Source organism: Eucyclogobius newberryi, unplaced genomic scaffold, assembly GCF_026437365.1.
Source record: "Eucyclogobius newberryi isolate DKJ021-1_F unplaced genomic scaffold, fEucNew1.0.hap1 SCAF_20, whole genome shotgun sequence".
In the NCBI taxonomy this organism is placed as follows: Eukaryota; Metazoa; Chordata; class Actinopteri; order Gobiiformes; family Gobiidae; genus Eucyclogobius; species Eucyclogobius newberryi.
This window is the reverse complement of record NW_027315835.1, coordinates 22,566,807-22,710,985: the sequence shown is the minus strand read 5'-3', so window position 1 is coordinate 22,710,985 and position 144,179 is coordinate 22,566,807. Positions and strand designations below refer to the sequence as shown.

At 40.1% G+C, this 144,179-nt stretch overlaps 1 protein-coding gene and 1 long non-coding RNA gene across 2 annotated transcripts; one reads left to right on the top strand and one right to left on the bottom strand.

Moving 5' to 3' along the window:
* The first annotated feature begins 25,048 nt into the window (after positions 1–25,048).
* On the top strand, positions 25,049–111,287 carry LOC140369160 (uncharacterized). The gene is made up of 2 exons (XR_011928223.1): positions 25,049–25,128; positions 111,132–111,287. It is a non-coding gene; the product is annotated as an uncharacterized lncRNA (long non-coding RNA).
* An 11,166-nt stretch (positions 111,288–122,453) lies between these two features.
* Positions 122,454–125,400, bottom strand: LOC140369157 (transcription factor Sox-9-like). The gene is made up of 3 exons (XM_072456419.1): positions 124,916–125,400; positions 124,555–124,802; positions 122,454–124,127 (listed from the first exon to the last, which is right to left on the bottom strand). Exons 1-3 carry the CDS (start codon positions 125,353–125,355, stop codon positions 123,364–123,366), a joined length of 1,452 nt encoding a protein of 483 aa, XP_072312520.1. The 5' UTR covers positions 125,356–125,400; the 3' UTR covers positions 122,454–123,363.
* Positions 125,401–144,179: the final 18,779 nt, after the last annotated feature.

Below are 144,179 nucleotides of genomic sequence, written 5' to 3'. Positions count from 1 at the left end.
ACGTTCTCTGAATGCGCTGCTGTTTGTGGAGCGTTTGAAAATCCTATACGTACAAACAAACTTTCTGCAATAAGTGATAAGTGTGAGAGTCTGGATGAATAAACACTGAAATGCACTGTCTGCGGCGGTGCATCGATTAACAACGGGACCTGCACTGTGGCTGAATATGCTGCTGTTATGTTATGCTATTCAAGACAATAGGCCTACACTCAACAACATGCATGGATTACGACGCACAACTGAAGCGGCTGAGTTATTTAAACTATTAATGCCTCTCATTTGCATTAAACAACTTAACAAATGCAGCCTATAGGCTACATTAGGGATGCGTACAGCTACGACGGACCGGATCTGGACTTAAAACGTTTCGGTTCAAGTCCAAAAAAATCAAAACCCCGGTGATTCGGTTCTGGACTCATATAAAATATAGCACTCAAATACTATATCCTTTTTGTTCTATAATCTAGACCATCTTAAACCTTCCATTGATCGCAAAAAACACGTAAACACGCACACGGACCCTAATTAGCGACGGACGCGTCTTCCGGGCATAAGTTGAAGCCGGCGAAATAAGTTTAAAGATTCGAGAGACGGGAGCGCTGTTGAGCTGCGCGGAACTGTGTATCCACATGTGAAGATTGAAGCGACAGCCGGTAAGATCGCTGGCTTTATTTGAACTGTTTTAAGCTGTGGCCGCCGCATGCGATGTTGTGATGGTTAACGTGCTGCGGGTTAAAGGGGCGGGGTCAGCGGGGTTTCTTGTCTGGGTCTTTGGTCTGGGTGTAAATATGAATTAAATTAAGTGTTATGTTGTGATGTGTATTTGGCATTAAGTAAATACAAAGTAAAGTCAAAGTAATATTGCTTAATTGCTGCATTCATTAATTGGAGTTTATATTTTGTAATAGTATTTTGTATTTGTATTCTACAGTTGTTAAATATGGTCTGGTGTTTAATGCTGCTAATATGATGTATTATTTTGATTTGTTGTGTAAAATATTTTCATATTCTACTTTTGATACTGCTAAGTTGATTGCTTTATACTGATTCAAGTTGACTTTTATGCTAGTTTTTGTAACTCTGTTATTTTACACTGTGACTTAATTATTTACACTGGTGTATTGTCTGTTTGAAGGTTTTTACCTGACTTTTGATGCCAATGGATCTGTAACATTAAAGAGTGGAAATGTGTCTAAAGGCAAAACATTGTATCAGATGAAACAACTGCTTTGACCGCTTGACCCAGACTGACCCTGTCAACAATACTCAATATGCTCTTGTTGTTGAGTTGAGTCTTAGCTAGTAGCTTGTGATTTGTAAGTTGTAACTTCTGTTAAAAAACAGTGAATAAACCAGACAAGTTGAGTTTATTTCAATCTGCAGTTAAGCCTTGTGTTTGATAGTCATCCTTGTTCAAGTGTCTTAAACTTAATTTAGCGAAGTAGCTTGTGTTACGCTGTTGTAACATTATGCAAATATGGCATGGTTTAGGTCCGGACTCTGAACCTAAACCTCTGGATTCGAATTCGGACTTGAACCTGAACGCGGGTTTAGGTCTGCATCCCTAGGCTACATGCGTTTTACTGTTAGGCGGGGAAAAGCGGGACTTCTGTTAATCTGCACATACCTATATTTCCTGGTACCAATGTTCCCCCATCCACAGAAAATGGGGAACATCCATGCTGGGAAACATAGGTACTGAGGAATAGAGGTACGCACCCCTCAAAATACAGACGCGTAATGTGCGCACACTTCCCTAAACGTCTCGCACCACCCTTGGCTATCACTATCCAAGTGACACAAACAACCATCCAAATTGTTTTCAATCCAAAACTAAATTTACTCACCTGCCAATGGCCCACATGCCTTCACCCACTCCTCCAAACAGTCTCCCAGGTACAATATACTGTAAAGAAAAATGTTCATCACAGAAATGTATCGATTTTTTCACGTACATTCCAAGTTTACATTCTTTTTCAGTCTGTTTTGGCAATGTCCTTCCGCTCCAGTCAAATCCAAATCTATCATTGACTTTGACCCAGATGCTTCTGCTCCACCGCTGGAGGTTCTGCTCCTAATGCCACACAGCTGAGCAGATAAGTCTTTAGTTTCATCAAACTCGCTGTATCTAAACCACCAGACCACTCTTGTAACTCCTGGCACTGTAAAAAAGAACAGCAGATTCAATTTGGACATAGAACCATTAAAGTAAGTTCAACTAAAACACTTACATTTTGATATGATCGCATTACTGGGACATTTTGAGAAGGGGAAAATAGAATGGATTGATTTAAAAATTGGACAGAAATGCTCAATATGAATTTCAAGTCATACTCCTGTACAGACATTAGATTACTGTCATATGTGATTGGTGCGTAAACCCCTGAAGGAATTTAGCTACAATCCAGTTTGCTGGACTCTACAAAAATAAATCATGCCACCTTTGTTACTCTATCTGCGGTGGATTATATCCTTTTCACAGCAAAAAGTCTTTATTCGATTTCAGACAAACCTTGAAGCCTATATTAGGAGTGTAACAAGGAATGTAACAATTCAGTTTGAATCACAATTTAGGACCTACAATTTAATTAATCACGGTTCTGCCACAATTTTTAAAATCATTAAAATGTTCATGTCCTTTTTGGTGAAGAAAACAGCAAAAATATGAATTTTGTCTTTCAATTACTGTAAGCACAACTAGTTTATGGCATTTCTTTTTATTTCCTAATATAGGCTCTCTTAGATTTTAATTACATTTAGGCTGATCTTCATATGAGGTGAACTGCTTGATGCATTCAGCCAGTATCCACATGTGAGGTTTTTAAGTGTTTATGTGTCTTTACTAATGTTTGGTGAAAGTTCTTGCCAGATTTACTTGATAGAAACACTCTGCTTCGTGCGTGCACATGCTTGGTCCCAGTGCAGTTCTCCATCCTCTGCACGTGTGTGCATGAAAGAAAACAGGAATAATAAAATTGCGTCTTTTCTGGCAATGTATTTTCCCAAGCTGCATGGGGAGCTCTATCACCAAAGGTACTCAGAGTTCTGCTTTAATGTTGTTTTTCAGCACACATCTGTCAATTTGGCATCTAGTCGGATTGAGCATGTCTACGGTGTGTATCGACAAGAATCACAATGCATCGTTACAGCCCTAATTATTAGTCTTGATCCATCTCTGTTAAAATTTTTGTTAAAGTTACCCAGGCGTGAAAAAAACAAAACACAGATGTCTTTTCGTGGGAGAACTCCATTAAAACATGGATAAAAGCTCAATAAAGTCCATCCTGATTTTATCCTCCTGAATTGAGATGCTACTCTCATTAGTTAACAATGATCAAAATGTTATATTTGCCCATGGATCAAAGCGAGCAGAGACATAAAACTTATGTTAAATGTAGTTGAGTGAAAAACACATACCGTATTTTCCGGACTATAAGTCGCACTGGAGTATGAAATAAGGTTGCAAGTGTGAAAATAACAAATAATATCACATGTAAGTCGCTCCGGAGTACAAGTATAAATAAAAGTAGAAGTCGCACGCCGGCCAAAACGATGAAAAAAGCACTTCCCTGTTGTCTTTTCATAATAATGAAAAATTTGTGCTAAAATAGTCACTAGCATAGACAACTAAATTCAGACAAACCTGTAGCACAATAACAGGGTTTTTTATGAAAGAAGACCGCCACGGTAGAAACACATTAGAATACCTCCACATGATAAACAACTTTTAATTTACTCAATGTGCCTCAGATTTTGTACAGGTCCAAAAGGGCAAATTGTGGTTTTTCACAGTTAATCTGTTTAACCTTGAAGAGCACTTGACTTTTTTCTGTCTTTCCTACGTGTTTTGACCCAGTGAAGCATTCAGGTCTGTACCTGTTCAACAGTTCCCCCTCCAGTGCTGTCAGGTGATTGATCCAATTATTCAAATCCAGGATATCAAATGTAGAAAATGTCAAAATGGTAACTTCAATTGAAATTTACTATTTGACAAAAAATAAGGTCAAAGTGTAACAGAAGGTGTCCAGAACTTGGTTGATTATTTACATAAAATAAATTGGAGAGGATAAAAAATGTGATAATAATAATAAATTATATATTATAGAGCGACTCAAAAAACCCAACATTTTCACCAACTTTGAATTTTGGGAACAAAGGACTCGAGCTTGAGTCACATGACTTTATCACATTATGCCCTTTCACAAATGAACCCCTTGTAATTATTTTCAGTTGCTTACGTCAAATAAAAAAAAAAAAAGATATTTTGTTTAAAATTCACAATAACCACACCTGAAGGCGTATCATCTTTACATTTATAACATTTAATTACTCATGGGTTTTATGTCTTGTGGCAAAATTGGTGTTTCAATGAAAACTGTAGGGAGGAGATGCCAACAAAATATGTTTTGATACCTCTCACGGGCATATTTGTCCTTGTTTACTACTAGATTTTTGCGATTTTACTGCCTCCAAATACAATTTTATCAAGTCCATTGATGGGACGATTCTTGGCCTTCAGCTCAGGACTAAAAAAAAAACTACTCAAACAGAATACAAACTAACAAAGTAATTCAGTTTGTAATAATAATCTGGATTTGCAGTGAATTGAGACGCCCTGATCTAGTATTGTACTGGTATTGGGACCTCTTCATCAGGTGACGTTCCCACATTTGTCAATCCGAGTCTAGATTGGCACTCTTTGGGGGACTTGTCCACAGCATTTACATGAAACACACAAAGGGAGCGGCAAGTGAAGAAAAGCAACCGTAACAGTCTCAATTCAATGAAAGGAGACACCTGAGTAAGCCCCATCATACACAGGCACAACATGCTTAAACCTAAAATATTTTTTGCGTTGAGGGGAGAATACTTTCTACTTTGTCCTCATACCACACGCACCTCGTCACTAACAGCAGTCGGAATTCAGGTTAAATCTTAATGATGTTTGAAACTTGGAAAGGCTTATACAATACTAATTATATACTATATATAATTCAAGAAATCATGCAAATATTTTTGTAAGGTTAACAAAATTATCCCGGCATCAATGTGGAGTTTTCTGGGAAAGAAAACTCCACATTGATGCCGCAACTCTGGCTCTATGTAGACGTTGCACTGTATATTTTCGCATTTCCCTCTTTGATTAATGTACAGCTGAAGACGCATTCCAAAACATACAACTGCTAGAGTTTGCATACAGTAAAAACAACCCCTAATGTGCCCATACAAGCCTATATGTTTTCTAAGAAGTTTATGTGGTTGGCAGTGGAAATGGAAGAGACAGAGTACTGGCAGAACGGTGCATTAGGAGCTCCAATAAATTTGACTGCAGCAGTGTAACCAGATCTGACCCTATCCAGCTGTATGGAGGGATGGGTTACATGGGACAGGCCCACTGTGCCAGTCTGAAGAGGTCTCCAATGTAATGGGAGCTGATGGTGGGCTACTTGAGGTCCTGGGTGATGGTGGTGCCGTTGAAGCAGAAGGAGTCCACGGTGGTGATGGGAGAGTCTGTCAAGGTAAAGGGGGCTGGGGGGGCTGTGACTTTCCTGAAGTGCACGATCCTCTCCACTGTCTTCTGGGTGTTGAATCCAGGTTGTTTCCTGCACCAGGACACCAGCCAGTCCACCTCCCTCCTGTAGACAGACTCATCCCCATCAGAGATGAGCCCGATGAGGGTGGTGTCATCCGCAAACTTGATCAGTTTTACAGAGTTGTGGCTGGAGGTGCAGCAGTTTGTGTACAGGGAAAAGAGCAGGGGAGAAACTACACAGCCCTGTGGAGATCCTGTGCTGATAGTTCGAGTGTCTAAGACAAGCATGTTGAGCTGAGTGAGCTTGCCCTGGAGCAGGGAGGATGGTGCAGAGCTGAAGTCCACAAACAGGATCCTGGCGCAGGTTCCTGGGGATTCCATATGCTGCAAGATGAAGTGGAGGGCCAGGTTTATGGCGTCATCTACAGACATGTTGACTCTGTAAGCAAACTGCAAGGGGAGCCATCAGGGAGGAGGTGAAGGACTTGAGGTGGGACAAGACCAGGCGCTCAAATGGCGCCAAACCTTCTGACTCAAGCAAAATTATGGACAGCACAATTGATAAAATGTGTTTCTTTGTTGTTAGGGTTGTTTTTTTGGCAAATTGTTTTGTTTTGCTCAAATAAATTTTATATATTAAAATGAAAACTGAACATAGTTTATCTGTTGTTGTTCCAACTGTGCAGAGTTTAGAGGGGGAGATAAAGGTCACTTCGATTGCCCCACAACAATTTATTTCCTCAACACACAGACGATAATCAGTTCAACTATGTGTGATCCCAAAGTCGTAAAAGTGGGATGTGCATGTGCAGTCGGCAGTGTTCAATTTGTTTATCTGGTTTTCTACTACAGATTACTTACTTACCGTATTTTTCGGATTGTAAATTGCACCTTTTTACATAGTTTTGGCCGGGCTGCGACTAATATGCGATATTATTCGTTATTTTCACACTGGCAACCGCATTTCACACGAGGGCGCTCTTGGGTGCTCTAGGCTCTACGCGACGCAGAAGAAGAATCAGAAGAATTGGCACTTCCTCTACCTCTGGAGTGTGTGGAGTTGTTTAGAAGTGACACAGAGGAAGACGAATTCAATGGATTTAGTGATTTGGGGTAATACTGATGCTTTGGTAAACTTGTTAGCATGTTCTTTATGCTATAGTTATCTGAATTACTGTTAATATGTTACGTTAACATACCAGACAGTTTGTTGTCTGTGCGTCATGTAGCATATACTAGCATTAGCATACTTAACCTTCATCGTGTTCTCTAATCTGTTATTATTTTACATTGCGTTTCAAGATGAAATGTCTGTTCTTGGTCTTGGATTATAGCAAATACATTTCCCCAAAAACGTATACTCCAGTGCGACTTATAATACGGAAAATATAGTACTTAAACTAAATATTAAGCAGAGTTGTAGAATGCCGCAGCTCTTGCACATTTTAGTTGTGTTTGAGCTTTTACAGGAGAGAATTGCCATGTGAGGCGACTACTGTTATCATTTTTCTAAAAAGTAATTTAAGTGAAAATTACATTGCCCACCATTGTCACTCATACAATTTTGCCACTCCACATAACCTCTATGGATTGTTCAGTGTTGCTTTTGTAGTTTATCACAATTTTACTTTTTTACTGAACATGCTGGCTCTATCAAACACAATGACTTATGTTTGCTGTACTTTCACCAGGTCCTTCTATAACAATACCTCCATCCTACTGCCTCTCTGAGCGAAGGGTTAAGCACACCTCCAGTGCCATATGTTTTCCTAAGGAGGAGAGCGTCGTCTTGCCAGCCCAATCATCTGCTCGGGGCTGGTTAAACTATCGCCCTGGGACTGTGCAGTGCCAGCCTGAGCTGCCAGTGGACCAGTGGTGTTGGCGTCTTCCCTCTATGGCACTTAGTGTGGGACTGCTCAGCCAAGAGACGATGATGTTTTGCAGAAATGGGCTGGAAGGAGTTCTGCTCCTGGCTGCTGGCTGGTGGAGAGTAGCACTGTTATTTCTGATGCGCCTGGTTGATAAGAGCAGATGTTGACAAGTGTCAGAGATGAAGAAGTCAAACTATTGGACTTTCAGTATCAAGCACGAGCCTGACTGCTAAAATTATGTTCTGTTTCATGTGGGTAAGGAGGTAGAGAGAGTGTTTTATTACTGGAAGGCAATTCAATCCTTGCTCTGATAAAACCTGCAGTAAATGTTATGTTTCAGCAAAGGTTTTCAACAACTATGGTAAGTAAATGTACTCAAAGATGCTGTATCTGTTTTTTTACTCTCTAAAAAAATTGGAAAAACAGAAGTAGTTCCTTTTAAACAATTTGGCCTAAATGTATTCCTCACTTTCTCACATGTTCCAACCATCCTAATGATTCACCAAAACTAGAGCAAGTTTTGCTATCACGGTAAAGCTAACAGCTAACATGCTAACAGTACACTTCTTGGTTTCCGGTGGAATACAAAGCTCTATAAGTAGTCAGAATGCACTCAGCGTCTCATTTGGCAGCCTCTTTAAGTAGAGTTGTGGACAAACGACTTTTCTGATTTGTATTTTTTTGGGTACTTATTAATTACTTTGACCCCATTGCAATTGGAACATACACTACTGATGAAAAAAAAACTTTTAAAGATATCAATTTGAAAATTCTCCTGTAGTTTACTCACATAAATGCTTCAAATGTTTTCATCACATAAGGTTTTCATGTAGAAATAAAGCATTTTATGTGTAAAAACTGCCAATTGCTGTGTGCCATGTACATGTGGAGCCGGCCGCAGCAATGTGAGTACTCAACTTTGTTGCAATTTCCTTTCCCAGTCTCATCCCCATTTCATGCTGCACTGTCTTGTCACATAAAGCCTATGGGGGGAAAAAATCCTTCGAAAAAAAATACTAATAACTAAACAGCCAATTGCACATATTTGAAATAAAAATGAATAAATTAGCCTCAGAATTAGATACCAAATTCTTCTGGACATTCTGTCAAAATCTTGTTTATTTTGGAACGTTTGGTGTGTGTAGAGGGATTCCGGTCACCCCTCCCTCCATCACGCCTCGAGTAAGCAGCCATATTCATTTTGATACGGACGGACCATGCGTGTTCCTGATTGGCTACTCAGCTTGTCAATCACGAACAATTCACTCTCTGATCTAAACACTCTCACACAACATCAATAAGCAGGTATTTACACAAACCTTTGTCTTTTAGATTAGAAATACTGTGCATTAACTACCACTTTCCGCTTTTCGTTTCAAGTCATTAACCTGCATTAAACAATCTTTGAGTTGGCTTATTCTTGCTTTTGTTTTGGAGATATTACAGTAAAATATACAAAAAATAGGCAATATTTCAGTACATTGTTTCCAATGTGCTCATTCTAACCAAACCTGTCTCTTGTTTATCCAATCTAATACATAACATAACAGAACATAGAGTTTCTAATATATATTCGTATTATTTGTCATCCAACATAATAGAAGTATATATTATATTTTAGCGTTGCTTAGTCCGCTGTAACACAGCTCTCCTGGTCTGAGCTGATCATCTGTTATTTCTGCTAATGCTAATCGATGTTCAGTTTCTCTTTTAGTTTGTATTTATTTTTCATCCGTTACAATCAAGCGCTTATTATCTTGATAAATGACCTTACATTCTAACACTAACTACTTGACTCGCTTTCAGTATTTTAGTTGTCCAATCTTCATAGGTGGGGCCAATCCACTCGGGATCCAATCAAATCAAGTCAAATAGATGATTTTGACTACAATGCACTTTTAACTACGTCCTTACTAAACGCATGACTATGTTTATTGTAAAAGCGGCATCTGTGACGAAATTACCGATTAATTTGATGGTGCACAAAATAAAAGTTAATTGAATTTACAATAACCAAAAGGATCAAATGACATGTGCATTTTGGGGAAACTAGAATCCTTTCCAAAAAAGTTTTAAAAAAATGCTTACAAGATCAAAACGCAATTCTGATGTGGGCCAACTGGCAAATGAAAGTAAAAAAAAAAAGCGAGTTGGATTTTTGACGCTAATTTGGGTGGACAACAAAGGCAGAGAACAAAGCGTGTGTTTGGACATGGGAGGAAGCATGTGTTTTGGGAGCAGAGGTTCCAGGTTTACAGTACACGCTAAGTGCATAATGAGCCTGTAAACCTCTGGAGCTGCGGTCATATACAGCGGAATGGCACTTAACAAAATTAGGCCCAGTCCCGCAGAAGGCCATGTAACACTTGTGTACACCTCTGACTCAGCGGACGTGACCCCAGAAACGGCTATGGGTGTGTTTAATGACCCTATACAAGAGTAATTATCGTCATGGAGAAAAGAGTGTTAAGATGTAAAATGATGCGACTGGAAAAAGTCATTTAATAGTTCAGATTAATCCAATTTGTATCAAGATCAAAATTCAATCATCTCTAATCGTCATTGTGTGTTTTCACAGTGGTATAGTAAAGTATGCCCCTCGAGTAAAACTGCATTTAGATTTTAGGTGTTACAAAAATAAATTGACTTGAATTTTCATGCTGAGATGTCTATACTAAAAATTTAATTCTTTATGTCTGCATGTATAAGGAAACTGGATCTGCATGTATAAGGAAACTGGTCACCAAGGAAACTGCACTGTGGCAAAGCCGTTACTGTCACAACACGGCACTGCTCTGCCAAATGAGGATGTCTTTTGGTCAGCTAACGCTACATTTTCACGCTTGTTGAATGTTACCTCACTATCCGTTTAAAAGTAGTCGTTGATTTCTTTAAAAAAAAGAGTGCAAGGCAACAAGTAACCTTGGTTGTAAATCCAAAGAAGGAGGACATGAGTCCTATCTCTTTTTATCCTTGATTTATGTTACTGTTACAGTCCACTATCTGTTTTGAAACCTACGGCACCACAGATTGGTCTGGGGGCCCTATGCCCACCCACTTTTGTCCCAAGTGTAGCTAGTCAGAGGGCTTACATTAACCACAATAGGAGAGTCATACAGAAGAGTTATTAGACCTGTCCTGGTGATGCTGTCTCGCGCAGGACAGTGACACTAAATCTTCATTTGTGAAAAACACTTCAGCGCTGGTCTGTCCTGCGCTGCTCTATCCAGCGCAGACAACAGCTCTTGGCATCTCCCTCCCACTTATCCTGTGGTGCTGAGGAGCCAGACGCCAAAGCACCCACGCAAATCTCTGAGCACCCGGTGCATTTTCCCTGATCTCGTAATGAATCAGACGTAATGTCTCTCTCCTATTGTTCTCTCTCTTTCTGTCTTTTTCTACCTGCTGCCTGTCCTGTGTGATGGAAATCTAAATCAGAAACAAAACTTGAAAGTACAATAAGCTAAACATTTGTATTTGTATTGGATAATTAAATTACATGCAGCGGTTAGGGAGACGAGGATGTGAGCAAGTGTGATGGTAAAGTCAGGACGGACTCTTTTAAATGAGACGTGGACCGTGGAGCTGCGTCAGTAAAACACTGGCTCGAGTAAGAGACACGAGAGCGGCAGGCGCAAAGGAGAACAGGGGAGAGAGGAGGAAAGCTCTACTACAATCACAACATTTGACAATTTGTGTTTCTCGCATGCTTCCTCAAATATGATTTCATTTTTCTCCTTTTCTGTCTGTCCTTAAGTATAAGTAAGTAAGTATAAGTAAGTACCAGTATTTGAGTAATTTTTTGGACCACTACTTTGCACATCTACTTGAGTAATATTATTTTGAAGTGACTTTACCTTCACTTGAGGAAAAAGTTTGAGTGTTGCATCACTTCTCCTCAGCTGTTAATTAAAAACATGTCATCTGCAGGTAGTGCGCAGGAGTATATTCACTTCCCTTTTTTTCCACTTTTTTGCCTTATTTTGTACATGAATATACTTATTATTTACAACACTTACGGACACAAATGCATACAACTCACATATTCAACAAATAGGAACAGTGATTTCCTGGGTTTTATGGCTAAACAAATGATCCTATATGATATTCTTTATGATTTATTGTCCTTAAATCTTTCTAGATGTATAAATGGTGCAGAGAGAGAACAAAATAAGATAAAAGACAAAAAAAGACATCCAGTGAAATTACAACACATATTTTGTCCAAATTATGTCATACAATTTGATTTATTGTGTATTTGTTTTTTCTTGATCATTGATTCAGTTTTTGTGATGGCCATGTATTGTGCCCATAGCAGGAATTTTGAGGCCAAAATATATTTAAGTGGGATGTAAATGCCTAAAACAATCTCCTGTAGGATATGCAGATGACCTCCTCATGTTGCCATGGTGACAGGAATGCGGGCTAAAGTTGTTATCAGCTAACAACCCCCGTGTGGAGTTTTATGGTTCTCTGCAGGAGCGAGGGCAGGAGCAGAACGAACAGAGATGCTTTGAACGTGGAAAATAACTTTTCCATCGAATGACTTCTTTTGGATTATAGAGAGAAAATTTCTCTCCAAGACAAAAGCTAAAACGCAAAAAAGACTATGCGGTTTTAGTAGACAATCATCAGATTGCAGAATTTGTCCACCAGATGACTTTACTGTACATATTGTGTTATTGTGTTTGATAACTTGTGTTTCTGACTTCTGTTTCATAACTTGTTTTGTGGATAATTTTACCTTGAAACTTTTGTGGCCTAATGTTAATGCAAAACAAGGGGCCTCCAGACCTCATCCCCTTATTAGGCTCTGACTCAGCGTCTGATTGGCTGAAGCCACGGCGCCAAAACCTCTGCTGTGGTAAGTCAGAAAGACAAAGGAAACACAATCGGTTCCATTCAGAGTCCCACCAGGAAGGTCCATGACAAAGGACCGGGGGAGAAGGCCTCTGGCCTGGCTAGGCTAAGCTAAGCTAAGCTACGGGACATTCCAGCGCCACAAGCTAACTTCTTCTCCCAGGACTAAGAATTCTGTGCCCGTTTTTAAACGTGATTGATACTGCATCATGCAAAATCAAGCAAAGGACCTTTTTTACAACTTTTCAAGTCCAAAACAGCTTTTGCAAACCAGCCTCCTTGGTGGATCAGCACGACGGCCTTTTCATCTGGGGAACGCCTCAGAGCCAAGGAGAACGCAGATCACAGAGCCAGATCAAGCCCTTTTTTGGCCTGACACCGTCAGAGCCGAGCTCCAGAGCAGCCCTGCTCTGGCCAGCGTGTGGACTGAGCTGCAGCGTGACCCCTGAGTGAAGCCTGGAGGCGACACGGACGACACGCTGGCTTTTGGACTCCACAGGCCGTCTCCTCAGGATCACAGCTTCTGGTTACGTTTGTACAATGCACTTCACAGGCTGGCTGACTCCAACACACAACTAGATAGCTCTAGAACAATCATGTCTAGTGTTTTCCATCTGTTATCGACCAATTTGCATATTCCATATTCATAATTATCTGTTTCATTATTTGGTCATTAAATCTTCACAACCCACATTTGGTAAAGTGTTTCTTCATTTCCAGAAAAGGGGTCAATGTCACGGTTACGTTCTCAAAAACCTTTAGATCAACGAGCAGATACATTTTTAATTCATTAATTCATTCATTAATTTAGATATCTGATTATAGAGTTGTTAAATGCAGATTATACGGCTGGTGCCCCATTCTACACTTAAAATATGATATCAAACACACCCACACTCATGCAGTGTGTCATGTTTGAATTCTTGAACAATTCTTTAATCGATATCAACCTTGAATGTCCCCCTCCTTCACAAGTGGGAGGAAATTCATAACCTTGCAGTACTTGTACTCGTAAGAATACCCTACACTCCCCTGCTTTCTGAACGGCCGGACAGTCCTAAACACATGGTAATAATTTAAATTTTTTAAGAGTTAACCAAAGCAAACCTACTTCTTCTCTCTATCACCACTTCCACATCTGCAATCCCTGCAACAACACCAAGGACCGAGGCTTCTTGTTCTCCAGCTCGCTTGTTTTGCAGCTTTATTTCATCGCATAACATTAAATTCGAAAGGTTTATTGGATTTGCCTTTTGAGTCTTTCCAGGATGATCTGCAGAATATAGCTCAGAAAATGACAAACAGAAATAAAACTCGCAACATATGAGCGAGGTAATGAGAGTTGCGCTGGTACTTTTTGCTGATAGGTCAGTCACATAGGAAAACAGCAAGTTCTTCTTTCCAATTAAGACATTTACAATTCAATATATTCACTGAACTTTCTCATTTGCAAAATTCGAGGCATCGGAAATGTCCATCAAACATGTTAGACTCGTAAAAGTTGACGTGATCTGAAAGTAATACTCACAAGGGGAGAATTCTAAACTCTTTCGTCTTCTCTATTTCGTTTCCCAACTTTTTAATTTACATTTTCAACGTTCACACCTTTGCCAATTCAGTGTTTGTGTTGTGCAGCAAATTGTAATTGACTGCAGACTTTTGTATTTGCTTTTTTGGGCCAGCGTTCGTGTCAAATTAATTGAAAAGGTCCAGACTGCACGCTTGACGATATTACTTGTTTCTAGTTGACGTTCAATGGGTGCGGCTTGGAAAACAGTTTGAATTTCTATGTCACTTCTTGCATAATTTTAATTGCCAAGGGACGCATTGAATATCTTGTTTTTCTTTATCTTAAGGCATCCGTGTGGTGTACTTTTGCACTGTTGCGTTCTTCACACATAATTCGTTGTGCTGTAATTTACACTGTTGCATAAGACAACTGTTTATAAAAATGATTCTGAGGTAAATTAATATTTTGAGGATGTTGCAGGCCAAAACTAGATTAGATGTATTTTATTACCAAGGTGCTGACAGGTTTTCGGTCTTGGAAAGAAACCCAAATGTTGTTTAGAGGAAACGTCCTCGAGAGCCAAGGCAGTGCTAAATGATTGCAGGAGAACGTTTGAAAAGTTTGTGAAAAAAAAATAAAAAATTGTGAGCACCGAAGCTGTTTGTTTGGAATATTTTCCTGGCTGCTCCCAAGCGGGCCACAAATCTTGAGTCTCTGATTAAGAACATTAGCCATGACAATGACAGATAGTACACACACAGTCAACCACATCCTCTTTTTTATTAATGACAATAGCCGCAAATATTAGCTACTGCAATAGGAACACTGAGACTTGGAGAGAAATCTTGGCTTCTCTCTCACCAGAAATGTTACTCAACTATAACAAAAGTTAGGGAACGGTAGATGAGGAGGAACCGCTATCAGCTAACAAGGGTCATATTATGCAAAACTTAACTTTTATGAGCTCTTGTTTCATTACCATTAGTTTCCTCAAAGTTTTATTATTATTGATTCCTGCATGTTTGAATTAATCCTGTATTGTTCTAAAAATGAGGCTCGAGTGCTCAGGTCGAGTGTTGGCAGACCAGGTTGAGAGAGTGGGTTTGGTTTATTTGATTTTTCCAGCAACGGCTTCTTCAGAGGCGATCCGAGTTTGGTGAATTTCATCATTTGCTCGGAGCTGCCTCTGGATAAGTTTTACCGGTGCAGGGTTTATTTTTGTCCTTCTTCCGGATAATGAAATGCGTAGGTACCTCAATGGAGTGTAATCTCTGATTGGTTGCCACGCCATGTCAGCGAGCGAGCAGCGCCGCTTCTCCTCCGCTGCACCGGCGTTTCCACGTCCGATCACCGGCTCCACCACGAGCGGCACGCACCGCCACGAGCCGCACGCGGCTCCGCTTCTCCTCCGCTGCACCGGCGTTTCCACGCCCGAACACCGGCTCCGCGCTCCCGCACCCGCCGCCCCGGAGGTCTGTACATGGGCGAAGGTGTGGCCCCAGCCCGCCTCAGGAGCAGACACGGAGAGCGGGGCACCGGCTCCACCCGGAGAAAAGCAGCCCCATACAACCAAGGTACAGCCCCATTTCTCTGCTTTCCCCCGCTCCACAGACAGGGGTGATCTGGTCACAAAACTGGACTCAAATGCGTCTTGATTGGGCTAGAGCAACGCCGGCGTCTGGTATGTGGACTGCCGCTTCTGTCCCAACGTCTTTGTTTTGTTAGTCGTTTCCATTGTTTTGTTTTGTTCCCGCGTCTCTGTGTTGTCTTCTGTCTACATCCCTGTTCCTTAACTTCATCGGACATTACTGCACCGTCCATCGCTCATCTCCTCCCTCACTCCTGGACTATCTACTGCCCTAGCCGCCAGCTAACAGCTGGCTTAACACCTGCGGAGGTCCGTCATGGTATCGCGGGGCCTCCCTGCCGTGCAGACAAGGTCTGGGGCAACCAACGCCACTCACTCCACCAGCTTCAACACCCAGTCCACTGCTGCTTTTTCACAACTCTCTGCCCACCAGCTTCTAGTTAACCAGCCTCTAGCCACCGCCAACATTCTAACTGGATTACTCTCATCTGCTGCTACGTTCCATCTCCTCCTCGGACTATCACTCCCACGCCTCCAGGCCACCGCTCCACCAACTTCTCGCCTACTCACCTACACCGCTGCTGACCTTCACCTCCTCAACCATAACCACCGTCTCCCAGCTGCTGCTGCCTCTGCAGCTAGCTCAGCTGGGATCCTTCGCCGGCCCCGCGACATCCACAGGGGCTCTGGTCTCTCCCATAACCAACACTCCAACGACGGCTCACCTATCCCCTCACTCTGGACTAGTTTTCGCCCCCCCCGTCACCCCCCCCGTCACCCCCACCTGCCGCACTGCCAACCTCAGCAACCTCCGCCCCCCAACCCTTGCGCCCCCATCCATCTCCGCGCCCCCATCCATCTCCCTTGCACTGCTGAACTGCCGCTCCCTCTCCAACAAATCACCTGTTATATCTGAACTGCTACTGGACAATAACATTGATCTGCTTCTCCTCTGTGAAACATGGCAACAGCCCCTGGACTTCTATGCTTTCAACCAAGCCACTCCCTCCAACTACACTTACACTGCCAAACCCCGCCTCTCCGGGCGTGGGGGAGGTCTTGCTGTTATTCATAAAAAATCTACATCCATCACTGAACTGAACCTCAACCTTCCATCCATCTCATCATTTGAATACCTCGCCTTCTCCCTCCCCAACTCTATCACCGCTATCCTGATCTATCGTCCCCCAAAGCCCCACCCCTCTTTCCTCACTGAATTGTCTGAACTCCTCACCATCGCATCCTCTCTCTCTGCCCGCCTCCTACTCACTGGTGACTTCAACATCCACATTGACTGCCCCAACGCTCCACTGACATCCGACTTCCTCTCTCTCCTGGACTGCTTCCATCTCACCCAACATATTGACTTCCCCACCCATACCAAAGGCCACACTCTGGACTTAGTCTGTTCCTCTCTCCTACCCATATCTAAGCCCCACCCCCTCCCCTTCCCACTCTCTGATCATCTCTGCATCCTTTTCTCCGCCCCCCTACCCTCGCCCCACAACCCCAAAAAACGCACCATCACCTACCGCAATATCAAGTCAGTCAACCCCCTCACGCTCTCCCAGCTCATATCCTCTGCTTTCCCCCCTGACTCCCCCCCCTCTTCCCCCGACGACTATGCTGTCATGCTCAACACCACTCTCTCCGACTCCCTTGACTCCCTAGCCCCCTGGAAAACCTCCTCCGTCTCATACATCAACCCCGCCCCCTGGTACACCCCTGAACTCCGCACCATGAAGCAGACTGGCCGCCAACTCGAACGACTCCTCAAAAGAACCCGCCTCACCTCGCCGAAGCTTTCAAATTACACATCTCCTCCTACCGTGACGCTCTCCAAGCTGCCAAATCTGCCCACCTCTCCACCCTCATCAACAGCTCCCACCGGAGCCCTCGCACCCTGTTCTCCACCGTCAACAAGCTGCTGCAGCCACCGGACATCACTCCACCCTCCTCCCCTGACCTCTGCAACTCTTTCCTCCTTGCCTTCAATGACAAAATTTCCAAAATCAACAGCTCTATGACTGCCGTCTCCATTAACTCCATCACCACCCCCACCCCTGCCCCCCCTCCTCTCCCTGACCACCCACCCTTCCCTCCCCTCACCACCTTCTCCTCTGTTAACTCCTCTCATATCATAGACCTCATCACCGCTTCCAAAACCACCACCTGCTCTCTCGACCCCCTCCCAACGACTCTAACCAAGGCCTGCCTCCCTGCTCTCATCCCCCATCTCACCACCCTCTTCAACCAGTCTTTATCCCTCGGCCATGTTCCTTCCATCTACAAACTGGCCTCCATCACCCCCATCCTCAAAAAACCCACCCTAGACTCCGCCAACCTCTCCAACTACCGCCCCATCTCCAACCTGCCGTTCCTCTCAAAAACGCTGGAACGCATCGTCGCCGCCCAACTTCACACCCACCTCCAGTCAAACAACCTCTATGAACCCCTCCAATCTGGCTTCCGCCCACTTCACATCACTGAAACAGCCCTGGTCAAAGTACTCAACGATCTCCTCACCTCTGCAGACTCCGGGGCCCTCAACATCCTGTTACTACTAGACCTAAGCGCAGCCTTTGACACTATAAACCATTCCATCCTCCTACAAAGGCTGCGCCAACTGGGTGTTGAGGGCTCTGCACTTGACTGGCTCACATCCTACCTCACCAACAGGCAAGAGTTCATTTCCCTCTCCGGTCACTCATCCACCCTCTCCCCAGTAACGCATGGGTTCCCCCAGGGCTCAGTCCTCGGCCCCCTCCTCTTCATCTGCTACATCTTCCCCCTTGGTCACATCCTCCGCCAACTCAACCTGGACTTTCACTGCTACGCTGACGACACCCAGATATACCTCACCACCAAATCCACCCAAAACCCTCCCCTCAGCCACATCGAAACCTGCATCTCTACAATAAAATCATGGCTCACTCTCAACTTCCTCAAACTGAACAGTGACAAAACAGAGCTCCTCCTCATTGGCACCAAATCCACTCTCAATAAAACTGGTCCCTTTTCACTCAGCATCGACACCTCGACCATCACCCCCTCTACCCTGGTACGCAATCTCGGTGTCATCATGGACCCCACCCTCTCCTTCACTCCCCATGTCAGCCACATCGTCAAGACCTCATACTTCCACCTCCGCCGCATCGCCAAAATCCGACACTGCCTCACCCTCCCCGCTGCTGAATCCCTCATCCACGCCTTCATCTCCTCCCGCCTCGACTACTGCAACTCCCTCCTCAATGGCATCTCCTCCCATTCCCTCCACAGACTCCAAATGGTCCAAAACTCCGCTGCCCGCCTCCTCACCCACACCCGGTCCCGTGATCACATCACTCCCGTTCTCCGCTCTCTCCACTGGCTCCCCATCAAGCAGCGCATAAACTTTAAAATACTCCTCCTCACCTTCAAAGCTCTTCACCACCTTGCCCCCCCCTACCTGTCTGACCTCCTCATCCCCCACCGCCCCTCCCGAGCTCTCCGATCCTCCTCCTCTCTCACCCTGACTGCACCAACATCCCGACTCAAAACTTTTGGCGACAGAGCATTCTCCCGAACAGCACCCCGACTCTGGAACTCCCTCCCCCAACCTGTCCGCGACTCTCCCTCACTCACAACTTTCAAATCCCGCCTAAAAACATACCTCTTCACCCAAGCCTATGACCTCCCCTACCCCTAGCCTCCTCTACCCCATTGCCTACTCTTCTACCCCCTGTTACATCCCCATCTTTTTCTCTCTACTTCTTCTGTCTTGTTCATTTTATCTGTATATTAATGTGTATTGTACGTGTTGTCCCCCCCTGTCTGTAAATACCCCCCCCCTTTTTTTTTTTTTTTTTTTTTAATTATGTTCAGCGTCTTTGGGTCACTGAAAAGCGCTATATAAATAAAAGTTATTATTATTATTATTCATAAGTTCAGCTTTGTTCAACTTTTACGTTGGGCCGATGCTTAAAAGCCCAAAATGCTCTGGAAGCTCCACAAAAACGCTGGTGGTGAGTCTATATAGACTTTAAATATAAACCTGATGTCTTGACGCTGTCTGAACACACCATATGCAATGCATGCCTTCTAAATGTCTAGCAAAAGCTTGTCACGGTGAAATATCACTATGGAGAGTCAGAACTTAGCAGGTCTGCAGTTTTGAACAGGAAGTATTTGGACTTCTTTCTATGGTTTCTATTATTAAACCGTTTTAGATCAATATTTTGGTTGACAATGAACAAAATGTAAAAATATTATCTTAAATATTATATTTTAAAAAAGCATAATGTGTCTCCTTTAAATCCTGCTCAGACCAGTGCATTATGTCATTGTGTCCCTGGGCAACGCATGTCTGTGAGTGAGTGGTTGGTGTTCATTTAATGAATAAATAAATTAAAAATGCATTATTATTCACCTAGAAACTGTGATTGTAAAATAATGAGACAAATAAACTGACATCAAAATCTGTTTTCTGAAAAATGTTTTTTTTCCCCCTCCATATAAACAAAGCCCAATTTGAATATATTTGTAAATTCATAAACATGACCTTTTTCCCCAGATACAAGGTACAATCATTAGTGATAACAATTGTAATGCTGATTTATTCTTAATGACAAAAACATTGGGCATGGTGGACAACTTGGAGTTTTGGTTCTCAAGACAATGAGAAAGCAGAATGAGCCTCACAAGTCTCTCATTTGTATTGTTTCAATGGTGAAATCGATTGTTTAAAGCTATGCATCCTCTCTCTGATCTCAATGGTCACTACCTGAAGCCCAGCACCTGCACCAATCATTGATCAGTGCTAGTGCTGCCTCTGCAGCTCAGTGAGCCTGGAATTTTGGAGAAGGAGCTGAACATAAGCCATGGCCTGTCTATAAACTGAGAAGCATAAACATTTGTATGTGTCCTCTATCTGTAGGTTAAGGCTCTGGTAACCGGCTTAGTTGAGGTTGTAGTTCCTTTTGTAAAGCATTAATAGTGCAGACTACACACTACTAATTTAGGGGAGACTTGAAAAATAACAATTTGAAAATTAAAATAACTGTCAAAAACAAAACTAGGATTGACAGCACCTCAAAGAGTCGCTATCTAGACCAATTATACATGTATGTTTTACAGGTTCCTGTGTCAGTTTATTGTATTTGCAAGTGCAACTTGCACACTCACACATTTTTCCCTCCCTGGAGAAGACTGGAGAGTTGTGGTTTTGGGTTGTTCCTTTGAGGCTTGGCTGGGGGTGATATCAACACCTCTCTTGTAACCACGAGCTACGTGAGCTATTAGCCAAATACTCAGAAAAAGGCATCACATTTTCTAACAGAAATGGAACCTATGTTCAAATCTGACAAAAAAATAGCAATGGATGGAAACTTTTGCAAACTTTGTCTTTTTAGTTTCTTAAAGGGCCCATGGGATACAGAGCTACTGCCAGAAACACTCAAGCTTCTAAATAAGTGATTTACTGGTAAGAAAAGAAAAAAACCTAAAGCATAATTAACATCAGAGAGGTTCAAGAACGCATTTTTAATGCGATCTGGAACAGAAATGAGGATTGCAGTCTGGTGCAAGAAATACATGATTGTGATTTACTTAATTATGTTTGTGACACTGTCAGTTAATATGATGTCCTGGGTAAAGGTGAGTCTGCAACCTTTTGTAAGGCATTTTGTATAAAGTGAATTATTTAAAGTTGGAGATCATCTTTTAATTACCATAGCATGTTGGTGCCCCCAGGGTTCAATCATGGGACCTCTATTGTTCAATCTTTACACGCTTCCTTTAGGCCTGTATGTTGTAATAACGGATTCTACTACAGATGACAGTCAAATTTACAAACCTCAAATATTATGCATTTCACTTTGTCTGTCTGGAGACTTTATTAACAATATCTATTTAATAATTCATGATGTCATGGTGTTGGTGCAAACATAGAAGAAGGATCCGTCAGACTCGCTCATCACATTCAGAGACTGCTCTGGTCGAGTCCATTTATCTACAGAGTTGCTCAGATTAGCAGAAAAATTGTGTCACTGTTGTTTCAATAAAAATGCACTTTTGAATGTTGGTGGACAACCCTAAAGCCCTGTGGCCCTTTGTGCTGTCTTAGAACAGCACAAACGTGGCCAGAGCATTACAATCATGACCAAAGAAGCACAATCATGACCAGAGCAGCACAATCATGACCAAAGAAGCACAAAGCAGCATAAACATGACCAGAGCAGCACAAGCATGACCAACGGAGCACAATCATGACCAGAGCAACACAATCATGACTAAAGGAGCACAATCATGACCAGAGCAGCACAATCACGATCAAAGCAGCACAAACATGACCAGAGCAGCATAAGCATGACCAAAGGAGCACAAACATGACCAGCGTGAGTACAGCCGAGGCAGAGCCGAGTGTGAAGCAGGGCCAGGGGCAGAGGTGCTGCATCCCATTAGGCATAACAGGCAATTGCCTGGGGCCCCAGGCCACTAGGGGGCCCCCGTGAAGCCGCCTGTGCGCTTATATGGTTTATTTCTGGTTGTGCTTACTGACCGTGTACTGTTGACACAGGATTACGTCATTTCTAAACTTCTTCGTGTGCGCGATAGTCGACTACTGCCCCTAGTGGACTTTGTCGGTAGAAGTTTCGTTTTTCGGCCTCATGCATTCAGTCAAGCATGTCCGGCTCCGGCAGTGCAGCTACTGACAAAAACATCCCGTTTTCTGCCTTGGGGTATCTTTGTCCGCAAGTTGAATGTTATGCTGTGTTATAATGTTGTTCTACGTTTGCATATATAAATTTATGTCAAACTTAAAAGTGGAATGAACAATTTTTCTCAGCAATTTTTTTTATCATATTTCCTCGTGGCGTGGATAAATCATTTGTCCTGCCACATATCAATCATAAAACGCACCTACCGCTCACCTGCAGCCGCGTGCGGTTCGTCCCCAGGTTTTCGCGTGCCTAAGCGCATGGATCTATCATAATATAGTTCCCTCAGTGTACGGGGCAAAATGAAGACGGAAAAAGACAGTTCGAGCTGACGCAGAAGTGGACATAAATCTACGGGAGACGAGAGATGCGATGCGATCCGTTGCGCTAATAAACAAACGCACGTGTGTTGTATCAGTCCGCACGGGGGAGTGCGCATGTGCACTTCCGCCTGCGTTCTCAAATTGCCGAAAAATTGTCCATTGCGCCTTTAAACTTAATCTGTACTTCCTTTGAATGTTGGTTGTTGCTAGCTGCTGTGCATGTAGCCTTGTCACATTTTAAGCTAGGCTATGTGTTCAAACCTTTATTTTCATTGCTCTTAAATGTATCTGTTCATGTACAATTGATGTGAAGGTACAGTTATAAGGTTTGTGTTTACATGTGTTTTTATGTGTTTGTTAAAGTTTTACAAAATTCCAGTTGTCAAAGAGACAAGTTGTGGGGAAAAGCGTCTTAAAAGACATTAAAGACAAGTCAAGTTGGACTCTCTTTTTTGGATGTTCGCTATCTGTCTAGCCCTGGTAGTGACACCACAGTGAGGACAGAATAGACCGCGAAGATTTTTTGTGAACACTGGTCGGTAGGGCCCCCTAAGAATTTCTGAATAGGGCCCCCACACTCCCTAGAATCGCCCCTGGCCAGGGGAGAGTACTCACCACGCTAATATCTCAAGCTGAACCTGCTACAGTTGATGCCTTATCCTGAACATTGTCCACAGGGGGGAGGAGGAGTTATCTTACGTGGAGGGGATGTCATGTTTACTCCGGAACAACATAAATGTTTTTTATAAATTGTAAAATGGTCACATTTATATTGTGCTTTTCTACCTTCAAGGCACTCAAAGAGCTTTACATCAAGGTCACACGTACATTCACACACACACATTCAAGTTGTGCGCAGACAATGGAGGGGGGGGCGGGTTAAGTGTCTTGCCCAAGGACACAACGGCATTATTCTGGCAGCTGGGGTCACACCGCCAACCTGTGGGTCAATGGGTCTGAGCGGTCAGAGCATATGCGTGTGCGCACGTGTGAAAAAGAGCAGGTGAGAGAAGACAGGAGGAGGAGACCTTGGCGCGTCAGGTGGTTTCACCATGTGAGTATAACAGAGCGACGCTGGTGACTGGATTGTTGCTCTATCTTTATGAATGAGTTCTGTGTTTTAGAGTCTCTCGCTCTAAAACCTACAAATCAAGTTAGAAATCTGAAGTTAATAATGGACTTGGACTTGAAATTCAACAGCCACATCAAATCAATAATATCAACAGCTTTTTAGCTTCCAAAAAACATTAATTGCCAAAACAAAAGTATAGTGTCTAAACCAGACTTGGAGAGATTTTACTACTCCCCAAACGAGCTATAAAACAACTGGAGTACAACCACCTTGGGTCCTGACTAGAACCAGGAAGATCCCATTAGTCCTGTGGTCCGGTCTCTGCACTGGCTTCCTTTGGCTCAGATAATAGACTTTAAAGCAGCAGGGCCTAGCACCAAAGTACATCTTGGACATGCTAGTGCCATATGAACCATCTTGGACCCTAAAGACCTCATGGACAGGCCTCCTGCTGGTGCCCAGAGTCAGGACTAAACATGGGGAATCTGTGTTTCAGTTTTAGGGGGCTTCAAGCCTCTCCGTGTGGGGAAAACATGAGGCCAAGGGGGTCTGTTTTTACATTAACAACGCCTGATCTCCAAACACTGCTCTCCTGCTCTGGAATATCTTTTTACCGAGCATGAACGTAAAAGAGGCACAGCGCGAGCTGGTGGACCAGGTTTTGGATGTGGAGCTGACCTTGGTAACAATCTGGAGCCCAGAAGACAGTGGTGATGACCGTGTACTTAAGGAAAAATACAGGCCCCCAGCCCCCCTTCATCATGACAGACTTCCCAATCACAACCATGGACTCCTTCCATTTCCTCGGCACCACCATTACTCAGGACCTCAATCTGCCAGTGCAGATGATGGTGAAGTTTTGCACGGCCATAATTGAGTGAGTCCATCCTCACCTACTCCATAACCGTGTGGTACGCTGGAGCCACAGCCAGGGACAAACAGAGACTACAGCACATCATGCGCTCTGCTGAGAACGTTGCAGACTTCTATCTCTGCAGGACCTGTATGTCTCCAGGACTCTGGGAAGAGCATGTCTGATCACAGCCAACCCTTCTCACCCTGGACACTGACTATTTGAGCCACTCCCCTCAGGCAGGAGGCTACTGACCAGAACCTCCCGCCACAAGAACAGTTTCTTTCTCTCTGCCGTTGGACTCATGAACACCTCTTAAACACCTGTCACTTTAACTACAATTTAATCAATCACTCACTGCACTGTTCACTTTCTGCACTACATCAGTAAATGTAACTGTACATTTTGTGTACATAATCTATTTTAATCTCATAGTACATTTAAATTGTTTTTCTTTAATACATGCCTTATTTGATACATCTTACTTTTATTATTTTTCATTGTTGTATGTTGCACCGAATTACCAAAGCAAGTTTCTAGCCAGTGAATAATGTGACAATAATGACAAAGTGACATGATATGGTATGACAATAAAACTATTCTGATTCTAATTCTAAATTGGCAACAACAGAGGTATTTCCACAGTTCATCTAAGCAACAGCACAGTAACAGCAGTGGCTCATCTGTAGAGAAAAGGACTTGACCAGTGAGTCTGAGTGATTACACCAACACCATGAAATCATTCATTTTCTACCGCTTGTTCCCTTTCGGGGTGGCGGGTGACTGGAGCCTATCCCAGTGACTTTGGGCGTTAGGCGAGGTACACCCTGGACAGTGACCAACTCGTCGCAGGGTCAACAGACATAGACACAGAGATAACCATTCACTCTCACTTCACTGTCACGCTCATTCACTAGGGCCACATGCATGTCTTTGGACAGTGGGAGGAAGCCAGAGAACCCGGAGAGAACCCACATTAACACGGGGAGGACATGCAGACACGCAGACATGATCTCCTTCTTGGGAGGCAAGAGCGCTAACCGCCTTTGCCACCGTGCACCCACATGAAATAATAAATTAAGTAAATAGATCTTTTGAAAAAGATGTTTTTATTCAAATTATGCATTGACCCATTAAATTAATTAATTGTTCATCATTTTAATTTGTTGTACATTAAATTAATTAATTGTACTTTAAATTAATCGATTGAGCATTTAATAATGACATATATCATTAATCACATATATAATTAATTAATTAATTAATTGTGCATTCAAGTACTTAATTTTGACACACAGAATCTACAAAGATTCAGTAGAAAACAAAAAAGCACACCGGTACTTTGAATGGACATTGTGTACATCTGTTAAACATTACCCTTTATTATTAGTAACACATTCTGTTAACTTTGGCTCAAATTACAATTGTTTTGCACAATTGTTTTCCAATTTGTTGTCAAGGTATAGCCATTACCCAGAGGATGTTCCTAGCAGTAATTTAAGCAACATGCAGAGGTCAGTTGTTATAATGGTTGGGTATAATACGGGGCAGCTCACTCTTCCTGTGTCTTGGAGGACATTACTTAATATTAGAATCTTCCCTGATGACAAAATGCTGCTGGATAATTTTGTCTGTTTTCAATTATCACTTCCATTCAATAATCACATAGTATTTTCATGTAATGCTTTTTGCAAACAATCTGGCTTGAATTAAAATAATCATCTCATTGTCTTTATTAGATCCAGATTATCCCCAGAAGTATTATAGCAATGCACATATTGTATATATATGTAGACATAGAAATAAACTGAAACACAGCAACCTCAATTCACCTCTAATTATATGTTCTCCCTGGATTACTTTAAAGAGTAGCAGATCTGGACAAGTTAGCTGGGGACATGAGAAGGTGTATCTTTCTTTTATCCAGGCTCAATATGAAAATACTAATGGTAATCATGGCTAGAATACATGGACCAACTCAACTTTTAATTTAATAAGAATAGGTTGCATTCATATGACATCAACATTCTAAAATCCCTATTGTTTAAAACTGAGCTGGAAACAGGTCAGTTTCTATGTTGGGATTTGCTTTTCAGATTGCACATTTGATGATGGTTTATGGTGAATATCTCTTTATCCACATGAAACAAAACTGTGACAATGTTCAATTTTTCTCTGCCAACATCATTGTATGTGTGTATATAAAATTAAAAGTTTTATTTTTTTCACAATTACATAAAAAAGTGGGGCCATTATTCAACTCCAAACATGTGATAGTCAAAAGGACTTTAAGACATATGATTAATATGGCAAATTTATCATAGTTGACTAGTCAAAAAATTGTTTCTATTGCACATTGAGAGAGAATATACCTGAATTAACTATTTTATTGATTAAAACATTACTTAAGAGTCTGTAGAAAATTACGAGTCTGCAGAAAATGGCTAACAACTAACAGTTATTTTATTACAATGTAGAGTTACAATGATGTTTTGCTCCGGAATGTACTAGAAACCCTACTATTTGCAACTTGCTACTTTTCATATTGGTCAGCAGCAGCCAAAACAGTAAAATCTTGGTTCTTACTGCTGACCATAACCCATGAAGTCAGTTTAGAATTCACAGTTATCACCTCCTAAACCAATAAAACTATTATGTGTGCACAATCTTTACCTGCAACTTCTTGAACAATCTTGAACAATTTAACATTCTCGTGGCTACTTCTCTACTAGCTTTCTGCTCCACTTGTCCAAGCCCCATGCAGAAGAACCTTCCAGCACACATTTAGTAACAGTTTACCCTTGGTCTAATAAGAAACAGAAGCCTATGAGGAGGCATTTCCACCGTGCGCTGTTTCATAGAGCTCCTTAGTGACCTTCCCTATCCAAACTTTCTGACTGCATTTCACTAGTGACTCATGTATTCTCATTGTATTTTGTTGAATAAGTCCGTAAATCTCTTTTTACTTTGTTAGACGGCTGATCGGTTGCCATGTTCTAATGCGTCACATACACCCGACTGAAACGCACCGATAGTAAAGTATTTGGTAACGTTGCATACGGCTGTGTTCGCATGGTTAATTGACCGTGAAAAACCTTGCCCATTTGTGGAGACGAAACGTAATAAGTAAGCCATATAAACTGCGAGGGACATGGGGTTGAGGCAAGGAAAATACAGAAGCTGCTCTCAAAACTTTGCCACAGGAACATTGGTTATCGATTATTCTCTTTCCAAATTGTTAAAACGTATTAGTGGAAATTGTATGTTTGTAAGATCAATTCTGGCTAAGCATTATTGAGAAAGGTAGATAAGATAATTAAGTACAATCTTGCAAAATATACATTTTAGAATTTGATTTCAATCTCAGTTCAACTCTAGTCTGGCACATCCGATCCATGAACGCATGACGCCTCTTGTTTTTGACATTTATTTCAGGCAAACTTTTGGATCAGCCATTCTTCACAGGGGCATGGAACTCAAGTGTTCACAAACATTTTCTTCCACTCTATAGCCAAAACAGGATCTTTTAAAGCTGCGCTCTGGCGTGCTGAAGGTTTGGGGAGCTTGGATTCATGCCGCCTGTTCTGAGAGGGACAATCTGGGCCCAATATGTCTAACATTACTCTGACTAGAACAAATAATGAAGATTTGTATGTGTGCTGGTGGTGGAGGAATAGTCCAATGCAGCTTGAAATATCCTCATCATATCATATCATATATTTATCATTTTTCAGCTGATATCAAACCATAAACTTGTCCAGGAGTGTTAATTAGTTGAGTACTTTGTCTATCAGAGAGGTCAATTAGGGTGGATTATTTTTCAATGAATTAAAAGTTAGAATTATTTAATTTTAGCAATGTCACCTGTGTGAAACCAGGACACAATGATTTCCCCAGGCACAAGTTTGTTTGACTGAAATTGACATGAGACATGGATAAAGCTTTACATTTAGTTCACTAAACAAAACCAGTTATCATCCTTTTTTGATGACTTGGACCAGTCCTCTTGGTGTGTCCGGTTTGGAAAGTGTTTTTAATGTCCTTTGTCAATTTTCCACGGGATACTTGAAATTACCTGATGGCTTTTTTACTTCCCAATGACACTTGGAGGAGTCCAGAGAGTATTTTAGCTTACAGGACATAACCAGAGAACATGAGGACCAACGAAAAGAGGAGACTTTGTGCCAGCTTCATGTGCAATAACTTAATTGTGGCGCTCCATCCACACACGCCCAGGATAGCCCAGGATAGCCCAGAACCGAGTCACCGAGGCCTCACTATGCTCACACACCCTCCACATATACTGGGCTTGATTGAAGGCTTCTCGTTTTGCAGCCATGACAGTGCAGTTCTGTCGGCGTGTGACATCAGAGGTCTGAGTTGAGGAGGGCGAGACGAGCGTAACTCATAGCGCCCTCTTTGAAGGCAGCAGGCGGACACTGCTACGTTTGCCTTACATTGGACTGGTTTAGGTTTAAAAACAAAAATTGTATTTGAGGACCTATTATTGTATTTTGGGAGCACAGTTTTCAACGCATCATACAGTTTATGTTTTGATTGTTAATTTTTTTTCAGGAATGACCAGTCAGGGTTAGAGAATACTTGTCATTTGGAATTAGGTCTTCCCAACTAACTTTATATCAAATTATTAAATGTATATTGTGTTCTGATTAAAGTAATTTGTGTTCTCTTGCATCTCGATAGCAAAGTGATGCTTACCTGCATTGATAATACTAAATAAATACTCTTTTATTTTTATAGCGCTTTTCTGACCAGGTCTCAAAGTGTTATATACACTTATACAGTCATAAATAGAATACCAAAAGAAGATGTAGAAACATTGCACAATGTCAAATGCTTTTCTGAATTATTTTTTTTCATCATTGCTTTAGAATCCACCTTTTACCGGTACTTTTTTTTTCACATCAGCCAAAAGTGTGATTTAGAAGTTCCCCAGGAGTCAATCTTTGAACCTAGTTTGTTCAATCTTTACACACTTCCTCTCTAGCCCTGTTGTAATAATGTATTCTATCATAGATCACAGTCCACATTCAAATATTAGAATATATTATACTAAATAAATATTTGCATTCCAAAATTAATTTAAGAAAGTCTGTGCAGATGTATGTTGCTTTGTGTGCAGTAAATCCAATTAATCTGTTAAGTATTACCTTTTATTATTAGCAACATATTCTCTTAAAATTACAATGGTTTTGTTATTTCTAAATTTGTTGTCAAGGTACAGCCATTTATTCTAAGGCCACATGCAAATTTCACTTCACAGCACATGACACAAACAATGTAAAAAAGCGCAGTATGCCCCATGGACATTGAGGATGTTCAGCTGATATGGGAAACCAAAAGAGTCACATTTTTTTCAACCAAAAGACACTCTTACGATCATATTTATTTTACTTGCAATTCAAGCATTCCCTGAACTGACAGTGTTGGCTTACATGTTTATATATGCTTGTCCTATTGGTTGTAATAGACTAGCAATAAAGTGTTGTGTGATGGAGCTGATGAGTAACAGGCAAACCACCGCTAACATTTGGAGACCTGGTACAGACCTTATAAAAGCAGCAGAGGCGTGAAGGCCAGCGTGTGGACGCCTGCCTTCAAATGGTGCGTGGAAGCCACTTATAACACGCATGAGCCAACGAGGTGATGGTATACGCTAATAACCCCAATTTAGAGTTTAATTTTAGGGGAGTGACTCCGTAACTATTCGCAATAACCAGGCTATTAGTTCTGGTGAGCAAAACCAATCAATCCATGTTTTTGGTCATGGCCCTAATGAAACTTGGATTTATGCCATTACCAGTCCAGACTGAATAAATAAAGTGTTTTCTTTTAAATTAAAATCAACAAATATTCTTATTAGGACAATTACTGATTTGAATACACATTCTCTTAAAATACCCATCTAAGCCTGAATCATTCTTAATAAGGTATTTGTTCATCTTTGTTCATAATTTATTAAAGCTAATTAAAGCTTAGTTATCATGAAGTGATACCAATTATTCTACCAAACCTACACATTTTGGCTCTTAATACCACATTTTATTGCCTTGTCCAGAAAAGAAAATAGAAGTGGTTTGGTCCATGGTGAAACTTTTCTGACAATACATTTCCCAAGAGTAATTGCTATATTGCTTTACTAATCCATGTCAGTGTAATCCCTCATCCAAGAGTGTGGAATTGTATAAAAAAGTCAGTTGTAGTTTTGGACCATAGTTGTTGACTCTCACCCAGAAGTCTTTCTCAATCTGCGGATCTAGTCTGATGAGTGAATCATCTTTATTACTCTAACAGCCTTGTAACAGGGTCATACAAATCCTTTTGTCAGTTGGCTGCAGTTCCCTTATTACTGATGAGTACCTAGCCACGCCTCTTTCAAACATCTCTTCTCCTGTGTTGCCCGGTTTAGAATAAACAATCCATGTGGCTTCCTTTCTTTCTTTTTACTCTAACACTAACCAAAACAAGCTGTACTTTCATATCAGGGACTTATTTACCAAAGATTGTGGAAGACTTCAAGTGCAAGCTCCACTCTTCAAAATAATGATTGTGGACTAAACGTGAAGCTCCGTCGAACCTGAAATCGCCTTTCACAAGTTGTTTTCAATCCACTGTGACTTATATTGACATGGACAGTAGTATTGCCTTGGCGACCGGGATAGTTTGAGCATTAAGCAGCATGTGTGTGCTCGTTTTTCATGCATTTTCATCGTGATTTCAGTTTCTCAGGTGGAAATGACTCGATTTACCTTTGGCTGTTTACGGTCTGGAACAAACTAATTTTCTGTGGCGCCATCATCAGGTGCCATGGCCTTTATGAAACTTAAGCGAGGACAGTCGGCTCCACAATAACTTTCAGCACCAATTTTCACCAAAGTACAAATTCAATACAAGTCATGGCCATGTGAAAACGGAAAGCTGGAACGCTCCGGAGAGTCAAGTGGTGGGAAACATGTGGTAGCACAGTGGTGACATGTGCGTGTCTAGTTTCTCTTACCACTCTGCTCGTGCCTCCTCTCTCCTTATGCTGTCTCCAGTCTTCTCCCCTCTCTTTTCTCTCTCACTCATCAGATCCATTTCTTTTTGCTTGGATGGAATATTATCTGCATGTAAATATGACTGAGCTGTACTATTATTTTATCTAGCGTACTTGGTCTACAATATCTGCTTGGGTGCACAAAACGTTGCATTTTGACCATGTAATGAGACAAAAATATACTTGTTTAGAGGTGTATCTTGTTTCTTTTTATTCTGTAGTGCTTTTGATATTATTGGTCTTTTTTTAAGATTAAAGGCGCAAGGGACGATTAATCAGCGATTTTAGAACGCAGGCGGAAGCGGCGCGCGGGCGAAAAAGCCATGTTATTTTTGTGCCGGAAACTGCGCCGCTATTTGACCGCGTTTTAGCGCCATTTTAGACCGGGTTAAGTTTAGGGTTAAGGTTAGGGTTGGGGTTAAGGTTAGGGTTAAGGTTAGGGTTAAGGTTAGGGTTAGCCATGAGGCTATAACGGGCTATAAGGGAAATGCCGCGGTCCCTCCAGTCACGGCCTTGCTTATTAGCGCGACAGATCGCATCGCATCTCTCGTCTCCCGTAGATTTCCATCTTCTTCTGAGACAGCTCGAACTGTCTTTCTCCGTTTACATTTTGTCCCGTACACTGAGGGAACTATATTATGATAGATTAATGCGCTTAGACACGCGGAAACATGCTGTTCCCCTGGGGATGAGCCGCACGCGGCTGCAGGTGAGCGGTAGGTGCGTTTTATGATTGATACGCGGCAGGACTAATCGGCAGTCCACGCTACGAGGAAATAAGACTCAGATTTGGCCCAAAAAAATCGTCTATTCAACCTCTAAGACTTAAAACACATCAAGAACAAAAAATAAATCACAGCTAGACATCAGCCAATACAAACAAAATCATAAAACAGATAACACTAAAATATGTCCCACTGGTCCAGAGTCGGTCAAATGTGTCCATTTCCAATTTACGTCTGAATGTGATTATTTCCATTTGTTTAACGTCCGCCACGATCTCAGTCCTTAGTCGTTGGTGATGTTTGTGTCAGCCATTTCTTACTTTATTCCTGCTGCCAAAAGTATTTGTTTTTCAAGTTCAAAGGGATGACAATATCAGAAACATCCTGAAGTGCACGTCTCTTTTAAAGTTTAAAACTGAGAGGCAGAGATGAATGCTAAATTAAGAAAAAAATCTTATGATTATAACAAAGCGTTAACAGTAACACATATGCTTTGGCTCAATGTTAATCCTTTCATATCAATATATAGATCATTTAACCGTGCAAACTTTTTATTTCTACAAAAAATTAACTCAAACACGAAGCACAGAGTTATACTTAGAGATCAATTAACATGGTGAGACATCATCATATAATTTCTTTATTTTTACAACCATATTTATATTTATAATGGGCAAAACTGTCTCTTCACCATTGATAAAACTTTAACTGATTATTTGTCTTCATGACAAATAATTATTTTATTTTAGCAACTACGTGATAAGAATATTGTATATTTCAGTTGAATGATTAAAATGCTTTGTTTGATCAAATATATTCATCCTGAGCGGTCAGATCGGCTCGGGTTGATTTTTTTACATACTGAGACAAACCGGAGCAGCTATTGCAGGCTGAGAAGATCTCTTATTCCTCACCTAATTATTCACCATGGTGAGTCCATTAACATTGTGCTTTGGCAATACCGCAATAAAATCAAATAGTTGATCACTGTGAGGGAGAGGCGTTCAGAGAACAATTGGCTATAGCGTCCCAAAACTGCGAGGGAAAAATTATTAGAGAACAATAGGTTAGAACAACCCAAAAAATAACAACTAAAGGTGGCCTTAGGGCAGGACATATTTATGGCAGTCAAAACTCAGTTAAGTAGATGACTACCTTTGAAACCTTCTCCACCATGGACCATTCCTGACCGAATGAGGAAATACACCGCCTTGTTTCTGAGACATGATATGGAAGACATTTCCAAGAAACATAAATGCAACAACAAGCTCCACATTCTGAAACAAAAACATAAAAATATGAATTGCCAGACATGTTCTTGAAAGCAGCATGTACCTCTGGGCTGATAGCAAGATGTTAAGACATTTCTACCCACATAACAGTCAATGGAACATTCTAAACCACTAATAACTACTAATTGCCAGTGACATCACATGGTTTTGTGTCTTGTTTCTTTGGCTCATTTGTTTGAATGCGTCCCTGTCTCTTCCACTTACACAGATGAAGTGTATGGGCCTGAACGCCGAGACATTTGAAGGCCATAGGTTTTTGTGGTGAGTTTTATAATGGAGAGGGTGTGGCCAATGACTTTGTTTGGTGCACAAGACAGTCCTTTTAGTGGAAAAATATGGTGTATTCAAACACAAATTGAGCCTAGACAGAAACAAGACTGAATAATAATACAATAATCTCTTAATAACAACGGTCTCTTGCATGAGAGACAAAACATCTTTGGTTGATACATTTTAATTTTGCTTTGGACACCACCTGGAAGACTGATCATTTACACAGACATCATAAACATGAAGGAAAAGTGAAGAAAAAGTCATGTAAATTTAAATCATTTTAACAATTGAACTACTAGTACACACAGATTTTTAAAAATGTTTTGGAAAAGCTATTGTAAATGTATGCAGGTCTCATTTTATTCATGTTACATTGAACTTATTGAAGTAGGTACATCGGAGCACAACTGTGACTTCACTCTGTTTGATTCTTGAAGTACATTTTCAATATTTTTTCCCATAGGGGTTCAGAAGAAGAAGAAAAAAATTATATTTTGGAATTGAATAATTAAACTAATTTGCCAAATAAAAATAAATGCATATGTTTTTATTTAAAACAACATAGCAGGTTAGCCTTTGTCATGAGTTTAATGAGGAACTGAGGAACTTTAGCCATAGATAACAATTAAAAACATTAAAAATTGTCAAATATTACACAAAGAGCCAGGGTCTCCCAGGATAATCGATGGGTTGGGTCGATGTCAGCGAATGTTGCAAGACTTATTTTCCATCCAGAAACAGCAGACGACGGACCCTTCAAATGCCCTAAAATCCATATTTAAACATCGCAGGTTACAAAGTAATTGAATAAGGTAAAAATATCACTTTATTACTTAGACTTATATCTGAAATGTTCTAAAACCCTATGGCAAAAATAAGTCATTTACTTTTGAACCACGGCGAACTTTGAAGTGGTTTGAACTGTTGCGCTCAATTACGGGTATAATGTAAAATCAAACGGTACTAAAAAAACAATAACCACTGTTCTGTCAAACATACATTGGTTCAATCACTATTTCCTCCAAATCCCTTGTCTTCTGATTGTGATGACGCCAGTGCCCACACAGTCACTGATCTTGGATTTCTATTGTTTTCTTAAGTCAAAAGCCTGGCACTGTCTTTTATCATTTATGCTTGATTTACATGTCACAAAACTGTTGACATATTCTCATTTGCGAGTCTGTTTTCTGTCTGTTTCAAGTACCAGAATGAAATTGCGCTTGACATATGTGGACATGAAAACATTGCCATCAGACCAAGCCTTCAAATAATATAACTTCTACCAAGCTGAAAATCTGAAGTGAACTTGTTGCAAGGGAGCCCTGTTTGGGTTTTACTAATAACAAAAATGTATTTATTTTAAGCAACAAAATACATGATGCATTGACAAAATATGAACGGTAAAAGGATTAAAACGTGCTTGTCGTAGTCATCCATTTCATGCGGCTGTTTCATCTTTTTTCTTCATTTTGATGATCTAAAATTGTATCCCTTTGATGTGGACAAAAGTTGATACAAAGGGCTTCTGAAATTCTTTTGGAAAGTTGGAAAGATGAATGTGGGTTCAGAGGTTTGGATTATTTTGGCTCAAATATGCTTCACGATGACAGAACACACAAAAAATTAGGAGTAGCTTAATTACCAACATTATTCATCTCTTGCTCCAACCACAAGTCAGGATCGCTGCGCTTTCCAATCAAGTTCCTTTCGTTGAAATTAGCCATTGCCCTACTCATTTTAAGAAAAAAAAAAAAGTAAAACAACGTGAACATAATATGGAAACACAGCTTTAAATTTGACCATTTATTTGAAGGAACAATTCGTTACTTTTCTGGTGAAGGGACTGTGTACCCTGGAGATGCTTTGCTTGGAATGGTATGGCATTAAACTTGCTTTGAGGCGAGAGAACCACTCAATCTGATTAACTATTTTTCTTAATTTCTTCTACCATCTCAACTTCTTTTTAATACCCATGTGAATCTCCCCATCTCTGCTGAGAAGACCATCCCCTTGGTAATTTCCAGTCTCCCCCTTCTCCCCATCCATCGGCTCGTTCTTCCATCTGTTTCGTGTTTGCATGGAGGTCTCTCATCCCAGTGATCCTGTCCCAACAAGACCCAGCTCCCCACCACCACCACCACCACCGCCTCCACCACCACCAACACCAACCCCTCCTCCCCGGTGAGTGGTGCCAGCTGGGGTACCCTCTCCTCTGAAGCACCCTCGACAAGCGGCAGAAACGTTTGGGCTGTCAATTGGCACTGGAGAATTCCCATCGAGATACACTTGGTTGAACTTGCAGGACTGGCAGCAGGGTCCCGGGACATGGGAGCGTGGTCAGATTACTCCGGGTGATAAAGCGGCTAAATTAGGCAGGCCTGGGTTTGGAATGAGGCACACAAAGTTTTGGCTTTGAGGCAGCGTTGGTTGGCGTGTAGAGCTGGATATAGGATTAAAGATGAAGAAAAGTACCAGACTTTACTGGGTAGAAGTGAAAAGAAAAAAAGGGAATGGTGGTTCTTATTGTCATAGCAAGATTTATCAATCCCAAACAATTATTAAAAAAATAAAAAAATAAATAAAAAGAAATAGAAAGAAAGCTATTTTAAATATTTATATTTAATGTATTTGGAACTTTTAATCTTGGAAAGTCGCGATTGGGATGCGACCAGTAATAAAATCTATGTCAACCAGGGCCGCTGCTAGCCATTTGGGTGCCCTAAGCGGAAATGGTCAGTGGTGCCTCGATAACCCAACCCCTTCTAACTTATTACTTATTACTTATAATTATATTACTTATTAATAATACTATGTTATAGCTTTTTTTAATATATAGGATATTTCATTTTGTATATTGCTTGAATCACAATCATACCATTTCCTGTATTCTGGTGCATTTTAGATGTAATACAATTAGGTTACATTCCCCCCAAAGTCCCTAAATTTCCTTGATGCGCCCCTGTTCTAGCGTCACCCGAAGCCCTTCTCCTGCTCTTCTGCACAACAGATCAATCTGGTGATGGGTTCAGAAAACACTCCATGCTTTCTGTTGCATTTATGAAAACATGATTTAGACATTTGTAAGAAGTTGAACTACTTTGGCAATGCGCACGCCGTGGAGCCGCGCCAGCTCGACGTATCATACATCTTGTTTTATTCGTTCTTTTTCACTGTTTCTAATTGAATATGAGGCCAATTTTCATCATCTAGAGAACGTTTTGTCCTAGTGTCTATCAAATAATACGTAGGTGGAGTTTAAACTGCTCTCAGCTGTGCCTCTGATCTGTCTGCGTCTGTGGCTTGTGATGTAGAGCTGCCCATGCGCATCTCCAACTCGCATTGGAAAGAGGGAGCGGTGACGTCACTCGAGTCCTACAGTTAGTTTTAAATGATAAGCAACTGAAGACAAAGTAGGTCTACTTTATATGCTCCGCGATTAATTGTAGAAGGAACAGCGCAACTGCTGCAAAAATATTCTATTCTGTCATATTCATTCCAAACGTCCTGGTCAGGCTGGTGCCCCTCAGAGCACCTGGAGCCCTACGCCCTGAGCATTATGTGCATAATGGGTGCGGCAACACTGATGTCCACTCTTTGACAGTGTTTAATAGAGCTGACCAAGTTTTGTTGTTGGCATTTTCCAAAGATAAACGTAAATAACAACGTTAATTGTCTTGGAAAACCTGATACTATTTTTACTTTAGCAAACTGTTACATCTTAATTTAACAGTTGTTAAAGTTGGGTCTTTTTGCTCAAATCTGTAGCTCTATCTATGGACAAGTGACAGTAAACCCTTAAATTTAGTAACATTTAGTGAAAGAAGTGACATGTTGAAGATAAAATATCAAACACATCAGTGACGACTGGTTCTTTTGCCAATGTGTGTGAGCACTAGCTTTGTTTTTAAAAGTCTATCAGCCAAACAAATTATGTTATTATCACAGGAAATATGATGGTTTGTCACCAGATCAAGTCAGCGTTTGGTGAGGACTGATTACTTTCTGTTTGTATCTGTTTTGCCGCTTCGAGTCTTTTGTTCTCTCTTGTCCAATCATCTTGTGTTAAGGCCTAAAGCAAGCCAGAACCCCCTGGAAGCTAGTAGCTCTCATGGCCCCTTTCGGACCCCTCAAATGGTGTAGTATGGATCACTTTTGTGCAGTAGAAACACCATGGTCCAAAATGTCCCCTAGAGGTGCTTTGGCACTTCTTTTAATGGCGGAATGCATTTCCATGGCTCTGGGTCCAGATGCTGCTGCACATCTGCTACGTAAACAACTCACGTCACCCAAACATGACAAATGTTTTTTTGGTTAAAAATCCAATCATGTTGGTTAAATATCCAATTCTCTTAGCTAAGGGGAGCAAATGTTGGACCATTCTGAGCCGCTCCCAAGTGGTGTCAAGTTATTCCGCCTTCACTAAACCTTGTTGTTATCATTCCAGAGCTTAAATCCTAAATAACTTTCGCCACAATACACATAGTATCTATTGGCTCCATGTTGCTATAATTAGTTGTGCTGCCTCTTGAGCCTCTTGAAGAGGATTCACTTCTTGCTGCTCCCAGCAGGGGGCATCAAGTGAATCATCTGTGAAACTGCAGGCTTGGTGTTTATTTTTCTGCCATTCATGTAATGTTGTATTTGAGGTTTTGAAGTGAAAGTATTTTATTTTTTTTCCATATGTATGTTAAAATCAGTTTAAAGCCTCAATATTAAATGCATGGAAAAAGTACAAATCTCTACATGGAAAAAGTACAAATCTCTACTGGAACTTAGAAAAAAATAGGGACTGAAGGTCTAGTCATTTGTCAAATGTCCTGAAAGTAGCAGACTCACCAAGCCACAGTACCACAGAAAATCACATATGTCTGTGGTGCGATCCGTAGATGTTGGTCGGAGATTATCTGGTGGAGATCGAGAGACTGATCAAAGTGGCTCAGATTTGGTTTGGGTTTTAATTCTTGGCACATCATTATAATTTAACGTCTAATACAATTTTTGATAAAAACTTTGACCTGTCCTTTGCATATGTTTATCTGTGTGCTACTCGACTTGAACCAGGGCAAACTTTAAACCCACTGATCAAATTCACTATTGGCTGTGATTGGCTTTGCGCTCTCTGAAATGTTCCTCTTTGATTAGATTGGTTTTCAGAGTAACCAAAGAAAACGTCAGGAAGCCTATTTTGAGCAACAAAACATCTGCTAAGTAGGTGTACTACTCTACTCAACAAACGATTGTCCTCAGTTTAAAGGGATATATTAAGCATAAACAACTTCAATTAATACATAATAATAATAATAATAATAACTTTTATTTATATAGCGCTTTTCAGTGACCCAAAGACGCTGAACATAATAAAAAAGGGGGGGGTATTTACAGACAGGGGGGACAACACGTACAGAACACATTAATATACAGATAAAATGAACAAGACAGAAGAAGTAGAGAGAAAAAGATGGGGATGTAACAGGGGGTAGAAGTGTAGGCAATGGGGTAGAGGAGGCTAGGGGTAGGGGAGGTCATAGGCTTGGGTGAAGAGGTATGTTTTTAGGCGGGATTTGAATGTTGTGAGTGAGGGAGAGTGGCGGACAGGTTGGGGGAGGGAGTTCCAGAGTCGGGGTGCTGTTCGGGAGAATGCTCTGTCGCCAAAACTTTTGAGTCGGGATGTTGGTGCAGTCAGGGTGAGAGAGGAGGAGGATCGGAGAGCTCGGGAGGGGCGGTGGGGGATGAGGAGGTCAGACAGGTAGGGGGGGGCAAGGTGGTGAAGAGCTTTGAAGGTGAGGAGGAGTATTTTAAAGTTTATGCGCTGCTTGATGGGGAGCCAGTGGAGAGAGCGGAGAACGGGAGTGATGTGATCACGGGACCGGGTGTGGGTGAGGAGGCGGGCAGCGGAGTTTTGGACCATTTGGAGTCTGTGGAGGGAATGGGAGGAGATGCCAGTGAGGAGGGAGTTGCAGTAGTCAAGGCGGGAGGAGATGAAGGCATGGATGAGGGATTCAGCAGCGGGGAGGGTGAGGCAGTGTCGGATTTTGGCGATGCGGCGGAGGTGGAAGTATGAGGTCTTGACAATGTGGCTGACATGGGGAGTGAAGGAGAGGGTGGGGTCCATGATGACGCCGAGATTGCGTACCAGGGTAGAGGGGGTGATGGATTGTCAAATGTCCTGAAAGTAGCAGACTCACCAAGCCACAGTACCACAGAAAATCACATATGTCTGTGGTGCGATCCGTAGATGTTGGTCGGAGATTATCTGGACATGTTTGATTAATCCTGTATTGTCCTTCAGCTGAGGCTGTATATATATATATATATATATATATATATATGTATATATATATATATATATATATATATATATATATATTGCTCTGAGTGATATATGTCTAAAATGTCACATAAAAAAACATATGACTTGTATCTAGCTAATTCCACACGAGAAACTGAGCAGTGAACTCCATCTATTGGCAGCAGGGAATTACATATTTGAGAAAAAAAATATTATATCAGAGGGAATCCAACAGGCTAATGTAATGGCAGAAATTATCAGAACGTGTCTGGCTTAAAAACTGATCTCTGAGCCACATCAGAGATCAAGAAAACATCGCACATCTGGGTAATTTGTGTTTTTTGTTGCTCTGAGGGTACACAAGTAGGACACAAACCGCCAAACAAACACAAAGCCAACAAACTGCAATTGGACATTCTTTATTATTTTTTATATCTTTAAAGATTTTTGGAGCAAAAAACTTGATTGGACAGGGCAGCTCCAGCGTGAAGTATGCAAAGTATAATATTAGCAGAGAAATGTCAAGAGCTAGATCACAGTACAATACGCGTCTGAAGCAGCAGTTCTCTGACAACAACCCCGCCTGTGTGGAGTGGGCTCCGGCTTCTCACCAACTACAAGCCCAGAGCCACCCACACTGCAGACGATCGGACACTGGCCAAGCAGCTCAACACCTCCAGGACCTCTGCAGGACCTGTACGTCTCTGGGACTCTGGGACGATCAGATTGGATCACAGCTGACCCTTCTCACGGACACAGACTATTTGAGCCACTCCCCTCAGGCAGGAGGCTACGCTCCATCCGGATCAGAACCTCCCGCCACAAGAACAGCTTCTTTCCCTCTGCCGTTGGACTCATGAATACTTCCTAAAACCTGTCACTTTAACTATAATTTAATTAATCACTTACGGCACTGTTCACTTTCTGCACTACAACTGTAAATTACGTGTACATAATAGGGTTTTGTTCAAAAAATCTATTCAGTATCGATATGCTGTACAGTATAGATTTTTGTGGCCCGAAGGCTTTACTAGACAGGAGAGGCCAGGGTGAAGAGTAGGATGAGAGAGAGTGGAAGACACGAGGAAAATAGCCGGACCTGAACCCGGAGCCCGCCGCACCCAGAGCCTGCCATACGTGTGCTGTGCCTTAACCACTCGACCACCAAGCAGCACACAATATCGATACTTTTAAAAAACATAAATTCATTATGAATACATCATAAGGCGCTGGTACAACTAGCAGCCTAGTGTAAACGCTCCTCTTTTATGAAATTTCCCCATGTGAGACAATAAAGGATTATCTTATGAACTGTCCAGGCGTCCATTTAGAAGCAAACTCCTAAAGAGGGGCGTGCTGTTACCGTCCTGCCGGAAAAGCAGAAGTTGCTCAATCTGCCGGAACACAAGCTTATGACTGACATGCAACTATTCCACCTTGTTTGCATGTGGAATAGTACTTTTGATATACTGTTATATGCTGTTTGTGCTGCACGCTGTGAGAAGGAGCTGTGGACCTGATCAGAAAGCTGATCTGTGCAGAAGGTGCTGCTGCAGCATGTTCAGACCAGGCCAATTGTTTGACAAGAAACATGCAGTACTGTGATCCTTATATTTCTATTTGGATCAGTTGGTTGGATGTATAGAGTTATTAGGGCATAACGGATTTGTAAATAAGTGCTTTGTGGAAAACATAACATTTCATATATCTTCTTATCCAGCGTAAAAACATTACCCATTTGGTAAATTTTGAAGGCCCTTTTTTCAAAAATGTATCGGAACATGTATCGTAATGAGGGAATTGTTTCAGAATATGCATGTATCAGGATACGTATTGTATCGTGACTCCTGTATCGTGATACGTATCATATCCCAGCCCTAGTACATAGTAAGCCTATGTTTATCCTATAGTAGATTTAAATAGTTTTCTTTGATGCATGTGCTTTTTGATTTTATATGTTTCGTGATTGTTCACTGTTTAATGTTGCACCGAATCACCAAAGCAAGTTCCTATGTTGTGAATTTTGTTCATTGACAACCTTTTCAGATTCTGATTCTTATTCTGAAATGGGGAGAGAGTGTAGAGACATTCGGCCAATGGTAAAGCCTGGGAGGCAAACCCACGACCCAGACGCCTTAAACCACTATGCCACTGACAAGCACAATGGGGAATTCTTATTTCCCAATCCAGCTCTGAGCATATACTGAGATGGCCTATCTATTAGTAAGAACACATAATGTCAAGGAATTTAACTTGAGTCATACATTTTCCCATGACTTAAAGACCTATTTGCATTTGAACAAGACCTTTACCATTTACAATTTGTGACAGTTGATGTATAAATTATGTATAAATTTGACATCATCTCCATACAGCAGCAACGCAAATCAAGGCGTGGAAAAGCTGTCATGACTTTGTATATTTGGTATTAGACGCTTACCGTAACATCACATAAATCACCCTGCCCATAGTAGACTTAAATCTAGGTTTGGCTTTCCAAAGGCTTCCAAATGAAAGGCTTCTGATTGTAACTTTATCCCTTCATTATTCTATGGACAAACTTCTGATGCTGGCCAAAGCCTGACTTGAGAGCTGCTCGCCAAAAGTTTGATTTATTAACATTAGTGCTTTCTGACTGATTTCTCTTTAATTATGTGTGGGCTTCCATCCCAGGCAGACAAATCAGACCTCTATTTGAGCAAAACATGCAATGTTAGTGAAAGATACATGCATTTTGACATGGATATGCAATATTTAAGCAATATTTTACATATATGTTCTAAAAGGCTAAATTAGAACCACTTGGGCAGAGCTGCAAAGAGCTGAAATTCTCATGGGACCCAAGAAAATCTGTATTACGTTTCACAGAGAAGATGGAAAATGGTAATTTCTTATGAAAACCTTTGCAAAATAATTCAAGGTCTATACATTTCACAATTGACTCTGACTGGTGCATAGTATAAGTCAAAAGTAACTAGTTAAAACACAGTCGTTCTATAGCAAAAGTGATATCTGCAGCAACTGTGCTTTGAGCATCATATTAATGTTTTATTCTCTGTACAAATAACTTAAAATGGAAATCTTTTTGGACAGTATTTGGGACAGGTTAACCTGTTCCCCCCAAAAAATGAATTTTGGTTTAAAATGTAAAAGTTATTACATTACAAAAAGGGCAATGATGTAATAAAAAAAAAATCTCAATAACCAACAATAGGCGGCCTGCGGGCCTTGTCTGGACACCGAAGTAATTTGGTCTGGCCTGCGGTCCAGTTTCCCATATTCAAAAATATATTACAAAATTGTCCTTGCATCTCTGCGCTACTTTGTGACAGCTCTGCCGCTGGTCACGGCAGGCCAGAGAGCCCCCGTTCATCTTAAACACTGCTCTGTTAAAGTCATGTGTGTGATAACAGCAAATTACAGCTTCAGTGATGATTTGGTGTAAATGTAACATGTCTAAGGACCACGCGCTGTTTGGAAGTCTGGAGGAACATTATGTGCCGTGGCACCGGAGGACAGTGTGTCAGGTTCTGGTAAACACTGGGTTTGCATTGCCTGGGTTTTAGTGCTTTTGTCCTGTTTTTAGTGTTGATATTTCTACTCCTCTAAAAGTAAAGTCCAACATGGATTTATGTTGTCAAATTATGTCACTGTGAGTTTTGTGTGGCTCTTATAGAGATAAAACATAAAATTGTAGTGTGATTTTGTAGTCCGGCCATTATTTGGCCATATCTTGAATTTTTCAATTTTTACACTTTGTTGCATGATTTTTTATATCTGGAGATGAAGGTGAGCCAAATCTTGCAAAATAAGCTACCACTTTATAATAACTACACCATACTTAGCCTTATGGACAAAGACTTAATTCATATTAAACAATTTGGTGTTAGGAGCTGGGGTTTGGGTTTTTGAAATTAATAAAACATTAAACAAATTATATTGTGATATTATTGTTAATCATAATTATTTTTTCCATGATTATTGTGACAAAATGTCATAATTGTCCTTTGTCAACAAACAATAATCAACTTTTTTTTTTTTTTTACATAAGACAACAAAAACAAAAGACCATCAAGAACCAAATAAATACAACATTCAAATATCAATAAGGATGTCTCATCCAAAGAAAAGAAAATGAAGGCACACAAAGTCCAAAATAAAAGTCAAATTCAGTCATTGTTTTTTATTTTTGTTTTTGTAAAGGTTGCAATTTCAAGTTCATAAACCACTAAAAGTCCAAAATATGTTTTAATGGAAATTAAAATCCTGTTGCACCTCTAGTTAGACTCTGGATTTTTATGATTTAAGCAGTCCATATTTTAGTCGTCTCTCAAATGTTAATGAAAAAAAATTCTGGATTTGATATCTGGATCTTGAGTCATGCTTTATTAAGGTGTGGTTATTTTGATGTGTTACTCAAGATTACTCAACCATGTGTTAAAAAAACAAAACACAACTCTGGTTTCTTTCTGGAAACGTAACATCAGTCACTTTGGATACAGAAGGGTTAAAGTCTTTACTAAACCTCCGAGCAATATCTTAAAATTGCTCTTTCCACTTGCGCTCGACATTATGCTGTTTTACGTCAATATTTTGCGTGACCCAGTAGTTCCAACACATGCACCGACCTCCTTCAGCTCTTCATGCTGAAAGCCGGAGTGGCAAAACATGATTACCCTCATGAAGCTACAACTTTACCAGAAGTTATGTAACAAGCCCCCTTTCAAATCCCATACGGTGTCATTTACCGTAATACCCTGGCAAACTTTTTTCCCACAGAATCCATCTGTCCTAAAACCCCTTTCGAACCATTTTCACTTTTGACTAGTATCACTTAAGGAACATGAATCACAACACTGCCTCGCTTCTGTTATGTCAAAGTAATTGCCCACTTGTATTAGAAGGTGTGTGGTTAGCTGGGGGAGAGTTGCCAGATGGGAATTCTTTTCAAGCACTTTAGGAGCGCATTTAAATTACAATTCATCCTAGCAACAGCGTTAGCCTGTTGCGTGGCGAGGTGACAGCGTGCCATCTGACTACGGTTTCAGAAATCGTTTCTAAATCCAAGAAATAGAACAGAAACAGTTACAGGCTATGAGAAAATAGAAAAGAGTGGACATCTGATAGTGCACAGTTAGTTGGAAAAGGTTCGGAGAGGAAACCGCAGTCTGGACACATGCGCTCATTGGACAGGCCTCTCATGTTTGGTTACAGGAAAATGGGATTAAAGACAGTGGTAGTGTAGAACTCAGTCCTTGTAAAGATTTCAGAATGTCTTCATTTGGATAATCATAGCTATTTTCTAGTTTCCCCTAGAAACTAAACTACACATGGATGAGAATCATAAAGTAATAAATGCAAGTGTGACCACCAGTTTACCCAATTAGGCATGTTGTTGTGCGAGAGTCAAGTGTACACCACTGCCTGGGAAAATCCCAGACACTAGTTTCTAGGGTCTGGAGTAAGAGATGGGACTAGGTGGGTGGGGGGGCTAACTAAAACGCGTTCCTCACTCATGATTGAATGGGTACAGGGCCTTTAATGACTGATGAACAAGCTACAAATATGTGATGTTGTTTTTATGTTTGACGGTCAGTTTCAGCCTATGGACAGTCTTGTGGCAGCTTGAATTTTGAGAAATGGGAGAACACAAGGGCTGGATTAAACCCTATAATGACCTATTACATTAAAGAGGAGAACCCAGATTAACGCTTAAGAAGATAGAAAGTAGAAGAAGAAAGTATTTTATGTTGCAATAGACATAGATATAAGTGAAGCAGATAAATGAGTGGGTTGCATGAGCTGGACATACAGCCTACTTAGGAAGTTTCAAAGCTGGATAGTGTTTGTATTAATTTAATTATGTTTGGATTGATTAGTTGTTTACAGCGGTTTGTTCTGTCCTAGTTGTTGCTATTGAGTATACTGTTGAGATTTTTTTGAGGTCGGGGCAAGGGGTATGTGACACCATCTTGTCTCGAACCTAAGCAAATCTGTCAACCGGTCAGTTAACCACCTATTGTAGAATATTAAAAAAGCCTTAATCTGATTTTTGCTTATCCAAAATAACAGTTTATTGATGTAACTAATGCATACTTTTCAATTGCCTACAACATTTAAGTCAGACTTAATTACCAAATTAATTTGGCTAAAATCAGGTAAATCAGGTCTGGTTTACCATTATCCACATTGTACAGATATTTTGACTGCTTTTGGTGCCACAGAAAGAATTCAATGTGCTACATAATCCTGCAAATACTTACTTAAATAATACTATTATGCTAACTATTGTCATGGATATCACAGCTTTAGTGGCTGTGTATCAACTCATTTGCGTGCAGACATGTCCATGAGGTGGAGGGGATGACATCTTTATTGTGAGTGTGACGGGAATCTATCCACCCACTGACACCCCGGGGACTTTATTCAATACCACCCATGTTCTGCCACGTCTCACAGCCAAAGCCGAACAGGGACGTCCAAAACGTTTTAGATTTCTCAATACCATCATCTGCATATTCAGGCAACTCCTTCCTGACGTCATGTGTGTTAAATCTCCCCAGGAGCAGGGGTTGCCTCGGGTTACCGCTGGTTAGCATGAAGACAAGTGCATAAGCAGGGCTGAGTCACTAGCAGCATGTTTGACCCCCCTGAAGTTTGTTGGGATATGCTAAATAAACAAGAAAATCGAGTAAGGATGGGATGTCATTTTTGACTAGTATTACACTGCACAGCTGCTAACTGTAAATCCAGCAGGAATACAAGGGAACATATGAACACCACGACTGGACACTGCATGGAAGGACAAAATATTACATTTAGATATAAAACTTCTTCTTTTGAAACTTCTTCTGTAGTTTACTTACATAAATCTGAGAAGAAAAAAATACAGGTTTTTAAATCATGTAATCTTTTTAATTTAATTGAAGTATAAAGAATTTCACATATTTGGGATATATAAATATAAAAAATTGTATAGAGCCATGTTTAAATGTGCGTTATGATTTATGTTTACATATATACATATTCAATGGAAACAAATTTAGAGATAATATTGTGGCTCTTATTTAGGATTAGAGTACAATAAATTCTATTGAAAATTGGCTTTAAAAAAAAAAAATCTAATTTCTTCTCATTTTTGGGGCTGAAACTCAAATAAATCAGGCTCAGAATTAGACTTAAAATCTTTCTATATGATTTGTCACAATTTTAAGATTGGAAAGTTTGATGTCTGTAGGTGCTATTTGTGATCCATATTGGAGAAAAATATCAAGTCAAATGCCTCATTTAATCCATGGATCCAAGTGGACCAAAAATGATAATTGTTGTTTCCAGGTGAAACCTTTGAGGTTGTTGACCTGGCGTTCCCTACTTAGAAAAGTAAACATATGTTAATTTTTTTTTTAAATAATTAGCATTCAGCCCAAAGCTACCCTAGTATTCTTATATATTGATTAAAATGTGTACCTTAGGACCACTTTACTCTTCTCTGTACAATATACTCTTAGAGCTTGAGTTTGCTCTTGTAGTTGTTGTAGCAGCTCTTCTATATTGAAATGAATGTATTGCTTCCCCCACAGAGGTCCATAAGTGGGCGGTTCCTCAGATGCCGACTTTGTCTATAAGAAACCTAAAATGACAGTTCATCCCTCGCAAACTATCTTAGAATCAGTGTCTTGGACAAAAGGCTGCTATTTTCCCCAACAAATCTATAAAACTGCTTTTCTGACATTGGTAAAATCCCAAGCGCTAAAATATATCAGTTTGAATTGCACCTCATCCATTTGCCTGTCTGTAGTTTTGGCTTCTAAATAACGCTGGTTAGCATAACACAAACTGTATGACATTTGTGTACCTATTTCAGCCAATTCCAATTCACTCTCCACCCAAGCTTTCTGCAACATAATCATTGTCAGCAGCATATACATTCTCAGATCGGCCAAAACGTTCATTTCCCATGATGCTTTGTGCTCGGGCCATCTCCTAGACACACTGCTTCTCTCTGAACTCCCTCAACTTCATCAAAGTGGAACCAACCAGGCTAGGAGGGGCGCGAAACACCATAGGAACCGAGAAATCCCCAAGAGGTTTGCAATGCTGAGGTTAGGAGAAGTAAACAATTTTATTTATTGTGTTTTTGTGGGCTTTGCAAGCTGCTTTTGTTCGAAGTTCCTTCTTTTTTTTGTGATTATGCAGATCCCGTCCCGCGTTAGTGCCCCCGCCTCCTCTTGATACTCTTTCAGGACGATTCCCCCCTCGGTAATTAATTTGCTGCAGAATTAATTAGCGTGAGAGAGGAGCATAGAGAGCAGGAGGAGGCATCTCGAGAGGGAGGAGGGCAGAGGGAGACGAGGGGACGCAAGACAAAAGCAGAATGCGCAGGGACAAAAATAGAGGAAATTTGGTAAGATGAGCTATCAGTGTTGGTTTGGCGGTATTGACTTTTTATTCAGAAGTAAAACACAATTTACTTTTTGTGGATATACATACAAACACCAGAGTGTACATGACAAAAATCACAGAAGTCCCAAAAAATAAACCACAAAATAAAATGTCTGGCATATGTCCCTGTATCTATCTGTCCCATGAACTATAAAGAAGCAACTGTTACAAAGACCAGTGCCTAATTTGTGTCTTATCAGTCACTGTTTGTGTCTGTCTGTCATCAGGGCAAACAGTTCAAAAACATGTTCTTCACTCATGGTCCAAAATCAAGTAAAGGCTCTTATATATTTAAATGAAGTGCCCATGTATTGTGAATAACTTAAAATGAATGTGTTTTATATATCTTATTTTGTAGTCAAAGCTATCATAGGCTACTGTATGTCAAAATTCCTATAGCCAGCCTTGTTTTTGGGTTATTTTATTTATTTATGAACATGTTAAAGCATGAACAAAGACTTAATTAATTGCAGTTTATTACAAATTAAGGCAATTAACACACTTTCTCCTTACCTTTAAAAAAACTAGTACTAGAACTAAGACTGAATCATTCTTTATACATTATTTGTTATAAATTAAGTCTTTGTTCATGCTTAATTAAGGCTTATTAAGGTGTATTTATTATTAAGTGTTACCAGTACTTTTAGGTCTAATATTTCCAATCAATATCAATAAATAGTCAATAAGCAAATACATCTGTTGATTTTTAGATGTCATGATGGAAAGTTTAGTTTTTTGTGGGTTTTTAATATCTTGTTTCACCCTTCACGCGGCAAATTTATTTTGTATGATTATTTTTATTCAGTTTAAGTGTCTTATTGGTTTTCATAACATTTTCATTAAGTTCAGTTAACAATTTCCTGGGACTATAGACATTTCAGTCCCAAAACTCCAGACGATCTTGGATAAAGGACCTCCACATAGCTGGAAAAAGGCCTGAATTGGTAAGAATAGGCTTTGGTGACAATTAGTAATAAACAACTTTAAGCACTTTTTCCACCTGTGGTCCAAAAAGAGCCAAACGTTTGTCGCTGTTGGACTGACATTATGGCAGATATTGCGCTTGTTTATTTCAGAAGTAATTATCTCCATAATAATCCAAAAACATTCAGTCATCCATCTATCATTTCAGAAAGTCAACAATATAATCACAATCTTTTCCAAAGTCATATTTTCCAAACTAATTTTCAAAATGTCATCGAAACCTTTTTAAGTAGCTCCGCATGACAAAAAAAACTGTACACTAATGCTAACCTCCAAAACTACACGCAGTTTTTTCTATCAATATAATTTTGGGCAACTGTAGGTACAGATAAAAATGGGGAGTATTTGTGGGATCATTTGGAATATTTTGTTTCAATATTCATGGTTTTAAAAAAGCTAGAGCCAAAGATGCTAACAAGGCCCCAAAATTAGGTTTAGCTCAAGTCTGGTTGCACTTTGCTGACTAAAGTTGCTGACCCAATGTAAACTGATACACGTATAAATGTTTCCTTAAAGATTAGGGAAGATAACAAACTTGTTAGAAAGAGAAACCTATGTTGTCTAGATTGTAAGGGTTTTTCTATGAGCATAATCTTCAAAAGTGAATGGTAGACTTTATATCCAACATACGGTGAAGACAGAAGTAATTGTTTAAGAGGTATTCCTTGTCTAAACTCAATCAAGCTCTTTTCCATTTGATTTGGCAACAAGTGCGAGTTTTTATTCAACCTAAGTGCGCCCGTAACTAATCTATAGCGCTGGCGAGGCTAATTGGCTAACCGTGTTACAGGATGGCTAAGAGCGTATTCATTCTCAAGTGTCCCATCCGTAGCCTTCTTTGTCTGGCAACGCTCTTCACCGAAAATTTCACCTCTCTCCTTCTGGTCTTTTCCAAGGCTTACCTCTGTGTCAGAACCGTTATTTTCCAGCCTGCAAGTTCTCAAGGTTTCACAATATGTTTCCATCATGACAAATGTTCCCAGGGGCTTGTTTTGCATCTCATACGGCCGTTTCATTATACAATTAAACAATACTAACTAGTAGCAAGGTAGTTAGAAATCTTAAAGAAACAGGGTCGCAATCTGGCCACAATAGGTCATTTTCACAGATATCCGCCCATTAAAGTGAAGGTTGGTGGTCTGATCCCAACACCTTTGTGTCCTTGAGAAAGATACGTTCCTCTGAGTGTGAATGATTACTATATACCAAATTTGAAGCACTTTTGGAATAGGTGAAAATCTCTCACTTAGACCAATGCATTTGGGTGACTGTGTGACACTAAAAAACACATGTCTGATCTCTTTTTGAAAGCTTGGTCCAAGAGTAAATGCATGGAAGACATCTCCACTACCTCTTGATTGATATAGAACGTCACAACACAGGTGACATTGTGGTACGAACCCAATACTTTCAACTCAATCCTCATCATCCTCATTTCTAGCATTTCTAGACTTGTAGGTTCCACACTTCTTCTCACCAAATAGTTAAGGAAAAATGTTTTGTGAGAAGCTCTCCTTCGGTACAAAAGCCAGAAGAGGGCATTAAACCTCTAATCCAAGCTGTCTAGTTCCTGTCACAGTGACATCTACTTCCGTCCCTGTTACATCTCCAGTCGCACTAAAATACATAAATACTGACAGATCAGTTGTGGATGGATGTCAATGACAACATGCTAAAGACTTTACAAAAGAAGTTGATACTTCACCGCAACATGCTGTCCACTCCATGATCTTTAAGCATTTAAAAATCATTATTCAGCGAGATATAGATTTAAAGTAGCATTTGGCTAATACCTGGTGTATGTCTTTCCATTTGCATACATTCTCCCAATCAAATGGAAGAATAAATAGGGGCAGGAGTGGATACAATGACTGATCTAGTGACTGGAACTAGCTCGAGTCCACTGTGTTTTTTTCGTACTTAACCATTCTTTCATTTTCTACAGACAACCATGCACTCTCACATTCATTCACACAGACACATGCATGTCTTGGGACAGTGGGAGGAAGCTGGAGAACCCGGAGAGAACCCACAGTAACATAATGTTGGCCGGGAATCAAACCCATGATATTCTTTTTGAGAGGCGAGCACTCTAACCACTCTGCAATCTTTGCATTTAACCAATGCAAAGTTATCCAAAAGTTGAAGTATTTATGTCTCCTATAAGATTGAGAAACACTACTTATTAAGTAAGTATCTACCATTTGAACATCCATCTACTCCAGAAGCCTGGAAACTTCAGCCTATAATGCAACTCCAACATGTTCTCTGCTCACTCTCCAGCGTCTGCTAATCTGCCATGTTAGCTTATCCAAGATTCTCTGGAGGTTTGGAGTAATTACGTCATGTGGGAATCAAGCTGTTGTAATGTCTTAGCTTGTAGCCTGGATTTGGCACCTGTTTAGCGTCATTTTACCACTATGTCAATACGGCAGCGATCAGTACCTGGTGGTTTGACCCGCTTGTGTGTAAATGATAAGGCTAAGTGAATGATTCCCTGTCGGTAAACAGAGCAGAGAGCAGGAGCAGAGCCATGGGAATCTGGGTAAGTCATTCAGTTCACTTTATTAAAATGTGATGGGAGAGGACCGAGTGTAGAGAGATGGGCTTAGCAGAACGCACAGGTGGGACGAGAAAGTTTTAATGAAGTTTAGAAATGTTAAACTGAAAATCCTGAATTTATTAGGCAACTTGCAGTTTTTCTGTTGTTTTGCTTATTCACTCAAAATATGAACTGTTAACTGTTATTTCAAACGCATTCAACTCATTCACACTCAACTTCTACTTTTTACTGTATTTTTATAGTATTTATTTTTTTAGGGGATTTCAAGGGAACAACTTAAATGTATTACGGTACTTTAAAGGGGCTATACCCATATTTTTAAATTGGTTTATGTACTAAAGTAAAATGTATTTTGCCTAAGTGCTGAAATATTGTAAAAGCATTGCCTGACCTGCCAGCCCCTCCCACATTCTGTTCAAATGCGGAAGGGTCTGGAACCTGAGTCAGAGCCAATGAAGTCGGAGGAGGATAATCGCCCGATCCAATCCCAGGCGTCACACTGAAGATGCGGAAGTTGCTTTTCACCGGCGTTCCAAAACATTCAAGATGGCGGACCCGGCTCGTGACCCAGTCTTTACTTCTGCTCTCGCTTCGGTGTGAACAATCAGGAAAGTTTCAAATCCTTAAAAACAGAGCAAAAAACTGCGTTGAAGTTATTTCTATTGAAAAAATAAGTTTTTGTCACTCTTCCAACTAGATTTAGAAAGAGTTTAATCTATCAATGCGGAACACGCCTTGTTGACATGGGCTACGTATTAGCCAGTTAAGCGTGTCGCATTTTTTGCGTCACTTCTGGGTTTATGTGATTGGTTCTGTCTCTGCTCTCTAAACTCCGCCCTTGAAATTGAATTCTACGGTCGAGCCAAAGACCCTCACGGTTTTGTAAAGTAGTCTGTCAAAACGTGTTGGCAATGGCTGGTCAGGCGAGTAAAAGCAGCTCTTAGCTTCAGAATCAAACGTCATTGTGTTGTCAGCATCAAAATGTGTTTTATTATCTGCAAAGTTATGATCCTAATATTTGTTAGCTGTACTGTGACGGTAAATCATTGCGATGCTCAGAATGCATAGTTAGTGAGCAATGTGTGCCAATGTTAAAATGAACTCTTTCGCATTTGTAAGACAATAAAATTCACACATTGAACTTTAATATGCAGCTGTAATGAAGCCTGCGTAAATTCAGCCTGGAAGACCTAACTCCTTCCTACATCAAGGCCACCATGGAAGGACCCCTCTCCCCAGTGCCATCATCGCACTCAAGCGGGCGCCCGCCTGTCCGTCTGTGAGAGTCAGATCCCTCCTTCACCATGGACTCTCCCAGGTTTCTGCGCTTATCCCAAAGAGGTTATGCAGTTTTTCCTGGCCAAAGAAGTAGGGTGAAAGGTCAGGGGGCGTCTGTACCATGGCCCTCGCACCTGCTCCTCATCCCCAATCAACGCTCCCAGTGACTCCTCCCTGCTCCCAATCAGCACCAGGCGGTGGCATTTAAGCGCTCAGGCAGATGGCTCGGCCGCTCAAACCGTACTGCGACCCACCACCTCCCCAGCTCCTCCTCTACATTCCCCTCATCCTCTACCTCCTCTTCACATCTACCACCACCAGTCTCCAGGCTCCGGGGGGAGACATCTAATACAAATAGATCATGGAGTGCCCATGATTGCAACGTCTTCCGCCGGGGTCTGAGCGCCAAATAACTCGCAAATAAAGCTTGCTAAACATTCCATTCTTGTGGTCTCTTTGTCTCTCCAGGGTGAAATGTTATTATGTTATTTATTGACTCCTTTGAATACATCAATACAAAGAAAGAGACATTTTATTTTTTTTACAATGAAGCCAAACCACCAACTGTCAAACCCCGTAGACAGTTGGGGCCCCTGGTTATGTAAAGACCCTCAGACGTCCAGGTGCCAGTTGGCGTGGGCTGGTGTCGTAGCTCATGCTAGATGACATTTGTGCTCCAGATTTTGTGTCCAGACCTTGGTCCTGTTGACGTAGTGCTTTGTGAAGGCTCTAAAGGTGTATTTGTTGTGGTGTTGTGTATGGCACTCAGGCATAGCAACTGCCTCTCGGTTTATATGGCTACTACGTAATACCACTTCCACTAGTATTTGATTTATGCATTATTACAAGCCAGGCATAAATGGAGTTCAGATTCTTTTTTTTTGTGTAATGAACAATATGTTGGTTTGTTGTAACATGTTTAGTTTTTTTTAGGTCAATAGGTAGGTCATAGGTCATGGATCTTCTGCTTTGTTAAAATAAGATAACATTTTTGTTATTGTCCCACAATGGGGAAATTCTAGTGTTGCAACACAGATAAGGCACAGAAACACAGTTTGGAAACAGAAGTGGAACAATAAAAAACTTCCTTAAAAATAGATTTAAGAGCAAAAAATATATGGACATGGAGTGTTGCCCCAGGGATGATTGGCATTATGTCACAGTATTGCACATAGAAAACAAGATTCAGTTGTAGTCATCTAGACCTGAGGGTCATTCGTTTTTTCCTAAAAGACAGAGTCCAGATGACTACAACTGAATCTTTTTCTACAATGTAACACTCCTGGACAAATGAGAGATTACGTTGGCAGTATTGCACATGATTATTACAGTATTGCACATAATTATAAACGCTGAATGGCACATGTTCAGGGCTAACAGTGTCTGTTATAAAGTCTGACAGCAGCAGAAGGAAAGACCTGTGAAACCTTTCCTTCACACAGCGAGGGTGGATCAGTCTCTCACTGAAGCTGCTCTCCAGAGCGGACAGAGTGTCCTGCAGGGGGCGACACTCATGGTCCAGCATAGATGTGAGTTTAGCCAGGACCCTTCTGTCCCCCACCTCCTGCACCGAGTCCAGAGCACAGCCCAGGATGGAGCTGGACTTCTTGATAACTTGAATTTATAATACAATATGCAAAAGTTACTTTATTGTGATTTTAACCATATTATAACATTGTTCGCTCATATGGATGTCAAGATTAACAGTTTTTCAATTACTCAGAATCAGAAAGGAATTATTGTCAATGAACGAAATTCACAAACTTAGGAACTTACACAGAGTAATTAAGGACAGAGGGGACACTAGGGACAGATCAGGTTTGTTTTCTGTTTATTAAGTTTCAACTCATATTCACTGAGAAATTCGTCTAATTGTGTCCGCTGCCCGCGGGTGTGCCGCAAAACCCCCGGTTCGAAAGACAAAAGGCTCATAATTACCAGGTAATATTTGTGTAAATATCTAATGTTACAACGTGAAGACCTGCGGCTTATTGACAGTTGCGGCCTGTATATGTACAATTTTTTTTTCTTTGTAAATTTCGTGTGCAGGTTTGATTCAGGAGCGCTAAAATTATTTTTGAAGCCAGATGTGAAACTGCAGAGGTTATTGACTTTCTGTCAATCACAACCTGCCACTTTTGTCACTTAACCAATCACCTCCGAACTTTCGCTCATCCTGTGTACTTTATTTGTTTGCTTACATCCCATGTCCACTTCAACAGAACTAACCACCTCATCCTCCTTCTTCAGTGTCTTGTGTCGATATATTCAGTACAGTAGCAGATGTTTCAGAGAGTAACATAGTCAGACAAGACGTTTACTACAAGTCAGTCACTTAACAAGTGCGAAAAGGATACAATATCTGCCATAAATAGGTAGATTAAGGGCTGAGTCAGGACCAGAAATTGAGCTAAAACATTGTCCAACTTTACAAACTTTGGGCCATGTGTCTTTGCTGTTTTAGTTTTCTCAATGTTCATTATGATTCTACTGGTGACTCATGTGAAAACCAAAACTTCCATATCTTTTTGGCAAAATCCGCTGGAATAAATATAATTGAACCCTCGGAAAGAGAAGAAAAAAGCCAACCCAAACCGATGTTGACATTTTCTGCAAGTAAACCAACAGTACTGAGCTAATTTGTTTGATGCCTGGAGCATCCATAAAGGCCATACTCAAATTATTGTGTTGGACCATTTTTACATGATGCCATTGGGGCTTTTGTTCTGCTTTGCAACCCAAGCAACTTTTGAAAAAATCCTCTCTCCTTCTGCTAGCATCCAAGTGCGAGTTCAATTTGCAGTGTTTGTCTTGACCTGATTTGATTAATCCACCATAATTGACAATAAACAGTGGATAAGCGGGCTGCTGGTGCCTTTGGAAAATGTAGCTCAGAGCGTGTAGAGGGTAGAAGAGTGGAGGAGGACAGCCAAAGAAGTTTCCAAATAAAAGCCGGACTAGTATTAGAATTAGGAGTGTCACACAAACAACTTTCAGGGTGGAAAAAGTAACGAGCGCTATGCTGATTCTCTTACATCAAGGGGATTGTCTGTGTGAGGGCATGTGGCGTAGGACATTTGATGAGGATGGCGGTTAGGACCTCAGAATGCTAACTGCGAAGTGTAAGTATGTTTACGAGATGAACTTTAACTGTGGATTATGTGTGCCTACATTTTTGATTTTCTTTTATCGTTTTATTCTCCTGTGCTCTCTCTGGTCTTGTGTTTGTTGTTAAAGGCCAAAATCATTATTTTTTTTAAATCTATGTCATTAGGATTAGTTTATTTGGTCAATTTTTTTTAATTGATTAATATGTTCATATCACATATTGCAAAATCTACTTTCCTGAGCTTTTATCCATGTTCTCTCATCAAAAACAAACCTGGAGTTGCATTTGGCTTCTTTCATGCTTGTTTCATTACAAGGCCCTCTCTCCCTGAGCTCCACAAAAACTGGGTTTCAAATTTCCCAGATTTGGACATAACTGGTGGAGGATCGGGTGTCTCTCGTGTGGTTTTTAAGTGCATTAATCCTCGCCAGACCCGTTCTGAGTAGGGGTGCTAACACCATTCCTGATGAGGGAATGCCTGTGTGGTTGAATGTGAGTGCTTTTACATGCATGCATTCGTTTTCTAAGTTCTTTCTAAGTTCTTAAACATGAACCGCCTACACAAAGGTACTAAAAGCATGTTTAAAGGACAAAAATGTGTTCATATTTATCCATTTTCTCACATTTTCTATCACAAACACACTTCTTATTCTGGCCAGGTGGGGGAAATGTGTCGCTCAAGGACACAACGGCAGTATGAATTGGTCCAAGCGTGTTGGAACTGCTGACCTTGATGGTTGATGACTGATCTAGTTACTGCCAGCACCTAAAGACAAATCTCCACATGCTTAGCTTTAGCATTAGCCTAAATGAGGTTGAAAGCGGAACCTATTGCATTTAGAATAACCTAACAAAACATTGCTGGATTGTTACGTGGTTTGAATTTTCTCACTCATGAGAATCTATATTATACGACTCCCAGATAATTCATTTGAGTCCACACAACTTTTGGTTTGGAGCGGGAGATGTATATTTTCCATCAACAACATAACATTTTATTATAACTTGTAAGTGTAAGAAACCACACATTCATTTAGTCAAACACTTTATTGTTTTATATGGAAGCATGTCAATTGGCTGCTGTGATTAGCTAAAACTCCACTGAAACTCCCTCTTCGTCACGAAAGATATCAACGGGAGCCATTCCAGATTGATAATGTGTAGAAGTCAATTCAGAGTCCGACACATATTAATCTGGCAACCAATCTGGTTAACCAAACACAGGGAGATTATGCAAATTTCACAAAAAAGGCAGTCTAAAAATCAAACTCATGACTTTCTTGTAGTGTCATTGTTACTTTTAATGCTTATATGTTTTACATACTGTGCCCTAATAGCAATACCCTATTTACTGTACATACAGAAAGAAGCATACCCAAAAAATATAAAAGTATATACACCAATGCACTCTAGAATGAGCTGTTAAAAAGGATGCTATTTTACTTTCGCATGGAACAGTGACGATCAACAAAAATGACACAAGTTTTCTATAAGTAACTCACATTACGACATTACAAAACATAATGCAACCACATGTATGAATACATCTGATTTAGGAAATTAGCTTGAACAGATGCCCTGGGAAAATCATTGCTCTTTTTCCCTTAGACAAACATTTGACAATCACAGTGGAGCGGTCCAGGACACACTTTTGCACACCTCACTCTGAGTATGGGATAAGCCTCATTTGGCCTGTCACAGTAACGAATGGGTCACTGACACCACGACCTTGAGCAGAGCAACATGCAAACCACCACAACACAAGCCAGATATCCTGTCGCAGCTCCATCCGTCACCTCCATGACTACAGCAGCACGCTCCACATCCAACCAGGCTCTGCCAGAATGATATGTGTATCACTCTGAATTGAGTTCTACACAATATAATATCTGGACAGGCTCTCGGCAAAAGTAGGCGGGAAAAGGGAGAACGTCATGACAACTATGTGAATCTGATTGGTTGAAGTGTCACAACAGGAACAAGCTGAGAAATCAAACTGTTAACTCGAGTCGGAGAAAAGCTTCTATGTGCATGTTTAAAAAAGTACGTCCTTATGTTTAGGTTTGTCCTTTTGACTTAAACTAAACTACAATTACAAATTGTATGAAAAACCTTTTTTTTTTGTATTATTATATTCTCTGTCATATTTTATTTATTTTTGTTACATCAATTATGGTGACATCAAGTGACGTCCCTGTATTGCCTGTAATTTTACTTTTGTCAAACAATAAAAATAAAAAAGCACATCAAATTTCCAATTATGTTTACTGGCTTTTTGAACACCTTGACATCGAGGATCACTTCCTGGATTACCAAAACTACAGTGAAAAAATACCAAATAATAATTAAATTGATTATACATTGATTTTGTTTTGTTAACTTTGAGCTGTTAGCAAATGAATTAATACTTGAACACTTTATAAGAACTGCATTTTGAATAGCCTTACGAAGGATGAACAAAGACTTAATTCATAATGGACAAATCGTTTATTAACAATGATTCAGGCTCAGTAACTACTTAATTATCATCCTATTCCCAAAACGTAAGTAATTGATGATGAAATGGTGACTTAGACCCAAGCTTTGCCATATTATCACTATTAGAACTATGGATATAAAACTAAATGACTACTAGAAAACCATTCAAATTAACTAAAACTTGACCTGACAAGAGTTTGTGTTTTGTAATTACACAATTGATCCAAGTCAAATTTATTTTTGGATGACAAATAATAGACTTTAGATTAGTAACGGATTAGCTAACGTAATTATTGTAGATTTCTAAATTAACTGTATTACATGCAATGAGGCAATTATTCAACCCGGAGACAGACGCTGTTGGCACTACTAATTCATGCGTCATCATCTCTGCTGGCCGGCCACTAAAACTGCATTATGTTTCTAAAAATAAACACGTTTTGAGTCGATATTTTGGCTCCTGCTTTGTTTTGCTTTGGGTGGCGCCCTGTTTAGGATGCACCTCACGTCCCAAGCCACCGCGGCCACTTTCTCATTCTGTCCACAGCTCCCGGCCGACGGAAATGATGACAAATGGCCTGGCGTTTTATAGCTGTTTTTGCGTCTCATTTCTACGTTTGTTCATTGCAGCGAGAAAAAAATAAAAAAAGGAGATTGAACTTTTCCATTTTTACACATGACTCAGCTGCCGCGTTTTGTGGTTTGCCCTTTTGTGAGGTGCGTGTTCCTGGTGTATGTCTACCATTTGTACACAATAAAAAGGCAAACACAGACCCAATTTTCTATGCGGCGTGTGATTGAGGTGGTTATGGAGGTCGCCGGCACATGCAGGATGACAGCCATGTTTACTAATGTGCATGGGCAAAATGAATAATGAAATAGAGCAAATATCGAGAAATACAAAATCTGTTTATTTTTTTATATAAATCATTTTACCGGTATACAGTCGGCATCCGAGGGAACGCCCACTAAATGGGTGGTTGTAACACTTCCAAAGGGGCTGTACCCAATTATTTTAATGTAATAAAAAAAACATTTGTTTTGCCCTAGTACAGGTATACTGTTAAAGTAGCTCTTAAAGTGAAAATGAGGCCGCTGGGTGCTGTCTAGTTTAGTTTATTTTGGTCTTAATCTTCAAGAGAAAAGATGATCTGCACCACAATAATAAAAGTACACATTTCATTATTAGCATTAGCTCAGTAAAATACATTATAAAACAAGTCCATTTCTATGAGTTACAGAATGAATTCAGACAGATAAAAAAAATACAGCTAAAATCTAACTTGGCTGATGTTGGCATCGTTGATTATCCAGGATGTGCTTTTTCAAGTTTTGAGTGAAGTTATGAATATCTACAGACAATTTCAGACTCTCTGGGAGTTGATTCCACTGTCTGATAATTAAAAAAGAAAAGGCCGAAGGCAGAGGATCTTTTCGGAATGGTGCAATTTCAGCTGCTGTGGAGCGGGTCAATCGAGTGCTTTTTTTCAGAGCAAAGTTGGACATATTTTCCAAGGGAGGTGAAGCAGCATTATGAAGGATTTTGAACAAAAAGTGTTTTTTTGTCAATTGCCTTTAATGCTTGGTTATGGAGAGATCTGAGAGATTTGAGCACAGTCTCATTGGCCTGAGACTATCAGGATGAACAATAGTTCATGTGTGGGATAATAAGTGTCATCTCATGTGTCATTACATTTGATTGAGTTGCATACTTTTTTCATATGCTTTTTAAATGCTTTTTATGTTGCACATGTTTGATGGCTTTATCATGATGGCACAACACCGCCGCTCTGGCCTCAGACACATGAATTCATCGCAGTGAAAAATGATGATGCTTGAAATGGATAGTTTTTGAGAGTATGTACACACTACAACAAAATTGGGAAATAACACATTATTAATCCAGGGCTAGAATGAAACCAAACCAAATGTAAAGAAGAACAAACTAGTTTTCTCTTCAGTTCATTGGAGAATCTGTTTTCTCAGCGTCAGTGAGCCTTGTCATCAATGAAAGCAGAACATAACCACATCAGAGAAACAATTTTGACCTCTCAAACATGTTCTGGAAATGGAAAAATCTGCTCTTATGTCTTCTCTAATTGTTCTAATCTGCCTTATCCTCTTGCCTTGTCCGTCCATGTGCATGTGCGAGAATATCAGATGCAGGTTCACTTTCCCGCACTCATTTTCCACTTGTTACTGTGGGCCATCATGCACTCAGATATGGAGAGGGGGAGCTGAGGCCCACAGTGTAAGGTTACCCGAGGGAGAGGGTCTGTGGCCGGAAGGACTGAAGGTTCTGAAGCAGTAATCCTGTTCACTGCTGATCACTTCTCCTCCTCATCAGCCTACTCAGGTAAACAATACTGTAATAATAATGCATACTACTTATGTATATAGTGCTTTTTGGGACACTTGGTGGTAGTAAGCTAATATTGTAGGCACACCTGTCCTGGGGCAGACTGATGGAAGAGAGGCTGCCAGAGTCCAGTGACATCGCTGCTAGATTTGGGGTCACCAAAACCAATCCCTGTTCACCTCTGTCCATGTGTCTGGACAGACTCTGCACACCTGACTGGGCCACAGGTGCAAAGTTTAAGTATTTATTTCAATCAGAAGAGAAAAATGTGAAACAAAAAGCGCAGACCACAGACGTGAGAAGAAGATCCAGCATCAGCTGTTTCCTGTCCAGTTTCCTGTTCAAAACTATCAGAGCCTTACACTTCTAGTTTAGAAAAAAAAAAAATCAAAGCTTTGAAATGAACAGATTGGGAAGTTTAAATCCTCAAGTTCACAATATAGGCAGAAGCTTGTTTACTGTATTTGCCCACATATTTTTTGGTTTGTGTATATTGCACAATCTGTGTGGTAAATCTACTCATTTATTCAACCTTTATTTTACAAGGTTCAACATTAAGAAAGCAAAAGAAATGTAACAACAACATACCATAGACTTTTGGTGTTTTTTTCGTTTCTTCCAGCTTGTTACCGATAATAATGACATTCTTACACTGGTTTTCACTTGCAGGAATAAGATGACAGCTTCTGTAATCTGATTTATTTTATTTTTACTTCAAACATTAATCATGAAAACAATGTGGCATCTTTCATCAACTTCTTATATGAGCTGTCAGTATGTCACTGTGGCATGTGCTGACTTATGTTACAATCAAGTTCACATTATTTGTTTCTCCTTCAAATGGTCTTGTAACACACAACCTCAGCAGTCACTCTTCACCTGAACAACTTGTCTAAGACCTTTGGCAGGCAGTCTGACCTCTGACCCCAAGGTGATTCAGGGGTCACCCAGCTGTGGATAAGAGTGATGGGTTTAAAGGCTCTGATATTGAAAGCATTTACCAGTGAAATGACTAGTGTATCATACGGTAGTGTTATCACATTACATCTAGTCTGTTTATCATCATTCATTTTCTACTGCTTGTTCCAGTCATGGGTCGCGGGTGACTGGAGCCTATCCCAGTGACTTTGGGCCGTAGGCGGGGCACACCCTGGACAGGGGCCAGCTCGTCGCAGGGTTAACACAGAGACATAGGCACACAGATAACCACTCTCACTTTCACTCTCATTAGGGCAACTTTTTTTAGAGTTGCCAATTGACCTAACACATGCAAGTATGAACCCGGAGAGAACTTGAGGTGACATGGGGAGGACATGCAGACTCCTATTTCATCATCATCGTTGTGTCAAAATGTTCCAAAGCCAATGCCAAAGTGTAGATTACAGGAAATAACAGGAATTTTGTTTATCGTCATTGTGTCAAAATTCTTGTCATTTCCTGTAACCTAGTCTGTACTTGAAAATGGCTTTGGAATCTAATAGTTTTCTGCAAAACAGGTTGAGTAATGCAGGTCCACACACTTCCTTGTGTAACTAACTGCACCGGCGCTGACCCACATTATCTCTCACCCTCACGTCTTTCTTCAGTTCTATCAGGGAGGGCATCTGTGTCTACCTTGTTCTACTCTGTTCTTCTCTGCTCCTCGCTCTGTATCAGCCATCCTTTTTCATTCATGCGCGTTCTTGTTTCATGTGGTATGTTTGGCCACTTCTTTGTCTTAAGAATAAAAATGATCATATTGTATTCACTTTCGGTAATGCTCTTATCATGACATCAGGTGTGCCTTTGTGCCCATTGGTTGTCCAACATGAATTTCTCCATAAGGAAACAGTAAAACTAATTTAATCTGTGCTCGCAGACGGTAAATCATGAGGCTCCTCTGCCCGGCCAGTGGAGCACAACCAAACCTAAACAAACTTCAGTGACAAAGTTTGAGGAGTGATCTGACATAACTGTGGTGATATCATGTGACCCCCTCAGCCGCCACCAGGAAGTACAAATAACACTGCTGGGATGTGTTACTGGCATGAGCTAACATACTGTATATAGACAAATACAGATTAAAGATAAAATACTATCTGAAAGAAGATGGATTATTGGAAAAAAATATTCCATTGAGGTCATCACACATTAAATCAAGTTGCTGTTCATTTTTGAGAATTAAATTATGATTTCGGTTCCATTGCTTATAAAAGCTTCCTTTAGAATAAAGGCCGTGGCTGCAGAGCCGCGGCGCGGTCAAATGGCCCAGCTGTTTCAGGAACCGCGGCACTGCTATATAGCCTCATGGCTAACCCTAACCAATGATGAAATTTCCCCATGTGGGACAATAAAGGAATATCTTATCTTATCTTATCTTAACCCTAACCCTAACTTTAACCCTAACCTTAACCCGGCGCGGTCTAAAATGGCGCGGTCAAATAGCGCAGCAGTTTCAGGAGCCGCGGCACAAAATAACATGCTCTGTAGACACTCCCTAGAATAAATGTCTGGTTGATTTATGGACCACATTATGGATTGGGACGGATTTGACATCATGAGAACAGGACAACAAACATCGTTGCTGGATTAAGGACGCAATTCAAATAAGGAAACAGGACCACAAACCGGGACGAGGGAACCTTTTTACTCTCACACACCTGGGATATAATCCTGAAGAAGACAGACTGCAGATGGTGCTGTCATCCTGCCTCTATCAGTAGAAAGACATCGCCAGAATCTGTGTAAATCAGATGACAAGACACGTCAAAGCCACATCATGTGACACTCTGAAGAAGAGCAGTATAAACTGTCAGGTAAAATTACAAAGTCTGGTCTGAAAAAAATATTTTTTAGAACAAATACCACAAACTAAGTCCTGCATTTGTCAATTACAAATACTGAAGACAGTGTGTGGCAAGGATGGCTTCAGGATGTTTGGGAATAACAGTTATTAAAAGCAACAAAGCTTATTTTAATTTTAAAAAAAACATGGTTATGTTGCTAAAATGTTTTTTTAAATAAATAAAAAAATTGCTGTTCACAACTCAATTAAATGTAACATCAGAGGCCAAGCTTTAATTCCACTGTGCATAGGTCGGTGTCTTGACCAAGAGCACTGCAATACGTTGTCTATAGTGCATATGCATGTGTTTGGGACATTTCAAATTCAAAATGGCCAGATGTCCTCAAAATGTTTCTTATAAACAGGAATATATAAGCCTGGAATATTCAATACACTATAAATGCATGTCTTGTATTGGTGACTCCAATTGCAAAATATCTTTGCAAATACTATATTCCTTTCATAATGTAGCACAGTAACACTTTTACCTGGCATACGGTACATTTTACCCTCAGAATCCTTTGAAATATCACATTTCACAGCGATTACATTTTTCCTCCTGAACCTTCATGTTAAGTGTGTGCTCATAGAATACAGTTATAAATGCACAGTGCGCGGTGGCCAAGCTCGAGTTTTCCCATGCATCGTAAACTGCCCCTGAGCCTGACGACGGCCATATAGGTCATAAAGGGAGTGAGGGACTGACCTGTGTGCCAGAGAGCTGTGCTATATTAAACACATATAAGCTAGCCTGTGTGGTTAGCTAGCATGTGGTGAGTGCGGTGCGGCTCAGGCAGGACATCAGGGCAAATCAGGGCGGATCAGGCAGGACATCTGGGCACTGTACTGGTGCTACTGACGTTTTGTTGGAGACATTATGAGGAGGGTAATTGTTTTCTATTGTAATCAGCCTCAGTGTGTGCGTGCGTGCGTGCGTGCGTGTGTGTGTGTGTGCTTGCATTAATGAAACAAGTAAAGGAAAGGCCAATAGGAGAAGACTTTTAAACTACTTCTATTATTCAAAAGTATAAATTCCACTGATATGCTAATTAATATTCAACCGAGATTTACAGGGGAAATAAATTATGAAATTCACAATTCCCTTAAAAATTCTGTACCTAAAATGTGTTTTGCTCCAGTACAGTATGTAGGCGCTGTTAGCATGCTAGTTGTTGTTAGCTTGACCGTGACGGCAAAACCTCTCTGGAAGTTAGCCAAAATACAAGCGTGTAAACTCATCACAGTGAATAATTATGATGCATGAGAAAAGTGAGGGATACCTTTGGACTGCTGCAAACAGTTTGGAAAAAAATAAGAACAAATTGAGGAAGAGATTAAGAATTGCCATTTAGATTCAACACAACGAATCAGCATCTTGAGACGGCAGCATTGTTGCAACACTAACATTGCGAGGCATTCACACAACCAGGATTGAGTCATAGCCAACTTTAGATTTAGAGATTTATTTTAGAGGTGATTTTCTTATTTGCATAACAACCCAGATGAGTACAGTCAGTATTGATCGATCAGAGTGTCTATCCTTTGATATCGCTACTCCGATCCCTAACGTTCATTCAGAAGTACCGTATCCCTGGCTCTTTAGTGTCTTTTTGTATCTTTATGGGTATTTGGTATAGCCTGTCAGTAACGAAAGGTTTTTGACTTTTGATTAATGGCGAAGCAAAGCCAAAATGTCCAAGGAAATATTGATTGATTGCTTGTTTGTCAATGTATTTCTTTGGGAAAAGTCTAACCGCAAAAACCTTTTCTTTGACCCTCCTCACAGGTGGGCTCCCGTAGCTTAAGGGAGTCTTTCGTTCTCCAGAATCAATTCTATTTCACTGTGTGCCAGCTGGATCCTCTCCACGACCCGAGGAGAGATCCCACGTGGAGACACACAGGAAGCAGGCATCATTATACTGACACCTGATCAAACAAATGCTACAGAATGTCTACTATACTGTGTGGAACATGCTAATCCTTCGTTTGGCTGGTGTAAGAGGAGATAAGGAAACCCCAATAGCATTAAATTGTTGTGTACGTTGGAACAATACCATAGTATTTACATTGAAATAAACAGCGGCTCACTCAAAACAGCTAAAGTAACAGCTTGTTTGCAATCAATGGAAGGTGGATCAAGTAGCGGAAAATGTGTTTTAATATATGCAATTTAGTGAATGATATAATCGTTAACATCTGCGTACGAGGTTTGCGCAAGTTACATTAAGGATTTTATGATATCCTGGTCTTCATTGTGTACATTTGCACTTACAGGCCTTGCACCCGAATTATGAGTGAGGAGGAACATGGTTCAGTTTGAATTCTAAGCTTCACCCACTTAGTCCCTTCTCTCACTCTAATGTTGCACATGACAGAGAAACAGCTGTCTGGGATAGTCCCAGGAGTGGCTTCCACGTGGTTTTACCATCCCACAACGCACAAAATTGGACAAAATGAGACTTCTTGCATGGTTGTTACTTTGTGGTTTGTATCCAATAAAATGCTATGGAAAGTACATAAGTTATATCATACAGTTTTCATTTTATTTTTTAGTTCACAACACAAAGTAGTGATGTGTATGATTTTAGTTTTTTAATACTACAAGTATCACAATACTGATCTGATGCCAGTGATGAGGAGGAGAAGTTTAGGAAAGTGTTTTGTGTGTGTGAGATGTCTGTGTTTTCTAAAAGTTAGATTTCTGGGCTTTTCCCGCTGTAATATTTGTTAGAATGTATTGATTATGTTCAGCGAGAGACTTTCCACAACTTAATTCACAGTGCGACACATACAATGTATGTATCGGGTGTTAACCAGGTCCATTGTGTTAATACAGAGACATGTTTTATTTGTGTTTTAGTATCCTGTTTGTGTGTTGTTTATTTTGTGTTTTAACAGAGTACCTATGAAAAAGAGTACCTTTCTCATTGGGTTTTACCTGTATAAATAAATAAAATGAATGAATGAATGAATGAATGATACTGTTCTATGTCAGTATCAATGTTGGCATCAGTCTGCTCATCTTTAGTACAAAGGGAGATATCCTGATAGAGAAGAAATATCAACTTTTATCTGGTCTTATAGCTTCCACTTGTTTTCAGTAAATATAGTACTTCTATATACTGTACAGCTATTGTAAACTATTCAATTGTCCATCCCTCAGTGAATGCACCTTATCTTTTTAAGTCTCTCCATGTCTCGACTATTCGAGCGTGGACCACTGTTTTTGCGCAGTTATTGGCCAGAGAATAGAGCCTTTCCATCCTCCCTCACAAACGTTCATAGAGTGTAATGGTCCATGTCTCCTGTGCACAATGTGTCCCCCGGCTCAGGCTGGAGAACATCTTTCCTTTGTCCACGTCAGGGCTGGACACTGTCTGCATACAAAACACATGCACACTTGTCCAAGAACGGCGTGGGAAATGTCCGACAGGAGACATGCTCGACTCAGTATCACATCATTTATGGTAAGTGTACTTAAAGGATTCATTTTATGCACACTTTTTGGAGCGGTAAACTATGTGGTGAAAATGTGTAAAGCTGAAATAAAGTAATTCTGCATTTTCAGTGTCCTTCTCAGGAGCTAAAATGCTTTATTCTACCTGGTGATGTCATGAGGTGATGTCCATCTTCCATCTTCTCCTCTTTTGAGATCAGAATCACAATCAAAAAAAGGTTTATTGCAATTTTCAGTGAAAAGAAACAAGATTCAAAAACTTTCTTCAGTGAAAAGTCCAACATGAAACAACAATGTAATAGTAAAATAAAATTATAAAACAATAATAAAAAAATAAAAAAAAGTTTAAAAAAAATAACATTATAATATGTACTTAATATTTTATACAATATAATTTTAAGGAGTCACTGCCTTCAGTACAAATGAAGTCTTTATTATGCAGCGATTGTTTTAACCTAATTCAAAGTATGTCACTGTCAAGAGTAAAATTTTGATATTTCACGCAACTGAAAACTGTAGTACACACAAAAACGTAGTGCTACAGTATGTTGGGCTAAAACATGGGAATGAAGTAGCAATACTATGAAACATCCATGCTTTAATAATGCATTAACTTTACATGTTTATAAGATGGAATAAACAATCATTCTTGTACTGTATTAATTTTTTATGTTTTGACCGAATGTCAAAATGACAGGTTAGACTACAAATTTCACTAAAATATACTCAACATGATCATATTTACAATTACACTGAAAATGCTGCCTATTTGTCCCAATAAATATTTACCACAGGTTCTATCCCTCCAAACAAAGTAACATGGGAACCTGTCATATGTACTTAAGTAGTTAGTAAGCACTTACTAACTACTTCTCACTACTACTACTTCTACTACTACGACTTCTACTACTACTACTACTACATGGAATTGTCCGTCTCTCATTTGGCTGGATGACCCCATATCTGGCTGGATGACCCTCACCCTATCCTGGACCCCTGCTGTTAGATCTCGACAGCCTGTCTGTCCTGGTTTGGTCCGGATTTAGTCTAGGTTCAGTCGTGGACTCATCTGCAGGCTGTTTCTTACTGATTTTATGTAGTTTTTCCTTGTTGAACAGGAATGTCTAAGGACAGGGGAGAGGGGACGCAGTGGGACAGTTATCCATTTCCTTGTTTCCTGTGAATCAGCCAAATCTGCATGTCTTTTATTGACCAATGACTGTTTCAAGGTTTGATTTTCGAACTTTCTTTTGGTTGAATAAACAATTTCATCAAGCCCTGCGAGGCGACTGCTTCTCTTACATCACCCAAAGACCACGCTAAGCTCATGGGCTTGCTGCTGCCGGCCTGTTGAAAGTCATGAGAACTCATATCTTTCCCTGGCAGACCATCACATGCGCAGTACTGCCTATAGGCTTTTTGGTCCAGAACTGCTGCTACTGCTGTTGTGGTAATGACCTCTGACGCAAATGTGTTGTGTACAGAGGTGTGAATGTTCATTTGTTTTATAATTCCTCGGTCCCACAGTGTCCCTACACGGGCAATGATGCAAGCACTTTCTTTTATGCACAAGGTGAGAGAAACGGTGTCAACTCCAAATCCGCGAATATCATCAGATTTTTTTGTGTGTTGTGCTTTACTGTTTGGTTGCCTGGTCACAACTGCAAACAGCACTCTTTTATTTTTACCTGAAATCTGCTTCCTAAAGTTTGTAGACAACTGTGGTGAACTGAATCCGCAGAGTGGCTGAGTTTGCTTTAGTGAGAAGATTATGGTGACTCAAGAGGAGCTTGGAGTAGAGCCACTGCTCCCCCATATCACAATTTAAAATAATACAAAGCTCTCATTGCTTCTACCTGTGTTGGTCTGCTGCTGTTGTTGTGTCAGTGTGTCCTCAGACCTGTCCTAGCAGAGGGGTGCCGGGGGGAGGAGACGGGTGCAGACCGGAGCAGGACGACCCGGGCTGAACCTGATCCTCTGATTGCAAGGGGAACCAGCAGTGTGTGTGGAGGTCTGTGATGTTATCAGAGAATGTGATCCTGCTGCACTGAGGTCTATGTCCGCCACACACGCGCACACAGGCAACACTGTCAACTGTGATACATCCAGTTTGTGTAATGAGAAGAGAGGGTTAAGCTCCAAAAACAAAATAACATTCCAGGGATAGGTATACAACAGTCAAAGGTTATACAATTCAATATAAGAAGCTGTAACTGGTTTTCATAAGAGTTGCTACTCTCTCTAATCATTAAGTCAACAAGGATTTGGTCAAAAAAACCTTGGATAGAAACTAACATTTTAAGGTGCACCATGTGATTTTTCAGGTGCTTACCCTAACTCCTAGGTGACGCTATCCCTTTGCCTTAAATGTACCACAGTATGGCATTACATTTATCTACAAGTAGTTTACCTGTAGTTCTACTTAGCTTAATTCTTGCGTGTTTCATTAACCTGTTTATGAGGTTCTCTCTTTCCCTCGATTCTGAGATCAAAGGAAGAAATCCAGAGGCATCCAAGATGTCCATAAACACCAAATCGCGCTCAGTATAACTGTGTGCTTTCATTAGCATGCTGGCGTAGCTGTTAAAATAGCTATATTTTGTTTTTCAATCGCAATATCAGTTGTTCCAGTAGATTGCATACTATGCTAACACCAAATCCTGTTGCCTGACAATCCAGAGGAGCAGGCACAGACTGATGCAAACTTAAAATTCAAAAACACAATGTATATGTGGCATTTGAAATAGCTTGACATGACATATGATATTTTTCATATGAATGAATGTTTAAAATGTAGACTAACACTTTACAGACATAGGCCTATTGTTGTCCCTTCCACATATCAAATCCACTTGGCAGAGCTGACTGTAGATAACCCAGGAACTATGTCCATTAGACTCTGTAAGAGGCTTATTTCTCTGGTCTGCTGCTTGGATTGGTCCACAGCCTCAGGATCACATGACTGCTCACCTGCCAGGAAAGGTTAAGAAGGGTTTAGAAATCAAAATAAATGATTTCCATGAATGTATTGTTGGTGTAGCTATTCAACAATTAAAACAGATGAATTACATATTTTATTTCTAATATACAGTCAGACTAAATAATTGTTTTGCATCATGGACAAACTACTGGATTAATACTTGAAGAATCTTACAGATGTGTCATCTAGAAGAAGGAGACAATATTGTGGTAACTGTCAAGTATACATATGTAGGAGCCAATGGGGTTCTTTGGAATTTATATAGTTCTGAGAAGTATCAGAACTGGCCATAAAAATAACATTTAAAAAAAGTCACATTTATATAGCGCTTTTCTACCTTCAAGGCACTCAAGGCGCTTTACATCAAGGCACCAGTCACCCATTCACACACCAGTGTTCGCAAACACTGGGGGCGAGTCGGGTTAAGTGCCTTGCCCTAGGACACAACGGCAGTATTCACCAGAGGCAGCTGGAATCGCACCACCAACCTGCGGTACCACTCTAACAGAACGGGAATCGAACCGCCAACCTTCGGATCAGAAGAGGGTACTGTAATTTTGACATTTGTAGACTGCAAAGGCAAATGGTTAATGTTTGTTAGAATGGCATAATAACATTTACACATTTTAAAGCTAATTAATGTTGAATTAGTGGTAATCGGTTGAAGGGAGAAAAAAAGTTCACAAACCGTGATATTTTGTATAATTTGTCATCACAATGTTACTTGTTACATACATTTATTACATGGTTGTTCGAATGTCATAGTTCCAGATTGCACCCTTGTATCTCAGAACCGTATGGTGACTGTTGCTGTGTCCCTGGGCAAGACACTTTAGGTTTTAGGACATTTAACTTAACTGGTTGTGATGTGAAAGGAATTTGGCTTAAAAATCTACAAATCATTAAGTTTTGCTAAGCCACATTATGTACCTAAATATTTAAATCGTCACTTCACAGTTCATCAATATTTGTTTAAAACAACCAATTCTGGCATTTTATTCTCTCTCTTCTAGTAAAGTGCAAATGAACACTTTATATTAGCTCAAATGTAAACTAGCACTTTATTAAATGTCTAACCCTATTGAATATAGAAAGAGAATGGGGTCCAAACAAGGCAGACTAAAAACATCCGAGCTAAAGCTGATTGTGGAAGAGCCAAAGGTCTGATAGGGCAACGGAAGTGTTTATCTGCAGCTGAGGTTGTGTAACTTTGGCACATGCTCCCGTTTAACTTCACCAGGAGGAAGTGATGAACATTTGTGGTGCCAGAACAGAGGAAGACATTTACAGTCAGCAAACTCTCATCACTCATCAGGGCATTTTTATTCTATATATATATATGTGTCCTTGGGCAAATATGTATGTGTATATGTTATCAACTGGAAGACTTGTCCTCCACAACTGTTCCTGGGCTTTAAAACAATCTGCAGTCAAATAAGTATTAGGATAGTGTGGAAGATTATAAAATGACAGATATTATGCAAAATGTACTTTTCTTTTTAGCTTTTAAATATGTTATAACATTGTTCCTTAATCACAAACATACCAGGCATTGTGAAAAGAGAAAGTTGTGGGTATGAATTGTGGCAGAAAGAAAAAAAAATCACCCTGCAATGCACCCTGAAGAAGGCCACACTTTAGGCCGAAACGCCTTGGTGCAAATTTTTACCTAAAAGCCATGTTTGAATAAAGGCTTTTTAATTATTTTCTCTAAACAGAGTGACTTGGATCTTTTGTCTGTGGGAATTTTCTACTCATATGTTTTTTTTTCTGCCACAATTCATACCCACATAGACAACTATCTCTTTTTGCAACGAATCACCCCTCTCCAATTGAGCACCTGTTTTAATTTGACCTTTTTCTGGACTTTCAGTACCCACGCAGCGCTCCTCATTTATATTTTTTTTATATTGTTTCATTCACGTGTGTTTAACAATCCTGTTTATGAGGTTTTCTCTCTCTCTCTCGCTCTCTCTCGCTCTCTCTCTCTCTCTCTCTTGTTCAGAGCCTTAGAAAACACTCAGTTTCAAGTTCCCAGATTTGTGACGTCAAAGGTAGAAAGTCATTGCCAGACTTGTTCTTGGAATTTCTGTCATCACATTCATTACAACTGCGTGCTTACTGTTACTTGCCGGACAAGCTAGCTTTTGTTTTGTTTTTTTCCTGGTAAATCCTTCTGAAGTCAGTAGATGGTAAACTAACTGACTTATAGAAAATCATGCGTATCGTACATAAATATTCTAGAACATGAAATGCCAAAGCAAAGGTGCTCAAGAGCATGTTTAAAGGCCAATAACAACACAATTTATATTAAGTGTTCTTTAAATGTATAATTATAAAGACCAATTATGTATTTGATGACGGAGCCATCTTAAGTTTTCCTAAATTTCTGCTATTTGGCTGCCTGAACATAAAGCTTAATAAAGCTTTTTTTTAAATTTAACTTTAAAAAGAAAGGCTGAGACCAAGATTGATTCGGATGAGATTTGTGCATTAAACATCTAAATGTAAATCAGCAAAACCGTACTTATTGCCTCTTTTTAAACTTGTTTTTTCTTCAATTCTGCACTAATTTGTAGTTATTATATAGCTCTTGGGTTCTATATACATTCAACAAATTACAAGTTCCAACCACAAGTTTCCTGTAAACCCTTTAATCCTTATAGAACATACCAACACTATAAATAACACACTCGAAACATAACTTTTCTGTCCTCACTGTGGTGTCACTACCAGGGCTAGACAGATAGCGAACATCCAAAAAAAGAGAGTCCAACGAACTTTGCTGAGAAGACTTGTCTTTAATGTCTTTCAGATGGTTTTCTCAGCAATTTGTCTCTTTGTTAAATGAAATTTTGTAAACTGTAACAAACACATAAAACAGTGTATTAATGAACTGTACATACAAGTACATATAAATAAAAGGTTTGTACATTGACTTATACACACATGTAAACCATATAGATGTATCTTCACATCAATTGTGCAAGAAAAACATACATAAGAACAATGAAAATAAAGATCTGAACACATAGCCTAGCTTAAAATAGGACAAGGCTACATGCACAGCAGCTAGCAACAACCAACATTCAAAAGAAGTACAGATTGAGCTTAAGTTTAGCATAAGTTTCTATATGTAGACGTAGAACAACATTATAAAACAAAATAGTGTACAACTTACGGACAAAGATACCCCAAGGCAGAAAACGGGATGTTTGTCAGTAGCTGCACTGCCGGAGCCGGACATGCTCGAATGAACGCATGAGGCCGAAAAACGAAACTTATACCGGCAACATCAACTAGGGGCAGTAGTCTATCACGCACACTAATAAGTTTAGGAATGACGTAATCCTGTGTCAACAGTACAATAACCTTATTTAGCTTATTTCATAACGCATCGGAAAATATAGCCTTTTCTCACCATTAGTACAGAGTTGTATATTTCTGAATGATTACTTCGACGTCAGCGCCCCCGGAAACTTGATTCAGTTCTCTGTGAAACTGGCATGGGACGGCCGGGGTTAACCACTAACAACCACAGGCTTTCCAATGGTGACCGCGGCGAGCTCTCAGCCACCGCCGCTGCACCAGGAGACGGCCACATGGAGCCAGGACATGGGGCCGTTCCTGGATACGAGCGACTGGACATTGGTGATGATTGTGCAAGGTAAGCATTGCCAGCAGCTTGTTGTAAAATGTATTTGAGTCGAATAATTGCATTTAAATTTGCAATAGTAAAGGTGCACCACAGCCATGTTTACACTTTGGAGCCGAAAGTGTCTCCACTATCTTCAGTGAACCGCAGCAGCCCATTTATGGGGTCCAAAGCTAAGAGATACTAGTTTCCAAAGTGGTCTGGCTCTCTTTGGCTCTTGGAACACTTTAGTTAAGTGGGTGCCACACACTACAGCAAGATGATTGGATCAGAGAGAATGCAAACAATGATCATTTCTCACCAATCTCTTGATCTTATGATAAACCGGTGCATTACAAAACAAAGCTAGCGCACGTTAGCAACAACAGTTTCTTTATCGGCACACAGCCCTCATGTCAAGGCCAAAAATATTATAACATATATATAATGCGAACCATCTGACCTTATCAACACCAATGCCGTGTAGATAGAGAAGTGAAATAAAAGTAGAAAAAGCTGACGATAAACCGTTTCCTGTTTCCTCTACCTTTAACCACATCTCACTGCGCCACAAACTCGGCATTACTAAGTTTGTTTTTGTGAATTGCTGAGATCAGCCTCATGATTGAAAAGTATAATTCCGGTACAATCTAAATTTGATTTATTAAGACACCTGCCTTACGATGCAGAGTCCAAAACGTTCCTTTGTTTGTCTGACATTATTACACCAATATTATTTTATGATACCTACTTTATTTTCAATTCAGGTACTGCATAGCTACAAAATAATAAAACGTAAACATGATTTTCAGTCTATTTACGATGGTACTTTCACCCACACACAGTCATTTCATATGAAAATGTGCCGAAGTTCTGGTTTGCTCCTGGTTTGATCCTTGCCCAGATCTGATCAATACTGTCTCGTTGTAGTTCTAGTTTTGTCCTCATATAGTCTCTATCAGGGGTCGGCAACCTGCGGCTCCGGAGCCGTATGCGCCTCTTTAGCACACTATGGGGGGATAAATTTGTTGTTTTAATATGGCTTCTGGAGGACAAACATGACGCAAACATTCTTAACGTCTTCCAATGCTGTAAAAATGTTTATAATAAATATTAAATTTCAACATTTCTATCAACAAAGATTTGCGTCAGAGCCTGCGTTGTGTTTCAGCGCTGTGGGTGGTGCAGTGTCGGGCAGGTGCCAGTTGTAAACAAACCGTAACGGAAGAAATTGTGAGAATAGAGAATTCAAGGAAGAATGGACCGAATCATTTGCTTTCATTGCCAATGCAGAAGGAATAACAAATAACAGAAATAGTCATTTGGAAAGACATTTCCAGGATGACATGAAGGATTCTCCGCAAAGACAGTGAAGGAAAGGGACATTAAAATGGCAGGCAGCATCACCAATTGTCAAATCAAGGACGTTAATTCAGCTCCAGCATGCTCAATTGTCTGTGATGAGCTGTGTGATCGATATCGACCAGGCAGCGCTGTTATGCAGGTAAGTATGTGAACTTTGACCAAAAAAAAATAACACAAAAAATCTAATTTCTTAATTGTATTTCTATATTTCTATATTATCAATATAATACATTAACATTGTAATGGAAAGTAAATTTAAAGCACCAAATATTGTATAGCAGAGTAGTCACGTGGTGTGTCACTCTCTCCAGGGAAAATGAATATTTAGTAGCCTTGTCATTTTGATAGTAGGCTAAAATAGCTAATATACACTTACAGCCTTTGTTCCCTTCATATAAGGCTTTTACATTTTTGCAGCTCCAGACAGATTTGTGTTTTGTTTTTTTGGTCTGATTTGGCTCTTTGAACATCAAAGGTTGCTGACCCCTGGTTTAGATTTAGTTCTGGGTTTAGTCCCAATATTTGTCAGTGAAGTGAAATGTCTGGGTCTCAACAAAAGGGTCAGTGCTGGTTGCCGTTTTCATACAGTTTTTAAATAATTCGTTTTGATATAGTTTGTTTTATACAGTTTTATATTGCTTATTTTAGAGTTTAAATATAAGTGGAGGTCAGGATCCAAAAATCCTGTGTAATTCATACATTTTCTGCACAAATTAAACTTAAAATGTCATGTTGATTAGTCTATTGTCCTGTTATAGTTACCCGTCCAGAAAGTATATTTATTTCTGACCACATTTTAACACGGTAATGCTTTTACGTATTTTGATACCTTTACCAAAGTGGAAACAGTGATAGATTTTGAAAACGTTAAAAAAAATCTCAATTAAACGCCACAGGCCGGTAGAAAATGAGGTGGCGTTTAAAAAAATTGAACTTGGAAATATCTCAAGAGAAAATTGCTGTCCGCCTACTTGTCCTTTTGTGTCTCCGTTTGACAAAGCTGGGAAAGAGAAGGAGGGAGAAGCATGTGTGAGAGTTCTGTTCAACCTCATAATGGGAGCAGACCAGCTTATGTTCTCTGACAGGGCTGTGTGGGTGACTGCTGCGCCACAATCACATGAAAAAAGAAACAAACAAAAAAACATGGCAGCTTTTGTTTAGGCAGGGCATCCAAGAAAGAAACTTCGCTCCAGGATAAGTACCCAGGTTTGACCGACCAAAACTGGCACGTCGTTTGTCAGAGGAAATCAGTCGAAAGTGCAAGGCAGCAGTTTTGCAAACCACAGTTCAAAAATGTGTCAGAGAATGTAGATTTATTTTGTTAAATTTTTTTCCCTGAGTTAGTTAACTGAAAAAGAATCCACTCGGCTATCTAGATTTTTTTGTGTGTGTTTTTGTTTTTTCATAAGATCAGTGATGGGCCACATTCAGTGGTACTAAATCAGATTTAAGTCTGATTGTTTGCAAAGGGACTGTATTCTGAATAAGCATGTCACAGTTACACACAGCTACAGCTAAAAGTGCCAGATTATTTCACAGGAATTGTAGTAAAACTCAATTAAAGTCCTAGGTTTGACTCCCAGACGGCGAGGGGATTTTCTGTATCAAGTTTGCATGTTCTCCCCATGTCTGCGTAGGTTGCACTTCCCGACAAAAATAAAAATAGTAGATAAAAAAATCAAAATACCTGCCAGTGAAGTAAGTAAAGCTTCATTGGTATTTGGGAAAGAAAGTTTGACAAAGATTAAATATCAACCTTTGCCAAGAAGGTGAAATAAAGATGGAAAAACGTTTGATAGATGTACTGTATATTGACAAATGTCTCTTTAACGTTTTTGTTCTGTCCTCTTCATCATCTGACCACTTCAGAAATGTTGGGTTCACCTATGACAACTTATGTGAGTCACATTTTATTTGCATTATGAACCGCCTCTCCCAAAAAGAAATCTGATTTGGAAACATAATGAAAACCAGCCATAGTTGGTGATAAATCGTTGGATTGTTTTGTGCCCTTTAGTACAGAGAAGACTTCCAAATGTACACTTAAACTACCCAAACTGTCCTGTACTATTTCTGTCGAAACACACCTTTAAAAACCTGCCTCATTTCCTGGTGCGTGCTGCATATTGTGTTGTCATATTCAAAGGTCCTCTTTGTATTTGGATTTTTGGACTTGGACGGCCATTAATGTGATTTAAGTCCTTCTACTTGGTGACCTTTTGAGGTTCGATGACCAACCCAGTGTATAAGCTACTTTTATATGACTGATGCTAAAACTAACTTAAAAGCATTGAAACGAAATATACGAAAATAGTAATTGTACGTGTATGTTTCTCTGTCTGTATGGCCACATCCTTCCCTCTCACAGTAATAGCTCCTGGATGTCTGTCAGACGTCCCCAGCCTGTGCCAGTTCTCCTGGCCCAACAGGGGCAGCGTGAGCGGGGGACTTTCCCTGAAATTCAAGCCTCTCCAGAGGGTGCATGATTGGCAGCTGGATGACTATCTGTCTGCCTGTCGCGGCCTGAAAGCATTTAGCTCCAACAGGTTGAACACCTCAAAGGTGACATAGTACTTTTAGTGAGTTTTTAACTATGGTAACATGTGTCCTGAGCGTGAGGCCACGTAGAGTAGTATTTTGTATTTACGTCTATGTTCAGAAAAAACGCAGATGGAAGACAGTTTGAGCAGGTGTATTTTTTTATAGGAATACAACATAATAATGTAATGTAATGTAGTTTAAAGGTGCACTATGTAACTTTTCTGGTGGTGGCGGTTGCAACCTGCTTGTCTCCATGGAGATGTTTTTGAATTGTTTGGAGCTTTTTTGAATTGTTTGGAAGCTCCATGGCTTAAACTTATCTATACCTATGGAAACAAGACTGGGAGGCTCACAGTCAGCGCTGTAGCGCTCCTGGGTGGCATGGGACCTTTCTGTGTGGAGTTTGCATGTTCTCCTCATGTTTGTCTAGGTTTCATCTGGGTGCTCCAGTCAAAAAACACAAAAAAAAAAAACATGTAAAAGGAGTATGCTGGTGAATGAATGAGAGTGAATACAGGACAACGGCTGGAAATGAGGCCATGGCTGTAATCTGGAGTGTTTACAACATGTGTATCATGTACAGATATGTTCATTAACAGGCACTGTCCTGGCTATATGCTATATGCTATACTGTGGAACATTCTGGGCAATGAATGGAGACAAGCAGGATGGAATGGTTCTTTTAATAGTGGAGTGTGTCTCCGTGCTCAGGGCCTGGCTCTAGATCGAGAGGTTGAGCTCTGCTACGTGAGCAACTGATGTCACACAGACTTAACACATGTTTTCTTAATAAATAAAGTCTTAACTTTACCTGAATTATACTTTCTAATCATGAGGTTGATCTCAGCTATTTACAATACGTTTTTACTTCATGTTTATGGCACTCTGAGAAGAGTAGAGAAGACTAAACAAAAAAATTCCAATTTATTGTCAGCTTTTATTTCAGTATTCTTTGGATATTAAATGTTTCGTTTAATATGCACAGAAAATAGTCTTTAGTCAAGGCATGAGGATTGTGCTTCATCAATAAACAGGAAACAGCTGATGCTAACATTTGCTAGCTTTGTTGGCTCAACATATAAATTACCATCGCTGAAAATACAGCGGTTTATCACAAAATCAAGTCAGCGTTTGGTGAGGAAGTTTCATTTTCTGTTTAGATCTTTTTGCTTATCCAATCATCTTGCTGTGATGTGTATCTCCTTAGCTAAAGTGTTCGGGGAGCGAAAAGCTGGCCAAAGCGCTTTGAAAACTAGTGCCGAACAGGGTCCGTTTCAGACCTCTTGGTAAGGTTCACTTAAGACAGTGGAGACACTTTTGAACTGTACGGATCCTCTCCAAAGCGAACACCTTTAATTATAAAAAAATATATAATTAAAGGTGTTATAAAGTCATGTTTCCACATGCAAAGGTGTCCAATTCCTGTCAAAAGACAGATTTGTCTATAGTTTCTTATGAGCAGACCTGTGTGGCCTGTTGTATTATGCAGTTTTTATGAATGGGTGAGCAGACTTGGGGTGTTCATCAATTCAGCTTTAGTGACAGTTAGTGACATCCAAGATTCTCACACCGGTTTATTCAGCGTGGTTTGAGGCTGTGTCATCCTCAGAGCTCATCCGCAGACCTCTAAAAGAAGCTGCTCTGGTTCTAAACGCTCATGTTGGAGAGCGAAACATAAACGGGTATTATTATTTCAATATCGGACTATTAGTGTGTTACACAGTTTGAAAACACTTAGGCAGAGTCAAAAACACCTCAACAAGCAGCAGAGCATTAGAGTTAGCAATGACCTTTGCACTGACTATTATGTATGATCAATCTCTACAGATGTACGAAAGAGATGATAGAATGAATAAAAATAATAACTTAAAGGGAAACTTTGCCTTGCTTTTCCACTTGTCCCTCTGCTTATTTCCTATTCCCACCCTTTAAACAATGGTACTGAGTCACAGGACGTCTCGACCTGTCTGCGCTTAAGTCTGGGGGATCAGAGGTGGGCGAAAGTGCCTTTGCCCACACCATTCTTCATCCCAAGTCTCAGCGCACATCACAAACTTTTCCTACCAATTACCCACTGCTCCCTGACAGCTTCGAGGTCCTCTCAGTCCTGAGGTAACTGATCCTGATCTGTTTTTGTGAAAATCGCAGCGTGGAAATGAACCAGGAAGAGATGGTCCAAGATTTTCCTGAACTAAACAGGTAGAAAAGTGTCGCTCATAATCGTCGACCTTTCTGTGATGCGTGATGGAACAGCTGACGCAGGTTGGCACGGTGAGGCTGTTTAGTGAAGGTGAGTCAGAGGCCTCGCTACTGTCTTCATCCTGATGACACCAGAGAAGAGCTGGAGGTGGGAAAAGTACTGAGCTGGCAGGAACGGTTAGACTCTTTCATCATTAAACGATCTTATGAAGAAAACCGTTGATTATGTCATCACTGTAATGGTAAGAGTAGGCGTACGCACTGGGAAACTTTGAATGAGAAAAAGGCTTTATAAAACAGAATAAAACCTCTCTCCTCTACAGACTTTCAGTTAAAATGCAGGAGGGTCTGGCTTAGGTCCACAGCAAATCATTTCTCCAACAAGATCTTGGCCAATCTAATTACAATTGTTCACGTATAAACTTATATTTTTATTTCAATGATCCTTATGACTGAGTTTCCTTAAATTTCAGACTAAAACTAACCAAAATTAAATTGAAGCTTTTTCTGAACTCTTTGAAGTACAAATACATTGACGGGCTCTTCTCTTACAATCATAGGATAAATACCACTTTTTTGGGGTATAGTATATAAAGTATAGTAGGTAGATATTGACACAGAGCCTGTACACAGAGCCTTAAAAAATCCCATTTTAGAGCTAAAGCCAATATCCCAAATACATAGGGACATGAATAATTGATGTGACTGGAGATACGTGGTTTATAGCTTTCCCTTTGTATGTTTCACATGCCCAGGAGCTTGATAACTCTCTTTAATAGTGGACGAAATGTAATAAATGCACGAAAAAAAGAGTTTAGAGCTTTGCCAAACGATTCTGCGAAAGGCTGCAGTTTGTCTTAATTTCTTCCCTTTGTCTTCTACTCATGAGCCAATGGTTAAAGGCAATGGCACGCTTATACGTTGGTGACTCATATGGGGCTACGGAAAGGCCAAACACCGCTATCAAGGAGTCAGCCTTTACAATCAATTGAATATATACATTATGAAGCATTACCCCATGAACGTAGACCTTCTCTTCAGACTTACTAAAGGTTATGTACTTGCATCACCTTCATCCTAAATGCAAAGTGACACCATCAGTTTTTTAACGCATGCACTCCCACACACAAACAATATGAATACTGACATGTGCATCGCTGTCTCATTAACACCATTGTTGTTCCCACAGCTTTCTCATGTCCCGGCCCACTCAGTGTAGTCACCCTGGCCTGTCACCGCCCATCTCCCTTCGCAGAAGACCTGCAGTCCCAGAGCGACGCAACCCGATAGAACCCTCCGCCACCACGCTCGACATCCTCCCAACGGACTCAAATCAGGAAGAAAAAGGGCGTGTTTCTTTACGACTCTACTTTCACACAGCTTAATCAACTTCCCAAATCCAAAAGTCATTCACCATCAAAGCGCGCTGATGAGTAATCCCATGGGGCCCCCGCGGCACAGGTGATATCACGGAGCTCATGGTCGGTTACGTGTACGCCGTTGCAGATGACGTGCTAGCGCTAGCTAATGTGTCGCAGATTAGCTCACGTTGGGTTGATTTATCTGTTCGATCAGAAAAGCAACTAGGAGACATTACAGCATACTGGATCTGGTTATTGTGCTGATATTGACAGATTTTGGGAGCTCATCTGCGACACAAGAAAGAGCATTTAGAACATTGTCCCTAACTTTTTGCACCTGTTTCTTGCCTTTAGTTTATCACAGAGATGGGTGTGTACTGGGCATTGATGAGAGGAAAAAATATAATGAAAAAGATGGTGATTTTGGTTTGTACTAGTGTCAGAACATAAGAATAAATGAATCTACCAAGAATATAAAGTATTGCTAAATGATTCTAGAATGAAATGTTTTGAATTATAATAAATAAAGAGCCATTTGGGAGCCTTAAATATATATTATGCATGATATGTTTGTTTATGTTGCTTTAAAGGGGCTGCACCCAATTTTATTCATGTTAAAATGTCTCTTTTGCCCTAGAACACATTTTTAATAAAAGGAGTTCTTATAGTAAAAATGTGACTACAGTATGCTAGTTGTTAGCTTTGATATGACAGTAAAACTTGCTTGTTTCCTCCAAAAACTGTAAAAAGTGCCTATAAACATTTCTTTTTAACCTGTGGGGTGTTCCCTCGCCATGTGTTCTGCTATAACTTTATCTACTGGCATTTCATCTAGGCAAAGGGAATTACAAAGGGGAGGACAGCTTATAAATAATAATGAATTCCCTTGCCAGCAGCCAGTAGATGGAACCCAAAGTAAATTCCAGAAGGACAAAAAGTAATTTTGGTTATTGTAAAAGTAAACATGAGATGCCAGTAGAGGTACTCAAGAGCATGCTCAAAGGCCAAGAACAATACTGATAATGCAGAATATTTCTCTTCTAAAAACTCAAAAAAGTAAATTTTGTGTGTCTTGTAATGTCTGCTCTTCATCAAGCCAATCCAAAAGAGTCTGCGTATGTATGATTTATGCGCATCTCTACTCGCTAATATAAAACCGAATGGATGAATTAACCTGGAAATTGTAGCTCATTGGAAATTTGTGTGGAAATTTGAACTTTAGCCTTTGAAACTGTATTCGTATATGGTTGACATTGCATTCTGTCAAACCAATAATGACAGGAAAAACCACCCTCTTTAGCACACCTCGCATGGAAATACACCATATCCCTGCTGTCACGATGGCTTTCTTATATGTTCACTTTTGACTTGTGAGTACGGCGAGTTGTGGTGGAAACAGTATCACTCGGCTGACTCTGGTTTAGTTCTGGTCAGAGCGTTGGGGCTGTTACATGAGCTCATATACTGACAGGCCTTCTAAAACAGCAGCAGTGACCTCAAAGTGTGGCTACGGGCTAATGCCTACTGCACTAACTGCAGCCTGATCGAGGAGGCTGGGCGGCTCTGTGACATTGGATTTGTTCTGCTACAGGCCGCAATCTCATGGTCTGAGAAATTATAGACTACCAGAACTCTCTACTCCTGCCCTAAAAGCATAATTTCCCACACTAACTATGTAAGGGTTTTAAAGAGGTTGAAGTGCAATCAAGGATCTTAAGCATAAAGTCAGATTGTTTGCTTTTGTTTTACATTTAAAGAACATGTACTTTATAAATCAGGCATTTCCACATCAGGGATTGTGTTTGAACTCAATTTACTGGCAGCAGACCGAATTACAACAGGGGGATAAACAAATCTAGCTTGTGTCCAACATGGAAAGGTACAGAGTTTTAATGATGACAGAAAGGTGGGAATGACTTAGAACACATATTAGAACCATGTTATAATATTGTTCTCTCATCAAAAACATACGTGGATTTGTATACTATCCTGGTTAGAACGTCCTCTCCCCCTCTGAGCGTCCAAAACACAGTGAAATTCCCAGATTTGTGATGTTAAAGGGTTTTGTGCAATGTTCATAAATCATCGACCGACTCGTTCTGAGCATTTCTCAAGTCAAATCACAAGTATTACTGCCTGCTTACATTAACATGCCGGGGCAAGCTAGCATTTGTTTATCTCACTTCCTCACTATCCCCCTGCTACCAGTAGATGGAGCCAACAGTCGATTCCTACGTGGGAAACTTCAGTGACATTAAGAAATTTTGGTTTTCGTAAACAACTTTTCTTTAAAACATGATATGCTAAAGGCAAAAGAGCATGTTTAAAGGCCAATAGCAATACAGATATTGCATTATATTTGTCTTTTAATAATAGCACAGGAGTCCTCAGGATCTCTATTTTTAAACTGCTAATGGAAATATGAAAACGTGTTGAAAATAACACAAAACGTGTATTTTAACGAAACACCTTGTTTTGTCCTTTATTAGACACACAGTAGTTTTTGTTTGTTTTTCATAAAAGTTTACCTATGTAAACCTAAATATGTATTAAGTGTGTTAATATAATTTACATTTGAAAATGACAGAAATGGCAGTAGTTAAAGAGATCAGGCCTAAAGTTGAGTTCACCCGAGTTGGACGTCTGTAAATTTGAAGGCAGACGCCCTGGACACGTCCAAAATATATACTCCCCAGCAGAAGCGCGTCCGAGGCGTCCAGCGCACATGCGCAGTGAAGGAGTTGTTGTTTTCCGGTGTTGCTGTCCTCTTGTCTCAGGTAGAGAAAGGTAGAGAAAGTGGCTTTGGTGTATTAACGTTGCAAAGTCTTAAGGATTATTTTTATTGTTGCAGGGTTTGTTTTGGGTTGTGCGAAGGCTCGCACTAGAGCGTAATCTCTGATTGGCTGCTGCTCCACGTCTGCCGCAAAAAAGTTCAGCTTTGTTAAACTTTTCTGCGTCGGCCGCTCTGGCCGTTCTGGCCACACGACCAAAGCGGCCGACGCGCCTACGCCCCCGATGTGCCACGTCCACATTGACTTTGAATGAAAACTGGAGGCTTTGTCTGAACAGACCTTCAGTGTCCATTGCAGTTGGAAAACATCCTGATAGATTACTAATGTTGGTAGTGAAAGACTATTCAAATAATAACGCAAGTACAACGTGAGTGTAATCTGGCTCACAAAGTGTTCACAGTTTAAAATTGAACAGACAACTACAGTTTATTGGATGTATCGTGCCAAAGTGCTGGGATGTATACGTGTGAGCAGGGGCTGAGGTGTTTCAGAGGATCCCACAAGACATGTGTTCTGGGAAGGGAAAACAAAACTCATCAGTAAAAATAAACCAAAACTAACAACAACTACACTAGGAACTAATCCCTTGTTACACATGGACTGACATGGGACTAAACTAGAACCACCTCTTAACTAAATGAATCGGGGCATGTGTATCATTAGTTAATACTTTCAGAGTAACAAATCAGAAAAAAATGAAACAGTCCAGCTTACCTATGTATATTGACTTCACCTCTGTATATTTTTAGCACAGTGTGTTCTGTTCCTGGGTTATTAGCAGGATCAGACTTTCCCTGAGCAGTGACACACACAGAGGATTTGACAGAGTGCACTCGCTTGGACCGGTCATCACTTATTTCAGAGTTATTTCAGGGCTATTGGGCGCTACTGTGAGCCGCTGGAAATGTTGATTTGTCCATGGATTTAAGGGTGTGTCCGTGTGTGTGTAGTTATTAATTTTATATAGTGCGCTATTCATACATGATTACTTGACTGTAAAGTGGACTAAGAACTAAACTAATTATAAATGTTATGGTGTGAATTATTTTAAGGTGATGTGTAAAAGGGGGATAAAAAGTGTTGTGTTTAGAGCAGTGGCGTGCGGTGAATTTATGGATGGGCGAGTAGACCTGGGGTGTTAATTAATATTTAGTGGATAATAGAAAAGTGGGGGGAAAAAATTCAAAATTAAAAGAGCTTTGAGCACAGGTCTCCCGCGAGAAGGGCGAACACCTATCCTACTGAGCTAAATACTCATATCTTACCAAAGTGCTAATAGATTAAATAAGCTCTCTAAACCGTCACGAACAGAGCCTGAGCTACAAACACAGACTTGTCTCTAAAATATATGTTTTAAGTCGTTTGTTGGATCTTGGCGCTGCTGTTGCTTCGCTTCTCCTCTGCACATGCTCAGTTAGGGCAAAACCTGCAAACTTCTTCTGATTCCCACACAGGTTTATTCAGCGTGGTTTGAGCATAGATCCATGGGTTTGAAGCTGTGTTGTCCTCAGAGCACATGCACAGAGCTCTAAAAGAAGTTGCTCTCTGCTCAGGTTCTAAAAGCTCATGATAGAGAGCATGAATGGCAGACTGAGCAGCTGCGGCAAGAACCATGCTTCCTGCGCAGTATTATTCAGCGGCCTGTAGCAGCCACTAAAGACGCAGTGACTTCAACCTAATTTCAGCAGCAGAAGAGTTGGAAAAATTTGCTTATTTGGATATATTTTAGAACAATTCATATATAATTGTGACACACGTAATTTTAGATTTTATTGGCTAAAACTGATTGTCAAGGGTTCCAAAATTAGTTTTAAAAAAATAGTTTAGCAAGGTTTATATTTCTTATAAGACACAAAAAATATTTACCAATGGGATTTTTTTTTTGGAGGGGGGTATTGTTGATGAAGGGTTTTTCCCACAGCCTAAACAACAGTGTACAAGGTATGAACTCTGGTAGTTGGGCGGTAAAACAATTATACTCCAAAAATCAAACAGTGTAACAAACATTTTAAAAGGCTTCGCAGATGAGCTGTGAGTCATAATAATTCTCTTGAGATGGCCGTAATTTGTCTAGCGAGTTCTTCTGAGGATACGAGTCCGGCATGACATGTATTAATCATATTTCAAGCAATTTAGTGGAGAATTAAGAAGCCAGTTGATGTCAAGTGTGTCCATAACTCCAGCCAAGACTGACAAAAAACGCCCATAAAGGAAATTCGCAATCAACGGGCAATTTAACCTTCAATACAAGCCTCGAACGTTGACATGTACAGCAATTACCCACTGTGTATGAAAGGTTGAATGATGGCAACGCGAGGACACACACATAGATTCTTTATTTGCTCGAGGGTGCACTTGTCGACAGTTGTGTTGACCTAAAGAAGCCATGTTATGGTAGAAAGAAGAGCTCTGAGCGATGTACAGCAGCTTGACAGGAGTTGGACAGAGGAACGAACAGAAGGGAACAAAAACAAACAAATAAAAAAGACATAGAGACAATGTCCACCAGATGTGTGCTGCTGGTGATCTGAGGACTGGACTGACGGGTTGTTTGCGAGTGTGTGATTTCCTTTAATGTGTGCAGTGAGGGAATGGCATAAAGCTTTAAAGTTAATATGTAAAATGGTCTAAAGTTTCCTAACCATAACTCTGTTCCTAAATTTAACCAAGTCCTAATATTGAGGCGTTTTCAAACTTGATCAGATTGAAGCAAAATCGTTAAAAGTTATCGGTAACGTATGTTTCGTTTGTAGCAAATTGAACACCCTATCTAAGCCAGATTCATCCCAAACAAGCGCACATCTGGTCCATTTGAAATCAGCCATTTCAGTGTAGTAACTCTAGGAGCACATCTGTGAATTGCAAACGAAAGATAATGAGAAATAGCTTTAAAAACAATTCTATGTGCGCACAGCTAAGAAAAATAAAAATTTGGAGCTAAAAGTATCAAACAAATCACTGGCCAATTTCAGTTAATTCAATTTCAAGTGTCCTTTGATTTCAATTGAAGTCGCTCGCTCTTCCAAACATAATAATTTTGTGTCCCTACAGGATGCACTACTGACCTCCTGGTGAGTCGTGGTACTGCGCCTGAGATGGTTCAATGTGAGGTTTTCTTTTGAAGCGCACTCTGGACCAATAAGTGTGAACAACTCTGCGCCTGAGCCGCACCCAGATCTGAACCCAGTTTAAAAAATAAAAATAAAATGCATGTCTGCAAATCTATACAAAATATACTAAATCTAAACAAAGTGGATACCCTTAGCTTGGACAAAGTTTAGTGCAGTTTCACATTAGGCTTATCTTGGTCAGATTTTGAACCGACATGATAATCACAGACCTTTTGACTTCCAAAATCCTTCAACCACTATTAATCAAAATAATTATTTGCTAATTTAATCAATTAGTAAAATGATTGCTAGCCCCACTTTCTCGCATCAGTCCTTTCCTCCACCCTCCATCCCTGCGACTTCTCTGCTCTGTGGAGGGCATTCACCACCAGCAATTTTCTAGAAGTTACACCAAAAGACAGAACTTACATGAAATAGAAAACACAAGTATGATTCACTGTCCATCTCATTATAAAATGTCAAATGTATATATATAGTTTACCTGGCACTTTTATAAGAACTTAGTATGCTACGTTTTGCCAGGAGTTAACATTGGTACCAGCCCAAAATCATTCTTAGTTCATGGTGACAAATGTCCCGCAGTGGTTCAGTCTAACGAGGGCTTTAATGGAACGATCCATCAGACTTGGAATCAGACTTCTCTACCTCACTGGCACCTCATCATCCAGGCTCTTGTTATGGCAGCAGCAGGCCCACGGTTCAAGCACTGCAAAAACTGAATATCTAGCCTGGCTTAAAATGACTCCGACTATACTACTAATACTAGTCTCGAGTATTGAATATTGACTACGTTTTAATGAATTGCTTGTATGAAGTAGACTGTTTAACTTGTTTTGTGACATCTCTGATTCCAAGAAAATTTAAAAAAATAAATAAATCTTCACTAATTGGGCTGAATACAATTTCCTTAATCAATAGGCAAAGACTAAACAAGTTATGTATTGAAACATTTAATTTAATAAAGTAATACTCAACTCTCTCAATGCAAGTTAGGTGCCTGGGTCCTGCAAGAATTCAAAATAAAGTAAATCCAGTAAATGACTTAATGATATTTAATATAAAAATGGCTTAATAAAGCATAAACAATACTTCATAATGAACAAATAGTTTAATAAGTATGCTTCAGGCTTAGTAAATAATATCCTAACCCGTTAAAGCAACTTAATGGCAGTGGAAAGTCACCTGCATAACTCCATGGAACTAGAAAGTTAAAACTATACTTCAGAACAATCTCTATGGAGATAGATATGTTTTCTGCCACACTGTGGAATAAGTTACAAAATGTCCATGGAAACAAGCAGGTGGAGGACCAAGTATGAGTCAGGTTTGTAAAGACCCAAAAGAGAAAACATTCTTTTTGGTAATTGAGCTAGGGCACTATTAGAATTAGTTATTAATCAGGATAATTGCCAGCAAAGCCATGTGTGGCCTATTGAGCGGTAGCTGCAATTCAAATTCAAAAGGAAAGTCCCTCTGAGATGTAGAATCTCTTTTTCAGGGGAGTCCTGGCCCCTGAGATGAGGAGCATATTGTGCATGTTTTAGTGACAAATACTATATGTATACACATGAAAGACAAGAAAGGCTTGAAATAATTTATTTATTTCAATTTAAAAGTTTTTATATTGCTTGTGAATGCTGTTGGGAATATGAACAAAATATGTATGAAGAAGCACGTAGTTCCTCCTCCCACAGGGTCCTCATCATAGGCTTTGGGCCCTATACAGCACCCCTGACATCACCACTGCCCTCAGACCAGCCCTGGGTCAATGTTGTTGTTGTGTTACTTTTAATGGTGGTTGGCAGCCAACTTAAAAGGTGCATTTACGGCCACCTACTGTAGTTGTACATCTTCAAAGCATGTGTTTTATACAATATTGTAAAAACAGGGGGGGGGAAGGAGAGAGAGAAAGAGCAACATCTACTCCCACTACAGAATCTTCACTCTCCTTTTCATTGCCACTTTCACCCAGGGGCCTTCCAAACCATCTTGAAAGTCTGATCTAAACAGGCATTGAGATAGTTCCTCTCACGCCCAATATATCAAGATCAACAATGATGAACTCTTCTCTTTACAAAACTGTTCCAGACAGGAGTTTCAACTCCTCGCCTTTCACCTGGTCAATATGATGATTTGATCAGGGCACAGAAAAGGGAGTGCCACCGGGCCGAGCAAAAATGGCGCAAGTAAAAGGTCCAGCTTCAAATGCGATTCACAGGTAGAAGTTGTACATGTACAAATTAACTCACAGATTTCCTCTTAATAAACAACACATTTGTGGTTTTCCAGTCAGGTTTTAGACCTCATCACTGCACTGAGACTGCAAAAGTATAGTGTTTAAACGAGACTTGGAGCGACTAATCCATGCATTTGTCTCCCGTAGGCTTGACTACTGTAACGGCCCGCTCACTGGCCTCTTCAAACGAGCTGTAAAACAGCTGCAGTTCATCCAGAACGCTGCTGCTCGGGTCTTGACTAGAACCAGGAAGTACCATCACATTAGTCCTGTTCTCACTGGCTCCCTGTGGCTCAGATATATAATATACTTTAAAGCAGCTCTGCTTGTGTACAAGTCTCTCATGGCCTTGCACCAAAATACATCTCAGTTAATGTCATATGAACCATCTCGGACTCTGAGGACCTCAGGGACCGGCCTCCTGCTGGTGCCAGAGTCAGGACTAAACACAGGGAATCTGCGTTTCAATTTTATTCGGTCACAGTCTGGAACAGTCTTCCTGAAGATGTGAGTCAGACTTCTACTCTGACAATGTTCAAATCTAAGCTAAAAACTGTGCATATGACTGAAATTATTGTATTTTCACTCGTCTTATGTCTTAAACTGTTGTGATTTCAATGCATTTTTTCCTGTTGTGTGACACACTCTACAAATAAACCTGCCTTGCCTTAGAGTTGGCTGGGTTTCCTTTCCACAGATCTGACCTGTAACTTGGCCCCAACGGCTACGATGACCTTGAAGGACAAGTTCAACAAATTCAATATGTATTTGACACCTATTGTGTGCATGATTTGGAGTTTGTGAGCCGTGTTTTGAATATGCGTATGTGATTTTGGAGTTTGTGTGTGTGACTTGCCCTTCGTGGCTACTGTAAATTGCCCCACCCGATTTTCTTCATAAATATATGTAAGGAAATGCTATAGTGTGGAAAATTCTAGGTAAATAGTCTTGATTTTTCAAACATTTTCCAGATAATTACCTTTCGATACCATTTTAGGCTAAGCAATATTGACATAAGCAATCCTCCACCAGCAAAGCTACATTCACTTTTAACTAGCCTAGATGTTCTTTTTTGCAGTGTTCAGGTTTGGAAAGCCGCATCTCACATCTCCAGACCGTTCAGTGGAATGATTTCTCCAAGATGAGTATCTGCAAAGAGTATCATGGTCTTGTTTGAGGAGATTCCAGAGGACACAGTATCCTCTGGGGTGTTTGAACCTTTCACCTTCTGGTATTTTGCTGTTCGGTCTGACTCGCTGTAATCTGTTTTCCTGTCTGCTCCTCTGCGTGCACCGCTCTCATGGGGGCTCATCTTCTCCCCATCATACATTCATTATTCTTACTCATAGATATGCATATAATGGTCATGTGACTCAACATATTTCCACAGGAGTTGTGATACAGAGAACAGAGAAACAAAAGCTTTTGTTTAAGTTGTGCAATTTTTTTGACAAAACTAGATTTTTACATTAGTCTGACAGAAGTACCACTAACAAAATATGTGTTTTTAAAAAAAAGAGAAAATTTCACATTCACATCAAATAATTTCTTGCCTGCTGCACACTAAATGACTTTAGGACCCATTTGTTTATCCATAAATTCAGAGAAGCAATTATTTTATGCCTGTGGTGTCAGGGAGATTCTGTTTCAAAACCTCAAATCGTAGGTTACACTATATTGAATGTTTACGACTGTCCCTTGCAAACTTTCATTTATCATCCCCACTGCAATGACTTTACGTGCAGGGTTTAATCCACACGTGTTTCTTCTTTTTGTTTCATCGTATCCTCCTGTATTTGGTCTGAGTACACGCCGCATTCGATCACGTGACGCTTACAAATCGTTCTTGAAACAGCAAGTGTCGGGTCGCTGATCTTCATGCCAATGTGAGATAAATGCAAACTGCATTTGTTTGTGAGACGGCTGCACAAAAACATACCAGACACATTAAAAAACATCCAAACAGCATCATAGTATCAAAATGAAACATCACTCAACATGAGAATAATAAACGCCCTGGCATCAGTGCACCTTCCAAACACACTTTCAAAATGCGAGCGATTATAAGTGATAAAACTCCGTGGCTCTTTACAATATTTTTCCATAATTAAAATGAGTCTTTGGCTGCGCTCCTGGCCTTTATCAGAGCTCGTGTGGATGCTCTCGTTGGCAGCGCTCGCAACAGAAAAGAGCCGTGGAAACATAACCGACCATGTGACTGTTATAGGGGCAGTCAGTGAAGCAGATAATACTACTCTCCTGGACGTCCTTGGAGTCTCCAGTGGACAGGAGAACATGTCTAACACTGTCTTTACGGCACTTGCATCCCACCATTCTGTTGTGCTCAGTAATCATGTTCTTTTCTACGATGGCTTAGGTTTCTTGCGTTTGACTTGTAACCCTCGATGAATTGTCTGATTTGGACATCTCTTTTTCAGCTTATTGTTCCAAGGGATGACCAGAAAGGATTATTTTCCCTCTGCCTTGTCTGCCAGGGTCTCGCTCTCAAAACACTGAATATGCAGGGTTCAAGCAGGGATAGTAAAAAGGGGACAGATGTATGTGCCGATTTTGATTACATCCAACTGGCTAATTTGACATACTGGACAATGACTATAGCAATAATGCAATAATAGAATCATGGTAATATGTGCAGTAATACTTATTTTTATAAAGATAAATAAAAAAGATTCATTGGTCCTTTGTCCTTTGAAAGTCACCAGGAGGTTTGATTCTAACCTTGTCACTCCCACAGTCTAAAAGCTAAACCTTAAAGGACTGAGCATTCGCCATCACTGCCCCGACTCTCTGGAACTTTCTTCCCTTCCAAATCAAAAACTCCCCACCAATTGCCTTTGCCTGCTTTATTCTTGTGTTTATGAGTTTTAATCTGAGTTTCAGAGACTGTTATTTTTGTAGACCGGCATTTAAAAACGATCAACGGTAGAAGAAAGCCAGAGACTTTTACCAGATTTACAAAGCTCCAGATTGACATGAAAAGTCTAACTAAGTGCCGAAAAGCCTCATATTTATTATTTTAAGAAACACATGACATTTTGCATTGATTTGTTTTTTTTCTTCATGAGATGATTTAACCACTGTCTCATAAGATCGTTTTAAAATCTTATTTAAGGTTGTGTATGGGCATCTTTTACTTGAGTAGTTTGAAGAGAAATCATCCCAAATACTGTTTGCATTATTGACTGTTTAGAAATGTTGATTGTAGACGAATAAATTACAAACTGATTTCCAAGTGTTAACATCGAGTGAATTAGTCTGCCGTCATGTACAATACACTGGTTTATCATTGTATCCATTTCATCAAGATCATGCCATTTTTATTGTCAATATCAGTACATGTTAAAGGTTACAGTGCTTAATAATAAAGTATATTTCCCTCAAATATCTTCAGGGACGCTTTTATTCTTTAAGTAAATTAGAGCTTCGGATAGTGCCATCTACGCAATCTATCCTCTTAATCTATACTTTAAAAGAACACTTGAATCAATAAAATAACCACCATCTAGTGGTTCACAGCGGTACTGCTCATAATGACTCCAATATTATGCCACCGGGGACATCTTCAGCATTGGTTATTTATTTTCCATAGTAACCAGTGAGTGGTAGTTCTAAGCAGGTTTTGTCTTACATTTTTGCAGCCACATAGAGTTTGTGTGTGCCCTGTTGATTGCAAAACTTAGTCCATAACCAGAGAATGTACAAAGCCTGAAGATTAGGACGGATTTGTATTCATTTCCACTCATTTTTCACTTGAGAGGATTCAGGGGAAAGGTTGTCCGACTTTTATAATATCTTTTTTAAACTTGCGGTTCCGTGATGGTGCAAGTGAGGCTTAAATAGCCAGTGCCTGCGGTCCAGAAATCATGCTTGTTCCATTGTAGTTAATTGGGAAAAATACAAGCATACTCATAATTCCTTGAAACCAGCAGCAGAGGGGCTACATAATACCTCCCAATGCAACAAACAGTGCAATTAAGCGTAATGGTTTTGAACGCCACATGTCTACACAGTGGGATTTTATGAGCTAACCACAACATTGGAGGAGCTGCATGGGATTTGGATGGTAACTGGTGATCTGGAGGGCTTTAGCAGATACAAAACTAAACACTTCAATTCAGGGTTAAGCTATTTGTCATTCCATCAGACTACTGTTATTGAGTGTAGAGAGAGTTGATCTACACTCTAAGATATGGAATTGTATTTGTATTATTTCTTTGTAAAAAGCTAAGTGGTAAATATGTCATGTTGATTTCTTGCATAAATCACACTTGCATTGATTAGAGTCGCCAATCACAAATCAATGATCAAGCAAGTTAGCGCACGCTAGTGAGTTAGCCATGCAAAATGCAAGCAGGTTTTTTCTAATAGTGAGCATATTACATGTATGTGGATTACTTGATGTCTTAATGTTAGGAGGAATAGACTAATGGAATAGCAATTCATAACAAGCAAGGTTCCTTCTTGCAATTTATCTGAGATCACAAACTCTTGAGAATTCATCTTGTTTGGCTTAAATGTGGTGTGGGAAAGGACCAATCACAGCACAGCATTGTAGTTTGGCCGCTGACAAACGTATTTAAAGCTAATTTAGCAGACATACAGACTAGTTTGTTTTTAAAAAACAAGCAGAAGGAAGCAACAAAGTGCTTTTGTAGAGGGAAAGATTTGTGCTTTTCTGTCAACTGGATTTAACATTTCTGGGCTTGTTCCGCTATTGCAACGCTTAATCGAATCAGTGGGAAGTATTTATTTGAAAGTCCCGATCACTTACAGTGAGAGGCTTTCCAGATTCATACATTGGTATATTCAATTCAGTTTTACTCAACTACTACTGTTTTATTTCATAATCATTCAGCTTCTATATTCAAACTGTCAATACTTTAAGATCTAAAATCACCTCTACCAAAACCCCCTTTTTCCATCCATATATCATAAACAAAACAGGTCATGTAAGCTGAGAGGGGTTTAGAATTCTCCTGACCTTTTGTTATTATGCAATTATGAGAAGTGGAACAGGAAGAGGAAGATGTTCGTTTGGGTTCATGTCCAGGATGAACTCTAATCAGTATTCTATCAGAGCGGTAATCACTGCAGCTCTGTGATGGACAGCCTCATGATGTCACCAGGAAGTTAGCACAAATCTAACGTTAGCATATGCAGCCCAATAAGGGGAAGTTAGCAGGGCACAGGTCAAACGTATTAGGAGTCACATGGCCCAGTTATTTTTGTACAACTGTAAATATATGTAGATCAATTACAATATTAGTCATCTCAATATGAAACTGAAGAAAAGAAAGTATGATGATGACACAAACAGTCCAGGATAATAAAAGGACAATTCAAGCAAGCCAGTTACGTGACATTTATTTTTATATTAAGAACCCAATCTCAACAAATTAGGTTAAACCATGCGCAACATTTTTGAACAGTGGTTTATGACTCAGAGGCTACATTTTTCAAGTAATCACAAGTAAATACGGAGCTTTGGGCAGGAATAGTTGTGGTTTTCTCAGCATTCAACCCTCGAATGCAAGAGAATAAAGATTATTCTTAACTTGAATCACTCAGTAGCTACAACTTCAAGTATGTTTATGATGAGGAAGCACATAAATACAGTCAGGACGTCATAGGGCGGCGTGGTCTGGTCTCTTCTAAGATGTTTCCATCCTGAGCGTCAAAAATCACTCACAAACATTCTGAATCTCCTCAATAACTGAAACTTCTCTGCTGTTTTAAGTCCATAAATAATTGCCAGACTTTTGTGAATTTCTACTGTCTAATCACAATAAGTGCAATTGCGTTTTGAGACTCGGAAGTGAGAGGCCAGCTTGAAATGTCAAGAAAGATGCATCTCCTTCTGTAGAGGCGCTGTATACGATATCAGCCAAAGGAATGACAGGGAAACATGAGGGAGACAACTGGAGCTTTAGCTTTATGGATTCCTCCCACAACCTGCCCCTCATGTGGGGGCTCAATGAAGAGACTGTAATGTAAGGGGAATTGGAGAATGGGTTTTCACGTCACGAGAAAGAAAGAGCTGGGTGGAATGCCTGGGGCTTACTTGGAATGCCCAGGGTAAAGAAAATGTGATAAAAATGTTGGTTGTTTTATAAACACTGACATGAAAAGGTATGACATCGTCACATTTACCAGTACAAGATTGTTATTGGATGAATATAGGCCACATTTTCCATGGTAAAGAGCTTAAGAGTTATTTTTTATGGTTTCATTTAGCTCCTTAACATTGTTATTTGCATAAGTAATAACTAGAAATGGTGAAATATTTTCACATGATCATCAGTAATGAAACCAGACTTTTTATCTGCTCCTGTTACTTGCACGCCTTTCTGCTTGTCATTTATCCCATTAACGATCTCACTCGGAGCTTGTTTTGCAGCATGGCACACTTCCTGGTTTTGTGCAGCTCACATTTGGTTATTTTCATTCACAAACAAAATGAACCGTGCCAGAGTTGAATTCAATCGGACCGAGACCGACCTTTCCATCGCGACCAGATTGTGCATTCACAATTACCCAAACAAAAGGCACCGGGAAACAAATACTGATTCTAGTCTGTATACGGCACGATATAAAGTCAATTTCCACGTTGCTCTTGTAGTTGTTGAACAATGGGTGATAAAGCAGCTCTTCTACAGCAAATATTTGTTTATTTGTTTGTTTCCCCCATGAAGGTGTTCGAACCTTCCACTAGATGCCAACTTTATCTTTGGTTAAAAGCTCATAAAAGTCTTTTCATGTCATATTAAATTTAAAACTTTAGATCTACATTTTACCTATTATATTACGTATTAAATGAATTTAGCTTTCTGTCATCGCTGCTCTATTGTTTCCCCTAACCTAGTCATTCCACACAAAAGCCACTTTGTGTTGTTGGACATGCTAACTATTGTTTTTTGGAAGATATATTCTTTCACAATCAGGTTATAGTTAGAGTCAAGAGGATTATCTTTAAGAACAGGTGATTTGTTAAGGTTTGGGGCTTAGAGTCATGTTTGTAGCTAAGTTTAGTCATGTTGGGCTGGTATCCATCAGAAGCCCATCCGCCCAGTGTCCCCTGCCCCACACTGAGGGTCATTTATCACTGTCAGACCTCCCTCTTCTCCTCCATACATCTGCTTGTGTCTCACTGTCCTCCTCTGCTTTTGTGTCCCCTCATGAAGTCTGCATCCATCTCTCAAAAAGCAGTCGACATACAAACCCGTAGAGTGTTTCTGACCCGTCTGATTCGACAGGAAGCGTACATAATTTCATTAGTCTGATCGGGAAAAAAGCCGTCGCCACGCTGAAAGTCTTGCTGACAGCTTGACATGGTTTATAAATCAGTTACACATACGGAATTGTGTCCTGTGGCAGATGCTATTAGAGTGACTGATGTTAAATAGTTAATACAGATTTTGTAAAGTAATGCTATTCATTGTAATTTACACATGAAAGATCCTATATCACATTTTTTTCTGGGTCTTTACCATACTTTTGCACAGTATAATTTAAAATGATGTAGAAAACAAGCAAATCATTCCTGTTTTCTTAACATTTTCTAGAATTGGCCAAAGGACTATAAACTTCCTACTATAGCTTCAAACTTTTTTTAATTTTAGTGTGGGTAATGTGAGTGATCAAATGGTTAAAACTAGAGCTAGTGAAGGTGGACTTTAAAAACTCCCTGCCCTTATACATTGTTGTGCACATCACTTACACAGCGCTTTTCAGGACACCCAAAGACGCTTCACATTAGTCCTTCACTCCACACGTGGTGGTGGTAAGCTTGTAGTCACAGCTGCCTTGGGACAGACTGATGGAAGCAAGGCTGCCAATCTGCGCCATCGAACCCTCCGACCACCACCAACCATTCATTCTCATAACTGATCCATACTAAGCAAGTGTCTTGGTCACATGTTTATGTTTACCTGTGGTCACATGTTTATGTTTAGTCTTGGTCACAGATTTGTGTTTACTTCTGGTCACATGTTTGTGTTTACTGTTAGTCATATGTTTGTGTTTACTCTTGGTCACAGATTTTTGTTTACTGTAAGTCATATGTTTGTGTTTACTTCTGGTCACATGTTTGTGTTTACTGTTAGTCATATGTTTGTGTTTACTCTTGGTCACACATTTGTGTTTACTTCTGGTCACATGTTTGTGTTTACTGTTAGTCATATGTTTGTGTTTACCTGTGGTCACAAGTTTGTGTTTACTCTTGGTCACAGATTTGTGTTTACTCTTGGTTACAGATTTGTGTTTACTGTAAGTCATATGTTTGTGTTTACTTCTGGTCACATGGTTGTGTTTACTGTTAGTCACATGTTTGTGTTTACTCTTGGTCACAGATTTTTGTTTACTGTAAGTCATATGTTTGTGTTTACATGTTTGTGTTTACTGTTAGTCACATGTTTGTGTTTACTGTTAGTCACATGTTTGCATTTACCTGTGGTCACAAGTTTGTGTTTACTCTTGGTCACAGATTTGTGTTTACTGTAAGTCATATGTTTGTGTTTACATGTTTGCGTTTACTGTTAGTCATATGTTTGTGTTTACTCTTGGTCACAAGTTTGTGTTTACTCTTGGTCACAGATTTGAGTTCATTGTAATTCATATGTTTGTGTTTACTTCTGGTCACGTGGTTGTGTTTACTGTTAGTCACATGTTTGCATTTACCTGTGGTCACAAGTTTGTGTTTACTTCTGGTCACATGTCTGTGTTTACTGTTAGTCACATGTTTGCGTTTACTTTTGGTGACATGTTTGTGTTTACTGTTAGTCATATGTTTGTGTTTACTTCTGGTCACATATTTGTGTTTACTTCTGGTAAACCGCAGCTCGTTTTGGTCGTACAGTGGTTCTGTTTAATCATTGTCCTTGTCTCACTTTGAGAGTATCCGGCTTAACAAGGGTCAGTGATGATTTTCCTTTCCTCTTTGAAAAATGTCTTCTCAAATATTTTTGGGTGTCATTTTACTCCAATAATCTTGAGTTCTATAACACTTCAGATTTAGTTTTTTATGGACAAATGACCAAACTACACACACAGTAATATTGAGTATTTTGATTTCTACTGTAAGATGTCAAAAGCACACCTTCCATTCTCACTGAACGAACAGCACATGCATCTGCTCCTCCCTCTCTCTCCCTCCCCAGGCTGCGCCCGCTCGCCCTTAAATTGAATCAAGTTCTTGACAGGACGTCCCACCAGCATGCCCCCCTCTGTCCAGACTGTCCATCATCATGAGTAATGAGCAGTAGATTTCATCAGTGGTCTCTAATAGTCACCAGGGGACAAGTTGGGAGCTCAGACAGAGAGAGCAAGAACAGCATTTTGCCACATTCCTCACAAGTATTTCAAACCTAATGAGGAGTATTAAAAGGAAGTAAACCTGGCCTAGAACACGAATGAACCAGGAATAGAACCAAGTCTACATCAAGACAAAAATTGGCATTGAATAATAGATGTCAACATGGCAAATTTGCTAAATATTTATAATTTGTTTTATTGTTTCATAGGGATAATATAGAAATGTATGGAAATTAATTTGATTTCATGTATTGCCGTATTCTAAATATGTCTGTGTGTGTTTGAACATTTAATAAAACAAAGGTCACAGTAAGAATTAGGGCCCGACCAATACATTTTATCTTCTTATTTGTCAAGAATTGATTCACAACTGTTGTAAATATGTGTTTTTATGCTACTTCTATGCCACACGTAAGCATTGCTGGTCTGTGGCTGTATCCATGGTTACTGGACACACACAGATCTGTGAATGAGCTGTGAAAAGAGGCATCAATAACCAACAATTTACGCATATTAATGAAAGGCATGCATAATATTTAGCCACTTTTATCGGGTTGTTCACTTCACTAGAAGACTCGTAAATTATAAAGAGTGTCTTTAAAATTCAGTCTTTAAAATGGACAGTTTAGGCAGAACAACTGTAAATAAAGCCTGTGCAAACCCAATTTAAAACCAAGCCTGACACACTTTTAATAATCAGCTCACAATATACAATAGTTATATCAGCTGACACCTCCAAAAGCAATTCTTAACAGGATCGGCCCCTCAAAAAATCCATATCGTAGGACTAGAAGGGTTGGAAATCTGTTATCGAGAGAGGACAGACAAGAGAGACAAGAAAGAAGAGACAAAGACTGGAGAGGAGTATTCATGTTTGGGAATAACTATGTGGATAATGAGGCAGATAATGAGACAGGGACGTCCCAGCGCTGCATGCAGGAGCTGGAGATGAGAGCTCTGGTTACCGTTCAAACCGCTGGGGGTTTCCTGGAGGAGGAAGAAGGGGTGGGGGAGGAGCCAAGAGGGGGGTATCCCAGAATTCCTTTGGTTGTCTTCTCTCTCTGTGAAGCTTTCAAGAGCCCCTTGTTTTGACAGCTGACTTGTTCTTTAGCCCAAATGCTAATGGCTATCAGCGGCTAATCTCAACTCTTTTCGCACCTACACAACGTCCAAAACGGGGAGCACAACGTAAATAAATAATGGGCAGATTATGGAAAAAGAGTCAGCCAAATACTTATAGTATATAAGTAGTCTGACAAGCATTCATCAGATACTTTTAATCCGTAAATTTACTTTGGAGGAACACACTCTATCGCCAATAAAAAAAAATCTATAAAACCAACACAGGTTACACGGTGTTTTCAATTATGCATGAAATGTTTAATAAATGTAACCAAATTCTGTAACTAAGTACCATGGCATGTATATCCTTGTCTTGAGGAAATACTAGCTCCCCATTGGCCTGCTACATCATGTTATAGAATACATACATTAGATACTACCTTGACAAACTTGCACTGTCAACTGGAATGTTAAATTATGCTCTTCAGTCCATGCTACAGCTGATCTGGGACCATAATCGCGTTTCTGTCCATTTCTTCCAGTAGCAGCAAGAAAGCAGCGGTCAAAATTACAGACAGCAACAAAAACACGATTGACACTGCCGTATTGACCATGATCAGACAGATGGATTTGTTTAAGTGGATTATACTTCTGTTTATAGAAACCACAGGGTCAATATTTGGAATCTTTTACACAAAATATGGACGCCAAGACAACTGAATAACTGCTTTTAGTCTGATTTAAACTGACAATTAAATATTAATGTAAACCCAGGTAATACTATTGAATTGTCTTGATTTAAATCTCAAAGACCCCAATAACACATCTGGTGAAGTGTGTCGTATTTCTGCTGCAGGGAGTAGGCTGTAGACTGGACAGGAGTGATCTAACTTTTGTTGTTTTGTGCTCTCCAAGTTCTCTGTACATGTGAACATAGTGACTGACGTGGCCATGGATTTCCGACTTTAGATTTCCTAATTCTTTTTCTTTATTTCCTCCTTTTCATTTCGATGCTATGCTCTGTTCACTCACACAGTAAAGGTTCAGTATTTTCACGTTTGAAAGACACATTTTGCCATAGCTATACAGGCAGTCTCGTCTAGCTGTCTTTGTACACATTTAACTGGAAAGTGGTTAATATGATTTTGGGTTCTCTTGTGCAACCTTCCTCTCCTGCAAACTCCTCTGTTTGTTCACAGACCTCCCCATGGGCTCTAATAACTGCTGCTGTAGCAGGAACACTTCCCAAGTAGTCTCTGGTTCCCCAATGTAGGTTAGGCAAGAGCACCAATCTTCACCCAACAATGAACAATATATATTACATCTTACATTTGAGTCTTCAACGGAACAGAAATGGAAAAATAAAACACTTCAAACACTGTGGAACTACCTATACCTCCAATTCAAAATCCCTCCATTCAAACTTGCAAAACACTTTCTATTTTCTTTAGGTTACAAACATCCTAAGCTTTTAAATCGTTTACACAGAAAGTGAGATGGGCCAATCGCTGTGAGGCTAATTGTGCCTGGTTAAGCTTCCTCTAGCTCAGTCTTGTGATAGTTTGTGCCTATATAAACATATGGACTGGAAGGATGGAACCATTTCCAAAGCTGACATTAATCATAATAAATATATTGTTTGGAGTAATATTATATGCCAGGTATAAAGTAGCTGATTGTTATTTTTTCCTAACTCAGCTCCCTTCAGCTTCAGTTACCTGTAATCACTATAGAAGATTATACTAATACATGGTCTTTATGGACAGATTTAGAACGAGCCAAGAACATGATGGCAGATGTAGGATTATGGGCTGTGATGCATGGACACATATGTTAGAGATGGAAAATGATTTGCCTGTGTTTGGAAGTTGGATGGATATCACATCTGAGTCCTATTTATTCTTGATATATTGTTTGTTTTGTTATGAAATGTTATTCTGAAAAGATTTTAATTTTTTTTTTGTTTTTAGTTTGTTTGTGTGTGTTATAAATCTAATATGTTTATAGTTTTTCATTGAGTTTTTTGGGGAATATTTAATGCTAACTACACTTTTAACTCTTTGTCTGCCACGGATGGAAATGTCCATTTTAAGAACTGAATTATATCACGTGATGCGGTGCGACCTGATGCACATGTTCAGTACAAAACCGTTCACCTGCAAAACAAGCTGTAGAGACGGTAACTTTGGGTGCATGGGCCTGGGGCTGGGAAAAGCCTGCCTGTGTGACCTCATGTTGTTTATTCTGTGCAAAACTGAAATATAACTGTTTTGCGAGCTTTGGAGAATATATTTTATATTCTAAACAGGCAAAAGGATGATTGAGTTTGGTGAAAAGTAGCAGGGACGAGACAGAGACAAACACTCGGATGAGAGCGGACCAAGTTATTCTCCCGTAGTCCAAAGGCGTATTAGAAAGTGAAGATTATTTATTTGTCTATGCGTGTAGTGTTGAATATATTCTGTGCATTGTAAAAAGGAAAATTCACGTGTCCCATGCAGTAAATGTGAACTCACAAGGCTGTGGCCGTCTGCACACGGAGCCTGGCATATGTGCTGCCACCTTAACCACTCAACCACCGGGCAGAACTGCTTTGCTCCTTTTACCATGTAAGGAGCCAGGTGTGTGCCCCACTGATTCATAACCTGTATATGCCTGTTTATTTTGTTGTTTCAGTCAGATTTAAGCCAATGTGGAATCCAAACTACACCTTCCCCAGACTTCAGTCTCAGGGCTGTTATTGTCGAACTAGATCCCTGTCCTGTGTTAGACGGATGGTAATATTACGGCATGATGCAATTTGATGAAAGAGTACAGCGTAGTCTGGATTCTCCATCAGCCAGATCAGTGAGCACAAGCGCAAAACCAGAAGCTACTGCTCTGGCAAAGCTGGACACACTGTTTTAACCGTTATTTGTCATCTTCCACTCACTGAAATTCACTACTCTTTAACTCACTTCTACTTATTTAAGTGACTGTGTCTGTGCCACCTGTGCTCAGATTACATTTTGTAGCTCTAAATTGTACCCTGGATGACAGTTAATAAGATTAAGCATTAGGATTTGTCATCATACAAGAAATTAATGTTACTGCCCGAATTTAAAACCATACTTTGGGACATTTTCCTCCAGGATTTTATTCCATATTGGGGAGAATTGTTGCCAAAAGAACAACATTTCTATGGAAACAAGCAAAAATACATTTACATTATATACAGGAGGCTGTTAATGCCCACTTTGCCAGATCAAGGGCAATGTGGGGTTTGTTCCAAGAGTTGAGCAAGAGTTTTCTTAAGCTACAGAGACACAAAACATAATATAAAATTACCATTGAATTACACATGGCAAGAATGGGGGAAATAGGTGGGCCTTAAGGGGTTAAGGTGGGTAAAAAATAAAAATAAACTTAGATGTTAGAAGGCCATAGAGAAGATGAGACATATGTAACAGCATGAGCATGACACTTGCACATTCACATCATCAAAATTGGGACTAAACAAGGACTAGACCCAAAACTAAATATGAACTACAACAGGACAAAACAAAGCTAGAACAGGACCAAACTTAGTCTACATCAAGGCTAAACTTGGTTCAAACCAGGACCAAACAAGTACAAGAGGCAAATGTAGACCTTTAGAAAATGGTAATGACCTGGTTCGCTGGTAATACCACAGCACATTGGAGAGACAGGTGAGTTAAGCATATTATGCTTAACTCACCTGTCTCTCCAATTTGAATAAAACATTCAAGAATACTATAATGATCCTGTCTTTTTCCACATGTATTTCCTTCATGCTTCAGTCAAACCTTTGGAGCTTTGTCCTATTAGTGGGAATGAGGAGTCAGACTGCAGGAATGCTCAGCTCTCCCAGACACACTATCCATTACAAAGATGTAAATCTATAATGAGAAGGCCTTTCACTGCCTGTAGACATTATGATCACAGCAGCTTACATTCAGGTTTTCTGAGAAGATAAAAACATGCTATCAAAGGCTGCTTAATGTTATGCACAAAATATGTGTTCAACTATGATTCAGTTACTTCTGATATGGAACATGTTTGATGAGTAAACTTTATATAAGCTGTTTCTGCTGTCTAACTCATTGTAATCATGAATATAAGTGAAAGGCAGCCGTTGGAGCTGTTAGGTCTGTGTATGTGTGAAGTTTACACCCAGACCCAGGTCAAAGGTTATCTCCAGCTCATCTTGGCAATTCATAACCGAAGGAATGCAACACAAACAACATGACACATTTGGAGCTTGTCTGGATATTCCTCATGCATGTGCTCGATAAAATATGCAAGACATTTTGCTAGAGTGTCATTCCAGCTCACTGTTGCAAACACAGAGCATAAGACACCTCATCCAAGTGTTCTCTGTGAAAGTGAATATGCTGAACTTCCTTCCGGGTATGATGTGATAAGAAGAGTTGCTCACACATTCATATATAGAGCATTTATGGCAGTTTTCTTTGACATAATTTCCCTTTACAGTGCACATTTCACTCTCTGAAGGTTATAAGCCCCACCATCAGTCACCTATCACATTCAAACCAGGAAATGCGGGTCAACTCTCCACAAAAGCAAACATTAAACATTAATTCTGTTGCTTGTACACTGTGGAAACTATTTATTGTTGTTTATGTGCTTGATACATTGACCAATACGTGAAAAGAGTCAGTAACTTCCAGCATCTTTTTCTAAAGTTCACTAATTTAAGTAGGATGTGTGGTAAAATGTCATTGTCAAACTGTTATCAGCTATATCATTAAACTGAAATAAATGGTGCTAGACGTTTTTTAAGGCTTTGGTGTCAAGAATATAGCAAATATTTTTAATAGTTTGCTATGTTTGGTGGGTAATGCTAATTCTCTGATTGAAAATGCATTGGAGCCAACATATAGAACTGCACAGCCTTTAGAATGCAAGCGTTCAAGTTCACATTTCCTAACTACAGCTATATTCAAATTGCTTCCTCTATGTTCATTTCAAACTACAGTAAGCCTACACCTACTCGTCTTCTGGATGTGTGTTGACCCTCCCAGCTCGGAGCACAGATAAGCTCCAGTGATGGATCCATTCTGTCACCAGGACCAGGCTCGGGCTATCGGTTCAACATGCGGGATGTGTGCACTGACACTGGCCGCGGTGAGCGTGTGTGTGTGTGAAAGGGAAATTAGGAGTGGGAGAATGTGACTAAACAGCTGAGATAAGGGTGATAAAGTGATACGACAGCGAGAGAGACAAATGAGGGGAGATAGAAGCCAAGACGAAAAGCAGAGCCAAAATAATCATCATAATCTTTAAATTATATTATGCTAAACTGACATTTTTGAGCTTGAGATTTAAAAATATATCTGTTGATTTATTCTTGTAATTTATCAATCCTGTTTATGGATGTAAGTTTTGTGTTTATGAACGCTATTTTCTTCCGACCATTCAGAAGATGATATTATTAGATATTAATATTAATAGATATATTTTGTTGTTTGATAATGAATGGCTCTGGAAGCTGTCCCAATTCTTCATCACTCATTGTTTCAGAGCCCAACATCTTGTTCCACCTGCTTATGTCATGAGGTGGTTCTGACTTTCTTCCTTTCCTTCAAGTGCTTCTCTGTGTTTTTATTGGACACTTTAAATGGAGTTGTTGTGAATTATTTGCTTTATATTCATTAATTTTCTACTGCTTTCCCTCGTTTGCAGTCGCAGGTGACTAGAGCCTATCCCAGTGACTTTGGGCCATAGTCGGGGTACATCCTGGACAGGGGCCAGCTCGTCTACAGGGTTAACACAGAAACACAGACACACAGACAAACATTCACTCTCACATTCATTCACTTGGGGCAATTTAGAGTTGTCAATTTACCTAACACATGCATGTCTTTGGACGGTGGGAGGAAACCAAAGACCCCCGGGAGAACCCACGGTAACACGGGAAGGACATGCACGCTCCAGAGAGATCATGTGATGTTGGTCTGAATCGAATGCAGGATCTCCTCAGGCTAGTGCTCTAACCACTCTGCCACCATGCACCCACATACAATTTCATATTTATTCATATTCAATTCTATTCACTTATTTTAAATCTTTGCTTTAACACATTTTAATTGCTGTCCAAAAGTAGTTTTAAAAAGCCTGGAAATCACATGAATAGTGTACAACCTTTAATTTCTCAAAAAAATCACCTCTAACTTTAAGCCTATACTGTTGTTTCTATATGCAGTTTTAACCACCCCTGTGGTGTATTTTGTTTTGGCCTGAGCCTTGATTACGCTGGGTCGCAGTAAAAGCAGCCCCTAAGCACCATAAACCCCAGTCTTTACGTACATATTTTTACCTCTCAGCAAAAACAATGCTGCTCCTCCATTGTTTCTGTAATGAGTTGGTTTGCAGTGCAGGCTTCACGTTGCGCCGCTCATTGCCCCATGTTGTTGGATGGCAGCAAGAGACGCAATTAAAATCATTGTTTCATTAAGGCCCTTTGCCGTGAGCAGGCATCCGACCACAACACAGCTCAGACTAACTTGTTGGGAGCGTGCTATAGTTTCGGATGGGGCACAAACACGTGCAGGAAATGTCCAGAGCAGAGGTGGATAATAGTAAAAAAAAAACAATCTGTGGTAGTACCATTTGAAAAGTACATTTAAAGTCCCTGAAAAGGTTGTTTACCAGCAGCTTCCTCTTAATAAACGACTCATTTGGTGTTTTTCGATCAGGTTTTAGACCTCATCACTGCACTGAGGCTTCTCTTGTCAAGGTGAAAAATGACATCCGCCTGAACACTGACACGGGCAAAGCCTCAGTCTTAATTCTGTTAGATCTGAGTGCTGCTTTTCACACTGTCAATCATGGGATCCTCTTACAGAGACTAGAGGACTGGTTGGGCATCACTGGCACCGCCCTAAACTGGTCCTATGTGGAAGACAGGAAGTGCCTGCTCACTGGCCTCTCCAAACCGGCCTCCTGCTGGTGCCCCGCGTCAGGTCGAAACATGGGGAATCTGTGTTTCAGTTTTATGCAGCTAAAAGTCTTCCTGAAGATGTGAGACAGACATCTACTCTGGCAATGTTCAAATCCAAGCTGAAGACAGTTTTGTTTAGCTGTGCGTGTGACTGAAATGATTTTCTTTGCACTCTTCTCTTTTATGTCTCAAACTGTTTTGTGATTTCTCTCATGTCTTTATGATTTTAATGATTTTTTTTCCTGTTGTGTGAAGCACTTTGAATTGCCTTGTGTATGAATTGCGCTCTACAAATAAACTTGCCTTGCCTAGTACTGTACAAATAAAGTCTGATTTATTTTTTACCAAGGAGTGTTCATGTACCAGGTTGTGCTAGTGCGTACTGATATAATCACATAGAAATTTACAAGGTTTTGTACCAAATAGTGATAACTTGAGATCCAAGGTCTGGATTGCAAAGGGTATAAAAGTTTTTCACCAGATTCACATGAAAAGCTTTGAAATGTTGAAAGAATCCCTTGGCTTGGAGAAACAGGACTTTTAGTCTTCTAGCATTTACAAATAAGAAGTTATTAAAACCAAGAACTTGAATTAAAAAAACATATTAAAAAGTGTCCATTATTCACAAGGAAATGCTAAATTTTGGGGAAACTCTGGAAGCCAGGAGGCAAACCACTATCACATTATATAAATATTGGACAAGGTTGTTTTTGATACTACCATCCCTCTCGGCTTTATAACTATGTCCTTGGGCCTCAGAACACAATTAATGGATCCTTTTGGAATTCACAAGTGGCAGCAGGAAAAAAGGCCATCACGAAGAAGTGGCTGACAAAAACCTCACCTACAATCAAGTACTGGACTGACATTGTAACAGACATTAGGCAAATGGATAAACTAACATTCACGATTAATTTGGAAATGGACAGATTGTGTTTCTTTTGTTGTTTAGTTAATGTCTATCAGTATGTTTACTTTGAAACATGTTCTCTCTGTTCTAAGTATAGTAAGTATAGTATTTTTTAGATGGCTGTATAGATGGATGTATAAAATGGTTAAAAGCTCAACAATTATTCACTCAGAATGTCCCATTAAAGTCATGTTGAAAATACCAGATAGCACATTTTCAAGAAACATCAAGAAATATTACTCCAATACAAGCAAATAGTATAATCTCAGAACTACAATTTCTCAAGTAAATGTCGATACATAAAAGTAACTTCTCTCTGTTACCAAACAATTAGAATCCAATCAAAAGCGCTGTTCTTTCTTACCCACGTTCATGAATCTGCTTGCGTTTGACCGCACATTGTTTTAGCCATCTGTTAGTTTGTAGAAGACTTCACAGTGTTACCATGGTGTAGACTTTGTGCTCCGTTTTGCATATGAAAAGACCACCCATGGGTGCAGGAGGGAGCACATTCTCAAAGAGGAGTTGGTGGAGAATATTAATTGTTTGGCTCTGTTCTTGGGTGAAATTGCCACAGAAAACACAGTCGGACGCTTTGAGCAGCAACTTCAACTGCGACTTATGTAAACACGGGTCAGAGGCTAAAGCTAAAGACATTAACACTGGACACAATGTAATGTCCAGTCAAACCTGTTTCTTGAACCGTATTCAGTCCTGTCATATCCTGTCCATGGAGAAAAGCAGGTGACAGACACCCCACGAGAAATATTACATAGTGCACCTTTGTGAGACAGGCCTCTACTCTGACAATGTTCAAATCCAAGCTGCGCATATGACTGAAAGGATTTTTCTTTGGACTCTTCTCTTTTATGTCTTAAATTATTTTTTATTTTTGACATTTTAAATTCTAAAATATGTATCTAGGACTATTTTGAGGTAGTACCCTACACCTTTAAATTTTAGCTTAAAAATAGCACCTTTTAAATTCATTCAAATTAAAAAGGTCTTTCTTTAGAGAAATTCTCTTTTATTTTTTATTTAGTTTAGTTAATTTTATTGTATTTCTGTTTCTGTAATTTCTTTGTGATTTTAATGCATTTTTCCTGCTGTGTGAAGCACTTTGAATTGCCTTGTGTATGAAATGTGCTCTAAAAATAAACTTGCCTTCCCTTACAGAAGACATATTGTGCTTTTTTCCAGGTATTTAAGATGAAACTATAAGTACAAATAGCATCCATTGTAAATCGTAATATTGGTCTAAAACTCCTAATAATAGAAATGGGTCAATTGACTCTCTGTTCAAAACTGGCACAGTGCATTTTACCAAAGCAGGCAGAATGTTTCTTATTGTTGATACATTTTGCTTTTTTCTTTTCACCCTAATTTTTTTCTTAACTACAATTCTGCACAGCTTATAATTGGTAGTTCACTTATTGTTATTCTGGTATTTTATCAACATGTTGCTAACAGACGCATTGCACTTAAAGGCACTATGGACCTTTCTGGTGGAGGGTCTTGTGCTTGTCTGCTAAGTAATGTCATTGCTTTGCCAGAATGTTCCACACAGTATGGCATTAAACTTATCTCCATGGAAACAAGCGAGTGAAAAAAAAAAATGGATTGTCGTACTGTGGAACATTCCTGGCAAAGCAATAGAACATCTCCATGGAGACAGTATCCTTAAAGGACACCTATTATGCGTAATGTACTTTTTTGAGCTTTTAAGCATGTTCCAACATTGTTCCCTCATTGAAAACATATCTGGAGTTAAGTCTGTGTAATTCCTCATTCCTCCAGAAGTGTTCCATTGTAGAACAAGTTTTATTCATCTGGATACTGTTTTTGTAAAACAAGACGTTTTGACTCTCATCATCTCTTCAGATTGAGAATGTTTCTTGGATGAGAGTCAAAAAATCTTCAAAAAACATCATGAAAAACAGGGTCCAGATGACTACAACTGAATCATGTTCTACAATACCTGGAGTTGTATTTAGCGTCATTCACGCTTAAATGATGAATCTTGGTTAGAAAGTTCTCTCCTGTGTTGTGAGTTCAAATCCCGACTCCCACAATTTAGTGCATGTCCTCCCTTCTCTTGCATCCCCATTTCACGCTCGGACCAAAAACATTTTTAGATAAGAGCTGTTCCTTTTAAATGATGCTAGTTGAATAGAAATTGGAGCACAATGGCAGTGTCGTCAGAGCTTTTGCCACCCAATAAGGAGATCATGGGTTCGATTATCGGGCAGACCAAAATCACATGATCTCTCTGGAGTCTGCTTGTCCATCCTCTCTCCGGGTTCTCCGGCCTCTCACCGTTACATGTGTAAACTGGCAACTCTAAATGCCCCTAGTGAATGAATGTGAGAGTTAATAGTTATTTGTGTTTCTGTCTCTGTGCTAACCTTGCAATGAGCTGGTGTGCCCCGCCTAAGGCCCATAGTCACTGGGATAGATGAATGAATAATAGACATACAAATAATGAGCTAAATAAAAGTAAATGTATTGTTTGGAGTGTGATGTTTGTCTGATGTTTTTTTCTTCTTTTTGCATGTTCCTTGTTATATCCTATGCCATCGCTCCTCCCACTTACGTCTCCAGTGACTTCCTTTTGCAACTGATGAGATACACATTTGTGAACCCCACCCGCCCTAACGCACCCCTAAGACAATGCTCTCGGTACCTGTCAGCTCTATCAGGCTCTTATGAACATTCTTTGGTTAGTTCTGCCTCCGCACTCACGTCACTCTGTACGTACTCCATGATTAGTCCTGGATTCAGGCCAAATGACCCAGTGTCGTACATGATCACTGCTCTGTCGAGGGACCAGGGGGAAAAGGAGTGACAAAAGCAATAAAAGCCAACTTAAAGATCTACTATGTAACTTTTCTGGTGGAGAATCTGCCACCTGCTTGTTTTTTTTCATTGCTTTGCCAGGAATATTATGACAATTGCATTAAACATATATCTAGCATTTATTTAATTGCATAGTTTGTAAAGCTAAAAAAGAGAAAAAAGAATTCTTACTGCAAACAGGTTCACTTCTCCATAGATCTGACCGTAATTGGCCCTGCTTGGATAGACGTTTAATGCCATACTGTGGAACAATCATTTAAACGGGCAAATAAAGTAACACCTCAGGGACCGGCCTCCTGCTGGTGCCCAGAGTCAGGACAAAACATGGGGAGTCTGCATTTCAGTTTTATGCAGCTAAAATCTGGAACATTCTTCCTGAAGATGTGAGACAGGCCTCTACTCTGACAATGTTCAAATCAAAGCTAAAAACAGTTTTGTTTAGCTGTGCATATGACTGAAACGATTTTTTCTTTGCACTCTTCTCTTTTGTTTGTGATTTTATTAGTTTAGACAATCAGTTGGATTGAAAATTTTTAATTTAGTTAATATTATTGTATTTCTGTTTCTGTCATTTCTTTGTGATTTTAATGAATTTTCCCTGCTGTGTGAAGCACTTTGAATTGCCTTGTGTATGAAATGTGCTCTACAAATAAACTTGCCTTGCCTTGCCACTAGTTTTGCCCTTGTACAGATATACTGTAAATACAGCTCTTATTAATTTGAATGTATTAGTTAGGACTGCATTAACAATGTTACGTTTAAGATTGAGCAGCAGCAAACTCTCATCACGTTAGTACTGTAAAAATCAGGTACTACCCCATCAAAATGTTGGATAAAAATGCACAAGAAAAGGGCTTTTGGTGGGCTTCTATCAGCCATCCCCAGCCAAGTGTGCCTGAGGAGTAAAGTAACTTTTGGCATGTTTCCACTGGTTCGCTTTGCAGTGGTACGAACCGAAGGTGTCTCCACTGTCTTATGTGAACCGTATTGGCCTGTGTAAATGATCCAAAGCGGACCCGGTGAGGTGTAGCTTCCAGAGGGCCCGCTTTCAGCTCAGGTAACGCTTTTGAGCGAGATGATTGGAAAAGAGAGAACGCAGACTCTGATGGCAAAAAGCAACTATAAACAGATAATAATAATTTCTCACCAACATTATTATAGAGACGTTTAAATGGGGAGCTGTGGTTAAAAGTGGTGCAGTGGTGTAGAGAAGATAAATAAATGCAGGAAAAACTGAGAAAAAACCGGAAGTAGTTTTTTGTTTTTTCTAGCTTTAGCCACGTCTCGGCGCAACAAATGTAAAACACTAGACATCTTTTTGTGAATTACTGAGATCAGCTGATGATTCATGTGCAATACAGAATTTACTTATTTAGAAAACCTGTGTTATGTTTTGGAAACGTCATCTAAATGTGGCTTTTGTGGAAAGTAAGAAAAATGCATTGTTTCTGTAGATCTAATACTGTTCACTTGTGGCTGATCAAACACTGATAAACCTGTCAAGTGTCATCTGCTTATTACTTCCTCGTTCTGCTGTCATGTGACCTAAGGGTGCACCCGCTGTTTCCCCTGTCATCTGACCCGTGGGTGCTCACACTGATGGCTTCCTCAGATGGGACCACCCTGAGGCCTCGCTCCTCTCACATATCGCCCTGTATCTGCAGCTTGTTTACTCTGTCACTCTAGCACTGCTTCTGTTACGGGACCCTCTCCTGCTCATTTCCTCCCATCCTCAGCCCAGTTTGAACTACCATCCACAGGGAGCCACATTCTATTATATTAAGCAGGCAACGTATGGTTTGCTGTTGGATGCCATTGTAGGAAGGTAAGTATGCTCAAATTAATTTGTCTTTGCTCCGCCACTTCAAAATGGAAATAAAATAAATACAGAGTGCTATATAATTTTATAGATATTTTCTTGTAATTGGAAGTTAAAACTTACATGACAAGTTAGACTACTCATTTAACTAATTTGTGCTAAACATAATTATATTTCAGAATTGTTTTCCCTATTTTCAGTGATGTCTATACACATACTCCATTGTTAGACATGCACAGCAGATGTGACATACAGTCATACAGCCCACTAATAAAAAAAAAAAACAGAATAAAATAAATAAAATAAATAAAATAAATAAAATAAATAAAATAAATAAAATAAATAAAATAAATAAAATAAATAAAATAAATAAAATAAATAAGATTGTGAAACTTCTGTGCATGGGGAGAAACAAACCATTCATTTCAATGTAAAAGAGCTGCTTTATAACCCGCACACCTTTGGAGTAACTGTTATTTGTGAAGACATGGAAAACAATAACCCAAATTTGTAAAAATATCCAAGAATGCTAATAGCAGGCCTCCATTAAAACTCAAGTGTGACTTGACATGAATTAAAATGCACACAATCCACCTGGAATGGTATAAAAAGCAGGGAAAAGTGGCATTTCCCATTGACAACAGTGTCTTTCCAAAGCTAGACCACACCCCCTACTATGAAACGTTGACATCTGTATCTATGACGTAGAGGCAGGGCCGGCCTAGCCTATAAGCGAACTAAGCAGCCGCGTAGGGCCCCGAGGCGTTAATAGGGCCCCCAATCTGGCAACCCGTCTTATGAGAAGTGCAAGCGCAGCGTGCGCCACTAGTGTAGTAGCGCTGACAACAGTCAACAGCGGTAACATAACGCACAAACCGCATTTATTTGTAATGACAATCTGGCAACCAAGACACCAAACCTGCGCTGATTGGGCAACTTCATTGTGCGCGAGCAGAACGAGAGCAAAATATAAACACAAATAGAACGTGGTCATCATGTCCAGAAGAATATATCTCCTGGTGCCGAAAAACGAAAGAAGAAACTTCTTGACGATGTAAAGAAACTGCAAACTCAACAACACTCTCCAGGTATTGAACTTCTCTTACAAAGAGACTGTTAATGCTGCTGTTTCAAAGAACACAATTCTGTGACGTTAGTTCGCTCAGGCTGGAGGCGACGAGAGCTCTGCCCCGCGCATAATAATGTGTCTGAATGAAAGATAATAAGCTTAACATTTACACCAGCCCGGTAGTGTTAGCTGCAGGTGAGGCCGGTGAGGTGGCGTCTGTGCCCCGGGTCACAAAGAGGCGGAGATACGGTCCGGACGAGCGCCGTCCCGTCCAGAACCTCTGATGTGAAACTTTGGAGTGAACAGTGTGCGGCCCTGTCCCGGGCCCCTGTGCAGCCTCAGTTAGAGATGAGCGGGTTTGAGTTTGTGTCCCTCTCTCACATCACCATGTGTGAGATCAATCGTGACTCGTGATGTCTGTTTTACTTTGACTTCTTAACGTGCAATAAGAGGAACGTAAAGGTTTATGCACGTAAGGTCCATCAGCCAATCACATCGCAGCATTGTTTCATGCAGGAGTCCAGTGTGTGATGTTCAGATCAGAACAAACATTTATATGGTAATTAACTTTTAATAGAGCAATAAAACATTTCAATTTATTTGAAAAGCATCAGCATCATTAGACTATTTGTTATAAATTATAATAAATTGATAGTGAAAAATAACCAGACATATTATGATTACGTCTGTTATAGAATAATACTATATATTTTTATACAAAAGTGGCAAAGTTGCAGAAACGCAGTCGCTTCACTATAGCTAGGTTTGGACCTTCACTTCTCGTTCTGTTCATTCTCTGGGAATAACATGTTTGCACTGTTTTATCAGTGTTAATTGTTAATCAATGCTTATGCCATTTGTTTAATTTAATATAACTTGTTTTGTCACTTTGGCAAGAAGGAACAGTTGGGAGCAGTAAAAGATAAATTAGTAAGGATAACTATTAATTTTACATTTTCAGTTAAAATGAATCAATTTGACCATAATTATTTTTCATAGCCAATATTGTATTGAGTAATTAAGTACACTAATGTATTAATAACTGGCTTTAGTCATTTTCTCCTGGCACAGTTTCATCACATCATCATTTTATAGCATTACAACCTCAACATTTTACTCTTACTTTAGCCGGCTGGACCACATTAAAATGCACCAGAAGACCCAAAAAAGGTCTGAAAATCTCTGGGGGAGAGCCCCCAGACCCCCCTGTTCATTAATTTAAACTAATGTGCTAATGTGGCTGTCGACCCTTAACGCCCACAAATACACCCAAAAACATATCTGGGACGTGTGTTATTTGTACAGGGAGTAGAGGTGATGTCAGCGGAATACCAAGTTGCATTGTGGGATTTAAGTTATCAATATTTGAGCTTGTGAGGTGCTGAGAATAAACTAACTGGCAAACAGATGCCCTGGAGTTTTGGTGCTTTGTTTGCGTTGAAGAAAGTTCCCATATGTGAATTGTTTACTGACAATGGCAATAAAACTGATTCTGATGACGTGGTGAGGGGCCCCCAAAAATGTTTTCGCTTAGGGCCCCCTGAAGGCTTGGGCCGGCCCTGCGTAGAGGTAATTCCATAATAACTACCATCCAGGTGACAAGTTGTAACCTTTTTTAACCAACTTTCTCTCAAACCATCACTACTATCCCACCAAGGATGAAATAATTAAAACATGAAAATCTGTCATATGTACTTCAAATTAAAATAAAACTGGAGCGCCACTTTCTTCTCTCAATGAAGATTTTATGTTTTTATTTATTAGGTCAGGACAATGAAATACATGTTGTAAACACACTATTGTACATGTGGCAGGGAAAACCATAGTTCCCGGAGGAAACCTACACAGCCACAGGGAGAACATGCAAATTCCACACAGTATTATTATCATTTGTCTAAAATATCCCAGACTTTAAGCACTAAACTTATCTATCTCCATGGAGACGAGTAAGTGATGACACCAGGCAAAGTTACAGGCCAGATCTGTGGAGAGGTAAGTCGACTCAAAATAAGACTGCACGTACTTTTGAACAATAAAAAACATTTGTAATCATATAAAAGCTAAATGCTATATTGTGGACGATTCAAATCAAAGCCACGGCAACAAGCAGGAACCAAACCATCCACCGGAAAAAGGTGCATAGTAACACTTTAATATATCAGCACAAACTCACACTTTTAGGGGACATTTGGAGCTTACAACTCTGATCTGGGTCAACAAACAGCAAGTTGAGAATGTAGGTGTCACAGCAACATAATGAGAGAACGGATGAGATACAGTTATTTTGAGAAGTTGAGTGCATTCCAGGGCAGCCTCCCTCTTCCAACCCACTGAGAGCCACGGAGAGCCTCACTGAAGACTTCCTGCTGTGAGATGTTCTGGCACCAAAATACCTCTCATCGCACTGTTCAAATATGCTGGAGCCATATTCGTCAGACGGATAAGAAATATATGTACTTACTTGACAATAAAACATAATAATGATTACTTTTAGTGAGAGGTGGGCAGTACTTATTTACATCGACTTAAATTGTAGTTATTGGAGTAGTTTTCAGACTGCACACTTTTACTAACAGTTGACTTGAGTAAAAGTGGTTCCTCCTCTAGAAATGACGAAAGCTTTACTGTGTTACATAATTTGAACATGTGTGTTTCTTGCACTGTTCCATCCCATATGATTTCGTTTTTCTCATTGATATGGACTGTCCTTTGAATTTCAATCTAAATGAGAAACCCAGACTGTGTGAATTATTCAAGGTTTTGTACTTCCAATTAAATCAACTTCAAATTATAAATCAGAGGTTGTGTCCAGACTGTCACTCTTACTGGAGTGATGGTTTCCTACAATGCGTTCTCTTACATAAGCCATTTCTATATTTCTTGGACAACCACTTGAGTAATATTATTTTGTGACATGATTTTTGATTGAGAACACGTTTTGGGTTGTTTGCTCACTTCCTCTTTCAGTGAGGCGTCACAGCACAGGATCATAGGGCTCCTCCACAAAGGTTTGAAGAAAAAGTGGTTAATATGCTGCACTTAACACAGAAAAATGCAATATAGTGGTTGTAATAGTATCAAAAATATATACTAGATTGTGCGAGTAATACTGTAATTATATCAGTAGTCAGTAAAACTATAAAGGTACTACAGTATAATAAGTACACTTTAATTAGCCTTAATAAAGCATGAACATAGGTTTAATATGTTAAGCACACATCTGTAGTGCATCGCAAATTGATTATTATACAGCCTTATTCCAAAATTGATTAATTGCATTATTTGATAGGTTTGAATTCTTTTTTTTAAGTACGTAAATATTCTCAGCATTTGCCATGACACTCAAAATCATGCTCAGGTACATTGTTTTCCCACTGACACTTCTACAAGTTGATTGCAGTCCACTTGAGATAAATTCAGTTGATTGGACATGATTTGGAAAAGCCCACCCCTGTCTATATAAGGTCTCACAGAAACAGTGTCAGAGCACAAACCAAGCCAGGAATACGTTTGGAACCACCAAGACTCTTCCTAATGCTGAGCGCATCCAAATTGAGCAATTGGAGGAGAAGGGTTTTTGTCAAGGAGGTGACCAGGAACTTGATGGTCACTCTGGCAGATCTCCAGAGTGTTTCTGTGGAGAGAGGACAGAAGAAGAACCATCTCTGCAGCACTCCACCAATCAGGTCTGTGTGGTCGAGTGGCCAGACGGAAGACACTCAGTAAAAGGCACGTGACAGCCCATCTGGAGTTTGCAAAAAGGGAGGAGGAAACCAAGCATCACTCATCACCTGACCAGCACCATCTCTACAGTGAAGCATGGTGGTGGCAGCATCATGATGTGGGGATGTTTTTCAGCAGCAGGAACTCTGAGACTAGAAAAGATCAACGGAAAGATGAATCTAACAGTGTACAGAGACATCCTTTATGAAAACCTGCTCCAGAGTGCTTTGGATCTCTGGAACTTTTTTATTTTTTTGTACAAATATGCAAAAAAATCAACCTTCTTTCACGTTGTCATTATGGGATTTATTGTTTGAATAATTTTGAAGCAAATAATAATCTATTTTGGAAGAAGGCTGTGATGACATAACAAAATGTGGAATAAGTGAAGTGTGAAGACTTTCTGGATGCACTTTAATCAATTAAATAAGGGGTTCAAGGGGTTAGGATAATAACTACTTAATAGTTTACAAAGCCTGAATTTTTTTTTATTTTTTTTTGAGTTTTATGTGTAGTTAACACTTCATGATATAAAGCAACATGGCCAAAAGTTTAATTTATCAGAGCACAAAATGAGACTACATTTCTTTCTTAAAACAGGGCTCAAGTTGAGGTCGTTCAAATTACATATCATTTGGGGGAAATGATCAAAGTCGGGCCTACATATCAAACCAAAAATATCAAGTTTCTCTGGATTCAGGCATCACTTTTTTATATCTACAAACCTTTAACTTTTATGTTTCTTTACTTCAGCCAGGGAACCACTCATTCATTTATTTTTCAGACTCAAAACACATATTCCACACATTTATGTCAATCCTTCTTACTTTAAGCCTAGTTTAGCTTGCTGCCAGTGACCCAAATCTACGATCGTACCATTGTGTTGTAACTTAAGAGCAGAGTTACCCAACCTCTGCTTTTATTACCCCCTTAACCCCCTCCCCATTGAGCTGCCATGTTGAGGCTGCAGTTTGTCAGATCTATTGCCTCATGGAGTTCCATCACAGATAAATGCATGTGAATTGTTTTGCTGTGTGACATCTCATGCAACTCTATAAATCAACAGCATATGTAACACTCCCAATAAGGATAGGGTAAATAGTTGTCATAGCTTTGTTCTTTTTTCTCCCGGAGCTCCTTTTGACAGCTCAATTGTGTGAAATCTCTCAAATTCTGCTTTCAAAAATATTGTCAGCTGCAAAGTACAAAATGTGAAACAAAACCGTGGATAGAATAGTGAATAGAGCTGTCAGGATTATGATGTCCAAAAGTTTATAAAGAGTCAAGAAATGGAATCGTGAGCACCAAACACTTAGTGTTCTGTCTTCAATAAAAACATGCTTATCTGATTTGGTTGTATAAAACACAATTCTACTGCTAATGATATTTGGAGTCCAGCTTCTGGACTGATACTGTATGTCCTTTTACACATTTAAAGGACACAAATGCATTATTGGTATTGTGCCGAACTGACCCATGTGGTCAATAAGAGCATTTACCAAGACACTAAAGAGTCTCGGAACAGTTAGGAGTTAGTAAGTACAAACATGTTTGATACCACATATGCTTTTAGTCACTTTTTATATTTGGAAAAGTTGCCTATTGGTCACAGATAAGCTTTTAGACACCAGTGGAAATAATACATTTGTATTCAATAGCACAGTTTCTGCAGCAAAGCATGACACATTTTTTCTCTGAATTTCTGTTGAATAAATGCAACATTAAACATGTGTTTTCACAAGCGTTTTAACCTCTAGTGTTAGTAAGTGTCACTGTCCAGTGTGAGGCTGCAGGCTCACTGCTGAGCCGGGACGAAGCACAGAGAGGCAGCAGAGAAAGGTCCACCAGATTTTAATTCAACAGAATGACAGAAACAAGTTGTTTATTTGCTGCTTATCTGGGGCCGGCTGGCGGGGGCCGCAGTCTGAGCAGGGAGGCCCAGACTTCCCTTTCCACACACAATTCCTCCAGCTCCTCCGGGGGGATCCTGAGGCGTTCCCAGGCCACCCGAGATACATAGCCCCTTCAGCATGTCCTGGAGGCGTCCAGGAGGCTCAGAAACAGATGCTCGAGGCACCTCAGCTGGCTCCTCTCCACATGGAGGAGCAGCAGCTCTACTCCGAAACTCATGACCATATGTGAGGGTGACAAGAGCAAATCAAGAGCCTTGCCTTTCAACTCAGCCCCTTCTTCACCACAACAGTCCGATACAGCGACCAACAAGTTATTAAGATAATAAGATATAGAGATAAGATAATGAAATATAGAGATAATTCATTATGATGTCTTTATACTTTTACTATAAGGTAATCTGTTAATAAATAACACTCTCTGATCATATGAAATTATGTCATTTTATTTAATAATTTCCTGGGAATAGAAAGCCTGCCTGCTACAAGTCAAGACACGTCAAACTGCTGAAGTCTGTGCTGTAAAATCCTCTTTTAAAGTCATTGTGCAACATCAAGTTCTTGTAAACTTTAGTGACATAAATAAGTCAGTATGTTTTGAGGGTAAACATTTCTATTCTGATTTTGATAACTACTTTTTTCTTTGAATCTCGAAGCCAAACGTACATCGGTTCTCTGGTTCGCTCTCAGCTGACTTCTCATTAGGTCCTTCACTTTCAGCACTTTACTGCCTGGGGTGCCCCCTTAAAGCTCCCCCGGGCCCCCGACCACCACCCTGACCCCCCCGGGCCCCCGTCACCACAGCCCCGACCCCCTGTCGCTCCAGCTGACGCTCCACCAGAGTTACAAGCCTCCACAAAAACACGGCTTCTGGGAAAACAAATACAGCTCCTGCGTCTTCCTACTTTTAACTCCTTCAACATCATGACTCAATTTAATTAGATTTCAAAGTACTTTTTGGCTTTTTGGGAGGCACGTAAAGTACAGCTTGTAACAGTAAATCAAAAGGTATCTGAGGATGTTTTATTCATAACAACAGCAGGGGTGGAAAGTAGTGACAAATACTCACGTTAATAAGTTTTGGGGGTAGTTGCAATTTTTTTAGTATTTTTAAGCCTGTTCTTGTACTTAATTATCATTTTAGCATGTAATAGGTTGTGATTTCATACTCTCAGATGGTGGGCAAGGCTCTATATGTAACTCCACGGGAGATTTACTCTTTTTGAAAGAAATATCAAAAGTATAATCCAAAAATGTTGACCCTTCTCGTTATTAGTTTGGGATTGGCTTCACAAACTTATATTCAGACGTAGAATTTTGTGCCAGTTTTTGTTTCATGTGGATGGGCCCAGTGATCCAAATCTGTAATCTGACAGTTCAACAGCAAATTGTAGCATAGAATTCTGACCAGCAGTACAGCAGAAATTATACTACTGTTTTTGTAGTATTTTCGTTTTTTTATGTGTTTTTTTTATTTTTTTTTACTTAATACAAATTTGGCAGCAGTACATTGTAATTAAATTACTTTCACTTGAGTACACATCGTCAATACTTCATCCCCTACCGGACTCTAGGGGTCAGGTATAATAGTAGAAGTAGTTGAAATAGCAGTAGTAGTAGTAGTAGTAATGGTGGTAGTGATTGAAGATTTAGTGTGGCTGTTTATGGCTTGTTCTGGATCACTATCTTGAAAGTACTTTTACCATGAATTTTGAGGATTACTGCTACAATTACTACTATATGTGGTTGTCAAAAGTATTTAAACTCTGATACTAATTGATACTAAATGTAGTGTTGAATCTCATATATTGGACAAAATCTGGCTTTTACTGGATTGATTTGGAAAGGTCTGGATCTACATCAGAACTTAAATCAAATCACATATAAAGTACTATTCATTGCTGTTAAAAGTAGCTATCCAGTGTTTTTTATTATAATTGCTGTATTGAAATTGATATTGAGCCTTTTCCTTGGTCACGTTAGTGCCTAAAATGCATATTACTGTGGATTTAAATTTGCTTTAGTAATGCTATGTTACACTTAATAAATGTAATCTCAGTTTTTATTGCAAAGTCATATACAAAAACTTTCCAAAAGACAGTACAAATACATGGCAGAGGAATATTGGAAACATTGGTAAAAGTTTGCAGAATTCTGTAACATTTCCAGTTCAATTCACACAGACAAAAAAAGTTAGATAACCGCTCAAAAAAGACAAAAACATACACAACATATATTTAAGATTAGATAAATAAACAGAAACAAACGATTACAGCGTGTACCTTTAGGCCTAAGTTCCCCCAGGGGCCAAAATTGGAAATAATATGCTTTCTACAATAGTAAAGTATTAGTTACAAGAATAATACGCAAAATAGTTACTTTCAAAATAAAATTAAAGCTAATAAATAAATAGATTTGGTGGCGGTACAGGGGGATGGAGACATGGCAGACTGCAGGGGGGACGCCTAAAGGTCAAAGGTGACTTACTGTTGCTGTCCGAACCCCGCAGTTGGACGGTAAGTGTAATCTCAGCTGCGACGCACAAAGAGAGAAACGCACACAACGGTCAAGGCACGGCTGGTAAAAAGTACAAGACTATTGCATATAATTGCATTTAAAGATGATTCAATAAAAAAAGACATTTTCCAAACATGGCACCAAAACAATACGTGATCATCGTACCGAAAAAATGTATGATGTCTACCAGATGGAGCGCAGAATGAAGTGTGAGTTGTATCGTCAGTGGTGGAAAGGAAAAAAGTACAAAAGTTAAGTATGATTTTTAGGTACTAGAGATTGTGCATTGGATGTTTTTTTTTACTTTTATTCCTCTATGTTTGAGAGAAGGTATTTGTACGCTCGACTCTAGAAAAGTATAACGGATTTTTGATTATGTTTTAAGAGTTCTGGCTTTGACCATAATTTATGAATTAAAAAAACAGGCAAATTAAGTTATTGTTTCTCTAATAGTTCTCCAAATCTGTTGGGAATACTAAAAATAAAGCGTAAAGTACATTTCATCTTCTATGTGATATTTTTACTAAATTATCAATTGAGTTGCTTCTTTTGACTGAAAATCATCTGCACAACCTTTTGAAGATGACTACATTCGATGTTTTAATAGTACAACATTTCTGTGAAAAACTATTACTTTTTATGCTTCAGTATCTGTACTTTTACTTAAATAACAAAATTGAGTACTTCTTCCACCACTGGTATTGGTTAAAGGCCCAAAAAGACCAGCGTATGTACAAGACAAATCATGCTTTTTGACAGAAATGGGAATAAATAACAAAATAAAACAACTAAGGATAAACAAGGACAAAATATTTAAATACATGACTGGGCAATATTTTAACAATCATCCCTCAAACCCCTCCCTCCCCAAACCCAGACTCATTAACTGCCAGCATATGAGAAAAAACAAAGACATACACAGTACATATTCACAATCCACAAGTCCTCACAGAGGAATCTCATTAGTCTCTCTAAAAATATATATAGCTTCTATCATGATACAATAATAAGGCACGGTGTGAGCCAATCAAGTCCAGCTCCTCCTTCCAATTCAAGTGTCTGATTTGGGGTTGCTGTAGCGACCACAACAGCAACTGTTTTTGTAGAAGTCTGCCATATTGTGCTGGTCAAGAAGAGTTGAAAATGTGTGTTGAATGTCCTGTTCAGGCCTGTCACAATAACACACGTTGATGTTCGATGTGTTTAATAATGTTACAGAAAATATAAAGATAAACTTTGATATTGAAACCACTTTGTGCTGCTGAACCATAAAACACTAAAGTAGGAAAATGGTCAATTAGTTCGTACTTTTATGAGTCATATATGACTTAATCAACACTCACCGGAAATGTTAATATAGGCCTAAAAGTTTCCTGTTAGTGCAAGAAAAGCTTTCATGTTTTTGAAGTGGATACAGTACTTATCGTGACAGGCCTACGTGACGGTCATTCAGCTCCTCAGATATGGCGTCCTCAGAAACATAACCGTGTGTGACCTCTACAGTCCTGTCCGTGCGGTGCCTCCGCTCAGGGCCGGGTGAGCTGGGTGTAAACGGGTGCCTGCTCCCAGTGCTGCGGGCTGCTCTGGGGGATGGACGGCACCCCGGCGTTGTCAGCGATGGGCGTGTACAGGGGCCGCTGGCTGGGGCTGCTCATGTAGCCGAAGGTGGAGTACAGACCTGGACTCTGGCTGTAGTAGGCGGAGTTGGCGGCGTCGGAGAAGTCGTACTGCGCTCTGGAGGAGGAGGAGGTGTAGGAGGAGGCCGGAGGGCTGTAGTGCTGCAGGTTGAAGGGGCTGTAGGAGGCGTGCTGCGGGGAACCCTGCTGGTCGCTGTAGTGACTCGGGCTCAGCTGCTCCGTCTTGATCTGGGTTCTGTGCTGGTTGTCCGCCGCGTTGGCCCCCGAGCTGCCGCCGCCTAACGTGGTGAGCGTGTGCTGCTGCTGTCCCTGGCTCTGGCCCTTCGACAGCCAGGCCCCTGCTCCCCCCGGGCTGACAGGGGCCCCGCTGCTGATGCTGTAGCTGCCCGTGTAGGTCACCGCACTGCTGTTGGCGTTGCCCGGGTGACCGTTGGGAGGCAGGTACTGGTCAAACTCGTTGACGTCGAAGGTCTCGATGTGCGAGATGACGTCGCTGCTCAGCTCGCCAATGTCCACGTCGCGGAAGTCGATGTTGAGCTGGCGTCCGGCGGGGCCCTCCGGTAAGCGCAGGCCCCCCTCGCGCTTCAGGTCAATCTTGCCAGAGCTGACGTCTGTCTTAGGGGTGGTGGGGGGAGTGGGAGGCCCCTGGGAGCCTGGAGTGGAAAAACAAGCATAGTTTTATTAGCTTCTATTCAGAACACAACAACAGCACAGGTGATTTATTAAACGCCACTTTTTTAACGCAAATCTGGAGATTTCACACCATAAAAGTAGGCGTAGCTCATAAAAAAGAGAGGGTATTATTGCACTTATAAATTCAGATTTGCCCAGGCTCCACTCACATTTGTAGACATTTACACACTCAAATGGATTACTTTAGCATCTGCTCGAAGCAACTGTCTGATCTATGTATACATTTTACATCAGGCTTCCATTCTAAAACTGAAATGAATAGGCTAACAGAGAGGAAAACTTCTTAATTCACTGCCACACAGGGATCTTAGGCTGAAAAGTAGCCTACAATGTGTGACAGTGATTCAAGTGTAAGTGACTGGCACACAAGTAGCCTTCTCTTCTTACCAGAGTGCTCCCCGGGGGAATGCACGTCTCCCATGCTGGAGGCGGGTGAGTCGGCCTGCTGCAGCGCTTTGAAGATGGCATTGGGAGAGATGTGGGTCTGTTCGGTGCCGTCCTCAGACTCCTGCCCGTTCTTGACAGACTTCCTCCGGCGGGGCTGGTACTTGTAGTCCGGGTGGTCCTTCTTGTGCTGCACCCGGAGCCGCTCGGCCTCCTCCACGAACGGACGCTTCTCCGCCTCATTGAGCAGTCTGCGCGGAAGGACACGTTTTGTCTTTAAAATAATCCCTCATTCACCACGTGCGACGTCAACCAAACTAAACCCGCACACTTCTGACAAGAGTAGAAACAAGTTTGCTCTTACCTCCAGAGTTTGCCCAGGGTCTTGCTGAGCTCGGCGTTGTGCAGGTGTGGATACTGGTCCGCTAGTTTCCTCCGCGCCGCCTGAGCCCACACCATGAAGGCGTTCATCGGCCTCTTCACGTGCGGCTTGTTCTTCGACGAGCCGTTGACGCGCACGGGCATCGGCACGAGCGTCCAGTCGTATCCCTTGAGCACCTGCGACACGGCCTCGCGGATGCAGGCGGGGAACTTGTCCTCCTCGTCCTTCTTGAAGTCGACGAGCAGCGCGTCGTCCGCCCGGAGCAGCCCGTTCTCGGAGGGACGGGTGTTCTCGGCGTCGGAGCTCGAGCCGGAGTGACACGGCGAGCCGGCGGAGTCTTCGGACATGCTCGGACTGGGCGCGTCAGACAGACACTTGTCTTGTTCCTCCGTCATTTTCAGGTAAGGGTCGAGGAGATTCATACGCGAAACGTGAGTGGAAGCGAATTAAACTGGTAAAAAAGAACAGAAAGAAACTATTTGGCACTAAACGCGGTTGAAATACGCGCTTTTTTCGAAGTTCAATTGGAAAGCAAGTGTTCTTTCAAGTTGCAGGTACGTCTGTTTCTTTACTTAAAATAATAAAATAAAATAAAAAACAATGTCCACGTTTCTACAACTGTCAAACAAAACTCTCTTCTCGCAACAGTTCCACAAATGTAAAAAAAACAAAAAAAAACAGAAGAAGAACTCAGCAGAAGCTAAAGGTGCCTCGGACGGTCCTGAAATCTCCAAGTGAATACAATCCCCAAGTCGAGTGTGCTTTGGACGGCTCCGGTTTGCGCGCTGCCTTTATAACCACGTTACCATGGCGCACAGGAAAGCCCAGCGGTGATTGGCTGAACCAGCGTGACGCCAAAGTAAAGGAATCTGAGCCAATTTCATCCCCCTTTTTCCAAAGCAGCACACAAATGAAACATATTCACACATACACGGTGTCCAGTTTGTAGTCGGGACTTTATTACAGCATAAAACGGACTCGTGAAATAGGCTGTCATTTTAGCTGGGATTCATCTGCGAATGAGAAATTATTCACAATCGTACAAACCTGCAACAAAAACTGAATTAAAAAAGGTGAACGTTTGTTAGCCGTACTGTATTTTACTTGTGAATTATTTTTTGTAAGCTAAGCTTGCATTTGTTTCATTGTGCATTTCAGTGCAGTTCGCACCCTGGTCAACAGGGGGAGACAGATGCCTAGGAACCCAGTGGCTTCAGTGCATGGCAGAGTGGGCAGAAGCAGTTCCAGCAGGCTGAAGCTGCCTCTGCACTCAACTGTCAAGACATCGGCTTCTGGATGAATTGTATTGCTTGTCCTGTGCCCAATAGCGGAGCAAAAACCCGGTAAATGTTGGATTCTACTCACTTTGCTGACGGCTCAATTTTTTCCGCCCCACTTTCAACCTTGTAAAAGCTGTGAGCGTTGAAATAAAAGTTGGTAAAAGATACATAGCACTTTATCACAGTTTGGGAATTAGATGCTGATCTGTGAAACTGACAGTTTATGTTAGGGCAAGATGTGAAAAATGCAGCGTAAAGCAATAAAACAGGAAGGTCTGTTAGACTTTTTAAAGATATTTGTTTCTCTCTCTCTCTTTTACTCTTTGCGTTTAGTTCTGAAGTCGTCCTGTGGGCATTGCTTCACTGACAGAGGGAATGAAACACATTTTCAATAAAGTGCAGCAGCCTACTGTACTTAAAATTACCCAGTTTTGCACATAAAAGGGACTAAAAAAGTTATTAGGCTTGTCAAAGTACTCTATAGAAAATCATATTTATACTATACTAAAACTAGTATCACAATTGATTCTCATTTTGACATGTATTGATTAAAGAAGTTACAAAACTTCTTTTACCTTTTTGTGAATAGTTTTACAATGAGTTTGAACATGTATATGATTTGTTTTATGATTAAAATCACTAGTATATGATTTGTTTTGTGTCATAAATGCATAAATATTGTGTAAAAAAAATTATATAAATGTATGTATTTTTTAAAATTCTTGTCATGTCAAGTATTGAGCCTATTCCTTAGTATCAAAATTGAGTTAGATATTTTTTTATTGTGACGTCATCCTCATACATTCGGTATTTCGGACACTTACATGGTCCATATAACACTGTAAATAATAGAAAATGTAAACACACACACACACACACACACAGAACTATTAAAGTGACAGCAAAAAGAGATGATTAAAGATAAACTAAACAGACACCTCTCGTGTAAAGGGACTTCTATTGAGGGATTTCTATGAGGTAATTTTAAAATAATATGTGTAAAATATATATATATATATATAGAGAGAGATTCATTTTTTTTCAATATTGCCCACCCAAATGTATAGAATTCGTGGTAGACTTTATTGTCCTTGTAAGAAAAGCAACCCGTCTTACATAAAGTGCTGTTTTCATGAAAAGTCTTTATACAAAACCAAAAGATCATTTCCATTTCTGACCTGGCTTCTGTCATATAATAGACTACCACGGCGTCCAATCAGTGCCTGACTCTGCTCCCATGCCCCGCCTATTTGATTGTTTATTATGCTTTGTGGAGATGTGGAAATGTAAATCTCGGCCGGGCCTAATGTGGACAACATGTGCTACCTGAAGTTGCTTTTAATAGCTCACAGATGTCAGGTACAGCTAATTTCACCTCTCTGGTCACACATGCGCAGCCACAATCTTTTTTTTTTAACCCTTTCTCCGGTAATGTAGCAGTGTTCCTTGTTTCCATTCGGCCCCACCAACTCCCTTAGTAATTTGTACTCTCCGACCAATTAGCCCTGCGGTTGTCAAACACTGAAGCCTAACATTGGTGACTGCTCGAGTTTATTTATATGTGCGATGCTTATTTGAGATCCTCACTTTGAACACAAATAAAGGGCAGTAGTTAAGCTGTGTGCTAATAGCTGCTGGGACGATGTATGCAGTTACACAGAGCTATCAGAACCGGAGCGTGTTTGCAGAGGAGCAGAGCCGCTAAATACATTTTTTTAAAGTTGTATTGTTATTTACGGCTTTATTTAATGAGAAAGATGGACTCCAACAGTTAATTTCAGTCTCGTTGTCATACATTACCGCAGTTTCTTAGTTTCTTCCCTGCCGTTATGATGTCCTCAACATTATTTAGTCACGTAGGTGCAGGAGCTCTATTGGGTAAGATGTTTAATAGGGTAAGAGGTCACAATAGGGTCAACCTTAGCATTTTAGAAGTACATTTTACAGAAAGTAATTTAAAGTGATTTACAGAACGGGAAAATATGCCTTAAAATCACAAAACAGGAAAAACATGTACAATGTAGAAGTGACTGATGTTTAAATCTTTTCCTTTCTATTCAAACAATTTGGATAGCCCATTTTAGATGTGGCAAGGAATGTATGTAAGAAATGTATGTTTTTCCCTGTATGGCATCAGTAATGCTCTAGCGCTGCTACAAGTCAACTAATAAAAACATTAATAACTCATTATACTACTACCGGTACTTGTTACACAGTAATATTTCAGACATGACACTTAAAATGTAACACTATGCCATGCTTATCTCCTGAAAATGTTCATGGTACGTATCAATAGCAGTCCAGTTTATCTGAATTGCCAAAATAATAGAACTTACCTCTATATTTCAGAATGGTAGTGGCTTACAGTTAGGGAACCTTGGCTTTCTGGGATGAACTAGAACCCATCTCCAATCATAACATTCTGTGTCATGAGCAAACGTGGAGATGCTGGATGAGGCCTCGGGAAACTTCTTATCTTGACTTGGAACGACAGCGTGAAAATGTGAGCAAACTGTGGAAGTCAACATCTAAACCTGCTCTTCCTCCTGTCCTCATGCTCTCACATGGGCTTCACCCTCACCTCAGTGACAAAGGTGTGTCCTACACTGTGATATCAGAGGCTTTTATCTGTGAAGTGAGGGAGAAATACTCATTGCTTTCATTCTGTAGACGAGAAGAGGAAGAAAACTGTGAAGTCCCACCTCTTGATTTCACTGCACGCTACAGATTTTAACTTGGTAAATAGGTAACTTTTTTCAACACTATTTGTATAATAAAGAGTGTAGATAATAATAATCACAAGTAATTACAGAAGAGTGGGCGGGGCTAGGGAGTAAGTCAAACAGAATATTTCCAAGCACAGAAGAATTTGCTCAAATGTAAATGAATTACTTTAGTGCAAAAGTGATGGTGAAATGTTCTGTGTAGTGGTCCCGGCCGGGCCTGCACATACGTGTGACCTGCCACTCTCCCGAGCACATATGATGAATGGCCTCCTGGACCCTGTGTGTGGCTCTTCTTCTCTGATGTGAGGCTCTGGACGCAGGGTTAGTGTTGACCTAACGTCACTCTTCTCCTTGTACTAATCAAACAACACCATGGCAACTCCCGAGGAGCACCATCCACCTCCCATCCATCACTGCCCAGACCCCTGCTGCCAGGGGCCGCTCCTGCCACCACCTGCACATTATCCACTTTTACTAATACAGTCGGCTATTCTACATTCAGATGAACAGCTTTAACTGTTCTTTTGTTCATCTCAATAGTTGATGTTGTGTTTATAGATATTTGTTGAACTTAAATGAATGTCACATTTAGGTCACAGAGACACTACAGTAATGTGGCCAGCCGTTATACAAACTTACACTCGCCACCTACTAAATTAAAGCATTAGCTATGCTTTACACTAAAATGTATTCTGATTCCAGACTACCAATCAGAAAATCGCTGTGCCCCTTGTTCTGTGGAGTAAAAGACACCAGTGGCTGCATGCCCCTGGTCACATTTCCCAGAAGCCTTTCTTGCTGATTAAAATATGTGCATTAGTACAATACCAGTCTGAGGGAGAGTTTGGAAAAGCCTGAGGAAACCCAATCCTCTCAGGCTGAGTTGAAAAAGCCGCAGAGGAGTACCATTTCCCTCCAAAGATATGGCTTGTGCAAACAGCCCTCGCTTGAACAATAACAATGGTCTCACCCAGCCAGGCCAAGCTAACTAATGACAGATCCACACCTTAATGCTAAGCAGTTGTTTGGGTTTAGCCCTGGGAGGATGTGTGTGTGGTTTCCAAGCTGGAAGAATGGCACTTGTCAGCGGGTGGCTCGTGCCATTGCTACACTCTTCCTTCCCTGGATGGAGCGGCTCTCGTGATCCGGGTAGAGATATGGGGAGAAAAGCTCTGACGCAGCAAAACATTACATCCAGCCTCAGCGCAGCACATTTTTTCCTCTTATTGGACAGTGCAGTGGGGGGCAGCATGGACTAAAATTATTACCCTATAACAAGGCTGCATTTCTTTTGGCAAGTGCTGCTCTGTTTCCGCTCTGGCCCGGTGCAGCTGTGGTTTGAAGGTGATTTGGTGCTTTGCTGTGTGATGATTTGATGTGCTTGTGGTGGTTATTTCTGTCATGTGGAGTGGAATCCAATCAGACGGAGCGCGTTCTGGTGTGAAGAGCCATGGCTTCTCCTCTACTTCATGTGGCCTGTGTTATAGCTTTGACCAGCTTTTGACAACGTATCGACATCTGTGCAGTAAATGCAAACGCAATTAAAATACTTCTGAAGGAAAAATACAATTTGAGTGAAAGATAACAACATACAAGGCTGCGCGCCATTACATTCTTCAAATAGACAAATGTCTGGCAAGTAGACTCAGTGTTTCTTTTCTTAATGTAGCTAATCAGGTTGAAAATTTTACCGGCAAAAATTTGCAGCCATCTAAAATTATGCTTTATACCAGGGGTTTCAAACACATTCTGGGCCGCGGGCCAAATTTCGATATTCAGGCTGGGTTGTGGGCCAAGCATAACGTAAAAATATATAAAAGATAAATAGCTTTATATAGACTACTGATAGTCATTTGTGGACAATGTTGCATAAATCTGCAGGAGGTTAAAGACTGAGCCCATATTAACCCATCTGCAGCAGGAACAGGAGGACTTGTGATATGATTTCTGATATGAAATGTTACACTTTAAGCTTATCTTAGTGACAAATTATTCATGTAGTGGATCAAATGAGGGCATTTGTATTCACATTCACATTAGTGTGGACACAGTCAGAGCTCACAGCAGTGTTACTCTGTCACACTTTATTACACTTTATTACACTCTGACCTGTGTTTTTTTACCTGTGGCTCCTGATTTGTCCAGGTTTGTACTGGTTTGGATGTTTTCCTCACAGAACATCATCATACAAGTTTGTTTTGTTTATTAGCATGGCTCTATCATCCACAAAACCGTCTCCTTTCTTTTTTCCACGTGTTTCCGAAAACCACATGTCTCTTTCCCACTCAGACCTCTGCTCGGGTCTAGTTTAGTGCACGACGCGCGTCAGCACTTCTCAGCCCTCTGCACTTGCTCCAGCCGCATCAGAAATGAATAAATACAAATGTTTTGCGGGCCGTATTAAAACATATTTTTTCAGAAAGTGTGAACCCTAGTGGGATGTATGACAGTACTTGGGTAAAATAGAGATAGAGTCAGATATGGCAATCAGTCTGTCTGTAATATGCTTTCAAATCACTTCATCATGTGAATCAAGTTTGTGTTTATATGGCTCTTTGGATTTCATATTTTTGTTTTGTTTTTGTAATTGGTCAATTGACAGTTGCAACCCATGCACAAACAGTAGAAGTGCTTTATTCTTATTTAAAACAGTAGTAATAATATTGTATTGAGTATTGACTCCTACATGACCTCAGACTAACTTTGTTGGTGCTCGCCGTGTAAGGATGTACCATTACATCATGTGCCATCCAAAACTCTGACTGATGCTGAACAAGGCAGCTGCGGTATCATGATTCCACACATCTGGCCTCATCACCTCATGAGCTTTCACGTGGTTTTAGGCCTCATCCCAGATCCTGATCATCTAAATCTGGACTAAGCTTCCCAGAGCTGGCCTATATCTCCCAAAGCTCAGTGTGATTGTGTCCATGCGGCTCTGTACCCAGTCTAAATAAGAGTCAGATGCCTTTCAGGAATAGCTACTTACGTTCACATTAGATTCTGCCCCAACAATTGCTTTCTGAGGTTTGTACTGAATGTTTGGCATTTTTCTGTGAGGTTATGGCTGGTGCACAGTTTAAATGTATTTGATAAAAAAGATGTGGTTATGCCTAAGGAAAGCCAATTTGTTCTTAACCATACCAAAAAATCATCCAATTGTAAAAGTAGTTGTGACAAATTTGAACCATCTTTGGACACAATAATCCACGAAGCAGTATAGGATGTGGCTACACATTTAAATACTTACTCAAGTGTATGCTGAAATCATCATTAGTTTAAACAAGTTTGATCCGAATGTACTCAAACAGTCTTTTCCCCCTACACTTGTATTTTACGCTGCCCCAAATGTGAGGAAATGACCTCTTCTGATTTCCTGCCATAAGCTGAGAAGGTAAGAGTGGCTCAACAACATCACAGATTCAGAATATTAACAGAATGAGACAATACATGTTAAGTTGTGTGCCTTTATTTTTGTATTATTCTAAAGGAAAATATGTATTGTCTGCTTTGTTTCAAACTGCACTTTGTAGCAGTTAAGGGTATAGATATTTATCCTGTAAATACTTATTTTTTTATGTATTCAAGAGAATCAAAGACAATATTAAATCTTTTTTTTTTTTGCTGCTTTTCAAAACCCACAAAGACCCATTATGGATGTGTTCCACTGGACTTGAGCTTTAATGTTGTTCTATGCAATTCCAGCCAAATACTTTGCTCGTAAGGCCGTTTGCTTTCATTTTGAATTAGCATTTTCATCTGACAAACACCAGAATCCAACAACATTCTACATCTACTTTCTGTAGCTCAAAGTATCACCATTTGCGTTCATGCATTAAACACATCTGGCAATTAAATAAGGAACAAGAAAATCTTTTAAGTGAACATGGCGGCCGTAATGACAAAATGTGTTGTATTAAGTTGTCTTTGGACTGTACAAAAGTCTAAATGTTGCTTTGGGAAATTCAAACTGCACGTTTCCTAGTATGTGCCAATTGGATTTGCCAGCCATCGGACCTATAATAGAAGAGGGTGAATCCATAGGATCCCAATTATAGTGGATGGTACACTCTTTACTTAAGCTGCCTCATTTTGAGATTTAGGTGGAGAAGTTGGATCTATTTTACATTAATTAAAGTGTTGCCAAGATGTTACCTTAAAGCTTTCTTTGTAAAAGCCAGGAACTGTACTAAGCCCTGGTTTGTTCAGCTTTCTTGAACCTGAAGCCACGTCTAGCTCCACATAGGACCACTGTGGCTCGTAATTAAAAATCTCCTGTTACTTCCTTCTTACCTTCGCTGACCCCGACCTCACAGCCCTCCTATACCATGAGCCCGCGTGGTGTCTCTGGGGAGGGGCAGGAGCAGCTTGGCCCATCCAGGGTGTTGGATCCAGACCAGATGACTTTGGTCAGTATTATGTTGACTCAAGAGGAATGATGGAGGGTGGCTGGACTGAAGGTGGTCGTGCCAGGTAAGTCGTGCACCAAAGGGACGCCTGGTTTGCTCAGATTTTGGTTCCAGTGTAGGCAATGTGCTTAGGCATAATGATTCCATCTTGGAGTTTTAAGGGATAGAGGAATGTGGAATCCTGATTTTTTGTCATTAAGTGGGCCCTTTGAATCCCCAAAATATCCCTGCAACCGACCCAGACCTCCAATGAAAAATTAAATCAACATCTGTAATAATTTCAATTAGAACAACATTTACAAAAAAAAAGTTGTATTATATTTATTTGAGTTGCTCATTCCACTGAACCAGGCATGTCCAGATTACAGCCCGGGGGCCAAATGCGGCCCTCAGACTAATTTTTGTTGGCCCTTCAGCTGCCTTCTAAGTACTATAACTAAAAGTAGCACTTTTTACTGTAAAATTTAACGAATTCAAGCATTTTGGAGTCGTAACAACCGGTTGTTAATGTTACAAGTATTATTAAATGTGTGGAGGCTCATCGAAAATATGTGAAATGCAAGATTTTGAAGGATTCACTTTCAAATTCGACATTGTTGGGTTGTTTGTGGCCCTCTGCTCCATACAAGTTGCAAAATGCGGCCCTCAGTAAAAAAAACATTAGGACACCCCTGCACTAAACTATACTGTTACCAATCAGAAATAGATTAAGTGCAATGTCATAATTTTAAATTGATATATAAAGTGATATATCATCACAGCGACACCTCTAGTGGTCCCAACCCTGAATTTGAGAAATCAGATAGTGGACAACGATTATTTGTGCTAAACTAAAACTAATCTTGACAAAACTGCAATGCCAAATCATCAACCCAAAAGAGCCAAATCAACTCATTAGTTACTATACCCAGCAACGCATGTTTTTTTTTGTCTTGCCACTGCCATCTACTAATTCAAGGGCCTATTCATTGATAATGGTATTAACACAAAATCTAAGCAGAACCATCCTTGAGATTGTTATTTAAAAGGCTTGTCACTCTGAGGAATGCAGGAATGTCCGCTGACGTCTCATCGGGTCCAGAGCGAAACCTGCAGCTTTCAGGAAGGAACTGATACCACAAAGCCATCTGAGGATTCAACTATGGCCGCTCCAGGGAAGACGGGATCACTTTCAACAAGAATGAAACAAGATGGAGAGAAGTGAAACCTGAATGAAAAACAGTCAAATATATTTTGAACTAAACCTACAAACAGCCGACAATTTTCTGCGTATCTTCTTGAAAAAACAAACAAAAAAACTTCATATGCGATAATCAGAGACATTTACTTTGGTAAAACAAAAACAAACCAGAGCTAAACCAGACCAAAGCCAAGTGAAATCAGTGAAACTACAAAACAATAGATTCACATTCAGAAAACCTTTGTCACATGTAGCATTCCCAGGGCAGTAACACACATAGTACAGTCCATTCCACAGTTTAAAATGTGGGACGCCCCCAAAAATACACTACAATGTAACAATTCAAATAACTTCAGAAAACACTGAATTCCTCTATTTACATTAAAATAATAAAATTTCTTTAGGTAGATTCTGCTGTCCTGGTTTAACCTTGGTTTCTGCGTTTAGGTCAAACCTCAACAGGAGCAAGTCCTTAAATTAAAAGATTGACGTCCTTATACAAAGGTTTTAAGAGGCATAACAGCATGAAAAACAGGACAAAACCACATCATAAGTACATTATTACACAGGAAATCATATTTTAACATATTTAATTTAGAGATGTACAAGACAATATTGACCCAATTACAAAAAATAACTAGTTTTGATTATATTGTCTCTAATGATAAAATTATCAAAAATATATAGTATACAATAGAGCTGCAGTGTTGAGGTTTATTTTTATTTACATTATCTCTTTTGCAAGACATGAACTTCAATCAAGACATTTGGCACGTAGAGCACATTTCTATATATTTTCTTTGTCAATCTTGTCCACTCCTACTTTCTTTAATAAAAAATGCATTATGAAGAAGCAATAAATGGAAAGTACTTGTCAAAATCTTGCTGGTAGGCTATAGGCCTTAATCTTTCACAGTGAATGAGCTGGAGGTCAAGGTAACACTGGGCCCCTGTCACCAGTAGCCCCTGCTTGAGTTGCGGCCCTCTGTGGTAGCTGAGGGCCATATGTACACAGTACTGACTCTGTCCATCTCATAGCTCCATTCAGCCGTGTGGTTTGGCAGGTTGGCTTTCAATGTAGGTGGCTGGGACTGGAGATACAGAGACTTATGAGCACCCTGCTTAAGTGCCATTAGTCGGCATTCAGACTCCAAATGTTGGTTTATTGCAACTAATCCTTCACCCCTGGCTTGCACTTGGCATTGTTCCGTAACCTATATTTGTCAGGCAATTCAAGTTTACAATTCTAATAAGGAAATCTAGGTCTAAGCTTGTCCAAACAGCCCATTCCTAAAAGCAGCTAGGCTAGAAAAGAGACATAGGATTATTTCAGAAATGGTGCTACCGCCAACCGATACACCTAACTGGACACCTTTCAAGGGTCAGCCAAGCATATATCAGCACAGTTTCATATCAAAGGCTTGCATGAAGGCTCTTTATTTTGGCAATAAGTGGTGTTTGCTTGGGATTAGCACTTTTTAATAAACTCATTTGGCTCTGTACATAGTGTTAATGCAAAAGGAAAATAAAAGCTAAACCCCTTTGACGTCTGTCGGGGTAATATAGGATTATGAAAGGCTTAGACAACTTCCCATAAGACAACATAAGGACCATAAATGTTCTTTGTGGGGCAAAACGTTGTGGGTCTAGTTTGGGCTCCAAGTAGAGGTTGAACAGTAGGAAAGGGATGTTACAAATTGTCTGCTCTTGCTGGACCGCTGGTTCGGTCCACAGTGAACTGTTCTTTTTCTAGTTATGCTAAATTTATGATACCAAAACTATAGTATAATGGAAACTCAGCTGCTTAAAGATGGGAAAACTTTTTGTCAGATTTTTCAGGAAAGTATTCATTTATTGACTTCCAGTTTGGATCTTCCTTTCTTGTGAAAACACAGTATGAAAGCTATTAGTTGGGCGGTTAAGTAGCAGACTGTGATGCGGCTGCCTGTGTACTCTGTCGCGGTGCCAGGGCCGTGCTGCGATGTGCTCCACTGTTCTGCGCCGTCCCCAGCTCTGATGCCGGCTCCTTGCTAGGTGCCAAGTGATTTTTATCACTGCAAAAACAGTCTCTTTCCAATCTCAGCTCTCTCAGGAGCATATGAATACAATTTACACTCACGCGAAGGAAAACAGGTAACTGGAGAGCGGACTTGGGGCGCGAGCTGAGACGGCAGGTAACAGGGCTGCAGTGTGTCAGCGTGTGTGCACCAAGTGTGTGTTGGGCTTGTTCACACTCACAGATACCTGCTCTGCACAGCATAGTGTTTGATGGTGCTTCATTTTATAACCCTAAAACCAGAGAGCCAGTCTGTATAGGAAGCGACAGTTCCAACAGATATGTTTGGACTATTGAAGACATTTTTATTCTTCAGCACATCAAAGTTTTAAAATGTCGACAGGGCAACGGAAGTTCTAGTTTAACAGCTTTTGGATTCACACATATGCAAAAGTCATTTATACATGCTTTTTTGTTTTGAACCAAACTTTAAGTGATTAAGGGTGCATTCAAAACATCAAAATTGGGAATAAAATAGGGCTAAAATAAAATAAAATTTAGCAATGGCACATGTTTCAAAATAAATTTAATATTGTGTTATTAGCTTACGAACATGAATGTAGAATGAATAAGGCAGATTACTGATTGTTAAGGTTTAAGTTTAAGTTAAGCCCCATCTCCAGATCTTTGTGCTTCCATAGCTGCAGGGGTAAAATACTGAACAAGATACTATTTTGGATAATTCTGATGTATCAGCACTCCTAATACTGAGATGACAATGCTAATGCCATTGTACACATACAGGCCGCCTTTTACAACGGATTAATCGATCTGAGAAGCCAACTGGCCATAAAAAAAGTGTTGTAAATGTTTCCATTTTCTGACGTCATTAGCAAAGTGAAGGAAGAAAGTTCTCTTTAATGCAGTGAATTCAGAGAGACAGATTTCCATGATCATAAAACAGCCCAATTATCTTTGTGTTTGCAACAGACCCCAGATGAAGGAGTCATCCCTTATAAAATGCATTTAATACAAATTACTTAAGTTACAATCTGTTTTTGTGGGGGAGGGGGGTTCACACAGAAAAAGAGTTGATTGAAAAAAGTTTTTGAGGTGAGAAAAATACAAAAGTAGTCAAAGGAAACAAAGTATCAGAAATTTCACTTGACATCATTTAAGTCTGTCGTCATGATGGACAGGGTCCAAAAAGCTGTTTTGACTCCGTGTGATAGGTGGTACAAGCAGGGTGTTTGGGGCTTTTTAAAGGCGCTTATTTAATCACTCTCTTGCTATACTATAATTCATACTACTTTGTTCTTTATTCAGTGCTTTGTGTTTTTCTGCGCCTCTGCAGAGCACACAGACATATGCATCCGCTCTCTCCTCCGCTGCCACACTCTTCTGCACTTGTATAAACTAGTGGTTAAGTAACATAATTCATTTGATTTCCCAGCGCTACGCAAGTGGATGCATGACATGACTTTGACTGGCTGTTCACTGTTATATTTGTGTTTGCAGCCTATCTTATCCTTTAACATTTAATAACATGGCAATCTTCACTCCTTTGGAACTACCGTACTGCTGATTGTGGATTCATAAGTGCACAGGAGGAGGTTTGAGCCAAAACGTTGTGAGTCTGGGACAGTCTACAGCCTATTTGATGCAGAAGTTAAAGTGGGATTACAGGACATACATGTGAACTGCTGGCTGGTGCATTGGAACCAGCACAGCATGGGAGGAGAAGATCTTACTGTAAACTATGCAGACTCCTCACCTCACTTTCTAAATCAGCAAATATTGTGCATTGTAATAATTCACTGTTACTGAACAAACTGCAGCAAAAAAAACTTTCAACTGTCTCTCTAACATGCCAAAGGTAATTATCATTTTCAGCTTTAAATTATTGTATTCTAACTACCTCTGCTTCCGAAGAGTGCACACGCTTTTTTGCTCGCTCCGCTTGCTATCGCCGTTTTCCTTATTTATTTTGCTTTTTAATCAGTTTTTGTCTTCCAAACATTTTTGCTTTAGACTTTTTCAAGTAAACCAAGGATTTTAAGAACATTTTTCCAGTTTTAACGACATATCTGAGGCCAGCGACATGTCCGGGAGAAGAAGGGAGAAAGACTGTGAACGCTGTCGGAAATATCAACAAGAAATTAATGAGCTGAAAACACGGATATTTGTTTTGGAATCTGAAAAAGTTCTTCACGATACCATTCCTGTGTCAACCGACGGTAAGAAGAGCACACTTTTTACAAGAAAAACTGCTACTTTCAACCTAAACCGCAGTGACTGTGTCGTTTCCAAAACTGTCTAAAAACCAGAAAGACCAGGCTGTTTCTTGGAACAATCTTGGAGCAAAGCCTAAACGATACAAAGATAACGTGAAGTTGCCTAAAATACAGCTCACCAACAGATTTTTACCACTTTCAGAGATGGAATTAAATGAAAAAAGGAAAGATGACGTGGCCAAAATACAGCGAGGAGGATCTGTGCCAGGAGCCAAGGTCACGCAGATTGTTTTAGTTGGGGACGGCGCGATAAGTCACGTGACGCATGAAAAGATAAACACACATTCTTTTCCAAGCGCCACTGTTTCTGAGATAACGTCACACCTTCCAAATATTATGGCTAAGCATGGAGGAGCTAAACAGCTGATTGTGCACGTGGGTGCAGTGGACATGCGGCGGGAACAGACTGAAGTTTTGAAAAAAGACTTCTTGAAGTTATTCGACGTGCTTGATAAAATGGAAATCAAAACATTCATAAGTGGACCTCTTCCAAACATCGACAGGAGGATAAACAAGTTTAGCCGGCTTCTTCAGCTGAACACATGGCTGTCCAAAGAGTGTTCCCCGAGAGGACTACACTACATTGAGAACTTCTATCTATTCTGGAAACGAGAGGACCTGTTTAAGAGAAATGGCCCCCACCTATGCAGAGGTGGAGTGAGGGTGCTGACAGAGAACCTGCTCCACGCTCTGAGGCATTGGACTGGGCCTGGACAGGGTCCTGAGCAGATAGTTAGAGAAGAGAGGAATGAGAGAAGAATTCCTGCTCCATCAGCCAGAGACCGAGCCAATGTTTCAACATCAAAAGCACCACAACCTCAGCCTCCACCAAAGGATTGATCAGCAGCTGCTCCACCACCACCAGCAAAGGATTCAGCTCCAGCTGCTCCACATTCACCTCCACCGCCTCCAGCAAAGGAACAATCTTCAAAGGCCTTGGACCCATCTGTGACAAGCCCAACAACATCGCCCCTGCCTTCACACCAGCCCTGGGTTCCCCCTGCAACAACTACTCCCACTAAAGATTCATCATTCTCCTTCTCATCTCCACTCTCACCCATGGGCCTTCCCAGCCATTTTGAAAGTCTGATCAAATCAGGCATTAAGATAGCTCCACTCATGCCCAATATAGCAAGGGCTATGTCTTCCCTGCACAAGCCGACTACACCAACAAAAGCCCCACCACCCATCCCCCCTCGCCTCTCACCTGGTCCCAAACTCTCCTTGGCTACAAAAGCCCCACCACCCATCCAACCTCGCCTTTCACCTGGTATCTCCCATAGCTAGGATGCACTGGGTCTCAGCGTTGCCGGGACTTATTGTTACATTAAAAATCAAACCAACCCGGGGCCCTATGTAAAAAGAGCCCCCCCTAGTGCTATTTCTGTAGTCACATCATCACAGAGATAAAAAAACAAAATGCGAGTCAGGCCCAATCTGAGAAATGTGATTCATATTCCCTGTGAAAAGATAAAGCCCAGTCTCACTGAAACTAGTCTGAAACTTGCTGTGCTAAATGTCAGATCCTTATGTAACAAATCTCTCTTAATTAATAATTTTATTTCTTCTTATAATCTTGATTTTATGTTTTTAACTGAAACATGGCTTGACAAAAACACAGGAAATGTAGTTCTGATAGAATCTGCTCCACCCAACTTTAAGTTTGAATCTGAAACACGAGAAAACAAAAAAGGGGGTGGAGTCTGTGCTGTCTTTAGAGATGAAATAATTACCCGCAGGTTGTCTTTTGGGGTGTTTTCATCATTTGAGTATGTATCCTTTAAAATGGAGCTAAAACGGTCTCCATCCATTCTCTTCATTGTTTTATACAAGCCTCCCCAGCACTGCCAAAGTTTTATTGATGATTTTACTGAGATGCTTTCAGTCATATGCACAGACTTTGATGGTTTGGTCATTACAGGTGATTTCAATGTGCATGTTGATAATATTTGTGACAGAAACGCTAAAGAGTTGATGCTGTCCTTGAAACCTTCAGTCTTACTCAGCATGTGAGAGGCCCCACCCACAGCAAAGGACACACTCTAGATCTCATAATTACAAAGGGGGTAAATATTTCAAATGTTAATGTGATCGATGTTGCTCTGTCTGATCATTTCTGTGTCTTCTTTGACCTGTCTGTTTCTCCCAAACCTCCGGTTGGTCCTGCAGTTGTTCAGAGGAGACACATAAGTGATGGCACAGGTGCACTGTTTATGGAAATGATAAACTTTGAAAATGTCTCATGTTCTAATGTAAATGATTTGTTGAACTCTGTTACATCTAGTGTTTTGAATGTTCTGGACACCATCGCCCCTATAAAGGCTAAAATGGTTAAAAATAAGCAGAAGGCGCCGTGGAGAAATGATGATTCGGTCAGGGCACAGAAAAGGGAGTGCCGCAGGGCCGAACGGAAATGGCGCAAGTCAAAGCTCCAGGTTCAAAAAGAGATTTACAAAGAAAAGCTGAACATGTACAACCTAATCTTATGTAGAACTAGGGAAAGATATTTTTCTGAAATAATTGGAAGCTGCAGTAACAACTTGCGTGTCCTGTTTGCCACAGTAAACAGATTAACAAACCCTCCAGCTCAGCTGCCGTTAGAACTCATTTCCACATCCAAGTGTAATGAGTTTGCATTATTCTTTAATGACAAAGTTCAGGGCATTAAAAATGCTATAAATCCCACAATGCAAAAAATTACCCTAAAACCACCAAGACACTTAGAGCTAACTCACTTTGCACCAGTAACTGACAAAACTGTCCATGAGATCATCACCAGTCTGAGTTCATCTACATGCTGCCTTGATGTGTTACCCACCAAATTTCTAAAGTCTGTGCTGAACAGTTTGTTAGCACCATTCACTCACATAGTTAACATGTTGCTTCAATCTGGAACATTCCCAATGTCTTTGAAAACTGCGGTCATAAAGCCTCTCCTAAAGAAGAGCAGTCTTGATGCCGCAGTACTGAGTCATTACCGGCCCATCTCTAATCTACCATTTTGGGGCAAAGTCCTTGAAAAGGTTGTTTACCAACAGCTCACAGATTTCCTCTTAATAAACAACTCATTTGATGTTTTTTCAGTCAGGTTTTAAACCTCATCACAGCACTGAGACTGCTCTTGTCAAGGTAACAAATGACATCCGCCTGAACACTGACACGGGCAAAGCCTCAGTCTTAATTCTATTAGATCTGAGTGCTGCTTTTGACACTGTCGATCATGGGATCCTCTTACAGAGACTAGAGGACTGGGTGGGCATCACTGGCACTGCCCTAAACTGGTTAAGGTCCTATCTGGAAGACAGGAAGTACTTTGTTGAAATTGGTAGCTGTGTCTCAGACCACATGACCCTGACCTGTGGAGTGCCCCAAGGGTCAGTCCTGGGTCCCCTTCTGTTCAACCTCTACATCCCTATTAGTTCGGAATTTGACCGATAGTCTTAGTCGTGTTAAGTGACCATCTAGGGATGAGCCCCAGGTGCAGAGCAGCAGTTCAAGACGCTCCTCTGTCGCTGAACTCTCGCCCGTTCTGTTACATGTGAAGTGTTCAGATTCAAGACAGATAGAGACTGTGTGTGTCCCTCGTGTCCCTCGTGTCCCTCGTGTCCCTCGTACAAATAATGCCAAAAAGTCACATCTCAGAAAAAATATTTCAGGCGTCAGACCAAATAACTTAAGGAAAATAACAATCACAAATGACACAAATACACAAATGAATAAACACGTAAAATGTGGACTGCTAAACATTAGAGCAATTTCCTCCAAATCGCTCTTAGTTAATGAATTAATTAGTGACTATAACATAGATCTTCTAGCTCTAACTGAAACGTGGCTTCAACAAGACGACTACGTCAGACTAAATGAGTCCACCCCACCCACCCATGTTAACTTTCAGACTGCCAGGAGCACAGGCCGAGGTGGTGGTGTGGCAGTGATCTCCCACTCAAGCCTACTCATGAGCCCTAAAACTAACAATGCATTTCACTCATTTGAAAGCCTTATGCTGTCAATCACATGTCCAAATATGAAAAACCAAAAAGGAGTTTTGTTCATAGTTATCTACCGACCTCCTGGTCCCTATTCAGAGTTTTTAACAGAGTTTTCTGACTTTATATCAAACTTAGTGTTAGCCTGGGATAAAATAGTTATAGTTGGAGACTTTAATATCCACGTGAACATGAGTGATGACGCTCTCAGTAATGCCTTCAGCGCCTTGTTAGACAGCATTGGTTTCACTCAGAATGTAAATAAACCGACTCACACTCACAAGAACACTCTGGATCTTGTCCTAACGTATGGAACAGAGATTAGTGACCTCATTGTCCTCCCTCAAAACCCTATATTGTCAGATCATTTCCTAATTACCTTTCAGTTTATTCTTAAAGATCATCCAGTCCCACAAAATAAAGTTATAATGAAAAGGACAATATCTGAAAATCTATCTCAAAATTCAAAGAAATAATAGAGCCAATATTCAGTGACATGTCATGTGATCCTGCTGAGAACAGTTTTAGTCCCAGTTTAAGTGATCAATGTGTCGACTTGACCATGAATTCTCTGAAGTCTGCTCTTGACGTTGTCGCGCCGTTAAAACAGAAGGTCATTAGGCCAAAGCGCGCCTCCCCATGGTACAACCAAGAACTGCGTTCACATAAACAAAAAGTTAGAAAGTTAGAGGGATTATTTCGTCGCTCTCACACCGAAGAATCCCTAAAAGCATGGAAAAGTTGCCTGCTGTCCTATAAGCAGGCTCTGCGTAAGGCCCAAACCAGATATTATTCAAATCTAATAGAAGTCAACAAAAGTAACACTAAATTCCTTTTCAGCACTGTAGCTAGGCTAACAAACTGTCACAGTGCAGTAGAGCCCTCAATCCCAGCTACACTTAGCTCTGATGATTTCCTCCTATTTTTTTATAATAAAATAAAAACAATCAGAGATAAATTAGATGAAATTACCCCCTGAACTAGCCCAAGCTGTAAATCTAACGTCCCATATAAATCCACCTGTAAACCTAGAAAGGTTCACAGCTGTTGATCAAGCAGAGATAACTTCAGCCATTATGTCCTCTAAAAGCTCAACTTGTGTCCTAGACCCCATTCCAAGCAGACTCCTCAAAGACATTCTTCCCCTAATTATAGACCCTATTCTTAATATAATAAATACTTCACTCGAAAGTGGCTATGTTCCACAGTCCTTCAAACATGCAGTCATTAAACCTCTTCTGAAAAAGCCTAATCTAGATCCCGACCTATTGGTAAACTACAGACCTATTTCAAATCTTCCCTTCGTCTCTAAAATCCTTGAAAAAGTTGTAGTAAAACAGCTTTGTCGCCACCTGCAGGACAATAACTTATTTGA

Bases quoted from the DNA above. Each gene is read 5' to 3' on its own strand.
- LOC140369157 (XM_072456419.1), bottom strand. From the start codon at position 125,355: ATGAATCTCCTCGACCCTTACCTGAAAATGACGGAGGAACAAGACAAG. The intron at 124,803-124,915 runs GTAAGAGCAAAC...CCTTCCGCGCAG, and splicing joins ACCCTGGGCAAACTCTGGAG to ACTGCTCAATGAGGCGGAGA. The intron at 124,128-124,554 runs GTAAGAAGAGAA...TTTCCACTCCAG, and splicing joins TTCCCCCGGGGAGCACTCTG to GCTCCCAGGGGCCTCCCACT.